We start from the raw sequence: 144,179 nt of genomic DNA on the forward strand, positions 1-144,179 counted from the left end.
AGAAACAGCCATCTGAAAAGACCTATGCACACTGATGTTCATAGCAGCACAGTTTGTAATAGCCCAAACTTGGAAGCAACCCGATGCACAATGACAGATGAATGTCTAAGCAAGTTGTGGTACATATACACAAAGAACTAACATGCAGCTGTCAAAAATGATGAAGTTATCTCCTTTGCAATATTGTGGTCAGAATTTAAAGGTATCTTGTTGAGTGAGACAAAAGGAGAAAAACCAATACTGAATGAACTCACTTATGGTGGAGCTTAAGAATGAATAATAAGGGGAGTCGGGCGGTGGCGCAGTGGGTTAAGCGCACATGGCGCAAAGCGCAGGGACCAGTGTAAGGATCCCGGTTCAAGCCCCCGGCTCCCCACCTGCAGGGGAGTCGCTTCACGGGAGGTGAAGCAGGTCTGCAGGTGTCTATCTTGCTCTCCCCTCTCTCTCTGTCTTCCCCACCTCTCTCCATTTCTCTCTGTCCTATCCAACAACAAAGCAACGTCAACAATGGCAATAATAATCGCAACGAGGTTGCAACAACTAGGGCAACAAAAAGGGGAGAAAATGGCCTCCAGGAGCGGTGGATTCATGCCCCAGCAATAACCTTGGAGGGAAAAAAAAAAGAATGAATAATAAGGGAAACATAAGGTGAAACTTGGACTGGGTGTGGTGTATTGCATCAAAGCAAAGGAATCTGGGGAAGGAAGGGAAGGGACAAAGGAAGGGTCCTGTTGTGTTTCCTAGACACCAATCAAGGGGTGGGGGGTGAGAGCTTGTGCCTGTGTGTTAAAGACTACATGTAAACCATTAATTCAATAAAATTAGCAAAAAATATAGATGTGAAATTTATGTTTCAGCATGATTCTAGGGAATTTATTCATATGCTTTCTCATTTATATATGAGAACATACATGTGGTGATTGTTTCTAAGTGACACTCACCTGCATTTAAGGATGATGGCTTTTGAACAGTCTTGTGGGGTAACTTTATCTAGCACCAATTTTATACAATGAAGATATATACCTGGGGGTCGGGCAGTAGTGGAGCAGGTTAAACACATGTGGTGCAGAAGAGCAAGGACCAGCGTAAGGATCGGTTCCAGCCCGACTCCCCACCTGCAGGGGAGTTGCCTCACAGGCAGTGAAGCAGGTCTGCAGATGTCTATCTTTCTTTCCCCTTCTTTATCTTCCCCTCCTCTCTCTATTTCTCTCTGTCCTATCCAACAACAATGACATCAATAACAACAATGATAAAAAAGTTTAAACAAGATATATACCTTTATATAACTTTCTTATTTTAAACTGTATTGCATCAGTATATTATTTTTATATCCTTCTTGAATCACAGTCCTAAAATGGACACAAAAGAAAAGTAGTAATCCTGTACTGGAAGTACTGTATCTTTTTCAGAGCCAACATCAACTATGCTCCTTTTACTAGACTGACAGTCAAAGTATGGCTTAAATTGTTTTATTTGTAAGGTCATTGAAAGACAATGCCCTTTTAGTTTGTATTAAGGCCTAGTTAAAAATATGGCATGGATGGTATAGGCATTTGTTTTAAAGTAGCTTGAGTAACAGCTTAATTGTATACTAACCTTATAGGCAAAGAACTCAAAGTATAAGGTCTCATATAATTTGATACTGATCTATAAAATTCTTAATGTCCTAATCTTACACATTTATAGAGTGATATCTGGAGATTTATTATAAGTGAACTCAGGCCACATTGTTTCTGTAGAAAACCATATTTAATTTTTGATATAAATAAGAAATTTTGAAATTGAAGGTTACACATTTCTAGAAATTTTTTAGATTTTTTTTTGGATAGAGACAGAGAAAGCAAGAGAGGAGAGAAAGATAAAACAGAGAAGAGAAAGAGAAACAACTGAAGCACTGTTTCACTGTTTGTGAAACTTCCCCCCTTAAGGTGATGAGAAGGGGCTTGAACCCTAGGTCCTTGCACACAGTAATGGTCGCACTCAACTGGGTGGGCCGCCACCTGACCTCTTTTAAAAATTTCACATTTTCAGTAGTTATGAATGAAAACATTTGTAAAATTTCCTGTTATACCCTCTGTATCATCATTTACAAAATAGGAATGAACACTTTGATCTCAAATAAATAGGTTTATTTTGTTTCTGTACTTTATTTTCTTTTCAAATCTTTTCATTGTTGAGATCCTCTGCTTAACACAATGTGATGTGATAGTTCCCATGATTTGAGGAAGAAACCCTGGTTCCATTATTTGCAGAGAATGTGATTACCTCCCTGCTAGTGTGAGCAAATTTGGGACTAAGTTCAGCTCTTGGAGAGGGAGAGGGAGAGAAGAAAATCAAATAGGAAAAGAATTGGAATGATACCCCCCGCCACCCCACCATGCCGGGAAGCCCTATGGCCACCCTCCTCTTCACCACAGTGTTTTTACATTGATGCCCTGCTCTCGATTTAATTAGATCCTGCTTTTTAAATTTTATGATATACTAAATATAATTATGTAGTAGCTATAGCATAATTATATGATGCATAACACTGTATAGTAGTTGCATTGTTTTTAGGTTATATTTAACTATGTATTTTCCTCCATTGAGTGGGACAATGAAGACAGTGATACTTTCTGAACACCTAAGCTTGGGTCTATATGTGTGTAATTATCCAATCTCACTAATAACAATGAGTTTTTATTGGCATTGTCATAATATTCACCAACGACATTATGTATATTGGAAATGAGGACCCACAGAAACTATTACCTGCCAAGATCATATATTAAATCAATGGTTAACCCTCCATCAGACTCTAGATTTTTTAAACTGATCTTTGTTATAACTTGTGTTGGAATAATATTTACTTCTAATATCTAGAAAATTCAAGGCTCAGATTCATTTTCATTTGGTTTTCCAAGTGTTATTCCTGGTTTACACAGCTCCAGGTAGATTCTCCTTAATATAGGAAAATAGTGGCCTGAGTAATGGATGAACAACTGGAATGACAAAGCCTTGAGTGGTAGTGTTCTCAAAGTTAATGCTTGAGACCTTGGTGCTTGGAGTTATTCTCTTCCTTGATCCAGCTTTCTAGGCCCTTTTCCCAGCCATGACATCATCTCTTGAGACAACAACCTGGGTCCACCTGCATATCAGATGTCAGGATCAGGAAAAAACTAGTATAGTCATGGGCCCTTTAGAATATAACTAAAATAGGCCTATTAGCTATCTTCAAAATGGAAACCCGAACTCTTCATCTGAACTATTCCAGCTTTTAGTTTCATAATTAGTTAACAATTTGTTTAGCTTTTTATGTCAACTCTTTTTTTCAACCACCAGGTTCCAGATGCTACCATGATGCAACTGGACCTCCCTGGGCAGATGACCCCACCGTTGTGTCCTGGAGCTCAGCTTCCCCAGAGCTCTGCCCCAGTAGGGAAAGAGAGAGATAGGCTGGGAGTATGAATAGACCTGCCAATGCCCATGTTCAATGGGAAAGCAATTACAGAAGCTAGACCTTCCACCTTCTGCACCCATAATGACCCTGGGTCCATATTCCCAGAGGGTTAAAGAATAGGAAAGCTATCAGGAAAGGAGATGGGATATGAAGTTTTGGTGATGGGAATTGTATGGAGTTGTACCCTTCTTATCTTATGTTTTTGCCAGTGTTTCCTTTTTATAAATTAAAAAAAAATTACATGCAATGCCCAGAAGACCCTTTAAGAAAGATGGCTAAAATATGTTTCACTTTAGTAAAACAGTCAAATCTGCAGAAAATAGGCCAGTTTCTGAAAATGAAAACATTTCATGATTGGCTAGGAACAGCACCCCTGTCCCAAAGCTTGGGATGTTAAAATACCATTTAGACCCTTGAAGTAAGCTGATATTTTCACCTCATAAAAATACTCCTGCATGTTCATCTGAGGAAAAAAAAATGTGACCTTTTCTGATGACTGTCATGAAGAATTCTGGTGCTATTTTTCAAAAGGTAGGACTAGAGAAGTCTTCATTTTCAGATGCTTGACAATAGGAGGGATAGAAGCAATTAGTACCCTCAAGTCTCATATCAGGGTGTTGTTTTCATAAAATTGTAAAATATTATGTGTGTACATATGTATATGTCAACATTCTTTAGTAAGAACTGGTCTTTTTGTCTCCCCCTTTGATTCCCATTCCGATGTAGTTTATCTGAATGCAACATTTCAGTGGCAAATAGATTTTTTTTATATCTGTTAAGTAACTATTATTCATGCATGCCAGAGCTCTGATTTTAAATCCAACAAAAGGTGTCAGCTTTTCAGAGTGTGTCTGGGACATCCCTGTATTGTCACTTGCTGGAGTTGCCGAAGACTTACCTTCTAATTTGCTACTCTTTCTCCTTGATGGAAATTAATATTAGAAACTTAAAAGCCCAACATTAGCACTGAATATTTTAAACATTTTATAGCCCTTCAGCTGTTCTGTAGTGCCAGTTTGCCTTCTATTCCCCTTGACATCTCACAATGCTAAGTGCCCAGTGACAGCCTGTAGAGGTTTCACCATAATCCACCTTTATCCATTAACAGACACTCAATCACTAAAGTGCTTACTAGACTAAACATATTTATCCAACCAAATCACACTTTACAATGCAAATCTGCCAATCAGACCTCAGCTATTAACAAGAAACTGCTTTAAAGGGATTTTGGTGTTTGTGCTGTGAAGAGCCTGCTTACCTCCAACAAACCACTAAACCAAATTAACATAGCTGTATCCTCATAAAAGAAACCAGATATCCTGTTGTGAAAATAGAGACCTTGGTGGGACTGGCTTCCTTTGATGGCTAACAGTGTGGCAGACAGGACTTCAGACTTCCAATCTGGCTACCACAAAGTCATTATGAACCTCCAGCATCAGGCTTTTTGATAACTTTAAAAGCAAAATAAAAATGTAGTGTTGGGGTAACTTGGTAAGTTGTCAACTTACTCAGTTACTATTATAATTGCAATAAGTGCTGTAATTGTTGGATAAGGCTCCTTAATTCTAATTGCTTTTTCAACCAAGATCATGTTGTAAAAGTGCTTGCATTAGCCAAAAATAAAATCCAAGAGACACAAATGTGGTAGTAATAATAATTCTTTTTATTGGCCTGGCAGGAAGAGAACAAAGCTTTAAAAACTTCAAAGTTCTGGACAAAAAAAAAATTCAGAATTGTAGAAACTCATATGCTCTTTGTGCCTTTATTAGACCAAGGCTTGCTAAGTTCCAACACTATAAGTTAAGAATTTGACAAAGCATTTTTTCCCCCTAATCTGTGGGAAAGTTACACCATCCATGTTGCCACACTAATTTAAGATTTCTGTCACAAACTACATAACACAGTCCTGTATACCCTCACTCAGAACTCTTAATCAGCTCAGACTTATTGGTATTATACCTCCTTTAAATACCAATATTTTAAGGTAACATTGACACTTGGTAAAACTTGAGGTAATTTTTTTTTCTCCTATTTAGTTAGCAAGAGAATAAAGGTAGAATTTATTCAGAGTTAAGCTACAGACACAAAGTAAACAGAAATTCATAAAATAATAGGCCATTATAGTGCACAGAAAAAGAACACTACTGTATATCAACTCCACACTTCTGATACTAAAATGAAATATGAATTTCCAGTTGTTACTGTTTATCAAAAATAATGAGCACTTTCTTATTTTAGTAGACTTTATAGGCACTTCTGGGGGGAAATATTACATGCAGCTAAAACAAGCTTCATTTTGGAGGCCACTCTTCACTCTGAAATGATTTCCAAGGAGAATAAACTACAGTGTTTTTTTTTCCAAGATTAGCCTAGTGAAAACTTCAAGTCAAAAGACAGATTAAATTTTCACATAGCAAAATGTCAGTTGTTTGCTGGAAATATTTTTAGAAACATGAGTATATTTCTGAAATGGGAATAAATACAAATTCTAGCTTATCTATTCTTTGTATACTACTCTCATCTCTCATGTATACAAATGAGATAAAAAAGACTACATGAATCAATTCAATTTTGGAAGCTAGTTTATTTTCTGTAAAATGTGTGTAAAAATTATCTCAGTGGCCAGTTAGGTAGAAAAAAAGCCACATGAAATAAGAATAGACACCAACACTTTGTACATATGTTTAGAGATGCAAATATTTTGACACTTTAAGTAGTAATATTAATATCCCATAGCTATATAAGTATCCATTTTATGTTAATGTACATTAGCAGATATTATTAAGAAGTTTCTCCATCAGGCTGGGAATATAGACTGACCTGCCAATACCCATGTCCAGTGGAGAAGCAATTATAGAAGCCAGACCTTCTGCTTCCTGCACCCTATATGATCCTGGGTTCATACTCCCAGAGGGATAAAAAATAGGAAAGCTTCCAGTGGAGGGGATGGGATTGTGGAAATTGTGTGGAATTGTACTCATCTTATCCTCTATCTTTTTTTATCATTATTAAATCAATTTAAAAAAAACAGAAAAAAGGTTTATCCATGCTTATGAAAATAACCTGTGATTTAAATCTTAGTGTGATAAATAGTATGTTTCATGAATAGCACAGAATACTGAAAGTGCTCAGTAAAATAAAAGTATCATAATGTTTAGATTTTTGCCTTGATTTTTCTTGCATGATGATTTTTTTCTTTATTTTTTTCAATAGCAGTATTAACCATTTACTATTTCATGTTGGATTTCCAAATTGTCTTTTTTCTAGCAACAATATGTACCTATCACTTATTCAAAGTATAGATAGTACAGCTAATATTATTTATTGATATGGTCACTATAGTGGGTATAGAGGAAGTAGGAATCTACCCTGTTTTAGAAGTGAATACTTTTATAGTATATTTATAAGAAGCATACAACACCGTGTCTGTAGGTAAAAGAAGAAGATTCCCAGCACTGGGTGGTAAATTCTTCATAAGAGTAACTGTCTTCTTCATCTATTAATATCATTATGCTTACCATTGTATAAATAGAATATATATATATACATATATGTATATATATATATATATATATATATATCGTCTAAATAGATGAAATAATTGAAGTTGACAATAGGCTTGGAAAGGAGACTCAGGGAACAGGAAGGTAAATAACCCTTTGTTAATAAAATGCAAGTTTTGTTTTTATTGTAATCACTGACCAAGAAGACAATAAAGTAACAGTTTACTGCAACATGAAAAAACAATCAGCATATATGTTGATTGGTCTTAAAATAGATTAAGCAAGTAGTAATAAGGCATTGTAAACTAGTTTGGGGAACTCAAGTTTAATTAGATACCTCCCCAAACTCCTATTAGTCTACTGAGAAACAAAGACTGCAGGCATTTCTGAGTTGATAAGGGTACCTTTCAGTAATATGGGTCCCTCCTTCCCAGATTTATTTATTTATTTATTTATTTATTTATTTATTTGTTTATTTATATTTTACCTTTTGTTGCCCTTGTTTTCTTATTGTTTTTGCAGTTATTATTATTGTTGTTGTGATTGATGTCATCATTGTTGGATAGGCCAGAGAGAAATGGAGAGAGGAGGGGAAGACAGAGAGGGGGGCAGAAAGATAGACACCTGCAGACCTGCTTCACTGCTTGTGAAACGACTCCTCTGCAGGTGGGAAGCTGGGGGCTCGAATTGGGATCCTTACGCTGGTCCTTGTGCTTCTTTCCACGCGCACTTAATCCGCTTTCCCTCTTCTTTTTCCCTCTGGGGGTATGGACCAATATTCTTTATGGTGTACAGGAGGTGGAAGGTCTGACTTCTATAAATGCTTTTCCGATGGACATGGATGTTGGCAGGTCGATCCATAACCCCATTCTATTTCTATTTTTACCTAATGGGGTAGAGATCTGGACAAGTGAGATTTTGGTACACATGTGCACTCTATAAGGTATGCTACATTGTAGCCTCTGGGCATGCATACATATATATTACTTCAGCTTACAAAAAGTGAAATTACAACAAACAGAGGGAATATATGAGGTAAATTTAAATTTTTAAAGGCAAAAATTTTGCTTCTAACCCTGGAAACATTTCTCTGTACTGTAGAATATGAGGAGAAAAGGAATGGTAGTAATGGAGAAGAGACCTTAGTGGTGATTGGGACAAGGGAATCTGTGCCCCAATGTAGTTAGACTGGATATAAAACTCTACATGGCTTTGTGGACTGAGAGCAGTCAGAACTCAGAAAAGTCATGAGGTGAAAGATAATAGAGGAGCCATATAAAGACAAAGGACTCAGAGTTTCTCAAGGGAACTAGGAATACCAAAGGAGATCATCTGGGACCACAACAAGGCAGGACTAGAACGATACCCTGTTCCCATATTTGGGAGCTACCCTCTTCTCTGATCCAGCTTTCTAGTCCTTTTTCCAACCATGACATCATCTCCCCAGACAATAACTTGGATCCACATGCATATCAGATTTCAGGCTCAGGGGAAAAAAGAAAAAGAAGAAGAAGAAGAAGAAGAAGAAGAAGAAGAAGAAGAAGAAGAAGAAGAAGAAGAAGAAAGGAAAAACAAACAAACTGGTATAGCCACAGACCCTTTGGAATATAACTAAAATATGCCTACTAGCTATCTACAAAATGGAGGACCCCCCCCCCCCCCAACTATTCATCTGCACTATTCCAGCTTTTAGGTCCATGATTGTACAACAATTTGTTTGGCTTTGTATGTTAACTCTCTTGTCAGCCACCAGGTTCCAGATGCTACCATGATGCTGACAAGATTTACCTGGACAGACAACCCCACCAATGTGTCCTGGAGCTCTGCTTCCCCAGAGCCCTTCCCCACTAGGAATAGAAAGAGACAGGCTGCTTGTATGGATAGACTTGTTAATGCCCATGTTCAGTGGGGAAGCAATTACAGAGGCCATACCTTCCACCTTCTGTATCCCACAATGACCTTGGGTCCATACTCCCAGGGGGTTAAAGTATAAGAAAGCTATCAGGGAAGGGGATGGGATACAGAGCTCTGGTGGTGGAAATTATGTGGAATTGTACCACTCTTATCCTATGGTTTAGTCAATGTTTCCTTTTTATAAATAATTTTTTTTAAAAGACCAACTTCAGGAACACACCAAATCACCAGTGAGTACAAATACGTGTGGCTTGTGGACAGAGAAGAGCCTAGAGAGAAATTAAGTGGCTGGTAACAGTCCGGCAGTTTACCAGTTGAGGCACCACCTCCAGTCTGTTTTACCAACAAAAAGACAGCTGAAGGGAGGAGAGGACTCCCCTAAGACTCAACAAATGTAACTGTGAATCTCCACTACTACTACCTTCAGAGGCTGGAGCTGCAGTGGGGAGGCCCTGTGCTGACATCAGAGGGCAGAGAACTGACCAGGAAACTCAGGAGAAGATCTACACCTTGGTGGCCTAGCTGTGGGGCTGTTTGATGGAAGACTTTTCATGTTGTTCTCCTGATGAGAACATAGTTAATAATTGCCTCAGAACCTAAATACTATAAATGGGACATGTTTAGAAACACAGGGCCCAGCAGTACTGCCTGGCTTGGCAGAGAAGCTGAATTGAGCCCTGAGCTTTGGATCCTTTGGGTGTGAGAGTCTCTTTGCATAATCACTGTATTATCTCTCCCCCATCCTGCTTTATCTCTTGGTCTGGAGTGAGGGATTAAGCTAAGAAGCCTACTTATAGTTTAAAAATTCTCAGGCTTCCATAGCCTTCAGGGAAGAAAAAGAAGAAAAGAGGCTTTAATAGCCACTGTACTCCAACTCAGAGATTAAAAAAATATTGAAACAACTGCCAATTTCCACAACTGTCAACCCTTAAGTACCTTACTCAGACACAAGTCAATCCAGGCAAGAGTGATAATCAGTGACTTTTTTCATATGTCTGTTCATTCTTTGGATTTAATCTTAGGTGAATATTCTATCCACATTTGGATTGGGTTGCTTAGTGTTTATTTACTTATATTCTTTTGCTGAGTTTGGTGAGCTCTTTGTATATTTTGCTAATTAATCTCTTGTCTAATGTATGGAATAGAAAGATCTGCTCCTATTCTGCAAGGAGTCTTGCTATTTGGGTTGGTGTTCCTTTTGTTGTGAAAAAGCTTTTCTTTTTTTAAAAAATTTTTTATTTAAGAAAGGATTAATGAACAAAAACATAAGGTAGGAGGGGTACAACTCCACACAATTCCCACCACCCAATCCCCATAACCCACCCCCTCCCATGATAGCTTTCCCATTCTCTAGCCCTCTGGGAGCATGGACCCAGGGTAATTGAGGGTTGCAGAAGGTAGAAGGTCTGACTTCTGTAATTGCTTCCCCGCTGAACATGGGCGTTGACTGGTCGGTCCATACTCCCAGTCTGCCTCTCTCTTTCCCTAGTAAGGTGTGTCTCTGGGGAAGCTGAGCTCCAGGACACATTGGTGGGGCCTTCAATCCAGGGAAGCCTAGCCAGCATCCTGGTGGCATCTGGTACCTGGTGATTGAAAAGAGAGTTAACATATGAAGCCAAACAATTTGTTGAGCAATCATGGATCTCAAGCTTGGAATAGTGGAGAGGAAGTGTTAGGGAGGTACTCACTGCAAACTCTAGTGTACTTCTGCTTTCAGGTATATATTTTGCAGTAGTTTATTGATACGTGTGCACATAAGCTCTCTCTCACAGAAACTGGTGTATATCTAGGTTATGGGACTTTGTTAGAAAGTGAACCACCTGAGATGAAATTAGAGTGTACTATAAAAGGAAAGGTCTCACCCGAGTAATGAAGCTGAAGGGTTGTCATTCCACACGTGAAGTCTCTGGATACAGTCTGAGGTGAAGCATGTTGAGGTGGCAATCGCTGCTTTGGTTAGGTTGTGATCGGCGGATGCAATATTATTTGGTTTGGATTGGGAGATGCATACGGGAAAGTGGGCCCTATCCAAGGGTTCCAGGACTGGGGAAGTAGGGGCTCTATAGTGAAGATGTGAGGTTCCTGCTGTCTTAGGGTTCAAAAAGACAATGGATAGTTAATATTATCATCACATTATTTGTTAATTGGGTTAACTTTGAAAAGTCCCTTTGTTATGGTTTGCTGTACAGTGTCCAGTATCTTGTATATAGCTGTGCTATTGGATGATTCTAATCTACTTGGTCTAGGCTTTTGAAAGAGTCTGCATATCAAATACATAGCCTATATATTAAAAAGATTCAGTTTGTCTTTTGAGAAACTTTGAGACATACAATTGATTTCCCCCTCTCATATTAATTAACTACTGATTTATATGTCTACATTTTGCTAGGAGTGTATATAAACACCATTCCCACCACCAAAGGACTGTGACCCATCCCTCCCGCCCACTCCCACCCCCCACTGGCCCAGGAAGCTGCATGTCTACCCCTCACCACTGGGTTTTTACTTTGGTGCCGTACTTACAATTTTCAATTGGATGTGGTCCCAATGGTTCACTTTGTTTTCTTTGCAAAACAGATTTGAGTCATTGAAGAAATCCTTAAAACTTAAATCAAAAAGAGTTCTTCCAGTGCTTTCTGGAAGGTAACAGCAACAAATGCTGGAGAGGTTGTGGGGTCAAAGAAACCTTCCTGCACTGCTGGTGGGAATGTAAATTGGTCCAACTTCTTTGGAGAACAGTCTTGAGAGCTCTCAAAAGGCTAGAAATGGACCTACCCTATGATCCTGTAATTCTTCTCCTGGGGATATATCCTATGGAACCCAACACACTCATCCAAAAAGATCTGTGCACACATATGTTCTTAGCAGCACAATTTGTAATAGCCAAAACCTGGAAGCAACCCAGGTGTCCAACAACAGATGAGTGGCTGAGCAAGTTGTGGTATATATACGCAATAGAATACTACTCAGCTATTAAAAATGGTGACTTCTTGGATGGAGCTTGAAAAAATCATGTTAAGTGAAAAAGTCAGAAACAGAAGGATGAATATGGGATGATCTCAATCTCAGGCAGAAGTTGAAAAACAAGATCAGAAGAGAAAACACAAGTAGAACCTGAACTGGAGTTGGAGTATTGCACCAAAATAAAAGATTCTGGGGTGGGGTGGGTGGGTGGGTGGGGGGAGAATACAGGTCCAAAAAGGATGACAGAGGACCTAGTGGGGTTTGTATTGTTAGATGGAAAACTGAGAAATGTTATGCATGCACAGACTATTCTAGTTACTGTTGAATGTAAAACATTAATTCCCCAATAAAAAAAATTAAAAAAAAGAAGTTGAAAAACAAGATAGGAAGAGAAAACACAAGTAGAACCTGAACTGAAATTGGCATATTGCACCAAAGTAAAAGACTCTGGGCTGGAGGGGGAAAATATAGGTCCAAAAAGGATGACAGAGGACCTAGTGGGGGTTGTATTGTTACATGGAAAACTGGGAAATGTCATGAATGTACAAAATATTGTATTTTCTGTCAAATATAAAACATTAATACCACAATAAAGAAATTATTTTTTTAAAAAAGAGTTTCTCAAGGGACAAGCTGACCATCTTGGCAGCACTAAGAACACCAGGCATGAAGAGACCACATGTTGAATAAAGACACCATCAGATAATGAAGACTGGTGAATAAATCCCAGCAACATGGATCTGTATTTGAGCTTAAAGAGAAAATGACCCCTCTTACCAGGTGTGTACACTGTGTATTCTCCAAGGATTTAATCCTGGAACATGAAGTGCGGTAACACTAATTTTTGGTTTTTTGCTACTAAAATAGAATAAGGAGTCAAATGGAAATTGCACTGAATTCCATCATGGAATGGAAAATAATTAGAGATTTATAAGGCCTGTCAACTGTGAAAGTGTAAGCTGAACTGGACTTAAGAATATGTTTATTAGTATTTCTAAACTATGTAACTGGTATGTGTTTTCGTAAAACAAGGGGAAAAGGCATTGTGCTTGACATAAAAAATTCTAAACATATCTAAAATTGCAAAAGTTTATGAAATATGGGATTATATACATTAAGGGTTATGCAAATTGACTCTCATGCCTGAGGTTCCAAAGCCCCATGTTCAATCCTCTGCACCACCATAAGTCAGAGATGTGCAGTGCTCTGGTTAAAAAAAAAAAGTTTATGAAACATAAATGAATGTTATGTTTTCTCTTCATCCATCAACTCATACATGAATATTAGTTCTGTGCCACATAGATAAAAACTATTTTATTTTTTAATATTTATTTATTTATTTATTAATTCCCTTTTGTTGCCCTTGTTGTTTTATTGTTATAGTTATTACTGTCGTTGGTCATTGTTGTTGGATAGGGCAGAGAGAAATGGAGAGAGGAGGGGAAGACAGAGAGGGGGAGAAAAAGATAGACACCTGCAGACCTGCTTCACTGATTGTGAAGCGACTCCCCTTCAGGTGGGGAGCCAGGGACTTGAACCGGTATCCTTCTGCCGGTCCACCTGCGCTTAACCTGCTGCGCTACAGCCCAACTTCCTAGATAAAAACTATTGAAGAGCATTATTTACCCCTTTTAGAGACTGCTAGACATTCATTTTCAGTAAAGAGACAAGAGTAAAGAAAATTCTTCCATTAATAAAGTTATACTTTTTTATTTATTTAAAAAAGGAGATATTGGGGGGGGGGTTCCCGGAAGATGGCAGACTGAGAAGCTGCTAGTGGCTTGAGCTCTGACCACATCTTCCGGAAACAGTAGGATTTTCTGCCTTTAGTAGGCCAGTCAATAAGGGGTCCTAATGGCGACACCAAGGAGGTGACTATAACTTAATTTGGGTTAAGAAATAGAGTAGAAAAAAAAGGGAAAATTTTTTTCCTTTTAATTATTAAGCACACCTCCCCCCCCCCCCCATAACCAGTCCCTAGAGACCAGCTCCTAGCAGGCTCCCCTGCGGAGCTTCTGTCTTTACCAAATTCCTATCCCACCAGGGAGTATCATTCACTCTAAGTCTATACCCTTCTGAAACCTCTGGCCTTTTTTCTTTCTAAGTAGCCAACCCCCCCACCTCACCCTGCATAGCTAATTAAATAATTAAAAATAAATAAATAAAAAAAACTCTTTCCTCTCACCGCTCTTTTATGACTGTTCTTTTTATTATCTTTTTCATTTTTCTCTCTCTTTCTTTTTTTTTTCTTTTTCTCATTCTTGTCATCCTTTCTTCCTTAATCCTACAGCTTCCAAAGCCACAGGAACCAGCCACCACACCACCAAACAATGTGCTTTTCTGAATTCACTGATACACATTTGGGAATTATTTTGGGGAAGAATTCTGACTCAGTGTGGACTCTCACTGCGAGTGTCTCTGCTCAACTTCCCTTACTCCTTTAGCCACCCCTAGAATATACAGTGGATAGTAGATTTGCATAACTATCTATTTCAGCTATCGTTTTCTAGTCCTGAGGTCTTTTTTTTTCATTCTTAACAATCAGCTGCCTCGGATCACGAGGTTTGAGGTAATCTGGGACAGGGTTTTTTTTTTTTACCCTGCTCTATTTTATTATTAATATTATATAAAAACATATATCTTCCCCCCCCCCTTTTATGTTGACCAGAATTAACTCTTAGGGTATCTTTCATTGCTAGGGCAGTGGGCATCTTATCTATTGTGGGAGGAACTTGTCTCCTTACTCCTACCTCCTCTACAGACTCTCCCCTCCCTATTCCTCCTAGCTAATTAAAAAAATTAAATTAAATTAAATTAAATTAAAAATAAAGTAATAAAAAAACGTTTCCTTTCACTGCTCTTTAATTACAGCTCTTTTTCTTATCTTTTCCCTTTTCTCTCACTTGTCTCTTCTTTTTTTTTTTTATCTTGTCATACATTTCTTCCTTCTTCTTTGCCTTTCTGAATTTGTGAATTATTTTGGGGAAGAAATCTGATTCAGAATGGACTCTCTATGTGTGTATCTCTGCTCTAGTTCCCTTTCCCCTCTTGTTACCCCTAGAATATACAATGGATAGTAGGTTTGCATAACTGTCTATTCTTGCTATCCCTTCTTTCTTTTCTCTTTCTTCTTCAATGGGATTTGGTTACTATTTTTTCACGGACTGGAGGCATTGTTTGGCTAACTTGTAGTGATTAAACTGCTTCAATACTTGCTTAAGTTGCTACTGTAATTCCTGAGATTGGTGAGTGCAATTGTCATAAAGGTATTTAGTACAGTGTTGCTTGTACTCAAGACACAACAGCTGAGGAACAACAGAGCATAAAACAAGAAACACATAAATAAAAAAAATGGGTAGATCAAAATCAAATAAAACTGCTACTCCCATGAACGAAGACAAGAGCCCAGAAGAAACTACAAATCAGCCAGAAGTAACCATAGATAAGAAAAGTATGCAAGCAATAATAAACTTTTTAATCACAGAAATGAAAACAAGATTGGAGGAAAGGAATGGCAGTATTAGGGAAACAACAGTTGAGACCCCCAAGGAAAATACTGATTATCTTGAGACAATTAGAGAACTGAAAGCTGAAATAGCTGTAATGAAGAAAGAAGCTGAGGCAAGGGAAAGCAGACGAACAGAAGCAGAAAACAGAATTAGTCAGACAGAGGATGAGTTAGAGAAAACAAAGAAAGAGGTGAAAGAGCTTAAAAAGAGATTGAGAGACACTGAAAACAACAACAGAGACATATGGGATGATCTCAAAAGAAGTAACATTCGTATAATTGGCCTGCCAGAGGAAGAAAGAGAGGAAGGGGAAGCAAATATTCTAGAGGAAATAATAGAAGAAAACTTCCCAGACCTGAATAACAGAAAGGACATCAAGATTCAAGAGGCCCAGAGAGTACCAAACAGAATCAACCCAGACCTGAAGACACCAAGACACATCATAGTCACAATGAGAAGAAGTAAGGATAAAGAAAGGATCCTAAAGGCTGCAAGAGAGAAACAAAAAGTCACATACAAGGGAAAACCCATAAGATTATCTGCAGACTTCTCCACTCAAACTCTAAAAGCCAGAAGGGAGCGGCAAGATATCTATCGAGCCCTGAATGAAAAAGGGTCTCAACCAAGGATAATATATCCTGCTAGACTTTCATTCAAACTAGATGGAGGGATCAAAACCTTCTTAGATAAACAACAGTTAAAGGAGGCAACCATTACCAAACCGGCCCTGAAAGAGGTTCTAAAAAACCTCTTATAAACAAGAACATCACTATAATACTGGCAATATATCAGAGCAAACAAAAAAAATTTTTTTTTGAACAATGGCACTACAATACATTAAATCCATAATATCAATAAATGTCAATGGCTTAAACTCACCCATCAAAAGGCACATAGTGGGGGGATGGATCAGAAAACATAACCCAACCATATGCTGCTTGCTAGAATCCCATCTGTCACAACAAGATAAACACAGACTTAAAGTGAAAGGATGGAAAACTATCATACAGGCTAACGGACCACAAAAAAGGTCAGGAACAGCAATTCTCATCTCAGACACAATAGATTTTAAATTAAATGAAGTAATAAAAGATAGGCAAGAAAATTACATAATGATTAGAGGATCATTCAGCCAAGAAGACTTAACAATCATTAACATCTATGCACCTAATGAGGGACCATCTAAATACGTCAAGCACTTACTGAAAGAATTTCAAAAATACATCAATAGTAATACAATAATAGTGGGAGACTTCAATAACCAACTCTCACACTTAGACAGATCAACAAAGCAGAGAACCAACAAAGATACAAGAGAATTGAATGAAGAGATTGACAGACTAGACCTCTTGGATATTTTCAGAGTCCTTCACCCCAAAAGCTGGAATAAAACTCTTTAAAAATCCACATAACACATACTCAAGGATAGACCACATGTTAAGCCACAAAGACAGCATCAATAAATTCAAGAACATCGAAATCATCCCAAGTATCTTCTCAGACCACAGTGGAGTAAAACTAACATTTAACAACAAACAGATAATTATTAAAAGTCACAGAATTTGGAAACTAAACAACATACTCCTTAAGAACCACTGGGTCAGAGACTCACTCAAGCAGGAAATTCAAATGTTCCTGGAAACAAATGAAAATGAAGACAAAACCTATCAAAATATTTGGGACACAGCTAAAGCAGTACTGAGAGGGAAACTTATAGCCATACAATCACATATTAAACACCAAGAAGAAGCTCAAATGAACGAATTTACTGCACACCTCAAGGACTTAGAGGAAGAGGAACAAAAGAACCCTAAAGCAACCAGAAGGACAGAAATCACTAAAGTTAGAGCAGAAATAAACAACATTGAAAATAAAAGAACCATACAAAAATCAATGAAGCCAAATATTGGTTCTTTGAAAGATTAAAGAAAATTTACAAACCCCTAGCCAGACTCACCAAACAAAAAAGAGAGAAGACTCAAAATAATAGAATTGTAAACGATGGAGGAAATATCATAATTGACACCACAGAAATCGAGAGAATCCTCTGAAACTTCTATAAAGAACTATCCGCCACCAAGCTAGAGAATCTGGAGGAAATGGAACAATTCCTAGAAGCACATGCCCTTCCAAAACTGAACCAAGAAGAACTACAAAATCTAAATGCACCAATCACAGACAAAGAAATTGAAACCGTTATTAAGAATCTCCCCAACAACAAAAGTCCTGGACCAGATGGCTTCACAAATGAATTCTACAAAACTTTCAGGAAACAGTTAGTACCCATACTAATTAAGCTATTCCATGAGATTGAAGAAACAGGAATACTCCCTTCCACCTTCTATGAAGGCAACATCACCCTGATACCAAAAGCTGATAGGGACAGAACAAAAAAGGAAAACTACAGACCAATATCTCTGATGAACATAGATGCCAAAATATTAAACTAGATCTTGGCCAACTGGATACAGCAACATATCAAAAAGATTGTTCATCATGACCAAGTGGGATTCATCCCAGGAATGCAAGGCTGGTTCAACATCCGTAAGTCCATCAATGTAATTCACCACATCAATAAAAGCAAAGCCAAAAACCACATGATTATCTCAATAGATGCAGAGAAAGCCTCTGACAAAATCCAACAGCCACTCATTCTCAAAACTCAACAAAAACTGGGAATAGATGGGGAATTCCTCAAGATAGTGGAGTCTATATATAGCAAACCTACAGTCAACATTATACTCAGTGGACAGAAGCTGAAAGCATTCCCCCTCAGATCGAGGACTAGACAGGGCTGTCCACTGTCACCGTTACTCTTCAACATAGTATTGGAAGTTCTTGCCATAGCAATCAGGTAAGAGAAAGGAATCAAAGGAATACAGATTGGAAGGGAAGAAGTCAAGCTCTCACTATTTGCAGATGATATGATATTATGCATAGAAAAACCTAAAGAATCCAGTAGAAAACTACTGGAAGTTATTAGGCAATATAGCAAGGTATCAGCCTACAAAATCAATGTAAAAAAACCAGTGGCATTTCTGTATGCAAACACTAAATCTGAAGAAGACATCCAGAAATCACTCCCATTTACTGTTTGAGAAAAATCAATCAAATACCTAGGAATAAAATTGACCAAAGAAGTTAAAGACTTGTATACTGAAAACTATGAGTTGCTACTCAAGGAAATAGAAACTGATACCAAGAAATGGAAAGACATCCCATGCTCATGGATTGGAAGAATAAATATCATCAAAATGAATATTCTCCCCAGAGCCATATACAAATTTAATGCAATACCCATCAAAGTTCCACCAAGCTTCTTTAAGAGAATAGAACAAACACTAAAATCATTTATCTGGAATCTGAAAACACCTAGAATTGCCAAAACCATCTTAAGGAAAAGAAACAGAAATGGAGGTATCACCCTCCCAGACCTTAATCTATATTATAAAGCCATCATCATCAAAACAGCATGGTACTGGAATAAAAATGGCACACAGACCAGTGGAACAGAATTGAAAGCCCAGAAGTAAATCCCAACACCTATGGGCATCTAATCTTTGATAAGGGGGCCCAAAGGATTAAGTGGAAGAAGGAGGCTCTCTTCAATAAATGGTGCTGGTAAAACTGGGTTGTAACATGCAGAAGAATGAAATTGAACCACTTTATCTCACCAGAAACAAAAATAAACTCCAAATGGATCAAAGACCTGGATGTCAGACCAGAAACAATCAAATACTTAGAGGAAAACATTGGTAAAACACTTTCCCACATACACCTCAAGGATGTCTTTGATGGATCAAACCCAATTGCAAGGAAGACTAAAGCAGAAACAAACCAATGGGACTACATCAAATTGAGAAGCTTCTGCACAGCCAAAAAAACTATTAAACAAACAGAGAGACCCCTCACAGAATGGGAGAAGATCTTCACATGCCATACATCAGACAAGAGACCAATCACCAAAATATATAAAGAGCTCAGCAAACTTAGCACCAAAAAAGCAAATGACCCCATCCAAAAATGGGCAGAGGATATGAACAAAACATTCACTACTGAGGAGATCCAAAAGGCTAACAAACATATGAAAAACTGCTCTAGGTCATAGATTGTCAGAGAAATGCAAATTAAGACAACACTAAGATACCACCTCACTCCTTTAAGAATGGCATACATCAAAAAGGACAGCAGCAACAAATGCTGGAGAGGTTGTGGGGGCAGAGGAACCCTTTTACATTGCTGGTGTGAATGTAAATTGGTACAGCCTCTCTGGAGAGCAGTCTGGAAAACTCTCAGAAGTCTAGACATGGACCTTCCATATGATCCAGTAATTCCTCTCCTGGGGTTATACCCCAAGGACTCCATAACGCCCAACCAAAAAGAGGTGTGTACTCCTATGTTCATAGCAGCACAATTCATTTTAGCTAAAACCTGGAAGCAACCCAGGTGCCCAACACCAGATGAGTGGCTGAGAAAGCTGTGGTATATATACACAATGGAATACTATGCAGCTATCAAGAACAATGCACCCACCTTCTCTGACCCATCTTGGACAGAGCTAGAAGGAATTTTGTTAAGTGAACTAAGTCAGAAAGATAAAGATGAGATGGGATGATCCCAGTCATGAACAGAAGTTGAATAAGAAGATCTGAAAGGGAAACTAAAAGCAGGACCTGACCAAATTGTAAGTAGGGCATCAAAGTAAAAACCCTGTGGTGAGGGGTAGACATGCAGCTTCCTGGGCCAGTGGGGGGTGGGAGTGGGTGGAAGGAATGGGTCAGTCTTTTGGTGGTGGGAATGGTGTTTATGTACACTCCTAGTAAAATGTAGTCATATAAATCACTAGTTAATTAATTTGAGAGGGGTAAAATTAATTGTATGTCTCCAAGTTTTTCAAAATCCAAACTGAATCTTTTTAATATATAGGCTGTGTAATTGACATGTAGACTCTCTCAGAAGTCTAGACCAAGTAGATCAGAAGCAACCAATAGCACAGCTATATACAAGATACTGGGTACTGTACAGCAAACCATAACAAAAGGACTTTTCAAAGTTAACCCAATTACCAAATAATGTGATGATAACATTAACTATCGATTGTCTTTTTGAACCCTAAGATAGCAGGAACTTCACATCTCCACTAGAGAGCCTCTACTACCACCAGTCCTGGAACCCTTGGATAGGGCCCACTTTCCCATATGCCTCTCCCAATCCATATCAAATAATATTGCATCTGCCGATCACAACCTAACCAACACAATGATTGCCACCTCAACATGCTTCACTTCAGACTGTGTCCAGAGACTTCACGTGTGGAATGACAACCCTTCAGCTTCATTACTCGGGTGAGACCTTTCGTTTCATAGTATACTCTAATTCCATCTCAGGTGGTTCACTTTCTAACATATTCCCAAAACACCAGTCTGTGAGAGAGTGCATATGTTCACACGTATCCGTAAACTACTGCAAAATATATACCTGAAAGCAGAAGTACACTAGAGTTTGCAGTGAGTCCCCACCTAACACTTCCTCTCCACTATTCCAAGCTTTGGGTCCATGATTGCTCAACAATTTGTTTGGCTTCGTATGTTAACTCTCTTTTCAGTCACCAGGTTCCAGATGTCATCAGGATGCCGCCCATGCTTCCCTAGACTTAAGACCCCACCTATGTGTTCTGGAGCTCCGCTTCCCCAGAGACCCACCCTACTAGGGAAAGAGAGAGGCAGACTGGGAGTATGGACTGACCAGTCAACGCCTATGTTCTGCAGGGAAGCAATTACAGAAGCCAGACCTTCTACCTTCTGCAACCCACAATGATCTGGGTCCATGCTCCCAGAGGGATAGAGAATGGGAAAGCTATCAGGGGAGGGGGTGGTATATGGAGATTGGGTGGTGGGAATTGTGTGGAATTGTACCCCTCCTACTCTATGGTTTTTTTAATTAATCCTTTCTTAAATTAAAAAATAAAAAAAATATATAAAAAGGAGATATTAACAAAACCATAGGACAAGAGTGGTACTGTACTACTCCACACAATTCCCACCACCAGATCTCTATGTGCCATCCCCTCCCCTGATAACTTTCCTACTCTTCCTCCCTCTGGGAGTATGGACCCAAGGTCATTGTGGGATGCAGAAGGTTGAAGGTCTGGCTTCTGTGATTGCTTCCCTGCTGAACTTGGGTGTTGACTGGTCAATCCATACTCCCAGCCTGTCTCTCTCTTAGCCTATTAGGGTGGGTCTCTGGGGTAGTGGAGCTCCAAGATACATTGTTGTGGTTGTCTGTCCAGGGAAGTCCTGTTGGCATCATGCTGGCATCTGGAACCTGGTACTGAAAAGAGAGTTAACATACAAAGCAAAATGAACTGTTGAACCTAAGGGCTGGAATAGTGCAGATGAAGTGTTGGGGAGTACTCACTCCGACTATTGTGTACTTTTGCTTTCAGATATATATTTTGCCCCAGTTTATGGATATGTGTGAACATAGGCTGTGTCTCACGGGACCGGTTTATATCTAGGTTTTGGGACTTTATTAGGAAGTGAACCGCCTGGAATGGAATTAGAAAATACTAAGAAAGGAAAGATCTCTCCTGAGGAGCTAGAAGGAGCAGTATCAAGTGAGCCAAGTCAGAAAGATAAAGATGAGTATGGGATGATCCCACTCATCAACAGAAGCTGAGAAAGAAGAACAGAAAGGGAAACTAAAAGCAGGATTTACTAAATCTGGAGTAGTGCCCCAAAGTAAAAACCCTGGGGTGAGGGTGAGAGTGAGGGTGGATATTTGGCTTCCGGGGGTGGCGGGGGTGGGGAGGTGGGGAGAGATGGGCGTTGGGAAGGTGGGATGGGACATACTTTTTTGGTGGTGGTGTTTATGTACACTCCTATTAATTTGTAGTCATGTAAATCTCTATTTAATTAATATGATTGGAAAATTGATTGTATGCCTCAAACTTTGTAAAGCACAGACTGAGAGTCTTTTTAATACATAGGCTGAGTCATTGATACCTTGACTCCCTCAAAAGCCTAGACCAGGGAGAACAGAAGCAACCGGTGACACAGCTATATACAAATAGTGTCAAAAGACATAAATTATGGTGATGCTGTGTATGATACAGCAAATTATAACAAAGGGATTTTTCAGAGTTTACCCAATTATCAAACAATGTGATTATAACAATATCTATTGTCTTCTTGAACCCTAAGATAGCAGGAACCTCACATCTCCACTATAGAGCCTTTATTCCCCCCAGTCCTGGAACCTCTAGGGTGGGGTGCACTTTCCTGCATACTTCTCTTAATTCATACCAAATAATATTGCATCCTCCAATCCCAACCTAATCAATGCAACAAGTACCACCTCAGCATGCTGCACTTCAGACTGTGCCCAGAGACTTCAGGTGTGGAATGACAACCCTTCAGCTCCATTATTTTATTAAAAAAAATTTTTTTTTATAGAGACAGAGTAAAAAGCAGCCTCACACTGAAGCTTCCTTCAATACAGTGGGGCAGTGGGGGGCCTGTCTTGAACCTCAGTGGTGCACATAGCAAAGCAACACGCTATCCAAGTGAGTTATTTCACTGATTCTACCAGGCTAATCTTAATTTAGATTTCATTCTGAATATAAGCATGCCATTAAAACTAGAAAATTCTTTCATTATGACCTGTATCATAGAACTCTGACCAGGAAACATGTATATTTTGCTTTGACATCATTTAAGTAGCTCCAATGACGCATGATGCTGCAGAATTCTTAGGGGAAGGAGAAATCCCTACTAATGTACAAGCTGTGGTCATTCAACAAGGGATCGCTTAATGCTGTTTAATGACTGAGAAATTATGTTAAGGTCAGACCTAGAACTCTATTTCAAAGGACAGCTGAAAGCAAATTAAATTCACAGCAAGTACGATAGTTCTTCTTCGCTGCCTAGATTTTATCTTTATCTTTTCTTGGAAGAATTTACTATATGATCTTTGAATTGTGGTGGAGACTGGAACTGAGGAAAAGATAACATGAGATAATATATCAATTTGTTTGTAGTTAACACATATTAAAGATTTTTGAAAAAAATGCTTGTAGTTTTATCAGCATATTCATCTATTTTTAAGAAGCTCTGCAAATTATGGCAGGCAAATTACTTGTAATATATCTTACAACTATTACTAATAATGACACTTATATTTCATGCAAAAAGAACTACTGAAAATAGTTGGATCATTGAAATGGAAACCTTCTTGCTTTCCTTTTTTTTTTTTTTTTGCCTCCAGTGTTATCACTGGGTCTCAGTGCCTGCACTATGAATCCACTGCTCCTGATGGCCATTTTTTATTTTTTTGTTTTTTTCCTGCCAGCCATTTTTTTTCCTTTTTCTTGGATAGAACAGAGAGAAACTGAGAGATGAGGTGAAAAATAGAGAGGAGGAGAGAAGGATAGACATTTGCAGACCTGCTTCACCGCTTGTGAAGTGACTTCCCTATAGGTAGGGACCCAGGGGCTTGAACCTGGATCCTTGCAAGGATCACTGAGTGGCTCCTTAACACTTTGTACTACATGTGCTTAACCCAGCGCACCACTGCCTGTCCCTCACCTTCCTGCTTTACTTATGATTTTATCTTTTATTAAAACACAAATCATTAAAATTAATAAAGCAAACAGAAAAATCACTACTTTGGTTGCACTATATTTCAAGTGCTCTGTAGCCATGTGTTGCTAGTGATTATTTGGAAAATGCTGACAAAGAACATTTTCATCATTGCAGAAATTTCTATTAGATGAGCTATATCAGAAAGGGATAATCTGTAATATTACTGCCAGAGTCATTCTTTTACTTAGTGTGAATAAAAACTTTTGTGTTCAAAGCATGCTTATAGTGAAACTATAGCTAAAGTTCTACTCATTTGCATTCCTCACTACCTAACTGACTGACCAACAGACCCCCCCCCTTTGTTTTAATACAATAGGAAAGAAACAAGGGAAAATAGTGGTTATACCAAGATGAGGTTAATGAGTGGTCTTTACATGAAAATTAAAACACTAACTGTGGTTATTCTTATTACTCAGTCTTAGCCGGTACATTCAAATATACATCTACCAAAGAACATGCAATTATTTCTGCACCAAAATAAGTGTCTAACTTTTAGATCTTAATTTATTTTGTGCTTAAAAATGATTTGTGTAGCCACCACCACACATGTATATTCAATGTGTTTAAAGTATCTGATACATTTTATAATAAACTCATCCTCAATGTCATAAGGAACATAAGGAACTCTGATGTCAAACTTACTTGGAGTTTTCACATTGAGTCAGGAGAAGGAATTACTTTAATTTAAAGACTAATATTAATATCCATGATATCTAGTTCTTCTTGTGCTTATTTCTGAAATTCAATTTTACTGAAATCTGTGGAGTACTAACTACATGAAGAAAGTGAGTCAGTGCCTGGACGATAAGCAAGGATTAAATTCTGAGTACAGGAAGAAATATTCAGTAGAGTTTTAAGTTGAAGAACTATGCGGTAAGGCTGAGAAACCAAGTTTAGAAAATATTTATGGGTTTGGAATCCAAATATACTTTTAAAAGTAAAAGTGACTCCTTAAAGATGGGTTGAAAATATTATTGTACTTTTTTCAATGACATAGAAATCCTTATATAAGATGACACACATGTGCGTGCATGCATGCACATACATATGTATATATATATATACATATATGTTTGTAAGTTGAATTGTTATTAGATATAAATAATTATTATCAAATTTAGGGTCTATTTCTAAATCAGATAATTTGTTTAGCTAGAGACAGGGAAGACAAAGGCAGGAGAGAGTGAAAGAGACCAGGACATTGAAACCTCTTCATTGTGGTGGGGGCTGGGTTCACATATAGGTGGCATATATGGCAAAACAGAATACTGTCCAAATGAACTATATCACTGATTCCTAAGTCAGACATTCTAAAAAGGAACTACTTCATTGTTTTGGAGTGAGTAGTGAATGGAATGTTCTTATTACTTTATTCATTTATTTACTGGGTAGAGACAGATAAAAAATCAAGAGGGGAGGGGCAATAGAGATGGAGAAACCATGGAAACTTCTTGATATCCAGATAATGGTTACACAACAGAATACTACTCAGAAATAAGAAATGATGATATATCCCCTTTTTCTATATCTTGGGTGGAACTTAAAAGAATCAGGTTAAGTGGGATGAGCCAGAAGTAGAAAGATGAATACAAAATGGTCTCACTGATAGGTGGCATTTAAGAAGCAAGGAAAAACATAATGTGGTGCTTGAACTGGGTGAGGTGTAATGAAGCAAAATATAGAATTCTGGACTATGGCAAGTTGGGGTAGGTATTGCATTATTCAGTGCATGATGGTGAAGAGGGACTTGGATTGGTGGTAGAGTGTTATGTAGATACTTAACCATGGGACAGTAAGAGACTGTACCTATGTGTCAACAGTTGTCCTATAAATCAGTATTTCCTAATTAAAAAGAAGGAGAAAAAGGAGGAGAGGGAGGAAAAGAGGAAGAGGAAGAAGAAGGAGGAGGAGGAAGTGGAGGAGGAGGGGGAAGGGGGAGGGGGAGAGGAAGAGAAAAAAGGAGGAGGAGGAGAGCCAAAGGTACATTTTTTAATAGGGCAGTCATGTAGGATAATTTCTCATCAATGAAGAAGTGAGTAATCAACACTTCACCACTTCAAGGTGATTGGATTTCCTTTATTAATTCACAGTCCATGTTTAAATAAACCATCCTGAAATTTTTAGAAAAATTCTAAAGGCTTGGAAACCTAGGGTAGTCCCAAATTCCTCTGACTTTTCCTTATTCTTATTTTGTATAAATATTGATTCACCCTTAAAATGAGTTATGGATAGGAGACATCTTTTTTTTTTCATAGTATAGAACACAGCATTCCATAAAAACCTCATTTCCGTTGATGAATGACTATTGGCATACAGAAATCTGGCATGTGGTTGAAGAGAAGGGATACAGCTGACATGAGAAAAGTTTGAGAAGGAAACCATAATCCTCCTTCAAATTCAGTGCTTATTAGAGGAGCTAAAATGATTAAGCAGCTGGAGGTTTTGATGTATGAGGAAAGATTAAAGGAATTACATGTGTGGAGGTTAGCTGGATTGCTAAGGAGTGTGTGTGTGTGTGTGTGTGTGTGGGGGGGGGTCTGATAGTCATTTGCAGATAATTGAAAGTATAAGCCCCCAAGAAGGAGAGGGATTGTAGAGATGGCCTTTGGGGGATTATCTAAGGGTAATGAATGAGCTGAAGAAAAGACAAAATAATGGTTTCATCAGGAAGACTTTCATAATGGGTGAGACTTAAGAGGCCATAAAAGACTATCCCATGAGAGGTGGTGAAATTCCCATCCCTTGAGTCACTTGGAGGAGGTCTAGAAGTTTTGGAAGTGCATAAGGATACCTTGTGGGAGAACAAATTTGGCCCGCAAGACCATCCTTTGTCCTGATTTTTCCCACAGATGCTTTAAAGCATAATTTCCAAGATGAATCAAATGGTAAACAGTACATTTAGAAGCTCATCAGTAATTCAATCTGTCTCCTCTCAATGATAATTTCTTTCATCCAGTAATGACATGTTCCACATCTCTTTCTCTTCTATTACCACTCATTGTCCTTAACATTATACCTTACGGTAAAGGAACATATATATCTGATGCTATAGGGGTCACAATATTGAAAGGATAAACAACAACAACAACATAATAATAATTCAGCAAATAATAATATTCATCTTCCCTCCACCCCCACTATCAGGTTTTCAAAACCTGTCTGTTCTATTAGGAAAACTTTCTACTGTGTTCCTTAGGGTCCTTCTGTGTCAATTAGCATTTAGCCCATTTTATTTTTGGACATAAATGTGACCAAGGCTAGTCTTTTTACAGTGTTATGCATGGCAAGGCATAAATTCTTTTTAAAAACTTTTTTATTACCTTTATTCTGTTTGATAGGAACAACCAGAAATCAAGAGGGAAGGGAGTGATTGAGAGGGAGAGAGGCAGAAAGACACCTGCAACACTACTTCACTTGCAAAGCTTTACCCCCACAGGTAGGGACCAGGGACTTGAACCTGGGTCCTTGTGCACTGAATGCATATGCTCAACTGGGTGCATACCACCTGGCCCAGCAAGGAATAAATCCCTTCAGGTGATGACTTTTGATAAAAAGAACAGTATGCCCCTTTCTCCCTTTATCTCTTCCTTCCATCCATCCTTCTTTCTCGATTCCTTCCTTCCTTCCTTCCTTCCTTCCTTCCTTCCTTCTTTCCTTCCTTCCTTCCTTCCTTTCTCCCTTCCTTCCTCCCTTCCTTCTCATCTTTTCTTTCTTTCTTTGTTTTGTGTTCTATTGGGGTTATTGCTAGAGGCTTTATAGCTGTATTGTTTTTTATTTTTTCTTTCTTTCATATAGATAGATGATAGGTAGGTAGATAGATAGATAGATAGATAGATAGATAGATAGATAGATAGATAGGGCTGATTCACTACTCTTGAAACTTGTTCTACACAGGTGTGCTTCCAAGTGGTGGTCAGGGGCTTGAACCAAGACTCATGCACTGTGGAGTGTGTGCTTTACTGGGGAAGTCATCTTCTAGCCCCAGTATGTTTTATTTTTATAATTTGCATGAATGAAAAGAGGTAGAATATTAGAACACTTCATTTTAGTGTAAATAGAATAAAAATAAATCACAACTTTGTAACTATTATATATATATATATATATATATATATATATATATATATATATATATATTGATTTCATAGTTTCCATCTTGCTTGGGTTTTTCCTTTGTGGGAGGGATAATAAATAAGATTTATGTACTAGTTTTTCTTCATAGTGTTATTTCTATAATTGATAACTACTAATAATTTTAATGTGAACAGTAGTAAAAATGTCTTCATAATAGATTATCATGGTAATAAAACTCAATGTTTTGAAGAATGGTGATGTGAGAAAATACATATAATAATATTGGAACAAACAAGCAGGGAATACAAATATGGTAGCTTTCCACATATGGTAGAAAGGAAGACAAATGGATAAATGGGTAGACATTATATTAGCCTGCTATCTCTGAGAGATGGAATGAATAACTTCATTTTCATCAGCTGACTCTTTCATATGTCCTGTAATTATAATATTTATCACACTATGATTTAGAAATTTTTTGGCTCTTTAAGCATATTAATTTTTATTGGGTCATTAATGGTTTACAGTAAATATAGCTTTTGATACATTTGTGAAATTCCTTAAACTTTTGCAAACACTTTTATTTTATTTTTTTTCAGCTATGAAATATGAACACTTACACTAGAACTCTCTTCCATATCACTATTGCCTGAATACAGATGAGTCACTGGATATATTTCTTTGGGTTCACAAATCTAGAATAAAGGTGTAGGGATTCAAAAGGTGTTATTTACATATTGTAGAGTCGTACCTCAAGTAAGCTTAAATAGAGAAGAAGTAAAACATGGGTGTATTTTATTACAGCCTTTAATTTAATTTCTCTAATATCAGTTACTTTGAAAACCTTCTTATATGTCCGTTGACTCTCTGTATCTCTTCCTTGGTTAAGTTTCTGTCCATGTTCATATCCCATGTACTAATAGGGTTGTTTGTTTGTTTATTTATTTACTTATTTAATTTTCTGTTTTCTTTTTTATTAGTGATTTAATAATGATTAATAAGTTGGGAGGCTAAGAGGGGTACACTTCCATGTAATTCTCACCACCAAAATTCTGTATCCCATCCTCTCCATTGGAACTTCCCTATTCTTTATCCCTCTAGGAGTATGGATCAAAGATATTTATGAGGTACAAAAGGTGGGAGGTTTGGCTTCTGTAATTGCTTCTCCACTGGGCATGGATATTTGACAGGTTTATCCATACCTCCAACTTGTTTCTATTTTTTCCTAGTGTGGTAGGGCTCTGGGGAGGTGGAGTTTCAGTACACTTGATGAGGTCGTCTGCCCAGGGAAGTCAGGATGGAATCATGGAAGCATCTGTAAATTGGTGGCTAAAAAGGATTAAGATATAAAGATGAATATGGGATGATCCCACTCATCAACAGAAGTTGACTAAGAAGACCTGAAAGGGAAACTAAAAGCAGGACCTGACCAAATAGTAAGTAGGGCACCAAAGTAAAAGCCCTGTGGTGAGGGGTAGACATGCAGCTTCTTGGGCCAGTGGGGGGTGAGAGTGGGTGGGAGGGATGGGTCACAGTCCTTTGGTGGTGGGAATGGTGTTTATGTATAATCCTAGCAAAATGTAGACATATAAATCACTAGTTAATTAATATGAGAGGGGTAAAATTAATTGTATGTCTCAAAGTTTTTCAAAACACAAACTGAATCTTTTTAAAATATAAGCTGTGTATGTGATATGCAGACTCTCTCAAAAGCCTAGACCAAGTAGATCAGAAGCATCCAATAGCACAGCTATATATAAGATACTGGGTACTGTACAGCAAACCATAACAAAAGGACTTTTCAAAGTTAACCCAACTACCAAATAATGTGATTATAACATTAACTATCGATTGTCTTTTTGAACCCTAAGACAGCAGGAACCTCACATCTCCACTATAGAGCCCCTACTTCCCCCAGTCCTGGAACCCTTGGATAGGGCCCACTTTCCCATATGTGTCTCCCAATCCATATCAAATAATATTGCATCTGCTGATCACAACCTAACCAACGCAGTGATTGCCACCTCAACATGCTTCACTCCAGACTGTGTCCAGAGACTTCAGGTGTGGAATGACAACCCTTCAGCTTCATTACTCGGGTGAGACCTTTCCTTTCATAGTATACTCTAATTCCATCTCAGGTGGTTCACTTTCTAACAAAGTCCCAAAACCTATATATACACCAGTTTCTGTGAGAGAGAGCATATGTTCACATGTATCCATAAACTACTGCAAGATGTATACCTGAAAGCAGAAGTACACAAGAGTTTGCAGTGTGTACCCCCCCAACACTTCCTTTCCACTATTCCAAGCTTTGGGTCCATGATTGCTCAACAATTTGTTTGGACTCGTATGTTAACTCTCTTTTCAGTCACCAGGTTCCAGATGCTATCAGGATGCTGGCCAGGCTTCCCTGGATTGAAGACCCCACCAATGTGTCCTGGAGCTCAGCTTCCCCAGAGACACACCCTACTAGGGAAAGGGAGAGGCAGACTGGGAGTATGGACCGACCAGTCAATGCCCATGTTCAGCAGGGAAGCAATTACAGAAGCCATACCTTCTACCTTCTGCAACCCACAATGACCCTGGGTCCATGCTCCCAGAGGGCTAGAGAATGGGAAAGCTATCAGGGGAGGGGGTGGTATATGGAGATTGGGTGGTGGGAATTATGTGGAGTTGTACCCCTCCTACCCTATGGTTTTGTTAATTAATCCTTTCTTAAATAAAAAAAGAGATATAAAGCAGAACAAATTGTTTAATAATCATAAACCTAAAGGTAAGAATAGAGCAGATGAGAATTGGGCTTTTCATGTCGGAAAAACCTAGTGAGTCTATTGTAGGTATATTCCAAGGGGCCCATGACTTTAGTAATTTTTGCCTGATCCTGACAGTTAATATGCAAGTTGGCTAAAAAGTATTGCCTAGGAAGTTGGTGTCAGAGTTGAAAATAGGACAAGAAAGCTGAAACAGGGAAGAGAGTAGCTCTCAAATAAAAGTATATAAATGTATAAAAGTATATAAATAAAGTATATAAATGCCATTAGCTATAAACCTCATTGATCTGACCTAGGGCCCATGTCTATTCATAATTAGCACAGGAGCCTGTGTAACCTCTACATCCCTGTCAGTCTGAGCTTGCATTCCATGGTAACAGCTAGGAACATTCTAGGCTGTACTCACTTTAAGACCAGTCTTCCTTGAGTGGCAGAGTGTGGTGACACAGCCTCCCTTCAGAGAGTGGGGCATTTGCTTGCTTGTTTACTAAGAGTATTGAGGTAAAGAACAAACACCTCATCACAGACCCCTGCAAGCGTCAACCGGGCTTTGACCTAGCACGTTATGATTAGGCCCTCCTCAATCGCTATCGAACAGGCCATGGCCGGTGCGCCGCTATGTTCCATCGCTGGGGAGCCAGAGACGACCCGAACTGCCCCTGCAGCTACAGACAGACTATGACCCACATAGTCAACGACTGCCACCTCTCCAGATTCAAAGGAGGTCTCGAAACTTTACATCAGGCTCAACCTGAAGCTGTTGACTGGCTACAGAAGAAGGGCAAACGCTAGAAGAAGAGGAATTGAGTTCTTTACACAAGCACATATTTTGGTTATTAGTCCTTTATCTGAAGTGTATCCTATAAAGATTTGTCATTCTGTAAAGTTGAAACACCTTTTTTTATAGTCTCTAAATCCAATTTATTTTTATCTAATAATGTGTTTGCTCTTGATTAAAAAAATTCTATCGGGAGTCGGGCTGTAGCGCAGCGGGTTAAGTGCAGGTGGCGCAAAGCACAAGGACCGGCATAAGGATCCCGGTTCGAACCCCGGCTCCCCACCTGCAGGGGAGTCGCTTCACAAGCGGTGAAGCAGGTCTGCAGGTGTCTATCTTTCTCTCCTCCTCTCTGTCTTCCCCTCCTCTCTCCATTTCTCTCTGTCCTATCCAACAACGACAACAACAATAATAACTACAACAATAAAATAACAAGGGCAACAAAAAGGGAATAAATAAATAAAATAAATATTAAAAAAAAATTCTATCAATTTTAATGCCATATTCAGTGGCATATAAAATAGTATGCCATTTTAATTTTCATATGAATGAAAGGAACACATTAACTTCACAAGTTGATAAGATATTTAATAAACTGGGGAGTCAAAATTGAGATCAAGCAGTCCAATTTCCAAGTACTATCCTGTTTGTATCAATTGTAGTTGACTGGATTTTGCATACTTTCTGACTTAAGAACACATGTTGGTAGATTTTTCTGAAGACTTAATGGCCTTGGGGGTAGTGAGACCCGAAAACAGCACAATCACAGTTGAATTAAACATAATCTACTTTGTTATATTTATTTATTTATTTATTTATTTATTTGCCTCCAGGGTTATTGCTGGGGCTTGGTGCCTGCACTACAAATTCATTGCTCCTGGAGGCCATTTTCTCCATTTTGTTGTTCTGATTGTTTTTGTTATTTGTCATTGTTGGCTAGAAGAGAGATAAATTGAGAGAGGAGAGGAAGATAGAGAGGGGGAGAGAAGGATAGGTACCTGCAGACCTGATTCACCGCCCATGAAGCGACAACCCTGCAGGTGGGGAGCTGGGGGCTCGAACAGGGATCCTTACTCCTATCCTTGCGCTTTGTGCCATGTGCACTTAACCTGCTGTGCTACTGCCCGGCCCCTCATCTTTATTTTTTTTATTGGGAGGTTAATGGTTTACAGTACGGTTGTTGGCACATGGGTACAATTTCTCATCTCTCGAAGATAGATATCTGCAGAACACTCTCATATCCCCAAGTTAAGTGCATCATGCTATACCAGGACCTGAAAGTCCCCTTCAACCCTCAACTCTCCATCCTCCTTCCCTAGAGTCCTCTGCTTTGCTGCAATATATCAAACCAATTCAAGTTCTACTTTATGTTGAACCTTTCTGCTCTTGTTTCTTATGTTCTGCCCATGAGTGAGATTATTTCATAGTCATCCTTCTCTTTCTCGTTTATCTCACTTATCATGATTTCTTTAAGCTTTATCAAATATCAGGTGAAGAAGCTGAATTCACCATTCTTAATAGCTGAATGGTAGTCCACTGTGTATGTATACCGCAGCTTTCTTAGTCATTCATCTGTTGCTGGACATCTTGATTGCTTCCAAGTTTGGACTATTACAAACTGGGTTAATTGTGCTGCTGTGAACATAGGTATGCACAGATCTCTTTGGATGGGTATACTGGTTTCCTTAAAAGATATCCTTAGGAGAGGAATTGCTAGGTCTTGATGTAGGTCTAGTTCTAGCCTTCTGACAGTTACCCAGACTGCTCTCTACACGGCTTGGACCAATTTGCATTCCCATATGCAAATATCCCAATATGAAGAGTGTTTGTTCTTTTACCCCACAACCTCTCCAACATTTGTTGTTACTGTACTTTTTGATGTATGACATTATAACAAAAGTGAAGTGGTATCTCACTGTCTTTATTTGCCTTACTTTGATAATCAGTGACTTTTTTCATAAGTCTGTTAGTTCTTTGGATTTTATCTTAGGTGAATATTCTGTCCATAGTTTCTCCCCACATTTGGATGGTGTTGCTTAGTGTTTATTTATTTATATTCTTTTTGCTGAGTTTGGTGATATCTTTGTATATTTTGCTAATTAACCTCTTGTCTAATGTCTTGTATAATGGCATAGAAATATTTGCTCCTATTCTGCAAGGAATCTTGCTATTTGGGTTGGTGTTTCTTTTGTTGTGCAGAAGCTTTTCAATTTGATGTGGTCCCAATGGTTCATTTTTCTTTTCTTTGCAAAATAGATTTGAGTCATTGAAGAAATTCTTAAAACTTAAATAAAAAGGAGTCTTCCAGTGCTTTTCTCTAAGTAATTGATGATTTCTGGTTTAACCTCTAACTCTTTGAGCCATTTGGAGTTAACGTTTATGCTTGATGAGATGAAGTGGTTCAGTTTCATTCTAATTGCTTCCCCACTGAACATGGGCATTGAAGGTCGATCCATATTCTCAACCTCTCTTTCTCTTTCCCTAGTGGGCAGACCTCTGGAGAGGTGGGGTTCCAGGACACATTGGTGAGGTCATTTGCCCAGGGAAGTCAGGTTGGCATCATGGTAGCACCTGAAAATTGGTGGCTGAAAAAGCATTAAGATATAAAGCAGAACCAATTATTTAATAATCAGGAACCTAAAGGTAATAATATAGCAGATGAGATTTGGGTGTCTATTTTGGAAAAAGGTAGTAGGTCTATTTTAGGTATATTCCAAGGTGGCCACCTTTACTAATGACTTTACTAATTTTTGCCTGATCCTGACAGCTAACATGCAGCTGGTTTAAAGTTATTGTCTGGGGAGATGGTGTCAGAGTTGGAAATAGGACTAGAAAGCTGAATCAGGGAAGAGAGTAGCTCCCAAATATGGGAAACGTATATAAATACCACTAACTGTAAGCTCCATTGATCTGGTCTGAAGCACATATTCAGCACAGGAGCATCTGCAACCTCTATCTCCCTGTAGGTCTGAGCTTGCATTCCTTAGTCTTAGCTAGGAATAGTCTAGGCTGCATTCATTGTAGGACCTGTCTTCCTGGAGTGGCAGAGTATGGTGGCCCAACTTCCCTTTGGAAGTTCCCTTCCTACCAATACTGACCCACATAGAGGGCAAGGTCCTATAGAGGCCCCCAAGAGGGTCCAGTATATTGTGATGGAGATAACCAGTGCCAGTGGAGAAAGGAATCTATTAGAGGTCTAGGCCCACCATGTCTATGTGGGAATCCTAGGATTCCCTGAATAGGGCCCAAGACCTGCTCTTAACAAATTTCATGCATATAACACACAATTAGAAAATTGCCATCATGCTGTAATAAGCTGAATGAACTTGTAAATGAAATATTTTACTCTTTATAATCACTGTCCACTTTCCCACTGGCAGCCACTTATTTACTCTGTTTCTTCTAATTTTATTCCCATACCATCCATATAAGTGATATCATGCAATATTTGTGCTTCTCTGGCTTATTTCATTTAGCATAAATTCTCCAGTTTCCCCCATATTGTGAGAGGATTTCCTTTTTTATGTAAGGATGAGTAATAATCTATATAGTAGGTATTCATGCCTTCATTTATGTATATATGCCACATTTTTGTTCCTTCATACTTGGATAGAGTTTTAACTCATATCCATCTTAGCTACATTAATAAGCTTACAATAAAAGATAACCTTATCAAAGCAAGGACTGCAAAAGCTGAATAAGGGCAAGAGACTGACATACTTTAATGATCACTCTTTAGTCACCATCAGGCCAACCCATCAGCTGGGGCCCTAGTCAGGGAGTCCTGAGATTCCCAAACAGACATAATGGGCCCAGACCTCAAATAAATCCCTCTCTCCATTGTTACTGGTCATCTCTATCAGGAACAACAAAATAGACCCCTTTGTGGGCCCCCATAAGACCTTCCCCTCAACTTGGATCAATAATGGTAGAGAATGTTGTCCATCCTCTGAAGTGAGGATGGACAACATTCTCTTTGCTATACTTGAGGAAGATGGGTTGATACTGAGGCAGCTTGGAATGTTCCTACTGATGACCACAGAAGGTGAGCTCAGATCTATATGGATGCAGAGGTCACATAGGCTCCTAAGCTGAATATGGGCCCCAGACCACATCAGATTGATGGGGTTTATGGTCAATAGTATTTATACAACTTTCCCATATTTGGGAGCTACTCTTTCCCCTGATCCAGATTTCTGGTCCTTTTTCCAGCCATGACATCATCTCCCCAGACAATAACTGTCTACAAAACGAAAGCCCACCCCTCCAATTCTTCATCTGCACTATTCCATCCTTTAGGTTCATGATTAGTCAACAATTTGTTTGGTTTTGTATGTTAACTTTCTTTTCAGCCACCAGGTTCCAGATGCTAGCAGGATACCAACTGGACTTCCCTGGATAGACAACCCCACCAATGTGTCCTGGAGCTTTGCTTCCACAGAGCCCCTCCCCACTAGGGAGAGAGAGAGAGAGAGAGAGAGAGAGAGAGAGAGAGAGAGAGAGAGGCTGGGAGTATGAATTGACCTGTCAACGCCCATGTTCAGCAGGGAAGCAATTACAGAAGCCAGACCTTCCACCTTCTTCATCCCACAATGACCTTGGGTCCATACTCCCAGAGCTTTAAAAAATAGGAAAGCTATCAGGGGAGGGGATAGGATATGGAGTTCTGGTGGTGGGAATTGTGTGAAGTTGTACCCCTCTTATTCTATGGTTTTGTCAATGTTTCCATTTTGTAAATAAAAAAAAATAATAAAACAGGGCAGTGCCAATATTGCTTGGAGATATTAATTCCATTTCCTTTAACTAGATACCTAAAAGTGGGACTGCTGAACTGCATATAGCTCAGCTTTCAATATTATGAGAACAAAAATAAAATTCTGGTTTTGAGATCTTGAAGATCATTACAGATTACACCACACAATTTTTTTCTCTTTTCATTTTCTGTTTACTCTCATTAACTGAAACTGTCTATATGTAACACTTTGATATTTTGATCATCTTATATTTTTAATGCATTTTGAATTTTTAAAAACATGTTTTATTGAAGACATAATTATTTACAAGACAGATCTTGTCACATGGGTACATTTTTTTCCTAAATAATTTTATTGGGAAATAATGGTTTACAGGATAGTTGCTGACACATGGGTACAATTTCTTGTCATTTTGTGATATATGTCTGCACACCACTTCTACCACCAACTTAAGTCCGCCCCCCTCATCATGCACTGAGTCTGCAATTCCACTCAAACCCCTGATTTCACCCCACCCCAGGCCATAGCATTCTTTTTAAAATGTTTTTTTATTTAAGAAAGGATTAATTAATAAAACCATAGGGTAGGAGGGGTACAACTCCACACAATTCCCACCACCTAATCTCCATATCCCATCCCCTCCCCTGATAGCTTTCCCATTCTCTAGCCCTCTGGGAGCATGGACCCAGGGTCATTGTGGTTTGCAGAAGGTAGAAGGTCTGGCTTCTGTAATTGCTTCCCCGCTGAACATGGGTGTTGACTGGTCAGTCCATACTCCCAGTCTGCCTCTCTCTTTCCCTAGTAGGGTGTGTCTCTGGGGAAGCTGAGCTCCAGGAAGCATTCTTATAACAGACCATACCTAATCGAGTTTCACCCTGTGCTTGTCTTTCATATTTCTTAAATTCCATAAGTTAGTGAGATCATCTGTTATTCATCCTTCTCCCTTCTGGATTATTTCACTTGACTTGATTGTTTCAAGTTCGGTTGAAAAGGAGGTAGAGGAGAGGAATTGGCCATTTCTGACAGCTGAGTAATATTCCATTGTGTATATTTACCATAATTTTGTTAACCAATCATCTATTGTTGAACATCTGAATTGTTTTCAGGCTTGGGCTATTACAAACTGTACTTATATGAACATAAGTGTATATAGATCTCTTTGAATGGGTATTTTTTCTTTCTTTAGACAAATCTGTAGAGGAGGAATTACTAGGCAGTAGGGTAGGTCCATTTTCTAATATTCTGCAGAATCTCCAGACTGTTTTCCACAGGGCTTGAACGAGTTTCCAGTTTGACTTTAAAATATTACATTTAAGACTTCTTCTTCTAGCGTTTGCCCTTCTTCTGTAGCCAGTCAACAGCTTCAGGTTGAGCCTGATGTAAAGTTTCGAGACCTCCTTTGAATCTGGAGAGGTGGCAGTCGTTGACTATGTGGGTCATAGTCTGTCTGTAGCCGCAGGGGCAGTTCGGGTCGTCTCTGGCTCCCCAGCGATGGAACATAGCGGCGCACCTGCCATGGCTTGTTCGATAGCGATTGAGGAGGGCCCAATCATAACGTGCTAGGTCAAAGCCCGGTTGACGCTTGCAGGGGTCTGTGATGAGGTGTTTGTTCTTTACCTCAGCTGACTGCCAACTCTGTTTACAAGAGTCTGGAAAGACTAAGGAGATATCACAGAAGTTATGCAACATAGTTTAACTATCTAAGGCTCAGAGGTCCCAGGTTCAGTATTCAAGAACACTATAAGCTACAGTTGAGCAATACTCTAGTTAAAAATGGCATGTAAATGATTTTTGAAATATTTATGTATTGCTTATAGACAAAGAGAAATTGAGAGGGAAGGGTGAGATAGAATTAGAGAGATAGATAGATAGATAGAGAGAGAGAGAGATGTGTGCAGTACTGCTTCACTGTTTCTGAAGCTTTCCTCCCTGCTGGTGTGGATCCAGGGGTTAAGCCTGGGTCCCTGCACAATGTAACAAATGCACTTTACTGGATATGCCTATTAGACCTTATAACTGCTTTCAGAGTACAATTATTTTCTCTTTTGCTATCCTCTTGAATTTTGCAAACTGGGCAAATGACTCACTTGCCTACTTCTAGTTTTAGCTCTGCCCATTTATCAGAACCAGTGATTGGGCAATCTCAAAAGAAGGCCAAATAACAGATCAGAGTTTAATAAGCTCTTTCTAATAGATATTTATCTTTTCATTATCACTGCATGGAACTAGAATAGTTTGCCAGGTTTTTTTTATTATTTTCAAATAATTTTATATGACAATTGGAATGCAGTCTACTTTGTGATTTATTTGCCCATTTTCAGTTAAACAAGCAACACTTGTTGACCAAAATGTCTTCATCTGTTGCAGTATACTTGAGAAAGTTTCTGGAGTTTGGGAAAATGACACTGTTTTTAAAAATTAGCACAAAATAATTTTTTAAGTTTTTAAATAACAAAATTTAGATATCTTTAGATTTCCAAAAATTGCCCTCTCCAGAAGAAAAAACTTTTTTTATATAAACAATAAAATAGTAACTTAAGAGATAGTTACAGAATCATTTTGGATGTCTATGGATATTGAGTTATTTGTTGTATGGAAGGTGGATGAACACTTATGAATGGTTTGGAGGGGCTAGCTCATTGGGTCTGTTATTTGAAAATTGTATTTACACATATTATTCAAGATTTAAAGCAAAGACTATGATAAAAATATTGTGGTTAAGTTCTAGGATACAGTGGGGCAACATATCTAAGAGAAAGGCAGAATAGGAAGAATGGGGACCGAGCTAAAGGCCTGTTTGAGGTGTAAAAGTAGGGTGTGTGGACTCCCTGTCTTCTATATTTGACTCATATATTTTGAAGGAAGAAGAGATTTTTAGTACAAACAGGTCAAGAGAAAATATTTTTGTTGACTCTTGCAATAATTGCTGCACATGAGAGAACTAATATGGAAGGCAGCCCAGTTTCACTGAAGCAGTGCTTGGTTCACCTCCATGTGACCACTGGTGAACAGGGTCTCTTCACTGTGTTATTAATTAACCCTGGCAGACCTTCAACATTTTCATTACCTTGGCAGAAAGTGAACTTTTCCATCAGTGAGCTGTGCTAACCTCTGAGATTGCCCTTATCTCCATGCCAACACTCACTGAAGTCATGCAACCCATCACAGTTAACCCTGCCCTTAAAGACTGCTGGTGTCGAAACAGCTTTGGAAACACTGAGATCTCATCCAGGTGTCATTTGTTTTCTTTAAAAAATAGTACTGAAAGTTCTAATTCTCACTTTCTGTTCAGAAGCAATTAACAAAGTTCTTTGCTCCTGTTGATCAAATTTTTTTAGAGACAGAAAAATCAGGGACTAATGTAGCACGCTATCACTTGAAAAAATTAGATTTGTGGCCTACAATTTACACTGGATAAAAAAGTGATACTCATAGCATGCTGGAACGTCATGTTTCAGCAACCATACAGAAGCACACTTTTTTTTTACCTCATCCCCAGATAACTTGTCATTCAAACTATTTGAATTATTATTATTTTTTTCTCTATTATGTCTTATTTTTATTTATTTTTATTTTTTTAAATTTTTTATTTAAGAAAGGATTAATGAACAAAAACATAAGGTAGGAGGGGTACAACTCCACACAATTCCCACCACCCAATCTCCATAACCCAACCCCTCCCATGATAGCTTTCCCATTCTCTAGCCCTCTGGGAGCATGGACCCAGGGTCATTGTGGGTTGCAGAAGGTAGAAGGTCTGGCTTCTGTAATTGCTTCCCTGCTGAACATGGGCGTTGACTGGTCGGCCCATACTCCCAGTCTGCCTCTCTTTCCCTAGTAGGGTGTGTCTCTGGGGAAGCTGAGCTCCAGGACACATTGGTGGGGTCTTCAATCCAGGGAAGCCTGACCAGCATCCTGGTGGCATCTGGAACCTGGTGATTGAAAGGAGAGTTAACATATGAAGCCAAACAATTTGTTGAACAATCATGGACCCAAAGCTTGGAATAGTGGAGAGGAAGTGCTAGGGAGGTACTCACTGCAAACTCTAGTGTACTACTGCTTTCAGGTATATATTTTACAGTAGTTTATGGATACGTGAGCACATAAGCTCTCTCTCACAGAAACTGGTGTATATATAGGTTATGGGACTTTGTTAGAAAGTGAACCACCTGAGATGAAATTAGAGTGTACTATAAAAGGAAAGGTCTCACCCGAGTAATGAAGCTGAAGGGTTGTCGTTCCACACGTGAAGTCTCTGGACAGTCTGAGGTGAAGGAAGCATGTTGAGGTGGCAATCGTTGCGTTGGTTAGGTTGTGATCGGCGGATGCAATATTATTTGGTTTGGATGGGGAGATGCATATGGGAAAGTGGGCCCTATCCAAGGGTTCCAGGACTGGGGGAAGTAGGGGCTCTATAGTGGAGATGTGAGATTCCTGCTGTCTTAGGGTTCAAAAAGACAATCGATAGTTAATGTTATCATCACATTATTTGGTAATTGGGTTAACTTTGAAAAGTCCTTTTGTTATGGTTTGCTGTACAGTATCCAGTATCTTGTATATAGCTGTGCTATTGGATGCTTCTAATCTACTTGGTCTAGGCTTTTGAGAGAGTCCGCATATCAAATACACAGCCTATATATTAAAAAGATTCAGTTTGTGTTTTGAGAAACTTTGAGACATACAATTGATTTTCCCCCTTTCATATTAATTAACTACTGATTTATATGTCTACATTTTGCTAGGAGTGTACATAAACACCATTCCCACCACCAAAGGACTGTGACCCATCCCTCCCGCCCACTCCCACACCCCACTGGCCCAGGAAGCTACATGTCTACCCCTCACCACTGGGTTTTTACTTTGGTGCCGTACTTACAATTTAATCAGGTCCTGCTTTTAGTTTCCGTTTCAGATCTTCTTCCTCAACTTCTGTTGATGAGTGGGATCATCCCATACTCATCTTTATCTTTCTGACTTAGTTCACTTAACATAATTCCTTCTAGCTCTGTCCAAGATGGGTCAGAGAAGGTGGGTTCATTGTTCTTGATAGCTGCATAGTATTCCATTGTGTATATACACCACAGCTTTCTCAGCCACTCATCTGTTGTTGGGCACCTGGGTTGCTTCCAGGTTTTAGCTATTATGAATAGTGCTGCTATGAACATAGGAGTACACACCTCTTTTTGGTTGGGTGTTATGGAGTCCTTGGGGTATAACCCCAGGAGAGGAATTACTGGATCATATGGAAGGTCCATGTCTAGACTTCTGAGAGTTTTCCAGACTGCTCTCCAGAGAGGCTGTACCAATTTACATTCCCACCAGCAGTGTAGAAGGGTTCCTCTGTCCCCACATCCTCTCCAGCATTTGTTGCTGCTGTCCTTTTTGATGTATGCCATTCTTACAGGAGTGAGGTGGTATCTTAGTGTTGTCTTAATTTGCATTTCTCTGACAATCAGTGACCTAGAGCAGTTTTTCATATGTTTGTTAGCCTTTTGGATCTCCTCTGTAGTGAATGTTTTGTTCATATCCTCTTCCCATTTTTGGATGGGGTCATTTGCTTTTTTGGTGCTAAGTTTGCTGAGCTCTTTATATATTTTGGTGATTGGTCTCTTGTCTGATGTATGGCATGTGAAGATCTTCTCCCATTCTGTGAGGGGTCTCTCTGTTTGTTTAATAGTTTCTTTGGATGTGCAGAAGCTTTTCAATTTGATGTAGTCCCATTGGTTTGTTTCTGCTTTAGTCTTCCTTGCAATTGGGTTTGATTCATCAAAGACGTCCTTGAGGTGTATGTGGGAAAGTGTTTTACCAATGTTTTCCTCTAAGTATTTGATTGTTTCTGGTCTGACATCTAGGTCTTTGATCCGTTTGGAGTTTATTTTTGTTTCTGGTGAGATAAAGTGGTTCAATTTCATTCTTCTGCATGTTTCAACCCAGCACCATTTATTGAAGAGAGCCTCCTTTTTCCATTTAATCCTTTGGGCCCCCTTATCAAAGATTAGATGCCCATAGGTGTTGGGATTTACTTATGAGCTTTCAATTCTGTTCCACTGGTCTGTGTGCCTATTTTTGTTCCAGTACCATGCTGTTTTGATGATGATGGCTTTATAATATAGTTTAAGGTCTGGGAGTGTGATGCCTCCATTTCTGTTTCTTTTCCTTAAGATGGTTTTGGCAATTCTAGGTGTTTTCAGGTTCCAGATAAATGATTGTAGTGTTTGTTCTATTCTCTTAAAGAAGCTTGGTGGAACTTTGATGGGTATTGCATTAAATTTGTATATGGCTCTGGGGAGAATATTCATTTTGATGATATTTATTCTTCCAATCCATGAGCATGGGATATCTTTCCATTTCTTGGTATCAGTTTCTATTTCCTTGAGTAGCAACTCATAGTTTTCAGCATACAAGTCTTTCACTTCTTTGGTCAACTTTATTCCTAGGTATTTGATTGATTTTTCTGAAACAGTAAATGGGAGTGATTTCTGGATGTCTTCTTCTTCAGATTTAATGTTTGCATAAATAAATGCCACTGATTTTTGTACACTGATTTTGTAGGCTGATACCTTGCTATATTGCCTTATAACTTCCAGTAATTTTCTACTGGATTCTTAGGTCTTTCTATGTATACTATCATATCATCTGCAAATAGTGAGAGCTTGACTTCTTCCCTTCCAATCTGTATTCCTTTGATTTCTTTCTCTTGCCTGATTGCTATGGCAAGAACTTCCAATACTATGTTGAAGAGTAACGGTGACAGTGGACATCCCTTTCTAGTCCCCGATCTGAGGGGGAATGCTTTCAGCTTCTTTTCATTGAGTATGATGTTGGCTGTAGGTTTGCTTTATATAGACTCCACTATCTTGAGGAATTTCCCATCTATTCCCGTTTTTGTAGAGTTTTGAGCATGAATGGGTGTTGGATTTTGTCAAAGGCTTTCTCTGCATCTATTGAGATAATCATATGGTTTTTGGCTTTGCTTTTATTGATGTGGTGAATGACATAGATTGACTTATGGATGTTGAACCAGCCTTGCATTCCTGGGATGAATCCCACTTGGTCATGATGAACAATCTTTTTGATATGTTGCTGTATCCAGTTGGCCAAGATCTTGCCACTCCCTTCTGGCTTTTAGAGTTTGAGTGGAGAAGTCTGCAGATAATCTTATGGGTATTCCCTTGTATGTGACTTTTTGTTTCTCTCTTGCAGCCTTTAGGATCCTTTCTTTATCCTTACTTCTTCTCATTGTGACTATGATGTGTCTTGGTGTCTTCAGGTCTGGGAAGTTTTCTTCTATTATTTCCTCTAGAATGTTTGCTTCCCCTTCCTCTCTTTCTTCCTCTGGCAGGCCAATTATACGAATGTTACTTCTTTTGAGATCATCCCATATGTCTCTGTTGTTGTTTTCAGTGTCTCTCAATCTCTTTTTAAGCTCTTTCACCTCTTTCTTTGTTTTCTCTAACTCATCCTCTGTCTGACTAATTCTGTTTTCTGCTTCTGTTCGTCTGCTTTCCCTTGCCTCAGCTTCTTTCTTCATTACAGCTATTTCAGCTTTCAGTTCTCTAATTGCCTCAAGATAATCAGTATTTTCCTTGGGGGTCTCAACTGTTGTTTCCCTAATGCTGCCATTCCTTTCCTCCAATGTTGTTTTCATTTCTGTGATTAATAAGTTTATTATTGCTTGCATACTTTTCTTATCTATGGTTACTTCTGGCTGATTTGTAGTTTCTTCTGGGCTCTTGTCTTCATTCATTGGAGTAGCAGTTTTATTTGTTTTTGATCTCCCCATTTTTTTATTTATGTGTTTCTTTTTTTTATACTCTGTTGTTCCTCAGTTGTTGTGTCTTGAGTACAAGTAACACTGTACTAAATACCTTTATGACAATTGCACTCACCAACCTCCGGAATTACAGTAGCAACTGAAGTAAGTATTGAAGTAGTTAATCGTTACCAGTTAGCCAAACAATTTCTCCAATCCGTGAAAAAATAGTAACCAAATCCCAGTGAAGAAAGAGAAAAGAAAGAGAGGATAGCAAGAATAGACAGTTATGCAAATCTACTATCCACTGTATATTCTAGGGGTAATAAGAGGGGAAATGGAAGTAGAGCAGAGATACACACATAGAGAGTCCACTCTGAGTCAGATTTCTTCCCCAAAGTAATTCACAAATTCAGAAAGGCAAAGAAGAAGGAAGAAGTGTATGACAAGATTAAAAAAAGAGAGAGAGAGAGACAAGAGAGAGAAAAGGGAGAAGATAAGAAAAAGAGTTGTAATTAAAGAGCAGTGCAAGGAACTTCCCAAATGTGTATCAGTGAATTCAAAAAAAGCACCCTGTTTGGTGGTGTGGGGTATCCTGCTAGGAGCTGGTCCCCAGGGACTGCTTATGGGGGGGGGGGAGGAGGTATGCTTGAAAATTAAAAGGAAGAAAAAAGAATTTTTTTCCCTATTCTAATTCTTAGCCCAAATTAAGTTATAGTCACCCTTTTCTGTCACTGCTATGGCCCCTTATTGGCTGGCCTGCTAATGGCAGAAAATCCTACTGTTTCCAAGAGATGTGTTCGAAGCTCAGCGGCTAGCAGCTTCTCAGTCCGCCATCTTCTGGGAAACCCCCCCCTTCCAGACTTTTTAAAAAGATTTCTCGAAAATGAAGACTAGCTCCAAGTCCTTTGATCCAATGAGAGCTATACTTAAGAAGTCTTTGGATCTGCCCTCAGGGTTGCGGTGGTCCCTGGAGACTCCCAAGAGAAAGCCTCCGAGCTATAGTGCTCCCTCCAGGTCCTCTGCCGGCCACCCAGCAGCGCTCTGCAACCGGCGGAGGAGCCGCCTTCCCGGGCGGAGGACAATGCCTGGCGCACCCGCCTTGCCCGCCGCCGCCTGGGAAGTCTGGAGCAGCCTACCCGCTAGTCCGTGCCACCTTTACTCTAATTCTTAACCCAAATTAAATTATAGTGACCTCTTTGGTGTCACCACTAGGACCCCTTATTGACTGGCCTGCTAAAGGCAGAAAATCCTACTGTTTCCAGAAGATGTGATCAGAGCACACGCTGTTAGAAGCTTCTCAGTCCGCCATCTTCCTGGAACCCCACCATGTCTTTCACTTCTTTGGTCAGCTTTATTCCTAGGTATTTTATTGATTTTACTGCAACAGTGAATGGGAGTGATTTCTGGATGTCTTCTTCAGATTTGGTGTTTGTATAAAGAAATTACATTGATTTTCTTACATTTATTTTTTTGCCTGACACCTTGCTATATTGTCTAATAACTTCTAGTAGTTTTCTTCTGGATTCTTTAGGTTTTCTATGTATACTATCGTATTATCTACAAATAGTGAAAACTTGACTTCTTCCCTTCCAATATGTATTCCTTTGATTTCTTTCTCTTGCCTGATTGCTACAGGAGTAACTTGTAACCCAAGAGTGGTCTCACCCTTAGGACCCCTTATTCACCCTACTGCTGATGGCCAAGTATCCTACCCTATCTGGATAATCCCCTGTCACAAGCTTCTGCTTGTTGGAGCTCACGCCAGCTGCTGCTTGCAAGTTGTCATCTTGGCTCCCCTCTATTGTAGGTCTTTCTACTTGCTTGCTGCACTTATTCTGTCACTGCAAACTATTGTGCTTTTTTATCTTAAGGTATATATTTTCCCCTAACTTATGAGTACATGTACACTTGTGCTCTATTTCATGGGCTCTGGTCTATATCTAGGTGTTGGGTCTTTGTTAGGAAGTGAACCACCTGAAATGGAATTAAGGGGTCATATTAACTAGGAATGGTTTCACCAGAGTAATGGAGGTGAAGGGTTGACATCCCCCATCTGGGTCCATAGACACAATCAGAAGTGAAACATGTTGAGGTGGGGTACTGTTTGCATTAATTTGGTTGAGATCAGCAGGTGCAATATCAAATGGTATGGATCTAGAGAAGCATGAAGAAAATGAACCACACCTTCAGAAGTTCCCAGACTGGGAGAAATAATGGGTTTTATAGAGAAAGGGAAGAACGTTCCTGCCATCTTAAAGTTTAAGAAGGCAATAGATAGTTATTGTTATAGTCAAGTTATTTGAAAGTTTGGCTTACTTTGAAAATCCCACTGTTAGGACCTGCTGTATCATTCAAGACCTCACCATAATTTATGTCTTTCAATGCTATTTACAAATAGCTATATCTTTTTTTTAACATTTATTTATTTATTCCCTTTTATTGTCCTTGTTGTTTTATTGTTGTAGTTATTATTGTTGCTATTGATATTATTGTTATTATTATTGATATTATTATTGTTATTATTATTGTTAATTGATATTATTGTTAATTGATATTATTAATTGATATTATTATTGATATTGTTATTGATATATTATTATTGTTATTATTGATGTTGATATTATTATTAATATTATTATTGATGTTATTATTGTTGCTATTGATATTATTGTTGCTATTGTAGTTATTATTGTTGCTATTGTTGTTGGATAAGACAGAGAGAAATGGAGACAGGAGAGGAAGATAGATGGGGGAGAAAGAAAGACACCTGCAGACCTGCTTAACTGTTTGAGAAGTGACTCCCCTGCAGGTGGGGATCTGGGGGCTGGAACCAGGATCTTTACGCAGGTCCTTGCACTTTGCACCACCTGCGCTTAACCTGCTGTGCTACTGCCCGACTTCCAGCTGTATCTTATACACTGACAAGACCAGTTGCTTCTGGTCTCTCTGGCCTAAGATTATAGGTGATTCAACATTTCAAAGAAAAAGTCATTATTAGAAATGCATTAACAATTTAAGCCCACTGTTAAAATTCAATCGGGTTACCAATTTGAAGCCTTAAGTTTCAAATTAACGATTGATTATTAAAGGTTAAAAATAATTAATTGTTAATGATTAAAGTTTAAAGGAATATATATATTCAGAACTGGGGTCTATGCATCAAAACATTTAAAACACTCAATTTATTTGTCCCTCTCATATTGACTAGTGATTTATAAGACTATATGTTAATATGAGTGTATATATTTTTTTCTTTTTTATTTAAGAAAGGATTAACAAAACGATAGGGTAGGAGGGGTACAACTCCACACAATTCCCACCACCCACTCTCCATAACCCACCCCCTCCCATGATAGCTTTCCCATTCTCTAGCCCTCTGGGAGCATGGACCCAGGGTCATTGTGGGTTGCAGAAGGTAGAAGGTCTGGCTTCTGTAATTGCTTCCCCGCTGAACATGGGCGTTGACTGGTCGGTCCATACTCCCAGTCTGCCTCTCTCTTTCCCTAGTAGCGTGGGTCTCTGGGGAAGCTGAGCTCCAGGACACATTGGTGGGGTCTTCAGTCCAGGGAAGCCTGGCCGGCATCCTGATGACATCTGGAACCTGGTGACTGAAAAGAGAGTTAACATACAAAGCCAAACAAATTGTTGAGCAATCATGGACCCAAAGCTTGGAATAGTGGAGAGGAAGTGTTAGGGAGGGTACTCACTGCAAACTCTAGTGTACTTCTGCTTTCAGGTATATATTTTGCAGTAGTTTACGGATACGTGTGAACATATTCTCTCTCTCACAGAAACTGGTGTATATCTTGGTTTTGGGACTTTGTTAGAAAGTGAACCACCTGAGATGGAATTAGAGTATACTATGAAAGGAAAGGTCTCACCCGAGTAATGAAGCTGAAGGGTTGTCATTCCACACGTGAAGTCTCTGGACACAGTCTGAAGTGAAGCATGTTGAGGTGGCAATCGTTGTGTTGGTTAGGTTGTGATCGGCAGATGAATATTATTTGATATGGATTGGGAGAAGCATACGGGAATTATGAGTGTATATTAACACCATTCCCTTAACCAAAGATCTATATCCCTACCCCATCCCTGTAGTGAAGCTGAAAATCTCCGCCCCCCCCCCGAGTAGTTTTCTTCCCCCCTTTGGTGCAATATTCCAACCTCAATCAGATTCTGATTTTTATTTCCTTTTCTGCTCTTCTTTCTCAATTTATGCTTATGAGTGGGATTATTCCATACTCATCTTTCTCTTTCTGACTTGTCTCACTTAACATAATTCCTTCTAGCTCTATCCAAGATAGGTTGGAGAAGATGAGTTCATTTCTCTTAATATCTGGGTAGTATTCCATTGTGTATGTATACCACGACTTTCTCAGCCGTTCATCTGTTATTGGGCACCTGCGTTGTTTCCAGGTTTTGTCTATTAATAAATTGTGCTGCTATGAACATAGATATACATGTTACCTTTTTGGAAGGCTGTGCTTGACTCCTCAGGATATATCCCTAGGAGAGGAATTTTTGGGTTAGAAGGGAAGTTTATTTCTAACCTTTTGAGGGTTCTTTAGACTAATCTCCATAGGGATTGGACCAGTTTACATTCTCACCAGCAGTGCAGGAGTGTCCTTTTGTCCCCTCAACTTCTCTAGCATTTGTTGTTGCTGTCATTTCTGATGTATGACATTCTCACAGGGTTGAAGTGGTATCTCATTGTCTTTATTTGCATTTCTCTGACAATCAGTCAGTGATTTGGAGCAATTTTTTTATATGTCTTTTGACTTTTTGTATCTCTTCTGAAGCGAATGTTCTGTTCATATCCTTTCCCCACTTCTGAATTGGGTTATTTTTGTTGTTGTTTTTTCTAAATTTGATGAGCTCTTTACATATTTTGGTTGCTAGACTCTTGCCTGGTGTATGACATATAAAGATCTCCCATTCTGTTAGGAGTCTATTTTTGTGATGGTTTCTTTTGCTGTGCAGAAGCTTTTCAATTTGTTGTGGTCCCATTGATTTGTTTATGTTTTAGTCTTCCTTGAAATTGGGTTTGTATCATCAAAGATGCCCTTTAGATTTAGGTGGAAAAGTTCCCCACCAATATTTTCCTCTATTTGATAGTTTCTTGTCTAACATCCAGGTCCTTGATCCATTTGGAGTTTACTTTTGTGTTTGGTGAAATATATTGGTTCAGTTTCATTCTTCTGCACCAGTTTCAACCCAGTTCTCCCAACACCATTTATTGAATAGACCATCCTTCCTCTCTTTAATAGTTTGAGCCCCTTGTCAAAATTAGATGTCCATACATGTGTCGTGGGATATTTCTGGACTTTCAATTCTGTTCCACTAGTCTGTGTATCTATTTTTGTTCCAGTACCAGGATGTTTTGATTATGGTGGCTTATAATAATTTGAAATCTGGGAGTGTGATGCCTCTATTTCTGTTTCTTTATCTCAAGAGTGTTTTGGTGATTCTAGGTGTTCCAGTTTAATTTTTCTTCCCAGAAGTAAAGATGGAGGTGTAAAAACAGGACAAAAAAGATGACTGCAGGATGGAGAGAACTGAACTTTCAGTGGTAAATTCAGTGCAATGCACACACATATTGATTTTTCCTTGATACAGTCTGAAGCATATCAGAACGCAATGTTATATTAATAAAAAAGAATCAGTTCATCACATGCTTAAACTTATTGATGCACTTTAGGTATTTCATAATATCAGTTTTTCTTTCCAATATTCTTGAAAACTTTCCCATCATCTATGCAGAATATATTTCTCTAAAATCTCTTCTTATGGATTCTATTTCTGTGCTTTGAGATGCTGTACTACTTTATGTCCACTAAATTGCAACTCAGCACAACATTTGGGTTTTTTTACAGCTGGGAAAAAAACAGCACAGATTTAACTTTGTATTTTAGTGAGTGCTGAGGCACAAAATGTGCTAGAGGAAATCATGCTCTAGTGTACACACACACACACACACACACACACACACACACACACACACACACACCTGATTTGGACATGAAATGCATAACTGGACTTTTTTTATATGCCTGTTTTCCTTGGTTTGTAAAGAGAAATAGGAATTTTGATAGTAAAATGCTGATGCCTAATATTTTGGGAAAGGAAAATTTGTAATCTATGGTTAAAGTTTTGTTCAGTGCATACACTATTAAACATTTTGTCATTCACAAATTTGAATAAATCTACTGCAATGTGATTTTCATTATTTTCCTATTTTCTCTCTCTCTCTCTCTATATATATATATATTTACTTTTGTTAGAGACAGAAAGAAAACAGAAAGAAATTGAGAAGGGAGGATGATATGGAGGGAGAGACACCTTAATACGGCTTCATTTCTCCTGAAACTTCCTCCCTGTGGTCTGTGGGCTTGAACCTGGGTCTTTGTGTATTGTAACATGTTCACTCTACTAGGGTCACCATCTCCTGTCCCCCCTTTATAAATGTAAGATTCTGGGGAGTCTGGTGGTAACGCAGTGGGTTAAGCACACATGGTGCAAAGCGCAAGGACTGTTGTAAGGATCCCAGTTCAATCCTCCAGCTCTCTACCTGCAGGGGAGTCACTTCACAGGCTGTGTAGCAGGTCTGCAGGTGTCTATCTTTCTCTCCCCCTCTCTGCCTTCCCCTCCTCTCTCTATTTCTGTCTGTCCTATCTAACAATGATATCATCAATAACAACAATAAAAACCAACAAGGGCAACAAAAGAGAAAATAAATTAAAAAATAAATGTAAGATTCTTTTTTAAAACATTATTTATTTACATATTATAGAGACAGAAACTGTGAAGGGAGAGATAGAAATGGAGAGAGAGAGAGAGAGAGAGAGAGAGACATCTGCAACATTACTTCACCACTTGTCATACTTCCCTCCTGCATGTGGGGAGCGGGGGCTTGAGCATGGGCCACTGCACATGGTAACATGTGCTCAACCAGGTGCATTACCACCTGGATCCTGCTCCCTATTTCTTTCGATACCAGTATTTTTCAGGGAGTGAGAGGACATGCATAGTGACATGCCCAGGTATCACATTTAAGCTAAAGATGAGAACTTTCAATTTTTTAAAAATGTATTAATGATTTAATATTGATTTACAAAATTATAAGATAACAAGGGTAAAATTCCACATTGTCCACATGAACAGAGTTATGTATCCCCATTCTCTCCATTGGCAACTGCAAGACTTCTCCCAAGGTCACAGATATGGGTTATTATTTCTATACCTTTCTATATTTATATACATTTGCCAACTTTTTCTATGGTCCTACCTTCTCTTCCTTTCTAAGTCACACCCACACCCATTATTACTTCCTTATGTCCTTCTTTTTCCCCCCTTCCCTCTCTGGGTTCTGATACAATTGGAGTTCAGAGTCCTCTCTATTTATATACTTCCAGTTTGAGAGCTAATCTCTGCCATATTCCAGCTTTCTAGCCCTTTCCTCAACTTTGACACATTCTTTATAAAATGAAAATACTGACAAGACCATAGGATAAGAGGGGTATAATTCCACACAATTCCCACCACCAGAAATTCATATCTAACCCCCTTCCTTGATAGCTTTCCTATTCTGTATCCCTTTGAGAGTATGGGCCCAGGATCATTATGGGGCCCTGACTATATATATATATAATTCTATTTATAAAAAGGATACACTGACAAAACCATAGAATAAGAGGGGTACAACTCTACACAATTCCTACCACCAGAACTGCATGTCCCATCCCCTCCCTTGGTAGGTTTCCTATTCTTTAACCCTCTGGGAACTTGAACCCAAGGTTATTATGGGATATACATGTTAGATTTCAAGCTCAGGCAAAAATAACTGAAGTCATGGGCACCTAGAAACACACGTAAAATATAATTCCTAGTTTCTTTCCACCCTAAAATCCCTAATATCATTTGCTCTATTCTTACTTTTTGGTTCCTGTTTAATAAGGGTTTTGTCCTGCTTTATATTTTACTGCTTTTCAGCCATCAAGTTGCAGATGCTACCATGATTCCATCCTGAATTCCTTGGGCAGATGGTCTCCCCAATATTTCCTGGAACCTCACTTCCCCAGAGGCCTATTCCACTAGGGAAACATAGAAATAGGCTGGGGATATAGATCGCTGAGAAGCAATTACAGAAGTCAGAGTTCCACATTTTGCAGCCCATAAAGAATTTTGGTCTCTACTCAAGAGGGGGAGAAAGAATGGAAAATTTTTTTTATGTGGTGTTGGGGAATGAACCCAGAACCTAGAGCATGCTCTTTGCCCTTGAACAATCTCCTGATCCATTTTTTAAAAATTATATAATATTGAACTCTTAAGCATGAGATCCCAAGTTCAATCCTTTGCAATGCATTTACTTGAGTCATTTCTTGTTCTTTTATTTTCTCTTATCTCTCCTGTAAGTAAATACATGAAATATTTAAAAATGAAAAAAAAATACAAGAAATGAAATTGAGGAAAAATTTCCCTTACAACAGAATAAAAAATATAATAATTAAAATTATTTTATTAGGGAAATAATGACTTTCGAGGCAGTTGTCACATGGGTACAATTTCCCATCTTTTGGTAATAGAGGTCTGTACGCCATTCCTACCACTCATCAATGTCCTTCTCCAGTATAGTGCACTAAGTTGCCAGAGCCCATTCTGCCCCTTTCTCACACCAAACTCACACCCACCCAGCCATTGCCTTGCTGCAACAGACCACAGTTTGTCTAAGTTTTACCCTGTGTTTTGTCTTTCTTTCCATTAAGTTCCACCTATAAAGATGACATAAACAAGACAAATTAGAGACTTCTGCACTAACCTTAATTTACTGACATGAATTAAAGAAGTTCTAAATAACTAGAAAAACTGGAAAGCGTCCATATTCATTGACTGAAGGCCATCTTATGCTAAACTGAAGGTAAATATATGCTAAATTGACCTACATATTCATACAAAATTTATCTAATTTATAATTGTCTTTAATTTTTTCCCTCAGAATTGACATATTGATTTCATATTGAAATGTTCAGTATCCCAAATTTGAAAAAAAATCTTGAAAAGAAAAAAAATGAAGGATATAAATATCCTAATTTCGAAATTAACTACAAAGCTATAGCAATGAAAAGGATTTAAACTATTTTATTTTAATGAGAGACAGAGATAGAGGGAAAGACAGGTGCTAGAAGATAGAAATATGGATAGATTGATTGATAGATAGATGATAGATAGGGCTGGGTGGTGGTGCACCTCATTGAATGCACATATTACAGGTGCAAGGGCCAGGGTTCGAGTCCCTGGTCCCCACCTGCAGGGGGAAAGCTTTTCTAGTGGTAAAACAGTGTTGTAAGTGCTTTTCTGTCTCTCTCCCACTCTTTCTTCCTCATTACTCTCAATTTCTGGCTGTTTCTATCCAGTAAATAAATTTAATAAGGGTTAAAAAAAAGTTTTAAAAAAAGATAGATAGATAGATCGACTGATCTGCCAACCAGAGTGCTGTTCAGCTCTAGATCATGATGGTGCTGAGAAATGAATCAAAATGTTTTTTGATTGACATAGACATGTAGATGAATGAAAAAAATGGCAGTTCAGATATTTACTTATATGTTAATGGTTGACTGACTTCCAACAAGAGGATATAAGACAAATAAAGGGGTGATGAAGTAATAGTTTTTGTTTTGTTTATTTTAATTTTTTATGATTTTTATTTATAAAATGGAAACTCCAAAAAGACCATAGGATAAGAGAGGCACAATTCCACACAATTCCCACTACGGGAACTCCATATCCCATCACCTCCCTTGATAGCTTTCCTATTCTTTACCCCTTTGGGAGTATGGACCCAGGATCATTATGGATTGCAAAAGGTGGAAGGTCTGGCTTCTGTAATTGCTTCTCCACTGGACATGGGTGTTGACAGGTTGATCCATACTCCCAGCCTGTCTCTCTCTTTCCCTGTGGGGCAGAGCTTTGGGGAAGCAGGGCTCCAGGAGACATTGGTGGGGTCATCTGCCCAGGAAAGTCTGGTTGGCATCATGGCAGCATCTGGAACCTGGTGGTCAAGTAATGAGCCCGAAGGGTTGACATTCCACACCTGACTTCTCTGAACAGAGTCCTAAGTGAAGCATGCAGAGGTGGTACTGGTTGCATTGATTGGGTTGGGATCAGCAGATGTAGTATTAGTTGATATGAATTGAGAAAAGCATGCAGGAAAGTGAGCCCCACTCTAGAGATTTCAGGACTGGGAGAAACGAGCTTTGTAAGAGAAGTGGAAGGTTCCTGCTGTCTTAGGGTTTAAGAAGGCAATAGATAGTTATTGCTATAACCAAATTATCTGGCAACAGGGTTAACTTTGAAAATCCCATTGCTAGGATTTGCTGTATCATACATTACCTCACCATAATTTATGCCTTTTGACACTATTTATATATAGCTGTAAAAAATAAAAAAACACCACCTGCTGTTTATACTTTTATACTATAAAGTAACACCACCTGTTGGATGAAGCAATATTTTCAACTAATGACTTCTGGGACAACTTTATCTATATATATCTCCATCTCTATCTCTCTATCTCTATCTCTATCTCTATCTATATCATCTATATCTATATCTATATCATATCTCTCTCTCTCTCTCTCTCTATATATATATATATATATATATATACAAAAGAATGATGTTAGATCCCCTAATTCATGTGACGTACAAAAACTAACGTAATAAACCAGAACAAAACCTACAAGATTCCTAGATTAAAACATGAGACTGTTTCCTCACAGCCTTTGACTAGGCAAATAAAAACAAGAATTTGTGTACAACTAGCTCCAAAGATGTACACATGCTTAATAAGTTCACAAAAGCAGTTCAACATCAATAATAATAATAATAATAATAATAAATAATAATAATACACTTTCAGATACTTTTCCATTTTATATTTTATTTATTTATTTTTGTTTGATAGAGACAGTCAGAAATTGAGAGGAAGGGGGAGATAGAGAGGATTATAGACAGAGACACCTGTAGCACTGCTTCACCATTGTGAAACTTTTCCCCTGTAGGTAGGGACTGGAAGCTTAAACCCAGGTCCTTGCATGTTGTAAGCATATGCACTCATCCAGGTGTGCTACCACCTGTTCCCTAAAAAGGCCTTTTTCTTCTTTTTTCCTCTCTCTCTCTTTCTTTCTTTCTTTCTTTCTTTCTTTCTTTCTTTCTTTCTTTCTTTCTTTCTTCCTTTCTGAGCACTGCTCAGCTCTGGTTTACAGAGCGATTGAACCTTTGACTTTGAAGCCTTAGACATGAGCTTCTCTTTGCATAACCATTATGCTACTTACCCTGGCCTGGTACTATTTTACACTCACTACTTCTCCATAATAATAATAATAATAAGACAATAAAAAATATTGGGGAAGATGATGAGAAACTGAAATCTTCAATTCAATTTCATTTATCTCTCCCATTCTTCATCCTTCTCTCTCATTCTTTTTAACTTTTTTTTTTTTGCCTTTCTTTACTCTTTTTTTCCCAGTCTGCCACATATCCCTTTCACTCACCACTGAGTTTTGTAATTGTTGGTATAGTTGGGATTATACAAAATTTAATTATAAATTTAGATTATCATAAATAATATTTTAATTATCTTTAATTAATCCTATTATATAAATGGAAAGTTATTTTTCACATATATATAATAAGAGCCAAATCTAAAAATAATCAAAAGATTATTACATTTTAGGATAATTGAAATAATTTTAGGTTAAGAAAATCTATGAAGCTTTTTTTTTTATATAAATTAAGGCCACTGGAAATAAGAAAACCTTATAGATGTTATTAAGTTGTTGTAATGATTTATTTCTGTGGCTTCCAATTTGAAATGCTATATGATCTACAAAAAGGTAGCATGGACTTTCTTAAGTTTTTTACTTATGAAGTATGATGCCCTAGTTACAACCCACTCACTTCAAAGAAATATTTTGAGTATCAATAATAAAACTGGTGTAGTTAATTTTTTTTAATTTTGAGATTAAATTTGAAAAAGAAAAGCTATAATTAACATAATTTTTCTCTTTCATGAAACAAGGCATTTATCCTGATGCCTTTTCCCTTTATTTCTGCAATTTCAAGGAAGTGACAGTTGGAATTTCAGAAGTTTGAGGATATATTTTGATATTGTAATAGGTCTTTTGCCAGGAATGATTAGACACTCAATAAATAATTAAATTGAATTGTTTGAGTATTTTCATTGGGGAAAACACAATATTTATTTCTCTTTGTTTTTACTTTAGAAAATTCCTGGAAAGTCTTTAATAAGCAGAAAACAAAACATACCATAAGATCCGAAGGAATAAATAACAAAATAGACTTTGGGGCTATGGAGTTTGACTTAGTAGCTTGTAGTCTATCCTTTATAGCAAAACCTCACCGCTAATGTGAAGCAGCTGTGGCAATTTTACAAAATGGCCTAAACTGTTGAAAATCCATTAAGAGTCTGATGTATGTAGAATAAAAAGGTTCATTCAGCTTTTAAAAGGTTTCCCAATATGGAGTGTTATTTTATTTTATAACCACGTCTTAGTCATATTAAGTTTAAATGCCACAGAAAATTTTAATGACCATGTGGCTGGCTTTTTTTTTTTTTTTTTTTTGTGAAATAGCAGGAATTCTTCAACATGCTTAAAATTCTTTTTAGGAGAAAACTGGTACAAATCTATTAGGGACACTGTGCATGTAACAGTAAAGGCAGAGTTAGAAAAATGAACAACATGTATAAGATAATTTTCTATTTATGTCAGTAGATGTACCTAATTAATTAGAATCATTTTCTTTAATTCTTGGGCACATAGTGGCTTCTGGAAACAATGAAAGCTAGCTGCTTTCCCAACACTCTCAGAGGTAAGTCTCTAGTATTAACTGTACATATTACAATGGATTTTTATAGATTGTATTTTTTTCAAACAAGTCTTGAATATTTTCACAAGAATATATGAAAGATTATACCTATGTTTCTTTTTTAACTGTCACTCTAAAGGTGATAGTTATCTGATGTTTCCCATACATGCAACTGTTTAAATAGCTTTTTAGAAGGTATATTTTGGAGCAAGGGAGGGACTCTTAAAGACTGTAGAAGCTGAACTCAACATAAGAGGGTGCCATCTTGCCATTCCAATCATCCATTTCTCTGTTCAATTTGAACTCAAGAGATTATACAGAAGGCAGCTATCTCAATATTAGAATAATAGTTCCACCCATTCCTAAAACACACCAAAGGTCAAGACAACTGGCTTCAGGGATCCAGGAACCAACTGACCAGAAACAACCTCATACCATATATAAACAGAAATAATTAGGGAATTTGTGTAAATTTCATAATGCACTAAATATAAGGTTAAACAGAGAAGAAACATTGGATAAATGAACAAGACAAAGCTCAGAAAGAAATTCTCCCAAAGATAGAAGCACATAAAAATGAGAACAACAACCAAATACCAATCAATGCATAATTACAGGAGTGAAGAAGGCTTCTGAAGGTAATATCATCAGAAACAGGAAAACAACAAATAAGACTCTGAAATAAAACACTAATTATCTCAAGATAATTAGAGAGCTGAAAGCTGAAATATCTGAGCTAAGAGCACAACTAACTGAACAAGCTAATACAATATCAGACCAGGGTAACAAAATAGCTGATCCACAGAAAACAGCAGAGGAGGACAAGAACAGAATAACTGAGGCAGAAAACAGAATTAGCAAGATCAAGGATAAATTAGAGAAAAATAAGAAAGAAGAGAACTAGAAAAGAGATTAGGAGATTCTGGAAACAATAACAGAGACATATGGGATGACTTCAAAAGAAATAATATGTGCATTATTGACTTGCCAGAGGAAGAAAGAGAGGGAGGGGAAGAAAGCATTCTATAGGGCATAATAGATAAGAACTTCCCTACTCCAGAAAATATAAAAGATATAAAAGTTCAAGAACATATAGAGTCCCAAACATAATTAACCCAGACCTAAAGACTCCAAGACACATCACATTTAGAATGAAAAGGTATATGGATAAAGAAAGGATCCTGAAGGCTGCAAGAGAAAAACAGAGTCACTAGTAGAGGAAAACCCATAAAATTATCAGTGGATTTCTCCACACAAACTCCAAAGGCAAGATATATATTGAGTGATCAATAAGTAAGGCTTTCAGACAAGACTATTATATCCTGCTAGACTGTCATTCAGACTAGATGGAGGCATAAAAACCTTTTCAGATGAGCAACATTTGAAGGAATCAACTGTTACCAAGCTTTCCCTGCAAGAAGTTCTAAAAGGTCTCCTATAAACTACCACAGCACCACCATAAACATGCTATATCAGAACACTTTAAAAGTTTAGGATAACGCCATTAAAAAATCTTACATCTATAATATCAATAAATTTCAATGGCCTGAATTCACCTCTTAAAAGACATAGAATAGGAAGATGGATCAGAAAACACAACCTAACCATATGTTGTCTGCAGGAATCTCACCTAACTCAACATGACAAACAGACTCAAAGTGAAAGGATGGAAAACTGTCATACAAGCTAACATACCACAAAAAAGGGTAGAAATAGCTATTCTCACATCTGACACAATAGACCTTAAGTAAATAGAATAATAAAAGATAGGGATGGACATTCTTTAATGCTCAAGAGGACTTAACAATTATTAGCATCTCTGCATCCAATGAGAGACCATCTAAATACATCAAACATCTATCAAAAGAGTTGCAGCAATATATTAACAGCAACACAGTAATAGTAGGGGACTTCAACACCCTACTCTCTCAAATTGACAGATCATCTAGGCAGAGAATTAAAAAAGAAACAAAGAAATTAAATGAAGAGACAGATTAACTAGAGCTACTGGACATTTTCAAAGTCATCCACACAAAGAAACTGGAATACACATTTTATTTAAGTCCACATGGGTCATTCTCAAGGACAGACACAAAGATAATGTGAACAAATTCAAGAGCATTGAAAAAATCCCAAACATGTTCTCAGACCACAGTCAAATTAACATGCAACAACAAACAAAAATTAGTAAAAGTCCCAAAATATGGAAACTCAACAGTGTAATATTTAGCAACTACTGGTTCAAAGAGGAAATTAAGGAAGAAATCAACATGTTCAAGAATTCAATAAAAATGAATGTATGAGCTATCAAAATATTTGGGACACAGCTAAGGCAGTACTTAGAAGGAAACTCATAGCCTTACTGGCATAAAGTAAAAAACAAGAAAAAACTTAAGTAAGCAACATGACTGCATACCTTAAAGATTTAGAAGATAAGAAACAAAGGAACCCTAAGGCAGCCAGAAGGACCAAAAGAACTAAAATTGGGGTGGTGGGGTGGTGGTGGTGTCTCACCTGGTTGAGCACACATGGTACAAGGAGCACGGACCTGAGTTCTAGTCCCTGGTCCCCACCTGTAGGGTGAAAGCTTCATGAGTGGTGAAGCAGTACTGCAGGTGTCTCCCTGTTTCTATCCCTGTCTTTCTCTCACTTCCCTCTAGATTTCACCAAATCACTAGTGAGTGCAAATATACATGGCTTGTGTACAGAGAGGAGCCTAGGGAGAGATTAAGTGGCTGGTAACAGTTCAGCAGATTACCAGTTAAGGCACTAATTTCAGTCTGTTTTACCAAGAAAAAGATGGCTGAAGGGAGTAGAGGACTCCCCTAAGACTCACCAAATACAACTATGAGTCTCAATTGCTACTGCCCTCAAAGGCTGGAATAGCATGGGGGAGGCTGTTTGCTGACACCAGGGGACAGAGAATTAATGAGGAAATTCAGGAGAAGAGCAACACCTTGGTGGTCTAGCTGTGGGACTGTGTAGCAGGAGCCTTTCCATGTTGTTCTCCTGATGAGAACATAGTGAATAGTTGCCTCAGAACCTACAGAATATAAACAGGATTTGTTTAGAAACTCATAGGGTCCAGCAGTACTGCCTGGCTTGGCAGAGAAGCTGAATTGAGCCTGGAGCTTTGGATCCTTGGGGTGTGAGAGTCTTTTCGCATAACTACTGGTTATCTCTTGGTCAGGAGTGAGTGATTAAGCTAAGAAGCCTACTTATAGTTTAAAAAGCCCTCAGGCTCCCATAGCCTACAGGGAAGAAAAAGAACAAAAGAGGCTTTAGAAGCCACAGTGCTCCAACTCAGGGATTAAAATAATATTGAAACAACTGTCAATTTCCACAACTGTGAACCCTTTAAGTACCTTATTTAGACACAAGTTAATGCAGGCAAAAGTGATCAGTAATTTGAAAAGTACCGAGAGAGGAACCTCATAACATACTATATAAGATGGTTAAACCAACAAGAAGAAATATTGGAGAAGTGAACCAGGACAAGAGTCCAGCTAAAGGCCCCCAAAAGGGTGAAGCACAAAATAATGAGGTCAACATCCAAAAACTAGTTAAGGAAATAATCACAGGACTGAGTAAAGAGTTTGAAAGGATTGTCATCAGAAATGCAGAAACAACAAATAAGACTCTGGAAGAAAACACTAGTTATTTCAAGGTTATTAGAGAGCTGAAAGCTGAAATACCTGTGCTAAGAACAAAACCAGCTGAACAAACTAAAACAATATCACAAGAGGGTAACAAAATAGATGAACTCCAGAAAACAGTAGAGGGGAGAGAGAACAGAATGAATAAGGCTAAAGACATAATTAGCAAAATTGAGGACAAATTAGAGTCAACTAAAAAAGAAGTAAGAGATCTCAAAAAGAGATTAAGAGATACTGAAAACAAAAACAGAGACATATGGGATGACCTCAACAAAAATAATATATGCATTATTGGCTTACCAGAGGAAGAAAGAGAGACAGGAGAAGAAAGCATTCTTCAGGACATAATAGCTGAAAACTTCTCTAGTCTAAACAACATCAAAGACATAAAGGTTCAAGAAGCCCAGAGGGTCCCAAATAGAATTAACCCAGACTTAAAGACACCAGAACATACCATATTTAGAATGGAAAGGAATAAGGATTAAAGAAATAATCCTGAAGGCTGCAAGAGAAAAATAAAGAGTCACCTACAGAAGAAAACCCATAAGATTAGGAGCAGATTTCTCTACACAAACACTACAGGCCAGAAGAGTGCTCAATAATAATATTAATAGTAATTATCATACTATTATCTATCAAGTGCTTAATGAGAAAGGCTTTCAACGATGACTACTGTATCCTGCTAGACTGTCATTCAGACTAGATGGAGGCATAAAAAACTTTTCAGACAAGCAATTATCACCAAGCCTGCCCTGAAAGAAGTTCTGAAAGTTCTCCTATAAACAGTCAGACCACCATAAATAGGTCATATATCAGAACACTCTAAAAATCTACAAGAATGGCGTAAAAATATCTTCAATCTTTGATATCATTAAATGTCAATGGCCTGAATTATCCTATTAAAAGGCACAGAGTAGGAAGATGTATCAGAAAACACAATCCAATAATATGCTATGTACAGGAAGCCCACCTAACTCAACAAGATAAACACAGACTCAAAGTGAACCGATGGAAAATGATCATACAGGCCAATGGCCCACCAAAAGGGACAGGAACAGCTATTCTCATATCTGACAGGATAGACTTTAAAATAAATAACATTAAAAAAGATAGGAATGCATATTACTTAATGCTCAGAGGATCAGTCAATCAAGAGGACTTAACAATTAGTAACTTCTATGCACCCAATGAAATCTATGCACTCAGTGAAATACATCAAACATCTACTGAAAGAACTACAACAATATATTAACAGCAACACAGTCATAATAGGGGACTTCAACACCCCACTCTCTCAACTTGACAGAGCATCCTGGCAGAAAATCAATAAAGATATGAGGAAGCTAAAGGATGAAATAGATAAACTAGAACTATTGGACATTTTCAGTCATTCATCCCAAGAAACTGAAACACACATTTTACTCAAGTCCTATGTTAGGCCACAAAAACAGCATCAGCAAATTCAAGAGCATTCAAATCATCCCAAGCATCTTTTCAGACCACAGTGGAATTAAACTAATGTTTACCAATCAACAAAATACTAGGAATAGTCCCAAAATGTGGAAACTGAACAGTACACTACTTAACAACTACTGGGTCAAAAAGGAAATAAAGAAATCAAAATGTTTCAAGAGTTCAATGAAAATGAAGACACAAGCTATCAAAATATTGGGGACACAGCTAAGACAGTACTGAGAAGGAAGTTCATAGCCATACAAGCACACATTAGGAAACAAGAAAAAGCACAAGTAAACAACATGATTGCACATCCTAAAGACCTAGAAGAAGAAGAATCCAAAAAAAAAAAAGAATCCAAACGCAACCAGAAGAACAGAAATAACTGAATAACTGAAGTTAGGGCAGAAATCAATGACACTGAAAATAAGAAAGCCATACCAAAGATCAATGAAAGTAAATGTTGGTTCTTCAAAAGAATGAACAAAATTGGCAAACCTCTAGCCAGACTCACAAAACAAAAAAGGGATAAGACCCAAATAAATCAGATTGTAAATGAAACAAGAGATATCACAACAGACACTGCAGAAATTCAACATATCATGAGAGGCTTCTATGAACAACTCTATGCCACCAAGCTAGAGAACTTGGAAGAAATGGACTATTTTCTGGGTACCTATGAACTTCCAAAATTAAGTAAAGAGGAACTAGATAATATGAACAGGCCCATCACAGCCAATGAAATTGAAACTGTCACAAAACCTTCCCAAGAATAAAAATCCTGGACCAGATGGTTTTACAAATGAATTCTACAAAACTCAAAGAAGAATACCTCTCGTCCAGAAGATTTAAGTCGTCCAGAAGATTTAAGACACTGGAATATTCCCTTACAGCTTCTATGAAGCCAACATCACTCTGACACCAAAAGCAGACAGTGACACAATTAAAAAAGGAAACTACAGACCAATATCTCTGATGAACATAGATGCTAAAATATTGAACAAAATTCTACCCAACTGGATATAATAGTATATTAAAAAGATTGTTCATCATGAATAAGTGGGGTCTATCCCAGGAATGCAAGGTTGGTTTAATATAAGAAATCAATCAATGTGATCCACAATATCAATAAAAGCAAGACCAAAAATCACATGATCATATCAATAGATGTACAGAAAGCCTTTCACAAAATATAACATCCCTTTATGATCAAAACACTACAAAAAATGGGAATAGGTGGAAAACTCCTCAAGATAGTGGAGCCCATATATAGCAAATCCACAGCCAACCTCATACTCAATGGTGAAAAATTGGTAGCATTTCTCCTCAGATCAGGGCTGCCCACTATTACTGTTACTATTCAACATAATGTTGAAAGTTCTTGCCATAGCAATCAGGCAGGAGCAAGGAATTAAAGGGATACAGATTGGAAGAGAATAAGTCAAAGTCTCACTATTTTCAGATGACATGATAGTATACATAGAAAAACCTAAGGCATCCAGCAAGAAGTTTTTGGAAATCCTCAGGCCATATAGTAAGGTGTCAGGCTACAAAATTAACATTCAAAAGTCAGTGGCATTCCTCTATGCAAACAGTAAGTTAAAAGAAGATGAAATCTAAAAATCAATTCCTTTTACTATAGCAACAAAACAATAAAATATCTAGGAATGATCTTAACCAAAAAAGTGAAAGACTCATATACTGAAAATTATGAGTAACTACTTAAGGAAACTGAAAAAGACACAAAGAAGTAGAAAGATATTCCATGTTCATGGGTTGGAAGAATTAACTCATCAAAATGAATATACTACCGGAGCCATATGAGAATTTAATGCTATCCCCATCAAGATATCAACCACATATTTCGGAGAATAGAGCAAATGCTACAAATGTTTATCTGGAACGATAAAGGCCTAGAATTGCCAAAACAATCTTAAGAAGAAAGAACAGAACTGCAGGCATCACATTCCCAGATCTCAAATTGTGTTATAGGGCCATTGTCATCAAAACTGCTTGGTACTGGAACATGAGTAGACACACTGACCAGAGGAATAGAATTGAGAGCCTGGAACTGAGAACCTAACTGAGAGCCTATACTATTAAATGGGGAAAGCAGAGTCTCTTCAACAAATGGTGTTGGAAAAAATGGGTTGAAACATGCAGAAGAATGAAAATGAACCACTATATTTCACCAAATACAAAAGTAAATTCCAAAGTGGATCAAGGACTTGAATGTTAGACCAGAAACTATCAGATACTTAGAAGAAAATATTGGCAGAACTCTTTCCTGCATAAATTTTAAATACATCTTCAATGAAATGAATCCAATTACAAAGAAGACTATTGCAAGTATAAACCTGTGGGACTACATCAAATTAAAAAGCTTCTGCATAGCAAAAGAAACCACTACCCAAACCAAGGGACCCCTCACAGAATAGGAGATCTTTACATGCCATACACCAGACAAGAGGCTATTAACCAAAATATATAAAGAGCTTGCCAAAGTTAACCACAAGAAAACAAATGATCCCATCCAAAAATGGGAGAGATAATGGACAGAATATTTACCATAGAAGAGATCCAAAAGGCTGAGAAACACATGAAAAAATGCTCCAAGTCTCTGATTGTCAGAGAAACGCAAATAAAGACAACAATGCAATGCCACTTCACTCCTGTGAGAATGTCATACATCAGAAAAGGTAACAGCAGCAAATGCTGGTGAGGTTTTGGGGTCAAAGAAACTATCCTGCACTGGTGGTGGGAATGTAAATTGGTCCAACTTCTGTGGAGAACAGTCTAGAGAACTCTCGGAAGGCTAGAAATGGACCTACCCTATGATTCTGCAATTCCTCTCCTGGGGATATATAATGTTGTCATCTCCCTCACAACATTGAGCAAAATGCACTGTCCAGAGTAACTGCTAACTGAGTCTCCACAATATCAAAGTCCTTGGATATTCTAGCCAGCTGACAAATCCTGCACTCCCAATTACTTAGGGTTTGCTTAATATCATGGAAGATTCCTATAAATCCAAGTTTGCATTATGATAGGTCTGTAGGTGAACATAGCAGAATGGCATCATTCAGCAGATTAGAATTATCCTGCCTCTAATATGTGAACCATAACTCCCACATGAATTTTCTGGATCTGATCCCTACAGTCAAGTTTAGTGCCTACCTCTCTTAGAAATAATTTACAGGACACAAAATATATTCTTTTTTTCTTTATTGGGGGGGAATTAATGGGTTATAGTCAACAGTAAAATTACTGTTAGTTTGTACATGTTTTCCACATAATAATTCACCTCCCCCTAGGTCCTCCTCTGCCATAATATTCCAGGACCAGAACCCTATCCCCCACCCCCAGAGTATTTTACTTTGGTGAAATACACCAATTCCAGTTCAAGTTCTGCTGAGTGTTTTCTTATTTTTCAACTTTTTTTAAAAATTATTTTTTAGTGATTTAATAATGATTAACCAGATGTGGGATAAAAGGGGTACAATTCATACATTTCCCACCACCAGAGTGCCATATCCTATCTCCTCCATTGGCAGCTTCCCTATTCTTTATCCCTCTGTGAGTATGGACCAAAGATCACAATGGGGTGCAGAAGATGGAAGATCTGGCTTCTTTAATTACTTCTGTGCTGGACATGGGCATTGACAGGTTGATCCATAACCTCAGTCAGTCTCTACCTTCCTTTAATGGGACAAGGCTCTGGAGAGGAAGGGTTCCAGGACACATTGGTAAAATCATGTGCCCAAGCAAGTCAGATTGGCATCATTTTCCACCTGTCTGTAAGTGTCCTTTTCTTTCTGACTTATCTCACTTAACAGAATTCATTCAAGTTCCATCCAAAATAAGGTGAAGAAAGTGAAATCACCATTTTTTAATAGTTGAGTAGTATTCCATTGTATATATATATATATATATATCACAATTTTCTCAGCCACTCATCTGCTATGGGACTACTGGGTTTAATCCAGGTTTTGGCTATTATAAATTGTGCTGCTATGAACATAGGCATATGCAAATATTTTTGCATGGGTGTGTTTTGTTCCTTAGGATATATCCCTAGGAGAGGAATTGCATGATTATAAGGAAGGTCAACTTCTAGCCTTCCATGAGTTCTCTAGACTGCTCTCCACAGGGATTGGACCAATTGACATTCCCAACAGAAGTGCAGGTGGTAGGTGGGGGTCCTTTGTCCCCACAACCTCTCCAGCATTTGTTGCTGCTACTTCTTCTGATGTATGGCATTCTCACAGGAGTAAAGTGGTATCTCATTGTTGTCTTGTATTTCTCTGACAATGACTTGGAGCAATTTTGCATATGTTTGTTGGTCTTTTGGATCTCTTATTTTAGTGAATATTCTGTTCATATCCTCTCCCCATTTCTGAAATGGGTCATTGGTTTTCTTGTTGTTGAGTTTGATAAGATTATTATATTTTGATTTTTAGCCTCTTGTCTGACGTATGGCATGTAAAGATCTTCTCCTATTCTGTGAGGAGTCTCTTTGTTTGGGTAGTGGTTTCTTTTGCTGTGCAGAAACTTTTTAATTTGATGTAGTCTCACTGGTTTTTTTTTTTTTTTTTTAGTCTTCTTTGTAATTAGGTTTGTATCACTGAAGATGCCTTTAAAATTTATATGGAAAAGAGTTCTGCCAATATTTTCCTCTAATTATCTGATAGTTTCTGATTTAATATCCAAGTCCTTAATCCACATAGACACACTGACAAGTGGAATAGAATTGAAAGCCCAGAAGTAAGCCCTCACACCTATGGATATCTAATCTTTGACAAAGGTGTCCAGACTAATAAATGGGAAAAGGAGAGTCTCTTCAACAAATAGTGTTGGAAAAATTGGGTTGAAACATGCAGAAGAATGTTTCTGAAACTGAACCACTACATTTTACCAAACACAAAAGTAAATTCCAAGTGGATTAAGGACTGTTCTTTCTTCTCAAGATTGTTTTGGCAATTCTAGATCATTTCTAGTTCCAGATAAATAGCTGTAGCTTTTGCTATATTCTTCTAAAAAATGTGGTTGCGATCTTGATGGAGATAGTATTAAATTTACATATAGCTCTGGGTAGTATATTCATTTGGTTATGTTTATTCTTATAGCCCATTAACATAGAGCATCTTTCCACTTCTTTGTGTCTTTTTCTATTTCCTTGAATAGTAACTCATAATTTTCAGTATACAGGTATTGCACTTCTTTTGTTAGGTTTATTTCTAGATATCGTATTGGTTTTGTTGCTATAGTGAAAGGAATTGATTTCTGGATTTCTTCTTCTAACTTAGTGTTTGCATAGAGGAATACCACTGGCTTTTGTATGTTAATTTTGTAGCCTGACACCTTAGTATATTGCCTGATAATTTCCAAGAGCTTTCTCCTGTTTTTTTTTTTTTTTAGGTTTTTCTATATGTACTATCATGTCATCTGCAAATAGGGAGAGTTTGACTTCTTTTCTTCCTATCTGTATACTTTTAATTCCTTGCTCCTGCCTTATTGCTATGTCAAGAACTTTCAACACTATGTTGAATAGTAATGGTGATAGTGGGTAGACCTGTCTAGTACCTGATCTAAGGGGGAATACTTCCAGTTTTTCACCACTGAGTATGGTGTTGACTGTAGGTTTGCTATATATGGAATCCACTATCTTGAAAACTTTTCCATCTATTACCATTTTTATAGTATTTTGATCATAAAGGGATATTGAATTTTGTCAAAGGCTTCCTATGAATCTATTGAGATAATCATATGGTTTTTGATCTTGCTTTTATTGATGTAGTGGATCACATTGATTGATTTATATATATGAAAACAAACTTGCATCCCTAGGATAAACCCCACTTGGCCATGATAAACAATCTTTTTAATATACTGTAGTATCCAGTTGGCTAGAATTTTGTTACATATTTTATCATCTATGTTCATCAGAGAAATTGGTTGGTAGGTAGTTTTCTTTTTCTGTTGTATCCCTGTCTGATTTTGGTATCAGCATTATGGAATCTGGGAGTATTACTGTGTCTTCAATCTTTTGGAAGAGTTTTAAAAGTAGAGGATTTAATTCTTCCTTGAAGGTATTGTAGATTTCATTTGTAAAAAGATCTTTGTAAAGCCTTTCCTTTCAAGTGGGGACACGGGTCTTGAATTTGAGTACTAGTACATTGTAACATGTGCACTCAATTGAGTGTGACAGAATCTGGCTTCCTTTCTTCTTTCTTTCCTTCCTTCCTCCCTCCCTTCCTTCCTTCCTCCCTTCCTTCCTTCCTTCCTTCCTTCCTTCCTTCCTTCCTTCCTTTCTTCCTTCCTTCCTCCTTCCTTCTTTCTCTCCTTCCTTCTTTCCTTCCTTCCTTCCTTCCTTCCTTCCTTCCTTTCCTTCTGTCTTTTCTTCTTTCTTCCTTCAAAGTTTATTATTAATTAATGAGAGAGAAAGAGAGAGGATACCAGACCATCACTTTGGCATGTGATATGCCAGGGGTAGTTGGGAAGTCATGTTTGAGAGTTCAGTGCTTTATCCACTGTGCCACCTTCAGGGCAACATATTTTAATATCTTTCATTCTCTTTCCTGCCCCGTTCCTACACAGTCCCCTATAAACTCTTAAATTAGAGTTAGTGTTTATTTTGAGCTTATTCATTTTCAGGTGGTAAATTGGGTCTTGTGTTTCTAAGCATCTAAGGATAGCTTTAATTGATTTAACTACTTAACTATGAGCCACAATTCAATTTTCAGATTTGATGACACCTTTTATAAAAGGAGAAAATATGAGATCTATAAATCAAATGGATGATAGAGTAAGTACTCCTCTCTGACATCTTGAGTAATATGAATCAAGGCCAGCCTAGTCTGCTAGTTCATAGGTTCATGTCAGCAGTGATAACACTAGTCATTAGTGATGACACTGAAAATGTTGAGCTTTGACTACAGTTTTCTTTGAAGTTCAAAGGAGTCTGCTATAAAGGTTCATCTCCAAAATAGGATGAAAACCAGAAAATTTATGGAGTGATAAATTCTTATAACTTACTTCTCCCTTATGTTTTCTAAAGATCTCAGGTCACCTAATAGGTGAATACATTATGCAAGCCAGAAATTTTATGAGGAGAAAACATTGTACATTTTGAGAAGATAAGAAGATAATTCAGTTTTCCTGGAACAGAGTATACATTTTTTTTTATTGCCACCTGGGTTATTGCTAGGGCTAGGTGCCAACACTATGAATCCATGGCTCCTGATGGCCATTTTTCTTTTCTTCCTTTCTTTTTTTTAATTTTTAGATAGGACAGAGAGAAATTGAGAGTAGAAGGGGAGATAGAGAGGGAATGAGAAGGATAGAAACCGGTAGACCTGCTTCACCACTCATGAAGCAAATCCCCAGCAAGTGGGGAGCAGGGGCTCAAACCCAGATCCTTGCTCTTGGTAACATGTGTGCTTGACCTGGTGTGCCACTGCCAGGTCCCCCCAGAGCATAAAAAAAATCCATGTGGTTATTTTATCCAGTTTTCCAATGACTATGGAAGAACCACATAGAAGCACTATAGAACCTAATCATTAGACTCTATTGTATCCAAGTCATAGCTCTTTTTTAGGTCATCTGTATCAGGATCACCTGAGAAAATTAATAATAATAATAATAAATAATTATTGTCTTGGTAGTGCAAGGGGTTGAATCTGGGACCTTGGAGCCTCAGGCATAAGAGTCTGCTTGTGTAACCATTAGGCAGTCTCATCTACCCTGGGAAAATTATTAATACTGACATTTTTGAGCTACCCCTCATGTCTGAAAATGGACTGAAAATATTTTGATATGAGGACTGGAGTTCTGTATTTAACACTAGCTCCTAAGATAGTTGTTATACACACTAAAACCTAAGGTTCAGAACCTTTCAGGTATGGAGGTTTTTTGGCTTTCTGTAATATATATATGATAGTTGCATGCCATGAATTATGACAAGCTCAAGATTCAGCCATAGACTATATTTAATATCCCACTGCTGTCTATTACAGCTGATATGAATTGATAACTGCTGGTTTAGAATGGAACTATACATGTCCCTTCAAATTAATTTTTCAGTGACCTTAAGAGTGGTATAGCAGATCATAAGATAATTCCATTTTAGTTGTTTAAGAACACTCCAGACAGTCTTCCAAAGGAGGTGTACCAGTGTGTGTTCCCATCATCCTTGTAGCAGAGCTTATAGATCTGTATCAATTCTGTATAGATTATGAGATCAGTAGCTTATCAAATGCATAATGTGCAAGTATCTTTTCCCATTTACTAGGTTGTCTTGTTATCCTTATGTAGTTTGATTTTATGTGTAGAAGCTCTTTATTTCATGTAATCCCATTTATTTACTCTTGTTTTCATTCCCCATGACCATAGGGTTGAGTCTCAAAATGAATCTTTGATGTGAAGATCCTGCAAAGTTTCACCAACATTTCTCTTATAAATTTTAGTTTCTGCAAGATAGGTCTTGAAATTAGTGCATCCTGGAATGTTCCTTGCTATGACCACAGAATGAGAACTTGGATCTACAGGGATGCAGAGGTTACATAGGCCACTTTGCTGAATATGGGCCCTGCATTAAATCGATGCAGTTTACAGTTAAAAATATGTATATACATTCCCATATTTGGGATCTACTCTCTTCCCTGATACAGCTTTCTAGTCCTTTTTCCAACTCTGATGGCATCTCCCCAGAAAATACCTTGGGCCAACCTGTATATTAGCTATTAGAGTCAGCCAAAAACTAGTGAAGTCATGGGACCCTTGGAATATATCTAAAATAGACCTACTAGCTTTTTCCAAAATAGAGACCCCAAATCCTCATCTGCAATATTCTTGCCTTTAGATTCATGATTAGTCAACATTTTGTTCTACTTTATATATCAGCTTTTTTTTAGTCACCAGGTTCCATATCCTACCATGATGCCAACATGACTTCCCGGGCAGCTGATTCCACCAATGTGTTCTGGAGCCCCACCTCCCAAGAGAGAGAGAGAGACAGGCTGGGAGTATAGATCTATCTGCCAATGCCCATGTTCAGTGGGGAAGCAATTCTAGAAGCCAGACCTTACACCGTCCGCATCCCACTGGGTCCATATTCCCAGAGGGATAAGGAATAAGAAAGCTTTCAAGGGGGTGGGGGATGAGGGGGTGGAGGGGTGGGGTGGGATAGGGAGTTCTGGTGGTGGGAATTGTGTGGAATTGTACCTGTCTTATCCTATGGTCTTGTCAATATTTCCATTTTATAAACACAAATTTTAAAAATTAGTTTCTGGTTTAATATTCAAATCTTTGATCCGTTTTGATCTAAATCTGGTGTGTATCATTAGGTGGTGGTCTAGTTTCAGTTTTATACTTGTGACTGTCCAATTTTCCTGAATGATTTTAGTCCCTTTGTTATATATCAGGTGGTTTTATATGTGGGGCCTCATTTCTGGGCTTTTGATACTGCTCCATCTATCAAAGTGTCCATTTTTATTCCAGCACCATGTTGTTTAGATTACTATAAATTTGTTGTATAAACTGAAATGGGGGAGCATAATTCCATATTTTACATTTTCCCTTAGAAATTATTTGGTATTTCTTCATATATCTTGGTATTTTTTAAACCAATAAAATTTTTAAAAGCTAGCAATTAATTTCATTGTCCTGACATTCAAAAGACTTGTCTTTATATATTTTGTAGGTCTACTAGCACAGTATTTCTTGCTTATTACTGTCTGCACTGCAATACTCCTTTATCATCCTCCCCGTACTACACATAGAAACTATATTTTCATGGGGAAAATTACTGTGGTGCTCATTTTCTATATGTTATCTTCATATATTCAGACTGGCTTAATAGTGTTTTTAGTCTCTCCTAATAAATCAAATGGGAAAAACAAACTTTTTTGAAAACTCATTCTCTTTTTTAAAAATATTCTCTTCTAAAGACACAGGTACAATGTTCCTCAAATGTGACTATGAGCTATAAGCTCAGGCCAATAGGGACTTAGAGGTTACACAGGCTCTGGCACTAAATGTTAATATGCGTTTACATATGTGCCTTGGAGCAGGTGGATGGAGGTAAATAGTTCATTTTAGCCACAGATTTTTTTAAATATAAGAATGGGAGCTACTCCCTTCCCTAATCCAAATTTTTAGCCCTTTTCTCCACTCTGACACCATTCTCTCAGACAACATTCTCATCCAACCTCATGCTAGCTACCAAACTCAGGCAAAACTACTATAGTTGTATGCTCCCAGGAACATGCCTAAAATGGTTCTCCTACCCTAAAATCCCTAAGCTCATCTGCTCTGATCTTATGTTCTGCTTCCTGTTCATTAACCTTCTTGTCTCAACTTAGGTCATGCCACCTTTCAGACACCAGGCTGAAGACGCTACCATGACTCCACCCTGACTTTTCTGGGCAGATGACCTCAGCAATGTGTCTTGGACCCTCGAATCTCTTGAGCTCTGGTCAACTAGGGAAAGATAGAAACTGGCTGGGAGGTATGGATCGACCTGTCAATGCCCATGCTCAGTGAAGAAACAGCTACAGAAGCCAGAACTCCTACCTTCTGCTCCCATAAATAACCTTGATCCTTACTCCCAATGGGGGAGAAGTGATAGGATGAAGCTAAGAGGACTCTGCACGCCAGCTCCATCAGCACCCAGAGAGAGAGAAGGAAAAGGAGAGGGATATTTGAAGGTAGTTATGATGTTATGAGTGGCTTAAAGGGAAAGACAGGAGTGAATCAGAAAAAGAAGGGGCAACTATGTATAAATATGGACAGATAGTTACAGAGAAGATGGTTGGCCCATGTCTAAAACTTTAGGGGAACTGTGGTGGATTGCAGTGGGGAGAGTGAAGATTCAGGACTCTGGTGGCAGAAATGGTGTGGATTCAAACCCCTGTTGACATGTAATATAAAATATTAAAAATAAATAATAAAAATAAATAAAGGCACAAGTAAATTTTTCAATGTTGGAGTAATATTATAGGTGGTAGAGCACAAGAGTTGTATGCCTCTCTCTCAGGCCTCTCTTTCTCAGGTCTCTCTCTCTCTTTCTCACACACACACACACATACACACACACACACACACTATATATATATATATATATATGTATATGTATATATATAAATTAAATCTTGTGTGGGGGTAGATAGCATAATGGTTATGTAAAGAGACTCTCCTGCCTGAGACTCCAAAGTCCCAGGTTCAATCCCCCGCACCACCATAAGCCAGAACTGAGCAGTGTTCCAGTAAAAAAAAAATTAATTAAATCTCAAAAAGAACTATCACCAACATAATATTTCTCATTGAGTTTGCATCAGATTATTCCCTAAAACCTTTTCAGATCTGGCACCCTACCACCTTTAATAAGAGTCATGTGTACCAATGAGATCTCACTGAGTTTTATTCTAGAACACTTAGTCTTTTTAATTAAGAGTGATTTGTTTTTATTTTGGACAGGGTAGAATTTGAAGTCAGAAGCTGACTGTGATCTTATGAATGTGGACCTGCTTTAGGGTTAATCTGTCTGATACCATCTTCCCTAGTAGGGAAGATGTAGAAAGGAAAGCTAGATAATGAAAGATTCTGTAAGCTGTGAATGGGCATATTGCACTAATGGTGTAGAGTAGAGCCCAGGGCTTTCAGATAGTTAGTTTGGATATTTGGGGAAGGTGTTATATTCCATGATTTGGAGGAGAGACAGGGCCTTTGCTTCAAAGCCATATTTCAGAGGTTTGTAATATTGTAGGGAAATTATGAGGATGTGGTAGAGCCTGGCAGAGTTTGACCTGAGAGGTGCATCTATCCTGTCAGTCTCTCTCTCTACAGAGAGGTTGAGCGAGGAGGGACAGGAAAACTCCCAAGGTTTGCCTCATCTTATCAGACTCTGCCTTCCAGTGCACCCTGCATTTTCCTGCTTCCAGGAGCCAGGCATTCCTTAAAACATTAATCCAGCTCCCCCTGCTCCACCCTGCATTCCTTGATACTATGGCCTGCCCTTATATTATGTACATATCAATCTTTTGCTTTGTCTTACAAATGACTAAAGCTCTCCTTCCTAATTCTCCACAGGGTATTATTAATCCTACCAGTTAAACCCATAGCAACAGTTGCTAAGGAAGTCCCTACCTTTCTCTGCCCCTTTCCTAACCATGTCAAGCCACTTTCATTTCTGACTTCCCTCTTGGGTGGTCTGGCCTGGGGAAGCACTTGCACAGACCAGGAGGCTGACCCTTGCTGACATTGCGGTTTGCATCATGTGGCTTAACCAGGTGTGCTACCGCGTGACTCTGGGGCACTCGGATGAATAAGATTTGAATTGCCTTGCCACCACAAGCTTGATTCCTGGGTCATCTCTCTCTTTCACGTCACTATCCTGACATAATATTAATCAATTTATATATCCTTTCTATATTCTTATTTCCAAGTCTTAAAAACATAGTTGCTTTTACGATTAAGTAAGATACTGTTGTACAGTGTTTTTGGTAGTAACAGTATATTTATTTAGTTCACAAAGTTGGATCTATGCTCTCTCTTTGTGGACTAACATAGTTCAGTTTTAGCAAGAATCTTTCTACAAATGTTGGTGGAGGAGGACCTAGGATGTGGAGTGAGGGTGTTTTGCAGAAAAGTGAGAAATTTTACACATATACACAATAGTACTTACTGTAAGCCATAGAAACACATGTACCAACAACTGTAATCACTCTAAGCCATTAATCTCTATAATATAATAAAAATAAATAAAATAACTATATAAAAAAGAATCTTGTTACATAATCTTGCAGAGAGTTCTCCAGTCTAATACCTGTCATTCTGGATAGGTAAATAATTTCTCATAGCTTTCTACCCTCCAGAAATATCTGATTATCACTAACCATGTGATTCAGGAATTATACTCCTATGTATCTACCCCAAAAATACACAGCCACCAGTTCTAAAGAAAATGTGTACACCTGTGTTCATTGTGACACTGTGAGTACTGAATCCAGTTCCAGATTGAGTTTTTTTTTTCTCTTCTTCCCATTTATTGCTACAGTTACTGAACAAGGTATATTTTGATTCCTTTAACTACTTTCTGGCCCTGACTTTAACTGTTAGTGTACTTGCTGAGGAATCTTAGTACCTCATGCCAATTCTATGTAATGGAGTCTATATCATTAAGAAAAAGCTCACAAGATTGTTTGTTGACATAGGTCCTTGTAAGACATATTTTAACTACTAGATAGGGCTACAGTTTTCAGAAGGAACATTACAAGAACTATTATTCCTTGTAATACTTCCTTCAAAGATCTTCTCTAATTGGCAATTGCTATAAGGGTCTAGTTGGGTAAACATTGTGCTAAAATAATTCTTTAGGTATTGTTATTATCATTATATCTGTTCTGGGATGGGCCAGTCACTTGCCATAGAGAGTTATAATGTGAGCCAGAATTTATATATTTAATTAGTTCAGATGTACTAGTTGAGTGCAATATTGTGGGGACACAGTGTTTAGTTTCAAGTACATAATTTCATTACATTTTTTTTATTTTGGCTTTTAATCCAAATACAGCCTTACACAGTAACAAACTGGTTCTGAGCACACTGAGCTTGTTTTCCTTAAATTTGTTTCCTTAATCATATTTTCTTTTTATGATAATTCAGAATATGTAATATGAATATGGTTTTTCAAATTCCTAGTCAAAATGAGAAAATGAATTTTTGTGTTTTAATTTTTAAGGAGAATTATGTATGATTTTAGTTAAATCATATTAATAACAAGTGCTTACATCTGGAAAAAAGAAACACCGAGCGTAATTTAGGTGATTAATTTAAGGTACTAACAGAAGTCAACTTTACATTTTTGCAGTGCTATTATGCTCTGTTTCAGAGAGAGGAAAAACTAATTCTCTAGAAAAATGACCGTTTAATTTAATTAATTAATTTATTTTTCTTTTATTGGGGGATTGTTCTATAGTAAATACAGTATTTTGTACATACATAACATTTCTCAGTTTTCCATGTAACAATACAACCCCCACTAGGTCTTCTGTAGGATGACCATTTTAGTATTAACAATTCGAATTAGTATATTTTGTTTAGGGTGAAAATAACTATTGATAACAGTGATAGATTTTTTTGTAACTCATTTAAGAAAGCTTACAATATTTTTATTAATGGCTTTTATTCTTAAAAGCAGTGTCCTGAATAATGATAAAATGATTCTTTTCATTAAGAGATTTTTTTTTTTAAGGGGACTTTTGTAGGGAGAAATCACACACTTCCTTGTATTACAGAACTAGCATCCTGTGTGTTATTTAGAGATCCTTTATCATGGAGGGTGGTCCAGTGGTAATTTGCCAGAGGAAAAAAGAAGTGTACAAAAATTTAATTATTATTTGACCTCAAATAATTATATGCCACTAAACTAATTAAAGAGCAAATTAACAATGTACCACTAATGGGCTGCCTGCTCCTTGCATGACTCACTCATCTTTCACAAAGAATAAGTGGTTTGTATTAGAAAAAGAGTTGTTAAGGATGTTTTTTTGGGGGGATAACTATGGCTGTCACTGCTATGGTAAATCACAGGCCCAACCTCTGGATGAAAAGAGACAGGCTTATCTGAGCCAGGAAAACAGCAGCCCTAGCCTGATAGCTCTGACTCAAAGCCTTGTTTCAAAACTATGACTCAGTGCGGGGCCAACAGGCAGCCCAGTTTCTCTTGGTTCCTTCCAAACCAGCCATTCAATCTCTTAATGTCCAGGTTGCGTGCCTCATGTCGATTATGTCTGGGAAGACCTCAGACTCTGTTTTATTTGTTTGCACGCATTCATCTTCATTTCCAAGGACATGGAGGAGGGTTTCATAGGGAGTATAGTCCACAGAGGAGAACTTATAGTTCAATCAAAACAGAAAAGTAAAACTTAAACTGGATGTGGTTTATTTCATCAAAGCAAAGGACTCTGGGGAAGGGAAAAGGTTGGGGAGGCTTTGGGATTCTGGTGCATCATAGAAAAGGACCCAAGTTGGGGGTGAGTGTTTTGCAGATACCTATCACAGGGAATGAGAAATTTTAGCCATGTGTTACTAACTAGAGTATAACCCACTAACCCTCTAATAAAGGAAGAAAAAATAGTTGCAGAAGCTGTATAATTGTATTTGAAAATAGGTTTGAAAATCAATTAAGGTTGGGGGCCAGGCAGTAGCCCAGCAGGTTAAGCGCACATGACGCGAACGCAAGGATCCTCAAGAATCCCTGTTCAAGCCCCCTGATACCCACCTGCAGGGGGGTAACTTTCTCTCTCCCTTTCTGTCTTCCCTTCCTCTTTCGATTTCTCTCTGTCCTATCCAACAGCAATAACAACAACAATTATAAACAACAAGGGCAACAAAAGGAAAAAAAATAGCCTCCAGGAGCAGTAGATTCACAAGCACCGAGTCCTAGTGATAATGCCGAAGGCAAAAAAAATTAACTAAGGTTAAATGAAGTCATACGGGGAATGAGATAATCCAGTGGCATAGATATTCCTAGAACCCTAGAATGGGAATATCCTGCCCTAGGGTTATATACAGTACATGAAATAAATTGATCTGGCTCTGCCAAGGCAACTGTAGAAAGAACTTGAAAACCAGTAACTCTAGGGGTTTTTGTTTCATAGCAACAATAAGTACTAACTTTGAAGTTGATAATTTTGTATGGACCATGAATGATGTTATAAATATCCAAATGGTCTTTGGCAAAAAGTAAGTTTCCCATCCCTGCCCTGGAAGTATTGGGAGAGGGAAAAGGAGGAGGAGGAGGGGGAGGGGGAGGGGGAGGGGGAGGGGGAGGAGGAGGAGGAGGAAGGGGAGGGGGAGGAGGAGGAGGAAGGGGAGGGGGAGGAGGAAGGGGAGGGGGAGGGGGAGGAGGAGGAGGTATTCATGGCATCCTGCCTGCATCGGGCAAAGACCAAGTGAGAACACCACATGCAAGTATCTGTAAGCCAAGGAGAGAGACTTCAGAAGAAATCAACCTCAGAGTTGTCATGATCTTGGGCTTCCAGGCATTAAAGTTTGAGAAAAAAATTCCTGTTGTTTAAGTTAGTACAAACAACTACCACAGCCTCCCCTACTAAAATAGTCACTCAATGATTGCTTCATGTTTTCTACAATTTCAAGACATGCCAATTATTTAATGTGTTAAGCCCAAACTACTGGGAGAAATTCAACATTTGGATGTCTGATCTCATGCACATGTGATGAGGATATAATCATATTTGATAAATGAATGCTGATAAATACTTTGATATTTGGAGATGTCTGTGAAATTAAAATATTTGTTTTTCTGTTTAGATGACACACTGATTTGTTGGAGACATAAATGTTGAAATTTTTGCAAAAATATCATCAGGAAATTGGAGTGCTGGGGAGTACTTTCAGCAGAAGAGCACAGAATTTGCAAGTCTGAGTTGCCACCTAGGTTTGATCCCTGGTGCTGTAATATACCAGAGCTGAGCAGTGCTCTGTGACCCTCTCATTAAAATAATATGCAGATGAACACATCTTGAAAAGATAAAGAGAATTACTCTTTTTTTTTTTGCTTAAAGATAGCATTTTGTTGATATACCCACCATTTTTGTAAAAATTTAAAATATGAGAAGAGGGTGGGGGAGATAGCACAGCCGTAGCACACAAGACTAGCATGCCTGAGGTTCCAGTGGGTTCAGATTCTATTTCCTGTACCACCAGATGCTAGAGCTAAATAGTGTGCTCTGGTCTTTTTCTCTATTTTCATGAAAATTAATAAATTCTTAAAATCCTAAGAAAACAAGAGGAAAAGTTTTCTTGTAGATTTAGTACTATACTTAATTTTATGCAAAGTTTAGACCTTTTTTATTTCTATATACATTATTTTATGACAAATCATTTGGAATGTTAAGTAGTTATCATGCTTCAACATGTGAGACACAGAAATACTATATATACATGTGTACAAGTATACCAAGTATACACACACACACACACACACACACACACACACACACACACACGGTTAGTCAAGAAAAAGTTATATTAATTTAACTTTCAAATTGTTACATTTTATTGATATAAATTCCAAATTTTTCAGATTGGAGAGACTGAGTAACACAGATGGAAATTTATCCTATTTGATTTTTTTTTTTTTTGCCTCCAGGGTTATTGCTGGGGCTCGGTGCCTGCACTAGGAATCTACTGCTTCTGGAGGCCAATTTTCCCATTTTGTTGCCCTTGTTGATGCCCTTGTTGTTGTTATTGTTGCCATTGCTGTTGATATTGGATAGGACAGAGAGAATTTGAGAGAAGAGGGGAAGACAGAGAGGGGGAGAGAAAGATACCTGCAGACCTGCTTCACCACTAGTGAAGTGACCACCCTGCAGGTGGGGAGTCAGGAGCTCAAACTGGGATCTTCTCGCAGGTCCCGGTCCCTGCCTTTCACGTCATGTGTGCTTACCCATTGCACTACCTCCCTCTCCCCTGAATTTTTTTTAAATTAGTTTACTACTCTGGCATATATAAAGCCAGTCAAGAAAGGGACCCTATGCATATAAGTTCTGCTTTTGACCATTGAACCAACTTCCTTACCATTGGGAGAAAAAAATGACAAGCTAGGCTGGGGAAGTGATTGCATTTCAATCTAACATGAGGGGGAAATGAGAGTAAAAGCATTTAAAATGTGTGTGTTTTAGTAAATAGGGCTTTTTTTTTTTTTAGCAGAAATGAACTATTTTCAAATATAAAGGTGACCATTCATTTGGAAGAGTAAACTTTGTGTGCATGGCCTTAAAATTAAAATTCTTATGAAATTAAATTTAATAACCCAGAATGGACAGTCATTCCCATGGTTCTCAAATATGAAAGCCACTTATTATTTGCATATAAATGACATAAAGAAACTGGAAAGGTGGTGGAGGAAGAAAGTGCCTTTATTTATCACAGATGTTTAAAACATACAATGGCGTCTATTCACTATGGACATGCACAATTAATCCTTGAGAGACTGCAGCTCACATCATGCTTTCTTTACCTGTTCAGTGGTTTACACCTGCATATTAGGGGCACAGCTGGTTAAAATGTGAGTGATTCCTAAAGTGAGCTTGTTAAATGTCTTCCTATAAATTTCTCTCTTTAAAATGTAGCAAAAAATAAATCCAGAAACAAAGAAATGCACCTATATAAACAAGGAGATCTCTGAAAGTCACAAGAAGTCACCGGACTCTACCAGAAGTACAGGTGGAAGGAGAGTTTAAAGGACCTTAGAGCACTGTGAATGCTTTTCTCAGTGTCACAATTACAGAAACACCTGGTTTTGCAACCTGGATGCTCCACTGGGAAATCTTTCCACAGTGTTCAATGGGTCTCAGAGTAACTTTAGTATATAGAACAGGTACATAGGAGATTATGTGGACTTCATGTATGAGTTAAAAATAGCTTGTATCCCAAGCCAAAGGTCTTATTAACTCATTCTTCTTAGCAAATAAGTCTTTACTATGCATTTTTATGGCACCAATTAGTACCAAATTTTAGAGCATTATGAAACTTCAGTGATTTAGAGAGTAGAGTGATCAATTCTTTTTTTTTTTTTTTTTTTTTTTTTTTTGCCTCCAGTGTTATCACTGGGGCTCAGTGCTGGCACTATGAATCCACTGCTTCTGGCAGCCATTATTTTTTTTTCATTTTTTTATTTGATAAGACAGATAGAAACATAGAGAGGAGAGAGAGAGAGAGAGAAAGAGAGACACCTACAGATCTACTTTGCCACTTGTGAAGTGCCCCACCAGCAAGTGGCAAGTGGGGGCTCGAACCCAGATTCTTGCATGGGTCCTTGGGTGTAGTATTATGTGCACTTAACGGGGTGCATCAGTGTCTAGTATATATTTAAATCAACTGATTTTAACATAATATGAGGGCCTAAAATGTCATTAGACAGAATAGTTAAGTCAGAGTAGACAGGACAGGGAGATGTAATTTCTCTCTCCCTCTCTCCATTTCCTTATGCTACCAACCTCAGAGTAAAGACTTTGTGATAAAAGCAAAGTAGTAGAAATTATTTAATTGTTTTGGATAAAAATTCAGGATAACATAATATCTACTGTGATTATCTACTGTATACTCATTAAAGACTTTCTATTGATAGATTATTTTTGTTGCTATCTTAGAAGTCTAGCGTATAGCCAACTTCTTATTTCTTCATGGGAGATGTCTGCACACCACTCACATTACCTATTAAATTTTTTTCTTTATTATCATGCTATTGGTTTCTTCCTCCTTTCCTCAGTGTTCTTTACTGCAATACATCATACCCATTCCATGGTTTACTTTGTGTTTTCTTTTCCCTTATTTTCCACCAGTGAATGAGATCAGCAAATATTCACCCTCTCTTTTCTGACTTCTCTAACTTAACATGATTCCTTCATGTTCCATACAGGATAAGACAAAGGAGATTTAACTGTTTCACTGTTTCTTACAATTATACATACATATATATATACTTTCTTAGCCATCTTTTCTGTCATTCTTAGCCATCTTTTCTGTCATTGGACATTTGACTTCTTTCCAAGTTTCTTCACTAAAGGAGATACCCGTATTACCAGCAGATACATGAGAAAAATGTTCAATCTCACCAGTTATCAGAGAATTGCAAACTAAGACAATAATTCAATACTACTTCATACTTGTGAAAATGTTGTATGACATTTAATAGGAGTGTACATAAACACCATTCCCACCACCAAAAGACTGTGTCCCATCCCATCCCCCCTGCCCCCCCCCCCCCCACAGCCAGTGAAACCTAACATCCACCCTTACCTTCAACCCAGAGATTTTTACTTTGGTGCACTGCCCCAAACTCAGTCCGATTCTGCTTTGAGTTTCCCTTTTTGTTATTCTTTCTCAAGTTCTGTTTATGAGTGGGATCATCCCATACTCTTTGTCTTTCTGACTTAGCTCACTTAACATAATTCCTTCTAGCTCCATCCAAAATGGGCCAGAGAAGGTGGGCTCATTGTTCTTAATAACTGAGTAGTATTCCATTGTATATATATACCACAGCTTTCTCAGCCATGCATATGTTGTTGGGCACCTGGGTTGCTTTTAGGTTTTAGCTATTACGAATTGTGCTGCTATGAACATAGGAGTACACACATCTTTTTGGCTGGATGTTATGGAGTCCTTGGGGAATATCCCTAAGAAAGGAATTAACTGGGTCATATGGAAGGTCCTTGTCTAGCTATGTGAGAGTTCTCCAGACTGCTCTCCACAGAGGTTGGACCAATTTACATTTCCACCAACAATGCAGATGGGGTCCCAGATCAGATCAAATCGGTGGGGTTTACAGTCACCAGTATACACCTTTCCCATATTTGGGAGCTACTTTCTTCCCTGATCCAGCTTTCTGGTCCTTTCTCCAGTCATGACATCATCTCCCTAGACAATAACTTGGTCCACCTGCATATCAGATGTCAGGCACAGGGGGAAAAACAAACAGACAAAACCCCCAAAACCAAAAACTAGTATAGTCATGGGCTCTTTGGGATATAAATAAAATAGGACTACCTTCTACAAAACGGAGACCCCTTCCAACTCTTTATCTGAACAATTCCAGCCGTTAGGTTCATGATTAGTCAATAATTTGTTTGGCTCTATATGTTAACTCTTTTTTCAGCCATCAAGTTCCAGTGCTAACATGATGCCAGCCTGACTTCCCTGGGCTGATAAGCTCATCATTGTGTCCGGGAGTCCCACTTCCCTGGAGCCCCTCCCCACTAGAGAAAGAGAGACAGGCTGGCAGTATAGATCAACCTGCCAATACCCATGTTCAGCGGGGAAGCAATTACAGAAACCAGACCTTCCACCTTCTGCATCCCATAATGACCCTGGGTCCATACTCCCAGAGGGATAGAGAATAGGAAAGCTATCAGGGATGGGATACAAAGTTCTGGTGGTGGGAATTGTGTGGAATTGTACCACTCTTAACCTATGGTTTTTGTCAGTGTTTCCTTTTTATAAATAAAAATAATAAAAAAAAAGAAAATGCAGTGTGTTGTTAGGAAATACAGAAACAACATGTTGGTGATAATGTGTGTGTGTGGGGAATCAACCCTTGCATACTGTTGGTGGGAATATAAATTAGTTCAGCCTCTTTGGAAGACAGTCTGGAGATTCCTCAGAACATTGTAAATGGTCCTTCTTCACTAAGTTTGAGTTTTCCTCCAGGGAGAGTTTGTAAAAAACAAGCCAATTTGTATTTGGTAGAAAATGTATTTAATTGTCCTTTACTCTTCAGTAATATTTTTAGTGCATAGTTTACAGTAATTTTGGAACTCCTGTAATATCAACTATCTTATCAGAATTTTGAAGATTACTTAATTATGAGTTTATTGTTGCTGTTAGAAGTTTGTTATTACAGGTAATTTATGTTTTATTTTTGATTAATGCACTTAACAATTTTTCATTTTCCAAGGCATTCTATAGTCTTTTCTCTAAGATATAATTAAAAAATACTTCTGCTTAGGATTGTTGTTCTTTCTAAATTCTTGACTTGGCATATTATGGACTGTTATACCTCAAATAGTATACTTCCATATTTCTTCTATGTTCTTTTTTGTCCTTTTTGCCCATCAACTAACAATTTGCTGGACTAACCTAGTCTGTACAACATATTTTGTTATTTGTAAGGTTTATACTTCTGCCTCCATTCTTTATAGTTTCCATAGGATACTTCTTTCTTTTTAGAAAATATCCAAATATTTTCTGATTAAAGTATCATTTCATTATATTATTACATAGGTTTAAGGTGTGCATCACTGAAAAAAAAAACTTGTGTATCCTCTTTTTCCTGATTTTTACCTCATTCCCAGTTCCTTGACCTCTCTTCTTTTGTTCATATGTTTACTATTATATAGCAGTAAAATCATGCAGTGCTTTTTTTTTTTATTAACACATTACCCTCTCAGTCCATCCGTGCTGTTGTAAATGGAAGTATCTTTCTTTATAGCTGAATAGTATTCCATTGTTTCTTTATCCATATAATTGATAGACAGATTCCATTTTTCGGTGATTCTAGAAAATATTGTAATATACAGATGAATGAAAAAATCTACAATATTTACAAAGCTACATTTTAAAAAGAAAATACTCAGAGGATAACTAAACTATAGTTTTCTTTCCTCCCTCCATTCTCCAATCTGTCTCTCTCTATTTCTTTCTTCCTGTCTTTCCTTCATTCTCTCATTTCTTATTTCTTTTTATCTCTTTCTTCTTGATAGAAATAGAGAGACACACCTAGAGAAAGAGAGGTAGAGAGAGAGAGAGAGAGAGAGAGAGAGAGAGAGGGAGAACAACACTGGAGCTTCCTTCAATGTGGTGGAGGCTGAACTCACACCTGGGATGCCCACATGGCAAAGCTACAGACTATCTAAATGAGCTACTTTGTTGACTTATATTGAGTTTTCACTTTTAATTTTTTGAGAAATATTCACAATTGATGTTGGATGTGCTAATTTGTACATTGCCTCTAATTCACCAAATAATCCATTATGCTTTTATATGCATTAACCATGTTTTTTTTTTTCATTTTTGGAAGTAAAGGATTCCATTTAAATGTTGGTTTGACTTTGTTTTCTATTTTATTTCATATTTTCATTTAATTTTGCTGCATATAATAGACTTCTCTGTTATTTGAGGCTTTTGTAAAATTAATATGCCTATTCAGCTTCTTACTGACTCTCATTCATGGTAAGTGAATTAAACCTAAGTGCCAGTGCATGACGGTCGAAAAGGCCTAAACCGGGGGTGAGAATGTCCCACACATCTATGATGGGGAGATGAGAAATTGTACTCAGGTTTCAACAACTGCACTATAATTCACTGATACCTAATAAAGTAAAATGAATGCATCTTATGTGCTTTAAATTTTGTTTGTGAACTTCTGTTAAAAAGTATTCATGTGTAAGTATTCTATATTGAAAGATATAGCTACTTGATACATTTCTACTGAATTTCATGTTTGTATCACTGGCCCAGGAGTATTATCTATTGATACATTAATTTATCATATGAAATGTTCTAGAATTGTGTTGAAAGTAAACTAATGCAGTTAAGAAAAGGAATACCTACAAAGAAAAACTTGAAAAATGCTATTATTGGATAGCATTTTTATTTATTGGACAGAGACAACCAGAAATAGAGAGGGAAGGTGGAGATAGGAGAGAAAAAGAGAGACACCTGCATCCACTTCACCATTTACAACGCTTTCCCCTTGTAGGTGGGGACTGGGGTTCAAACCTGGGTCCTTGAACATTGTAACATTTTCCCAAACAGGTGCACCAACACTATCTCCCAGCATTTGAATTCTGATATGCACAATGCTTCTGAGATTTGATGAAAATTCACATATTATGAAACATAAGAAAAAAAAAACTATGGTGTAAAGCCAATTAAATCAATTATAAGTAAAAAATACTTTAGTTTCTTTATAGATTATCCTTTCCACTAGCATCATATTTAATAGAGAAAACTGAGTAAATTAAACATCTTCAGTGGCTATGACATCCTAAGTCTGGTGAAAAACACTTCATCCAGCTTATCTTAGATGTATTCTTTACTATTGTTACAGAACAGAACTTTCCTTTTAGGGGCAGAATTTTACAAGAAATTCAAAGTGGTATTACTTATAATAAATGTGTGAATGATGTTTAGTATCTGTCAAACTCTGCTGAGAATTTTTTAATGTAAATTTCCCAGAAGGCCAAAAAGAAATGCTTATGTAAAAATGTAGGTTAAAATTTCAGTCCATAATATCACTTCACTTCAAATATTTCTTTCAACTGGAGGCAGTATGCAGAGGTAAATGACTATTAAAATGAAACTCTTATCAGCGCACTTTCAGGGTTTTTCTTTCTCTCGTTTTCCTGTTATTTGCTATTTTGATAAATTTTAATTTTTCTGACTTTAGATTTCCTGGTTACAACTTTTGGCAACTCTTAAATGAAATCTCAGCATCTCCCCTAGATCTTGTATTGCTGGTCTCCACTGCTTATGGGTACTTGTGTCTCTTAGATACTGGGGGGATGCCAAGTTTCCATTGACTGGGTCTAGTTCTTCCAAGAATGAAAATGAACAGAAAGTGGAAATTAAACAGAAATAAATCACTCCAATAGAGAAATGCTGCTATAAACGTCAAAAACAGATAATTTCTCAACAGGAAGAACAACTCTTTCAGGCATTCTTCTAGGACAGATGAAATCTCTTTTCTGAAAATCTCTGATGACTTCCACCATGAGATGTAAGTCAAGTGAAATGTCATCTTTGCCAAGGTTTGCTCTGAATTTCAGTATTTTTAGGAACTATATCAATTTTCTTCTGTTTCCGATTAATTTACCAATTTTTTAAAATTTTATTTATTTTTTCCCTTTTGTTGCCCTTGTTGTTTTATTGTTGTAGTTATTATTGTTGTTGTTGTTGGATAGGACAGAGAGAAATGGAGAGAGAGAGGGGAAGACAGAGAGGAGGAGAGAAAGATAGACACCTGTAGACCTGCTTCACCACCTGTGAAGCGACTCCCCTGCAGGTGGGGAGCCGGGGTTCGAACCGGGATCCTTATGCCGGTCTTTGTGCTTTGCGCCACCTGCGCTTAGCTCGGTGCACTACAGCCCGACTCCCCACCAATTTTTTTTTTTTTAATAATTGCATCCCTTTTGGCTTGAAGCTCAGAAAGTTAGGCTAAGTCAAATTATGCTTTCACAAAAGTCTTCATTTACTGTGAAAAGATGGGTATTCCTTACTGTTTTTAGTATTATTCCAGAGGAAATCCAGAGGCCAGACAGATATTTATTATTAGTATCATTACTTTTTGCTGAAGAAATGTTTTTTGAACACCTACTATTGACTAGGTAATAAAGGAAGTTTGCAACACATGAATAAATACACATGAGAATTGATAGGTGCTATACGGAAAAGCAGAACAGGACAAGGTGATAGGATGTGAGATAATAGGAGATTGCATCTATTTAATCCACATTTTATTTATTTATTTATTTTTTAATATTTTATTTATTTATTCCCTTTTGTTGCCCTTGTTGTTTTATTGTTATAGTTATTATTGTTGCTGTCATTGTTGGATAGGACAGAGAGAAATGGAGAGAGGGAGAGGAAGACAGAGAAGAGGAGAGAAAGATAGACACCTGCAGACCTGCTTCACCGCCTGTGAAGCGACTCCCCTGCAGGTGGGGAGCAGGGGTTCGAACCGGGATCCTTATGCCGGTCCTTGTGCTTTGTGCCACCTGCGCTTAGCCCGCTGCACTACAGCCCGACTCCCCACATTTTATTTATTTTATCTGATCTTGTATCAGATAAAATAAATATCACCTTTGAGAAGAGAACTGAAGGATGTCTGAAAGTAAGTCATGTCAGAAAAACACTTAAAACATAGAGAACAGTAAGTGCAAAGGCTCTGGGACGGGACACTTGACATATTTGAGGAGCAACAGTGGTTCCAGGGGAATGAATTGAAGGACAAGTGGTAGGAAATGATGTCAGAGAGCAGAAGTGAACCATAATAAGGACTTTGATACTTATTTATTTATTTATTTATTTTTAATTATCTTTATTGGATATAGATAACCAGAAATTGAGAGGGAAGGAGGAGACAGAGATGGAGAGAGACAGTGAAATGCAGTTCTGCTTCACCACTAGCAAAGCTTTCCCCCGGCAGATGGGGACTGGGGACTCAAACTTGGGTCCTTACACATTGTAACATGTGCATTCAACTAGGTGTACCACCAGTCGGTCTTTGACTTTTGTCCTTCAAATGATAGAGGGATAACATGACTTGATCAAAAGGAGAATGGAAAGAAAAGGGATAGAAGAAGGACTATCAGGTCAGAAGCTACAGAAAATAATCCTAGTGGGAGACAGAGGTAGCTTAGGCCACAGTGGAAGCAGCAAGAGTTGTTAGGAAGTAGTGAGACACTGAAGATAAAGCCAACAGGCTTGACTGATATTGGTGAGGGGAGTCAAAAATGATTACTCAGTCTTGGACCTGAGTAATTGTAAGAAGAGAGTTCTGTTGACTAAGTGGCTATTGTATAAGGAGGAGGTTTCATGGTTAAATAGGGTATCTACAACATAAAAAATGCATTTGTCATTTAAAATTTTAAACAAATCTAGCTGGCTTTAATTTTGGCATGAAAGTCTTACACTAATCTGCTGAGAATTTCTTTTGGAAGGGAAATCTTCTCCTTAAGGCAATGAGTAAGATTTGATTTGTCACAACTTGAAGGGACAATAAACTGAAGTTGTTCATGATAAAATATTAAATGTTAACAGTCAGTCTGTATATACAGTGTGTCATGTATTTTACCTCCTTGAATATCAAGGGTGAGACTCTGGGGTATGTGGAGTGAGAGAACATTTGGCTAATGTAAATAGAGAGCAAGCTATCTGGGGTTTTAGAAGTCTGGGTTTAGATTAAATTAATGGGAACTGTTTACTGAAAACCCACGAGCACTAAGTTGTAGGTAAGTTAGACCAAGAACTGAAGAGTATCCTAGACGTCCATTGAGAAAAATAGGTCTTGGGTGCTGTGAAGAACTTATATATTTATATATAGCATCAAATAACTGCTTAGCTTTGGTTTATGATTATGCCAGGAATTGAACCTTGGACCTCAGAGAGAGACCAGAGTAGCAATTGATCTCTCACATTGCTGGGGATTGAACTTGCATCCATAGCTTGCAAAACACATACTCTAGTCACTAAGCCACCTTCCCTGTTGACCTCTCCTGGTGCCCGAAATATTTATTGAATGCAATGGCCACCATTTAGCCTCTTCACATGTGTAACTAAAATTTTTTGAGCTTGTATTTAGTCATCACATATTATTTGAAAATTCTACTTTCTTTAGCAGTGAAACTGTCCTTATTTAATCAAAACCATCATAAACTTGAATCTGTCTTAATGTTTTACTCAGACTCATAGTTCAGAAACCCTCACAAACACATTTTTCTCTCAGAAGCAGTCCCCCTGGCCTCCTCAGACATGCTGGCCAAGGGTCCCTGCCTTTTCAACATGTGCTGAACAAATGCCCTCTTTATCTACCCAACATTACAAAGGCCTAAATTAGGAATAGGGTCCTAGGAATAACAGACTTCTCTCAAGAGGTGAGACTCTCTGACCAGCAGCTTCAACAAAGCAATCTTGTTTCTAAACATAGAAGCAATTTTCAGGCCTCTTTTAGGACAGGGAGACAATTACTGCCAAAACAAATAAGGCAGTGTCTCTCTACCTCAGGCACTGAGGGATTGTGTCTGGGCCTGGTCCACAGCCGGGACAGCAACTTGTCCGTTTGGCTGGACCTTGTTAAACCAAGGGCCTCTCTTGATTGTCTTCAAGCAGTTTAAGTGTGTCCCCTTAATTGATGGATTAGCTAACTAAAACAGAATGTGAGGCCCAAAAGAACTGCCACGTGCTTTGCCTCGCCTCACAACAAAATGCACTGTACTCTCCAGAGCTGGAGTACTCATTGAAGAATGTTAATAACATTTGTGACATCAGCGTTTTATTCTCATGTTGTCTCAAGATTCTGACTATGCCCTGAAACTACCCCTTTGGATTTATCTGTGTGTCAGTACAGGAATGTGATGAATGAATGTTCTCCTCTCTAATTAACTTAGAAGTCTGAACTGAATGTATGTGGGCATCCACAAATAGCTTCCTTGAACTTCCAGAGGGCTACTCATTAATGACTCTTGGGTGTTCTTTTTGCACTCAATGTTATCTACCTGCCTCAGTAAATTTCGTTAGGATTCCACCCCCACCACATGATTTCACTCCATGATCCTTGATCTTTATACCTTTCACAGCAACTTCCACTTAGGAAATTTAAGGTAATAGAAGGCAGAATGAGGAGAGAACCTGCAAAGCATACACATTACTGCATGGGATGTCCTGGATTTGAGCCCAGGTAACACAGAGGAGCACTATGTCTGGTCCTGAGGGAGCTCCATAGATGACCATGGAGTAGTGCTGTGGTATCTCTTCTAAGTTAAAAAAAAAGGGTTGAACTCATGACCTGGGAGGCTGTTCGATAGTATCATATATCTGTGAGGCTCTGAGTTCATTTCCTGGTACTGTATTTAAAGAGAGAGAGAGAGAGAGACAGAAAGAGAGAGAGAGAGAGAGAGAGAAGAAAGTGGCCGTGCTCTCAGCATTCTTTTATCTTCCTGATTCTTACCCTCTTCCTGTTTTCATCTTTCTGCCCCTCTGCTCTGCAAAGTTTCAGCTTTAATCTCCTCTGCTTCTGTTTCCAGGTCCCAAAGAAAATCACAATGAATATTGTGTACATGCACCCTCAAAGTCTTAACTTCCTTTCCTCTTTTACACTTAACCACTGATTTCACTTTCCTCATTGATGAAAATAACATCATTTCCTGTCATTTTTTTTCACTTTGTTCCTCCAAAATCCAAAATCACCCTGGATTTATTTATTTACTTACTTATTTGCTTATTATTGTTCAATCTCTATTTAGTAATACCTGCAACACTGTAGGAATTTAATAAGTAATTGTTGAATGAAGAAGGGATCACTTCTTTCTTTCTTTTTTTTTTTTTTTTTAAGGGATCACTTCTTGGCCACCATTCACAGACTTTGTGGATGGGAGCATACAGCTTCCTCTCTGGTGGAGGCTATAATCCACACTCCACAGATCATGTTGTGGGCCAGGGTAGAGATTGTCAAGCGGGCTGCTGGAAAGTCTTATTCTTCCGTCTACCCTCTATGACTTTCTTTCTTCTCTTTTTATTTTCTTTTTTGCCTCCAGGGTTATTGATGGGACTTGGTGCCACAAATCCACTGCTCCTGGAGGCTTTTTCCCCCCTCCTTTTGTTGCCCTTGTTGTTTCACCCTTGTTGCGGTTATTATTATTATTATTATTATTATAGTTGTTATTGATGTCATTGCTGGATAGGACAGAGAGAAATGGAGAGAGGAGGGGAAGACAGAGAGGGGGAGAGAAAGACAGACACCTGCAGACCTGCTTCACCACCTGTGAAGTGACCCCCCCTGCAGGTGGGGAGCCTGGGGTTAGAAACAGTCCTTAATGCCAGTCCTTGTGCTTGCTTAACCCACTGCGCTACTGCCTGACTTCCCCCTCACCCCCCAGGAAATTCTTTTTTTTTATTTAAGAAAGGATAAATTAACAAAACCGTAGGGTAGGAGGGGTACAACTCCACACAATTCCCACTACCCAATCTCCATATCCCACCCCCTCCCCTGATAGCTTTCCCATTCTCTATCCCTCTGGGAGCATGGACCCATTCTCTATGCCTCTGGGGTCATTGTGGGTTGCAGAAGGTGGAAGGTCTGGCTTCTGTAATTGCTTCCCCGCTGGAAATTCTTTTGAGACTTTCTTCCTAACTGCAGACCAGACAATGATGGAGCAGAAGTAATCCTTTTTTTATTTTATTATTATTATTATTTTTAATCAACTTCTGTTCTTTCCAAACTGTTCTGTTTTCTTCCACCAGTTCCATGATTCTATACTGTCAACTTTTTCTGGATAGGGGGTAAATCAGTTCACTATAGTGGCATTTCCTCCACCAAGGTTTTGGGTCAGTAAAAAAATCTCACCTGGGAAAAGTGCCTGCTATGTCCTGAATGTAACCCAGGTTCAAATCTGATTCCCACATCACTGGGGAAAGTTCTGGTGCTGCAGTGTATTTCTCTCTCCCTCTCTCTCTCTCTTAAAAATGTATTAGTTATTTAATATTGGTTTATAGGGTTAAAAAATTACAGGGAGATTGTTCCACATCATACCCACTACCAAAATTCTCAGTCCACGTCCTATTCTTTCTCCCTCTCCAACCACCATATCTCTCACAAGTTCTGAGTTTGTCTCTCTTTTTCAGCCTAAAAAAGTCAGCTTGTAGCAGTGAAGTCTTGGCAATGACAGAGAGAGGGAGAGAGAGTGACAGAGAGGGAGAGAGAGAGAGAGAGAGCAAGAAGAGAGAGAGAGAAAGAGGGAGTTTTCACCATCTATTTAGCTTATCCCTTAATATATTTAGTACAATCACTTGCTATTCAATAATGTTCAGTTAACTGTGGTCTTGGTAAATTATACTATAAAGCATAGATATGTAGTAGGTTATGTCATTTAGGTGTGCATGATTCTACTCTGGCATCCACACAATGAGATCCCCATCCACAAATTTCTCAAAATGTGCCCCAAAGTTGTTAAACTACACATGACTATTATCTGTAAATTTATGGTGTCTCTGATGTATGTGGGAATGGTCTGAAAAACTAAGGTGAGATGTTGTTAAAATTCAGAGGCTCTAGCTGGCCGGGCTAGCTTCATGGGCGGGTAACAGAGACGACCAGAGACATACGGCTGGGCAGGGAAGCTATATTTCTTTATTCAGGAACAACAATTTATAAACTAAGACAAACTAATCACCAAGCAGAACTCTGCTGCCTCTTTTCCCCACGACGGTGCCAAGCACTCTCGAACTCTGCAACTCTGGAACCCTCTTGGGGTTCCTTGAGGTGGGGCCAAGCGGGCCCTTGAAACTAGCAGGACTGATCCAATTTTCTTGGTGGGGGAGAGCTAGAACAACCCAATGTAAAGCATACAACAATTCCCCCTTTTCTTTTTAACTAAATGACTACAGTATCAAGGGTGTGGGATGAACAGAAACCTATATCGTACAGGCATTTTTTAAAAAAAGAAACTGGCATAAACATGGAGAAACATGTAAGCAAGTAACAAGAACCAGTGTGCTGCCAAGGGAAGGCCTGAGGGGGCCATGTTTTGCCTCTGTGGGCAAAACTTTATCAGCTTAAAAAAAACATTTCTTGCCTCTGGGGGGCATACTTGCCTCAACAGGCATTTGCATGGGGGTGGGGAACGGCCTAGAGTCCCAAAGGCAGCTGGCTGCAATTTACTTACTATGAAACAAAACTTATTAGCATAACCATAGCGCAATCTAACGTTTCTAATAGAGAAGGAATTTGAGACTTTTACATATCAACAGCGTCTTTTTAACTTTTGTTACACCCATTTAAGATGGAGATGTAACCTAGGTGTGTGCAGGAAAGGAAACCTCAGGCATGAGAATAATTAGCATAGCCATTGTGCGATCTACCATTTCTAATAGAGAAGGTAATCGAGAGTTTTACATATCAACAAGTCTATTTAACCTTTTGTTATACCCATTCAAGATGGAGGCACACCCTAGGTGTGCGCAGGTCTTTAGACCAACTTAGTTAAAATATATTGATTGTTAACTATTTTTTACCTCAGACTTTAAATGTAAGTTAATTTTAACTTTATGAGAATTACATTGAAAACCTTTTTCATTTAACTTTGACTAGTAAGAATTTAGCCTTAAAGTTACTGTTTACCAAACTTTAAACATACACATAAACATGGTCATTAATACACAAGGAGAGAAACCTTTGTTACGAAGACATGTCATTTTAAACACGAATTTAAATCTGTACTGTCTTAGTTGTTGGGGGGGGGGTCACCATCTGGAGATGGCTTCCTGCGCAGCTCCACTTCAAGGAATTGCAGGTTGTGATCTCTGTACAAATCTCCGCGTACTCCAACTTATCTGCCTTCAGACCCGACCAGCAGCTGGAGATCTTGTGTGCCCAGTTTCGGCAGGGAGCCCAGGGGTCCGGGAGGTCCAGGATCATTCCAGAATACATAGCATGAGGGCGGGCAGGCCAGCCTTGTAGAAGGCGTGGGCCAAGGTGCCCAGGGGTGGCGGCCATGATAGGCCACCGCGGCCCTGCCCCATGGCCCTGCCATGTCTGCTGCCCTGTTCGCAGTGGCCGAGCAGCGTGGAGGGATCACGCGTCCAGTGCCCTGCGCCACGCGGTGGAGAGCCGGCTCCTGTGGGCTGGCCTGCGTGCTGGCATTGGGCTCCTGTGTGTTGGCATTGGGCTCCAGCGTGTTGGCATCGGGCTCCTGCGTGTTGGCATCGGGCTCCTGTGTGGTGGCATCGGGCTCCTGTGTGGTGGCATCGGCCTCCTGCGGGCTGCGGGGCTGCGGGGCTGCAGGGCTGCAGGCGCGGTGCGCGGGGTTGTCTGGGCGCAGCCGGCTGGCTGGCTGTTTAACCAGGTGGAAACAGCAGCTCCGCGCCTCGCCTCCCGCCCGCTGGCTATTCCCGCTGGCTGTTCTGAGTTCGCCCGAGCGAGTGGAAACCACAGAGTGGTCCAGAGATAAATGTTCCAGAAACAGCAAAACAGTCTTGTGAAGAAAGAGCAGAGGCCTTTGGAGATCTCTTCACAAGCAGAAGAGAAGGCCATAGTACATAGGTAGCCAAATTGTCTTTATTTATCTGAGAGATGTGCAGGTCAGGTCCACGTGGGTGCCATTTGTTGTTAAAATTCGGAGGCTCTAGCTGGCCGGGCTAGCTTCACGGGCGGGTAACAGAGACGACCAGAGACATACAGCTGGGCAGGGAAGCTGTATTTCTTTATTCAGGAACAATGATTTATAAACTAAGACAAACTAATCACCAAGCAGAACTCTGCTGCCTCTTTCCCCCGCGACGGCGCCAAGCACTCTCGAACTCTGCAACTCTGGAACCCTCTCGTGGTTCCTTGGGGTGGGCCCAAGCGTGCCCTTGAAACTAGCAGGACTGATCCAATTTTCTTGGCGGGGGAGAGCTAGAACAACCCAATGTAAAGCATACAACAGTGAGAGTTAGAATTAGGTTGGAAGCACTGAGGCAAGAGAGGCAGAACATCTGTCCCATCACTGTCATAAGTAAGCATTTCACATCTCAGCATTGTGGGATATGAAGAAATGGACTCAGGGTAGAAATTTGGAACTATAAGATTGGACATGTTGCATGGGTTCAGATAGGGGTTTGCTTTGGAAATCTGTCAGAGGAGCAAAAAAGATACATTGTTTCATCTTTGCTTATAGTGTAAGTTCTACTCTTTTATTGTTTCCAGTCTTTTAAAATCTCTGATGATGTAGGGCTGTAACTACAAAGCATTTTAGGAAAGATATGTGTGAAGAAGCAATTTCTCAAAGTTAAGAGGATTAGAATACCTAAAAATGGAGACATACAATGTCAAGAGTTGATAGTCTCTTTAATCTTTTTTTATTTCTTTTTTTGTATAAAAAGGAAACACTGACAAAAACATGGGATAAGAGGGGTACAACTCCATACAATTCACACCACCAGAACTCTGTATCCCATCCCCTCCCCTGATAGCTTTCCTATTCTTTAACCCTCTGGTCGTATGGACCCAGGGTCATTGTGGGATGCAGAAGGTGGAAGGTCTGGCTTCTGTAATTGCTTCCCCGCTGAACATGGGCATTAGCAGGTTGATCATACTGCCAGCCTCTCTCTCTCTTTTCCTAGTGGGGCAGGGCTCTGGGGAATTAGGGCTCCAGGACACATTGGTGGAGTTGTCTGCCTAGGGAATTTTGGTTGGCATCATGTTAGCATCTGGAGCCTGGAGGCTGAAAAGAGTTAACATATAAAGCCAAACAAATTATTGACTAACCATGAACCTAAGGCTGATGAAGAGTTGGGGTGGGAAGGTGTCTCTGTTTTGTAGATAGTTAGTAGGACTATTAATTAGCCTTTTATCCTTTCAAAAAATATTTTTTTCCTGAGGAGCAAAAGAGAACTTTGGGGTCAGGATGCATAATGAAAGTGTGCCCATGTTTTCATAGCTGCACTGTAAATCATTAATACCTCTAGTTAAAATGAAAAACCACTTTATTTTCTAACTTAATCTTCTTTTGCATTTTCCCCTTGCTTATTTATTATGGACTTTGCTGAGTAGTGACATTGACAAACAAAACTCCAATTTCTTACAGACCTAAAAATGTATGTTGAGGGGTGGAGGGCAAATCAAAATGGATATGCAAAGAGACCCTCAGGCCTCAAGCTCTGAAGTCCCAGGTTCAATCCCCTGCACCACCATAAGTCAGAGTCGAACAGTCCTATGGTAAAAAATAAAAAATTAAAAACAATACATGTTGAGTTTGATATTGACAAGTTAGTTGGACACAGTAACTAATGTGACTTCATTTTAACTTCTACAAGAACAAGATTTTATTTAAAGGAGGATGAAATAAATTCTAAAGATGATAAAAATTCTCTGGCTATGGAACCATGATTTGGAGAGTTTGCTGATCACTTGGACACAGTAAAAGGCTCAGAAGGGGCCCTCAAAGAATGATAACTTATTTATTAACTACAGAGTAAGAATATTGAAAGACTATCCACTTTGGATTCTGAATTATAATGCATTTATTTTTTTTCTGTAGCAGGCTTTTGCCAAATCTTCAATATGTAAATACATTTAAAGATTTATTGGAGCTAGCAAAAAAATTCTCTGATTAACCTACTAATATCAACAGTGACTTGCTTTGACTTCAAGAAAAGAACAGTTGTTTCTCTTTTAACATGGGATAAAATGTTTATAACATTTAGAAACTTGATGCCAACTGCATAAACCTAGCTTGACTAAGATGTCACATGGACAACATCAGGGTGTCTCCTATGGTGATTTCAGAAATATAAAATTTTAATTAAGTAAAACAAAGAATTCCAGGCTTCTAGATTTCAGTTTAGGGCTTGGGTGTCACTGAAACTTTGCACTGATAAATTCCTGTGGTTAATGCTATTTGTAGTGATCTAGGAGACTACTGAATATAAGGTACAAAATACATATAACTGATAGCTATGTATTGTATATAGCTTAATGTCTAAAAAACCCTAAGGAAGAAAAAAATGATGAGTGAAACAGGTTTGGAGAGATAGTTGTATAGGCAGAGTTTGAAAATATTAAACACTTTTTACCTATAGAAAGGTAAAAATTAAAAAATAAAAAAGAAGGTAAAAATTAATAGGAAATGCGATTATAATATATAAGCTATATAACAGAGCTGGGGAGACAACATAATGGTCATGGAAAAAAACTTTCATACCTGAGACTACTAGTTCCCAAGTTCAATCTCCAGGCAAGCAGTGCTCTGATCTTTCTTTCTGTACATATCTTTTCCTCTTTATATGTCTCTCATTAAAAAGTAAAACAAATAAAATATTTAATTTTTTAAAGTTATAAAAAAACAGCCCCCATTCATTAAACTTTTACTACATGCTAGTTGCTATATCATATGCAGTGTCAGTGAGTTCTATTTAATCGCCACAAAGAACCCAAACCAGAAACACCTTACAGGCTAACCATTATCATACATTTTTAGGAAGATGGAAAAAAATATGGAAAGTTGAAGGTAGATTTGCATGGTGGATGAAGTGTAAGTAGGTGATATATATGACTACTGTAACAAGTTGTATTCAATGCTAGATCAAAGGAAGGACCACATCAATGGTATTTAGAAATTTACTCTTCCAGAGTTGGTACTGGAAGTATGCAAGTGAATTTAAATGAGTTTGGAACATATGCACCTTTATGTACAATAGCTGTATTATTCACAATAGCCATAGAGTGGAAGCAGCCTAAATATCCAACAACAGAAGTTATAGGATATATATTCCATGTAACATTACTCTGAAATCAAAAAGATGATACTGTGTCCGTTGGGACAAAATAAATGGAACTGGAGGTTATTATGCTTAGTGAAACAAGTGAAGAGATAAAAGACACTTTAAAGTGTTATTTCAGACCACAAACTCACATATACGAAAAATTAACTATTTTTATGACATAACTTCATATTCACCTACTTAACTTCATGGTAGAAACAATCAACTCAAAATGAATCTAGTGAATTTTCCTAAGTTTGGCTCAGAGCTTTGAATTCATGTTCTGCCACTCTTCAAGGTTCCATCTATTTGCAGGTTGTAGTAGGTTTTCTTATCCTAAGCAGATTCTGTCAACATTTCAACATTTTAATGCACTTCTTTTACCCTACCACATAAACATGGGTTTGGTAGTCTTTCCCCCTCTTCTAGCTTCTAAAAGGTTAAGCACAGGTTTCTTTTACTTTGCATATTTCAGAGGGACTTATTTACCAAAATTACATTGTGTACACACACACATGCACACACACACACCCACACACACACACACGCACCCCCCACACACACACCACATACACACATTGTGCTGGGGTTTTGTGTGTATGTAATTCTTTGGCTCCAAGCAAATGTTTGTTCATTTTCAAATACAAATAGAAACACACACAAACACAGGAAGAAAGAGAGAGAGAGAGAGAGAGAGAGAGAGAGAGTCTACAGTAATGTTCCACTCAAGTGAAGCTTTCCATTGTGTCAAATGTTCCCACATGATGCTGGAAACTTAACCTGATCCTTGTACGTAGTGAAGTATGTGCTATACCTAGTAAGCTACATCCTGGCCCTGTTTTATATTTTGAAATAGTGCAAATTTTTTTTGAAAGAATATTTTTTTCACTTTTTTTTAAATTGGGGAATTAATGTTTTACATTCAACAGTAAGTACAATAGTTTGTACATGCATAACATTCCCCAGTTTTCCATATAACAATACAACCCCCACTAGGTCCTCTGAATCCTTCTTGGACCTGTATTCTCCCCACCCACTCACCCCAGAGTCTTTTACTTGACCTGTATTCTCCCCACCCACTCACCCCAGAGTCTTTTACTTTGGTGCGGTATGCCAATTCCGTTTTAGGTTCTACTTGTGTTTTCTTTTCTGATCTTTTTTTTCAACTTTGGCTTGAGAATGAGATCATCCCATATTCATCTTTCTGTTTCTGACTTATTTCACTCAACATGATTTTTTCAAGGTCCATCCAAGATCAGCTGAAAACGGTGAAGTCACCATTTTTAATAGCTGAGTAGTATTCCACTGTGTATATATACCACAACTTGCTCAGCCACTCATCTGTTGTTGGACACCTGGGTTGCTTCCAGGTTTTGGCTATTACAAATTGTGCTGCCAAGAACATATGTGTACACAGATCTTTTTGGATGGATATGTTGGGTTCCTTAGGATATATCCCCAGGAGAGGAATTGCAGGATCATAGGGTAGGTCCATTTCTAGCCTTCTGAGAGTTCTCCAGACTGTTCTCCACAGAGGTTGGACCAATTTACATTCCCACCAGCAGTGTAGGAGGGTTCCTTTGACCCCATACCCTCTCCAGCATTTGCTGCTGTTACCTTTTCTGATGTATGACATTCTCACAGGAGTGAGGTGGTATCTCATTGTTGTCTTTATTTGCATTTCTCTGACAATCAGAGACTTGGAGCATTTTTTCATGTGTTTCTTGGCTTTTTGGATCTCTTCTGTGGTTAATATTCTGTCCATGCACCCCACCCCATTTTTGGATGGGGTTATTTGTTTTCTTGTTATTGAGTTTGGCAAGCTCTTTATATATGTTGGTTATTAAACTCTTGTCTTATGTATGGCATGTAAAGATCTTCTTCCATTCTGTGAGGGGTCTCTTGGTTTGGGTAGTGGTTTCTTTAGCTGTGCAGAAGCTTTTTAATTTGATATAGTCCCGTAGGTTTATACTTGCCTTAGTCTTCTTTGTAATTTGATTCGTTTCGTTGAAGATGTCTTTAAAATGTATGCAGAAAAGAGTTCTGTCAATATTTTCTTCTAAGTATCTGATAGTTTGTGGTCTAACATCCAAGTCCTTGATCCACTTGGAATTTACTTTTGTATTTGGTGAAATACAGTGATTCAGTTTCATTCTTCTGCATGTTTCAACCCATTGTTTCCAACACCATTTGTTGAAGAGACTCTGCTTTCCCCATTTAATAGTCTGAGTCCCTTTGTCAAAGATTAGATGTCCATAGGTGTGGGGTCATCATGATCAAGTGGGGTTTATCCCAGGCATGCAAGGTTGGTTTAATATATGTAAATCAATCAATGTGATCCACCACATCAACAAAAGCAAGGCCAAAAACCACATGGTCATATCAATAGATGCAGAGAAAGCCTTTGACAAAATACAACATCCCTTTATGATCAAAACACTACAAAAAATGGGAATAGATGGAAAATTCCTGAAGATAGTGGAATCTATATATAGCAAACCTACAGCCAATATCATACTCAATGGTGAAAAACTGGAAGCATTTCCCCTCAGATCAGGTACTAGACAGGGATGCCCACAATCACCATTACTATTCAACATAGTGTTGGAAGTTCTTGCCATAGCAATGAGGCAGGACCAAGGAATTAAAGGGGTACAGATTGGAAGAGAAGAAGTCAAACTCTCCCTATTTGCAGATGACATGGTAGTATACACAGAAAAACCTAAGGAATCCAGCAAGAAGCTTTTGGAAATCATCAGGAAATACAGTAAGGTGTCAGGCTACAAAATTAACATTCAAAAGTCAGTGGCATTCCTCTATGCAAACACTAAGCTAGAAGAAATTGAAATCCAGAAATCAATTCCTTTTACTATAGCAACAGAACAATAAAATATCTAGGAGTAAACCTAACCAAAGAAGTGAAAGACTTGTATACTGAGAATTATGAGTCACTACTCAAGGAAATTGAAAAAGACACAAAGAAGTGGAAAGATGTTCCATGTTCATGGATTGGTAGAATTAGCATCACCAAAATGAATATACTACCCAGAGCCATCTACAAATTTAATGCTATCCCCATCAAGATCCCAAGCACATTTTTTAGGAGAATAGAACAAATGCTACAAATGTTTCCATGTCGCCATCTTGGCTCTGCCTCCCAAATTACCTCATTTAAAAAAACTTGAATTTGCCTCCTGGGAGGTGCACAGTGGCTAGTTCATTGAATTTGAAAGCACGAGGTCCCAAGTTCAATCTCCTATATCATATATGCCAGAGTAATGCAATCTCATCTCTTGTGTTTCAATAAATAAATATAATCTTGAAAAGACAAAAAAAGAATCATTGTTGACTTCTTGTAAGTTTGGAAATGAGCTTATTTTTTAAAAAATTAAAACATAATCCAGACACATAATAAATTTTTAAAACTACAATTTATTTCTCATTCTAAATAAAATTTAGTACTGCTGTGTACAGATGAAGAAAATAGGGAATTTATAAAAATTATTTGTCTGATTTCTTCCTTTTTCACTATTGTTTGAATTTTATAAGTTTACCAAAATATAAGTGGGATACTATATTTAGAATTACTATGCTTTGTCTTATTTATCCTTACAGTCTTGCATTATTCCTCTGCCTGAAAACTACTTTTTGTATAAGTCTAAGTTTCATTTTGACTGGATTACAACAAGTGGAACTGACTTTTATAATTACCTACTCAATTGACCTGGTACAAAGAAGGTTAAAGTTCCCACCTAATATATGATCATTAAAGCTTTTCATGTAGCTTTTCAGACAAGGCAGTCTGGGAAAACCCTCAGACAACATCATTTTTGGTGCCAGACTAATAAAGCATTTAGCATTTGTCAGTTACAGGAGAAAGAGATGTTGATGTATTAATTAGATAGAATACCTCTCCTCTGACCAAAAGGAAAAAAAAAATCCTTTGTCTTTCAAACTCACCAGAAAATAACAGATAAGTAGAGGGCAGCTCAGATAATGCTAGGACTCCCTTAAGTCATACTAAAACTATGAAATTCACCCACCATTTGATACACTTGGGAAATAAACAATGAAGTATATTTGTCATCACAGTGTTGCTAATTTCATGGTTGATAATCTCACTGAGTAGGATTTCCAATTTCTGATATCAGCTAAGTTAAATTAATAAATTTCTTTCATATAAGAAAAAAATATACCACTTCTAACATCAACGTCCTCGTTGCCACACACCTCTTTGACTTTATATAAATATATTTGCCAATTTCCAAAATGTCACAAAAACAGTGAGTAAGTCCAATAATTGTCTGCCAAGATTTTAGTCTTGGCTGAAATCAATCATGCAGACCATTTATCTCCTCTTTTTCCTTCCCTCCCCCACAATCAGACTGGTGTGGGTTGGCTACTTGAGTGGTGTTCATCCACATGTGTTTCAGTTTGGGGATCCTTAACCATAATTGATGAAGGATTTTCTTTTTTAAAATTTTTTCTTTTCTTTTCTTTCCTTTTTCTTCTTCTTCTTCTTCTTCTTTTTTTTTTTTTATTAAGAAGAGCTATACAGCATACTTTCAGAATTGGGAGGCACAGAAATCTATGTGAAAATAACTCCCAAATTACTTCTTTTAAATGTTTTACAAATCTTTAGAACATAGTTTATCAGTATTCAGAGAAAAAAAAACAGCTTTGCATGTTTCATTTAAGCATTTTACTACAATATTCTAGTGCACCAATTCATTTCTATCTGATTCAGTGAACTAGTTACTTATTGTAAAAATAGTGTATATATCATATATTATATTGTTATGTTATATTATCATGTTGTATAGACTAAAATCCTTGAGGGGGTTTATACTCTTATTAACTTTCTCTTTGGTGTAAAACCAAATGTATTTGGTTTCTTAGTTTTTCCTTTTATAGAAATAAAAAAGAAATTTGGTTTTGAATGTCTAGTTTACAATATCTAGCTACAGAGTATCTGATTTCTGTATACATTGCTGATGGAAATTTAGGCTTAATTCTAACAATGCAAAGTGACCTTGGAGAAGAAACTGTCCTTTTCAAAGAAAGGCATTTAAGAAAGCAGGAATTTAAAAAGGAAATTAGAAAAATTTAGAAATGGCAGAAAAAAAAATTTCTATCAGTGAAAAGTTATTTGTTTCAGTAATATTGTAAGTAGGATTTATGAAGAAAATGTATATCATGATATTTTCTTTGCATTTTATTAGATACTTAATACTGGTTTGCAAGATTATATGATTATAAGGGTATTGTTCCACACCTCACTCACAAACATAGTTTTGTACCCTCTTCCTACCTTCAACTGTCCCTTCTTCCTCCCATGGGTAAGTGTCACAGTTTTTCACAAAGTCTTAGCAATGGTTTGACTTTATTTATTCACTGGGAGGATTAATGGCTTACAGTAAATAAAGTTGTTGATACATGTATAAAATTTTTCATTTTTATGAAAAACTCTTACCCCCATCCTAGATCCTCCTCCACCATCATGCACTAAGACCTGAAAGTGCCCCCTCACCACCCTTGAGCCTCTGCTTTGGTGCACTAAACCAAACCTAACCCAAGTACTTTGTGTTTTCCCTTTCTGTTATTATTCCTCAACTTGTGTTCATGATTCCTCATTATTATCCTTCTCTTTCTGGCTTTTCTCACTTAACATGATTCCTTCTATCCAAGCTGAAGTAAAAAAGGTAAATTCATCATTCTTAATACCTGAATAGTATCACATTCTTAGCTAATCATCTATTGTAGGACATCTAAGTTGCTTCCAGGTTTTGGCTATGACAATTTGTACTGCTATGAAGACAGGTATACACACATCTTTTTGGATGGACATGTTTGACTCCTTAGGATGCATCTCCAGAAAAGGAATTCCTGTGTTATAGGTTAGGTTTATTTCTTGCCTTCTGAGAGTGCTCTCCATAGGGTTTGGACTAATTTACATTCCCACCAGCAGTGCAGGGAAGTTCCTTTGCCCCCACAACCTCTCTAGCATTTTATTTATTTATTTATTCCCTTTTGTTGCCTTGTTGTTTTATTGTTGTAGTTATTGTTGTTGTCATCATTGTTGTATAGGACAGAGAGAAATGGAGAGAGGAGGGGAAGACAGAGAGGATGAGAGAAAGATAGACACCTGAAGACCTGCTTCATCGCCTGTGACGACCCCCCTGCAGGTGGGGAGCTAGGGGCTTGAACCTGGATCTCTATGCCAGACCTTGCGCTTTGCTCCATGTGGCTTAACCTACTGCACTACCACCCAACACCCCCTCTCTAGCATTTGCTATTATTATCCTTTCTGATGTATAAAATTCTCACAGGAGTGAAGTGGTATCTCATTGTTGTCTTTATTTATATTTCTCTGACAATCAATAACTTGGAGTGTTTTTTATATGTCTGTTGGCCTTTCACATATCTTCTTTGGTAACTATTCTGTTCATATCTTTTCTCCACTTTTGAATATGCTCATTTTTTCTGTTATTGACATTCTTTTTTTAAATGGATTCATGTGTTTCAATTCTTATAATGAGGGAAACCATAATATAATTGTTGTATTTCAGAGATATGCAGGTCATTTGGTAACAGATATAAAGTATAGCAACAGGAGTATTTGAACACAAACACCAAATTATAGATCCTCAAGATATTATATGAAATATGAGAAAAAGAAAAAAGTTTGAAGATTAAATAATGCTAGAGAGAAAAATGACATGATTTAATAAAACAGTATAAATGTGTTACACATAAAATGTATATAAATGTGCTATATAGAAAAGTATTATACATAAGATTTATGTAAACATATTACATATAAAGACATCTAAGAGACTCTTTCTTAAACTGTTGTCTCACCATTCCTTACTTGAACATTCCTTACATCCATTTCTTCCTCCACTTTCATACTTTAAAGTTGTCTCATATTTTATTGCTGGTGTTTCTGGATCTGTTTTACTGTTTATCACCTTGATAAGAGAGAAATATTCTTGTTTCTTTCTCTGTGGCTCTAATTTCAGTAATTATTGCAAGGAAAGTCTGGTAATGACAAGCTCCTTTAGTTTTTGTGTGCCCGGTATTGTTTTGCTTTCTCCCTCATATTTGATTGCAAAGTGATGTATGCATGGCTGGTGGTCATTAATTTAAAACCTTGAATACACCCTTCTACTCTCTCCTGATTTCCATGACTCCTAAATAGAAAATATGATGGAATACTGACTATATCACCTCTATGCGTCACTTTCTTCTTTTCCCTGGTATCTTGTACAATTTTTTCTTTGCCCCTGACATTTGATAATTTCACAATGATATGTTTTGGCTTACGTATAGCTGGATTTAGAAATTTACAAGTTCTCTCTGCTTCCTGAGCATCTATATCCTTACCACATCCCAGATTAGGAATTTTTTCAATTATTTCTTTGAATACAGTTTCTGTTCCCTTCTTTTTATCCTTTATTTCTGAGACCCATATAATTCTGATATTTGCTTTTTTCTGATGGAATTTTCAATCTCTTGAAGAGTAGTTTCACTTTTCTTAAGTCTTTTCTTTTCTCCTTCTAACTTTAAGTCATAGACTGTGATCTATTTCTCATGTTTTCTGTCCTACATGGGTAAGTCTGCTTCCCTGACTTACTATTTAAGACTGGAGTGCATGCAAAGTGTCCTTCATAACCTGCAACTGTGTTTCTAAGTGTTCCGTTTTCCTATCAAGTGGCTCTTTGAAGTCATGAGCTTCTTTTTTAAAATCCATTTTCCATATTAAATTGAGAGATTTGTATTTCTTCCAATTTCCTTACAATATATTCCTTAAACTCTTTCTCTGATAGCTCACCTGAATTTACATCAAATCTCTGTAATTCCTCTTGTTTTGCAGAACCGCTGTTTTTTCTAGTTTCACCCACTTGTTTTGATTTCTGTCATTGCCAAAAGCAGTACTGGGCTCTGCTTTGTATGTGAGTTGTGGAAGGAGGGAAGGAGCTTTGGGGAGATAAAGTATTATGGTGCCTGATGTCCTGTAGGCAGAAACCTAGTCTGGGGATGTGGGGAAATACCCTTCACCTTTTCTTCTCAGAGTGATTCCTGAAAGTAGGAACTCTTCTGTGAAATCAAAATCATTTTTCTTGCCTGCAAGGCAGTCTGACCTCAAACATCAGGGTCTTTACGGCAAAGGTGACACTTTTCCAGTAGGAGTCCCTGATGTTGCATGGGTACCATGTTCTGTTTCCTGGTTCTTCTGAACGATTGCCTGGAGTTTTTTTTTGGAGCCTGTGGCTTCTATAGCTCTAGAAAGCAGTTCGGAGTTCCTTTTATGCTATAGGGACCCTTTAAATTTTCCACATGGATTAAAAGGAATTGTAAATATGGCTCCTACTGGCACTTTGTTACTGTTTGAGTCCTTTTCTCCTTCTCCTCCTGCTCCTGCTGTCCAAACACAATCACCAACCTTTAGATAGTGATGTTCCTTTCTTTATCAGAATTTGTTGAGTTATTTTGTTGCAATGTTTCTTTACTGGGGGAGAGACAACTTTCCATGACTAGGTCACCGTAACTCCACTTTGGAAGTCTCTTTGTGTTTTATTTTTATTTATTTATTTTTGTCTCCAGTTGCTGGGTCTCAGTACAAATCCACTACTCCTGGTGCCCCCCCCCCCTTTTTCTCCTGGATAGGACAGAGAGAAATTGAGAGAGGATGGGGAGACAGAATGGGAGAGAGAAAGACAGACACCTGCAGACCTGCTTCCCCACTTGTGAAACTTCCCCCTGCAGGTGGGGATCTGGGGAGCTTGAACCTGAATACTTGTGTGGGTCCTTGTGCTCAGTACTATGTGTGCTTAGCCAGGTGCACCACCACCCGGCCCCCCTTCCTTTGTGTTTTAAAGATTTCATTTAAAACATTTCATTTTTAGTGCCTTGACAATTACAGATAGATGTAAGCATAGTATTTCATCAAATCACCGACTTTATCATTATCCTCTAGTTTCAAAGGGAAAGCTTTCTTTTTCAAATCTTAGAAATAGGTATTTGAATTCAGAGGCAAAAGGCTTTGGGTTATTGTCTTTAACTTTCTTCAACTTTTGCAAAGCTCAGGGCATTGCATGTCATGCTGCTTTGAAATATTTGTCCCATAATATGCACTCATGAATATCAGCTTTGTATTGGACTATTAGCATTGCTATAGAGTGCAAATACTTAAGAGGAATTATTCATGTCCAAAACTAGCTATGAGTCAGGAATCTGCTAACTCTTAATCTCACTTGAATGTCTTATCCCAAGCCAGTGGAAGCAGATTGTGAGGCCTCTCCCACCTACATTCAGATACACAGGGTCAGCTTGTGACTACACTGTTCTTTCTGGAAGAAAAGCAGCTTGACTCATTACACCCAGCATACTTCTAGTGATTCAAGCCTGGGATATCAACTAGTCTTTGTGAGTGCACCTTAGATTTGAACAAGACTCCTAGTCATGTTACTTTCTTAGTTTTATAAGGATATATTTGGAGTTTTGATGCTTAATGGTGTATATAAAGATGCTGGCTTATAATGATACAAACCTGAAATGTACATAATGTTATATTGCTATGTTATAGTAATGTTTTCTAAAAAGATTAAGTTGTGTGACTCTTACATACAAAGTAGAAAACACAACAGTGCTAACTAAAATCACTTCTTAAATGAGTAAAAAAGATAAGGAGACTTTAATTCCAACATGTTAATCTCAAAACTTGAAAGAAATTTTGAGACTACTCCAGGGCTTGTAAAATCACATTTTTAATTATTTCAGTTTTAGGAACCTTTAGGCAATCTCAAATTTGAATATTATAATTTGGATATTATCACTCCCAAATGTTTAATTATTAGCTCTTAGTTATGGTGGAATAGGCTTCTAGCTTTACTACATATGCTTATAACTTCAACTTTAGCTTTTCCCAGTTGAAGGAGACAACAGCTTAGTATAGAATCAGGCATGGGTTTTACAGGATGTCAGACAAAATGATTTTTTATTGAGGAAGGGTCAAACAAGTTGTGTTTTCTGTTGTGTCACACTATTCAATATGAGGGCCCTGTTATAAAATCTCAGAGCTCCCACAAGAAGGCAAAGGCTAAGAATGGTGATTTAAGACTACATTATCCTGTTTCTAATTCCTTCTCTTTCTTCCTGCGGAAATGTAATTGCAGAGGCTGGGAGAAGGGATTGAATATGGGCTTCTATATCTGCCTTGAGGAGAGTCATAAAGTCTTTTATGAGTCTTTCTCTAGCTTTGACTCTACTCCTCCAAATTAAAGGAGACAATATGACAATCTCACCAAGCTCTGATCTTACATCTTAATTTGCAAACTCAGCAGCAATATCCCTATCTGGTTTAAGTGGTTCAGAAAAAAAAAAACGTGTTTAAATTAATGGCTTGACTATAGAAATTCAGTAAACTGTCTATATATTGAGCTGAAATCACATTTTAAAAAGTTTTAATAACAAAAACTATAGTATTGTAAATTGTTGTGCTCTGAGTCAGCTTCTTAATTTTAACAGAGGGATTATGTAATGTAATATGGCAACTATGGAAATCCCTGGGTGAGAGGATGTCTAATATCTTTACAATTTTTTTTGTAAATCTAAAATAATTTTTTTTTTTGCCGAACCATCATGCTGTCTCCCCAGCCCTTAAAATATTTTTTAAATAAACAGACATACTAAACAAGTCATTATACTTGTCCTAATACAGTTGTGATGAGATGGCCTAAAAGACTAGGAAACAAAATTGAAGAGCAGTATTTTTGCTTCAGACTTAATCAAAATTTTCTGTAGTCTCAACAACTAAAGACATTTTGTTTTTTAGCATATGCCACGTAATAAGGACAATGTGAACTTTTCTGTAGCCTTCTCACCAACTGTTTGTTTATATTAAGGCCTTCCAGACCTTTTGAATATTACATGAAGTCCTTTCACCTGCACAGGATTTCTCAGAAACCTGAAACTAAACCTTGACTGTGTTCCTTGATTATGGCTTCAAAGGACCACCCACTTCTGGGGGGGTAAGAGGCTAATTCTGACTCCCCATCAGACCCATTTTAGATCTTAGGAAAATAAGCATTTCATTTAAGCCTTCCCAAAGAGGACAGGAATTGTCAGGTACCTAACGTAGTACAAACATGATTAAAACTTCACACATTTGCAACAAAAAGATTTGAATTTGCAGGGTATCACACCACTAAAACCTTTAGTGAAAATAAATCATACAGTGATTTTATGTGTAATGAGATGCCACTGATCATCTGGAGAGAAAAGCAGTGTCTTTTGACATATAAATCTGTGTGCAGTGTTTCTGGAGTCCAGTTACCCTCCTCCTCCTCCTCCTCTTCCTCCTCCTCCTCCTCCTCCTCCTCCTCCTCCTCCTCCTCCTCCTCCTCCTCCTCTTCTTCTTCTTCTTCTTCTTCTTCTTCTTCTTCTTCTTCTTCTTCTTCTTCTTCTTCTTCTTCTTCTTTTTCTTCTTCTTCTTTTGCTGTGAAGCATTGCTAATGAAAACAAAGAAAGTGTAAGAGACTGAAAAGACAAATTTATTGACATGACTTTTCAAATCAGTTTGCTAACTGAGTCACAAAGTAAGTTTCAAACAAAGGAAATAATGTGGTAATTGGGACCTTGTCCTATATAACATACTTGCTGGCATACATTATGGGTTTGCTATCTTCTAAGAGTATTAAATCATTGTACAAGAACATTGCCAAAAAAATCTTCATTTCCTTTTAGTGACTTCTTACTGCCCTCAGTGGAAGTTTAATAGAAAAGGAAGGACATGATGTAGTTTTAATGACAGGAAACCCAAGACCTTCCAAATGAATAAATTCCATCAATGGCTGCCACAAAGTGTGCTAATTATTTCCTTTGATAAATTAAAAGTTGTAAAATCCAAAAGTATATAAACATATGGTTTACAGTTACAATGAAATGGTCTACATTATTAAAAGTTTGTATTATTCTTATTGTTTAGTAAGCATTGATTTTCCCCACAAAACTGTATCAAGAACACGTGTTAAACTTTTACTTTACACTGATTTGACAGATAATTAAATTAATTGATTAGCTTTATGCTTTTGTCCTATAATATATTGAACACTACTGATCTGCTCCACTTATACCAAATCCTAAGGATGAAGATAGTTTGTGTTTATGAAAAAATGACAGCTCAGGTAGGAATCACTCATGTTCAAATATTATATTTTATATTATGATTTTATTTTGTATCTCAGCTAGTTCAGTTGGATATGAAATAGAGCAACTTCTCCATTTTAACAAAACTTATTTTCATTTTTATGGGGCACTGGGGATTTCATGCAGTAGGGATGTCTATGTAATTCTACTATTTATAGTGACTCTGCAGTTTTTTCCAGCCAATCTAAAATAGAGGGGAAAGATAGATGGGGGAGAGAGAGAGACAGAGACAGAGAGAGAGAAAAGGATATATATATATATATATATATATATATATATATATATATGTATATATATATCACAATACCTGCTGTGCAAGGCACTCCCATGTGGTAATAGGGATTCAAATTCAGGTCTTGGTTCATGGTACAATATAGGCTCTACCAGGTGAACTATCTACCAGCAACCCGCGGCCCCCCCCCCCGCCCAAGAAAATTTTAATGTGTCAGTGTGTCACTGTATACTCTATACAGGTGAATTTAATTTAGCACATGCTTATTTAACACATAGCATGTGTTCTGGGATACACTGGCAGCCAATATAAATTCCCATTCTTGTCTGTTTGAGCTTAGTCTATAAAGAGACTATATCGTGGTTATAATATAGTGGTTATAAATTGTAAACCTGGAAATGTGCAAAAATTACTATGCACTGGGACCCAGGTTCAAATCGCTGATCTCTACCTTCAGGGTAGAAGCTCCAAGAATAGTTAAAGCAGTGCTTTAGGTGGCTCTTTTTTGTCCTTCTCACTTTCCCTGCCCTCTTAATTTCACTCTGTCCTATCAAATAAATAAAAGAACAAAAAATAAAAAGTGGAAAAAATGGCTTTCGAGTGCAGTGGATTCATCACTCAGGTACTGAGTCCAAATGATAATCCTGATAGCAAAAACAAATTGAACATGGAAATACAAAAAGGAGGTTTGTAATTTTACAATAGTCTACTAACTGTGGAAGAACTCTCCACATGATAGAGGCTAGATTTCCTTGTTGACAGGGGGATTCTAGTTGAAATATGATCAAAGAGTTGGAGAGGAAAGAAAACTGCAAGGATAGATAAGATCCATACAAAGCTGTTATGATTAGATGAAAAAAAAAAGGTGTTTGTGGCATCAGGAAGGAAGTAAGGCAAGTCAGAATTCAGCATCTTTGCTGGACTTTGCTGTCTACCTAGAACCTTTGTACATTCTTTCCTCCAGGTGGGTAGAGACTGTACCAGGTCCTGTGAATTGTGGACTTGCATCTTAGTTTCATCATCACCTTGTTGATTACTCAAATGACCTGAATAATACTTTTAGAAGATACCAGGAAGTGGAAAGAGACAGTGGAATGGTGGAGTGGTGGACAGAGTTCAAAGATACATGGTGCTACAGGCTGGCTGTTGTCTCCCCTCAAGTTTATATGGTGAAACCTAATCCTTATTTGATGACATTTGTAAGTGAGATCTTGGAGAAGAAATTAAGTCATGAAGGTGGAAACTCAAGCACAGGATGAGTATCCTCATAAAAGAGATGCCAGAAAATTCTCTTGACTTCCACGGAATGAGGGCACAGTAAGAAGCTATGATGGGGCACATATGAACTAAGAAGTTGGTACTCACTAGACATTAAAACTTCAGTTACTTTAATCTAAAGATTTCCAGCCTTTAGAACTATGAGAAGTACAGTTAACTTTATTTAAAATCATCCAGTCTATTAAAATTATTAAAATCATCCAGTCTAAATCATCCAGTTCTCTTAAGATTATAGATGTGGTTTAACTATTATTTCTAAAACTATCTGCCTATATATGAATATATTTTCCTTTTTTTCTATGGTCTCATCTTTTCTTTCTTTCCAAGACACACATACACCTGTTACTACATCCAAATGTCCCTCCCCTCTCCCTATCTCTCTCCAGGCCCTGATGGAGTTGGAGTTCACAGCCTTATGATCCTCTTCCCCCTATCATTTCTCCACCACTGGAAGTATGGATACAAATATTTTTTTAGGGTGCAGAAGGTGGGAGTTCTGGCTTCTGTAGTTGCTTCTCTGCTGCTGGACATGGGCATTGGCAAGTTGATCCATACCCTGAGCCTCTTTCTATTTTCCCTAATGGGGTAGAGCTCTGGAGAGATGAGGTTCCAGGACACCCTTGTAAATTTGTCTGCCCAGGAAACTCAAGATGGAATCATTATAGTATCTGCACTTCACGTCTGAAAGGTGGCAGGATATAAAGTGGGACAAAATGGTTAAAGAACAGGAACCAAAAAGTAGGAACAGAGTAGATGAGAATAAGGGTCTTAGGGTGGAAAGAACCTAGGAAGTTCATTTTAGGTATGCTCCTAAGGGCCCATGATTATCAGAGTTTGACTGAGTTTGATAGCTAATATGGAGTTGGATAAAAGTATTGTATGAGAAGATGGTGTCACACAACCATTATTTTATATAATTACCAACAGTTCTCAGGCTGTAACTTGAAGTGACTTTTTGAGCAAGGTGAACAAAGCATCTTGCTGTACTTACCTGTATTTTTCTTTGCCTTTGCATTCAAAAATGCTGTTATTGATCATTCATTCTAATCATATCTAGATTGACTTAAATGAAAATATATAGTTTAAAATATCAACAGAAGACATATGTGTTCTTATATCATAGAGTTTATAATGCTGTAATAATTATGCCATGACAGAATTTGCAAAGCACTGTGAAAGAAAAAGTTGAGTTTTTCATTCATTTTTTTAAAATTCATTCAGGCTTTGAAGTCCTGGTGCATGCTGGTGAAAAAAGATGTAAATTCGGGGTGAGAAGGTTTTTACAGACACCCACGATGAGGAGATGAAAAATTATACCTATATGGAAACAACTGTACTCTAAAAACCCATTAGATCCTCTCAGTAAGGTTTAAAAAAATGCTCTCTTGTTGTAGAGGAAGAGAAGTAAAAAAAGTAAGGAATTTGATGCTTAAATGAACTCTTAGAGTAAGGTGGGAGAGAGAAATCAAGGGTGACATTTAGGCTTGCAGGTGAATAGCAGAGTAAAGTGTGGAAAAATCAGAGAAGACAAAGATCACAAGAAGAAAACTGTTAATTGAATTGGGAAAAATTAGGGTGCAATAGGGAATTGCAATAAATTCAGTGTGTCTTGTAGCCCTGCTTCCCCAAAGCCCCACCCCACCAGGGAAAGAGAGATAGGCTGGGAGTAAGTAGATCAGCCTGTCAATGTCCGTGTTCAGAGGGGAAGCAATTCCAGAAGCCAGACCTTACACCTTCTGCATCCCTATAATGACCCTGGGTCCATACTCCCAGAGGGATGAAGAATAGGAAAGCTATCAGGGGAGGGGATGGGATATGGAGTTCTGTTGGTGTGGAATTGTATTCTTCTTATCCTATGATTTTTGTCAGTGTTTCATTTTTATAAATAAAAATTTTTAAAAAATTTAAAAAGATCACAAAAAAGCAAAGTATTTGTTAATTAAATTGGGGAAAATTAGGGTGCATTAAGGGATTTAAATAAATACATCTTTCATTACCATTCTGTGGAGTCATATTCAAGACAAAATACTCCTTTTTGTTTACTTATTTATTTATTCTTTATTGCTACCAGGGCTATCACTGGAGTTTGATGCTGAATTTATGAATCAACCACTCCTGGTGGCTATTTTTCACTTCCTATTTTAGGAAAGAGAGAAATCCAAAGGGATAGAACAATGGACACCCACTGTACTCCTTCACTGCTTGTGAAGCTTCCCTTCTGCAGGTAGGGAGCTGGGCTTCAAACCTGTGTCCTTGTACATGGTAACCTGTGTGCTCAACTAGGTGTGTTACCATCTAGTCCTCAATACCATTAACAAGGAGTTTTTCTTTGGCAAGAGGGTTCTACTTTAACAATGTTTAGGCAGGCGACTTCTGGTGTTTTCCAAGGCAAATCCTTTCTGTGGCAGACACAGAACATTTTCTCTTACTCTATCTATGCATTCTTTCTTGTCATCCCAGATACTTATTAATTGCACCCAACATCCACATCACTGTTTTTCCTCCTTAATTCTAAATAAACCTAATCTTTTTAACTCCTACTCAAAAGCTTTATTTTATAAACTATGAATCATTTACTGCTTCTCTTGGGATCTCATCCAGGGAGTCCATACCTCATTTTTAAAGCCTCAAATCAGACACATTCCTTTTTTCTACATTTCTAGGCCTTGTATTCAGTAGGTGTTTGTTAAATCTTTCTCAAAATGATAAATTCTTGAGGGTGGTGGGAAGACTGTCTAGCTACTCCCACGAACTCAATTCCTATGTATTCCAATTTATTATCAACATATTTTTAAACATTAGCATGGCATTAATGACTCATACATGATTCTGCATAATCCTAGGCTTTGTGTATGCTGTATTGGCCTGTAACTAGGTGTTTATCATCATTTCTGTACAACAATTTTCTTTCTTTCTTTTTTTTACTTACCCTGAATCTCTTCTGATTCTAATTGTTTCTGTTTATTTTCCAATGCCCTTTACAATCTAATTATCTTCTCCAAGTTGCTCAACCTGGTGTCACTAGTAACATCTTTTTTATGCCTCCAGGTGATCTTTTTTCCAATGTTGTTGTTGCTGCTTTTATTATTTTGTTGTTGTTGGATAAGACTAAACTTTCAGGGATCCTTCCTTCCTTTCTTTCTTTCTTTCTTTCTTTCTTTCTTTCTTTCTTTCTTTCTTTCTTTCTTTCTCTCTTTCTTTCTTTTATACAAAGGAAACACTGACAAAACCATAAGGTGGAAGGTCTGGCTTCTGTAATTGCTTCCCCACTGAACATAGGTGTCGGCAGGTAGAGCCATACTCCCAGTCTGTCTCTCTCTTTCCCTAGTGGGGTGGAGTTCTGGAGAATCAGAGCTCCAGGACACATTGGTGGGGTTGTCTGTCCAGGGAAGTCTGGTTGGCATCATGCTAGCATCTGGAATCTGGTGCCTGAAAAGAGAGTTAACATATAAAACCAAATAAGTTGTTGACTAATCATGAACCTAAAGGCTGGAGTAGCGCAAATGAAGAGTGTGTGTGGGGGGTATCCACTCTGTAGATAGCTAGTAGGCATATTTTAGTTATATTCCAAAGGGCCTGTGGCTATACTAGTTTTCTTTTTCTTCAGGGATCATTTCTTTAATTTGTCACTAGTAACTTCATGAGCTCCTCCCAAATTCATCTGTGCCATTACACTTATTATAGTCCTGGTCTGTGATGATTCTTCTGAAAAATCACTCATGTCCTCCAAACTAATATATTTTTTTTATAAAAAGGAAATACCAACAAACACCAGAGGGGTGTGTTTGTTAATAACTGACTCTTCTTAAATATTAAATAAAACTTTTTCTTAAAATTTGTGCTTTAGTCTAGGAGAGAAATAACTAAAATGATATATATTAAAATAAATGTCTGTATAGAATCATGCCTTGTAGAATTCTCTCTCCTAAATTATTTAATTTGATAACTCTGTACAATGGGAAGGAAAGCGTTATTTCTATATCTTTTACAAAGACCTGGAGGGTGTAATTCATGCTAAGCAATTGAATAAGTCCACTCAGTAAGTACTTAGTAGAACCAGCTCTTAAATGCATATTTTCCTACTTCAAAATTAGTGCTCTTCTTTCGCCATCAGGCTGAACCACTCCATCTATTCACATGTGACATTATGCTAAACGAAGAAGTCTATTTTAAAATCCTGGCATCTCTAGCCCAGTGTTGATCTTCTTATTGTTTTAGTTCCTAAGACATAATTGGACTGTGCAACACAATTCAATTCAACATATACTGAACATTTTCTAAATGTATAAAGCACATTTCTAAATACTGAAGGGGAAATAATATTGTTCAGTGGGAGTTAGGCTTGAACCTGGGCCTTGCACATGGCACAATGAAATATTTGTAGTGGAGTGAGAAAATAGCTCTACTTACCCAATGAACACTAACATTTGATTCTGGTTTTTGTTTGTTTTCCAGAGCACTGCCTATATTTGGCTTATGGTGGTGTAGAGAATTGAACCTGGGACATTGGAGGCTTTACAACATTTTAATTTTAAAATATTCTCATTAAAATCACATTATTTTCCAAAAATGTTTAATATTATTGTCCTTGTCTATGAAATAATAGATGGAAGCCCCTTCTTCACAGAATTATGCTAAAACCTGAATAAGAAGTTGACATCTTTGACTGGTTCCTGACACATGGTTTGGGAGGACAATTAAGATGATAATGGTGGCCTACAATCACTAATGACCTGACTGCTTTCTCTGGGCATAACAAATTAAGTATATTTCTTAAACATCTCTTGGCTAAGAATATTCTCACCATTCCTTTTATGAAAATTAGGGCTTTTCCCCCTCATTCTAAAACCCTCTTAATATATATATATATATATATATATATATATATATATATATATATATAATTTATTTATTGGGTAGAGAAAAGGGAAGAAAAGGTGACAGAGAAAAGGTGTCTTATCTCTGTCTCCTTTTAAAAAATGTATTTATTTATGAAATGGAAACACTGACAAGACCATAGACTAGTATGGGTATAATTCCCACCACCAGAGCTCTGTATCCCATCCCCTCCACTGATAACTTTCTTATTCTCTAACCCCATAAAAATATGGACCCAGGGTCATTATGGGACATCAGTCCAGGGAAGTCTGGTTGGCATCATGGTAGCATCTGGAACCTGTGGCCCAGGCAAGACTGAGGCCCTCTCTATCTGTATAAGAAAAGTGGCCTGGAGCTGTGAAGCTACATATGTATGAAACTCTGATTATACACACACAGACACAAGCACTGGAGTTGTCCTACAAATACAATTTAGAGTTCTGAAGATTTTGTTGTTGTTGGACAATGATTTTCTTTTTATAATTTTTATCACTTAAAGTTACACACATTAATAATTTTGATTGGGGAGTTGGGTGGTAGTGCAGTGGGTAAAGTGCTGGTGTCGCAAAGCTCAATGACTGGTGTAAGGATCCAGATTTAAGCCCCCGGCTCCCCACCTGCAGGGGAGTCATCTCACAAGCGGTGAAGCAGGTCTGCAGGTGTCTATCTTTCTCTCCCCCTTTCTATCTCCCCTCCTTTCTCCATTTCTCTCTGTCCTATCCAACAATGACAACATAAATAATAACTACAACAATAAAAAACAACAAGGGCAACAAAAGGGAATACATAAATATTTAAAATAATAATAGTAATAATTATTATTTTTTTGATTTAGGCACACCATAAAATACTTCATTAGTTATAAAATTATATATTCTCTGCCCTTCTCATCCTCATTCCTTCTTTCTTCTTCTAAAGGGGGATTCAAAGGATACCACATAAAACAAATGAATATTTATTTCATGAATTAGTTTTTTAAAATATTTTTTATTATCTTTATTTATTTATTGGATAGAGACAGCCAGAAACTGAGAGGGAAGGGTGTGATAGGGAGAGAGACAGAGAGACACCTGCAGCCCTTCTTCAACACACGCAGGTGGGGACTAGTGGCTTGAACCTGGGTCCTTGTGCATTGTAACATGTGCACTCAACCAGGTGTGCCACCACCTGGGCCCTGTTTTTTTATTTACCACTATGGTGTTAGGAGCTATACTTAACTTTTCTATAAGTTAAAGCAGTTTATTGTACTTACTAACTGATATTTCAAATTTGATTTTGATGTGAAGAGTCTGAGTTAAAGCTCTTAGTCAGGACACTTACACAGAGAAAACAACTGTACATTTTAATATCACAATTTTAGACCCTAAATACAAGTCAGTTTATACTTTTATAAGGCTTAAAATAATATTTCTATAATTACTTATCTGCAGATGTAAACTTTAAAGGAAAGAATTAAATATCAAGAACACATACCCTACTTCCATCTTTATATGAGTACCTGAAACTGACTGAGTTTATTCTATAATGTATGATGCTTCTAATTTCTGCCTATACTATCTAGTGTTTAAGTGAAGGTGGGTTTTACGGATCTGTTTTATGTCTATGTGACATGTATCCTCCTTCTTTTTTGGTTTGATCTCCTTTTTGGGTCTTGACTTATATCACTATTTTAGAAAGTAAGGAAGTCAGCCAGAATAAAATGAAGTGTAACAGATCTTTTATAGCATTTATATAGAACAGTAATTCCAGTAGCAACAAGTCACTATTAGCAAGGATATATTGACTATTTTTTTTTTTAATTTTTTATTTAAGAAAGGATTAGTGAACAAAAGCATAAGGTAGGAGGGGTACAACTCCACACAATTCCCAACACCCAATCCCTATAACCCACCCCCTCCCCTGATAGCTTTCCCATTCTCTATCCCTCTGGGAGCATGGACCCAGGGTCGTTGAGGGATGCAGAAGGTAGAAGGTCTGGCTTCTGTAATTGCTTCCCCGCTGAACATGGACGTTGACTGGTCGGTCCATACCCCCAGTCTGCCTCTCTCTTTCCCTAGTAGGGTGTGACTCTGGGGAAGCTGAGCTCCAGGACACATTGGTGGAGTCTTCAATCCAGGGAAGCCTAGCCAGCATCCTGGTGGCATCTGGAACCTGGTGATTGAAAACAGAGTTAACATATGAAGCCAAACAATTTGTTGAGCAATCATGGATCCCAAGCTTGGAATAGTGGAGAGGAAGTGTTAGGGAGGTACTCACTGCAAATTCTAGTGTAGTCCTGCTTTCAGGTATATATTTTGCAGTAGTTTATGGATACGTGTGCACATAAGCTCTCTCTCACAGAAACTGGTGTATATCTAGGTTATGGGACTTTGTTGGAAAGTGAACTACCTGAGATGAAATTAGAGTGTACTATTAAAGGAAAGGTCTCACCCGAGTAATGAAGCTGAAGGGTTGTCATTCCACACGTGAAGTCTCTGGATACATTCTGAGGTGAAGCATGTTGAGGTAGCAATCGTTGCCTTGGTTAGGTTGTGATCGGCAGATGCAATGTTATTTGGTTTGGATTGGGAGATGCATACGGGAAAGTGGGCCCTATCCAAGGGTTCCAGGACTGGGGGAAGTAGGGGCTCTATAGTGAAGATGTGAGGTTCCTGCTGTCTTAGGGTTCAAAAAGACACTCAATAGTTAATATTATCATCACATTATTTGTTAATTGGGTTAACTTTGAAAAGTCCCTTTGTTATGGTTTGCTGGACAGTACCCAGTATCTTGTATATAGCTGTGCTATTGGAAGCTTCTAATCTACTTGGTCTAGGCTTTTGAGAGAGTCCACATATCAAATACATAGCCTATATATTAAAAAGATTCAGTTTGTCTTTTGAGAAACTTTGAGACATACAATTGATTTCCCCCTCTCATATTAATTAGCTACTGATTTATATGTCTACATTTTGCTAGGAGTGTACATAAACACCATTCCCACCACCAAAGGACTGTGACCCATCCCTCCCGCCCACTCCCACCCCCCACTGGCCCAGGAAGCTACATGCCTACCCCTCACCACTGGGTTTTTTTCTTTGGTGCCCTACTTACAATTTGATCAGGTCCTGCTTTTAGTTTCCCTTTCAGATCTTCTTAGTCAGCTTCTGTTGATGAGTGGGATCATCCCATACTCATCTTTATCTTTCTGACTTAGTTCACTTAACATAATTCCTTCTAGCTCTGTCCAAGATGGGTCAGAGAAGGTGGGTTCATTGTTCTTGATAGCTGCATAGTATTCCATTGTGTATATATACCACAGCTTTCTCAGCCACTCATCTGTTGTTGGGCACCTGGGTTGCTTCCAGGTTTTAGCTATTATGAATTGTGCTGCTATGAACATAGGAGTACACACCTCTTTTTGGTTGGGTGTTATGGAGTCCTTGGGGTATAACCCCAGGAGAGGAATTATTGGGTCATATGGAAGGTCCATGTCTAGCCTTCTGAGAGTTTTCCAGACTGCTCTCCACAGAGGCTGTACCAATTTACATTCCCACCAGCAATGTAAAAGGGTTCCTCTGTCCCCACATCCTCTCCAGCATTTGTTGCTGCTGTCCTTTTTGATGTATGCCATTCTTACAGGAGTGAGGTGGTATCTTAGTGTTGTCTTGATTTGCATTTCTCTGATAATCAGTGACCTAGAGCAGTTTTTCATATGTTTGTTAGCCTTTTGGATCTCCTCTGTGGTGAATGTTTTGTTCATTTCCTCTGCCCATTTTTGGATGGGGTCATTTGCTTTTTTGGTGCTAAGTTTGCTGAGCTCTTTATATATTTTGGTGATTAGTTTCTTGTCTGATGTCTGGCATGTGAAGATCTTCTCCCATTCTGTGAGGGGTCTCTCTGTTTGTTTAATAGTTTCTTTGGATGTGCAGAAGCTTTTCAATTTGATGTAGTCCCATTGGTTTGTTTCTGCTTTGGTCTTCCTTGCAATTGGGTTTGATTCATCAAAGATGTCCTTGAGGTGTATGTGGGAAAGTGTTTTACCAATGTTTTCCTCTAAGTATTTGATTGTTTCTGGTCTGACATCTAGGTCTTTGATCCATTTGGAGTTGATTTTTGTTTCTGGTGAGATAAAGTGGTTCAATTTCATTCTTCTGCATGTTTCAACCCAGTTTTTCCAGCACCATTTATTGAAGAGAGCCTCCTTTTTCCATTTAATCCTTTGGGCCCCCTTATCAAAGATTAGATACCCATAGGTGTTGGGATTTACTTCTGGGCTTTCAATTCTGTTCCACTGGTCTGTATGCCTATTTTTGTTCCAGTACCATGCTTTTTTGATGATGATGGCTTTATAATATAGTTTAAGGTCTGGGAGTGTCATGCCTCCATTTCTGTTTCTTTTCCTTAAGATGGTTTTGGCAATTCTAGGTGTTTTCAGGTTCCAGATAAATGATTGTAGCGTTTGTTCTATTCTCTTAAAGAAGCCTGGTGGAACTTTGATGGGTATTGCATTAAATTTGTATATGGCTCTGGGGAGAATATTCATTTTGATGATATTTATTCTTCCAATCCATGAGCATGGGATATCTTTCCATTTCTTGGTATCAGTTTCTATCTCCTTGAGTAGCGACTCATAGTTTTCAGTATACAAGTCTTTCACTTCTTTGGTCAACTTTATTCCTAGGTATTTGATTGATTTTGCTGAAACAGTAAATGGGAGTGATTTCTGGATGTCTTCTTCTTCAGATTTAGTGTTTGCATAAAGAAATGCCACTGATTTTTGTACATTGATTTTGTAGCCTGATACCTTGCTATATTGCCTAACAACTTCCAGTAATTTTCTACTGGATTCTTTAGGTCTTTCTATGTATACTATCATATCATCTTTAAATAGTGAGAGCTTGACTTCTTCCCTTCCAATCTGTATTCCTTTGATTTCTTTCTCTTGCCTGATTGCTATGGCAAGAACTTCCAATACTATGTTGAAGAGTAACGGTGACAGTGGACAGCCCTGTCTAGTCCCCGATCTGAGGGGGAATGCTTTCAGCTTCTGTCCATTGAGTATGATGTTGGCTGTAGGTTTGCTATATATAGACTCCACTATCTTGAGGAATTTCCCATCTATTCCCATTTTCTGTAGAGTTTTGAGCATGAATGGGTGTTGGATTTTGTCAAAGGCTTTCTCTGCATCTATTGAGATAATCATGTGGTTTTTGGCTTTGCTTTTATTGATGTGATGAATGACATTGATTGATTTACGGATGTTGAACCAGCCTTGCATTCCTGGGATGAATCCCACTTGGTCATGCTGAACAATCTTTTTGATGTGTTGCTGTATCCGGTTGGCCAAGATCTTGTTTAATATTTTGGCATCTATGTTCATCAGAGATATTGGTCTGTAGTTTTCCTTTTTTGTTCTGTCCCTATCAGCTTTTGGTATCAGGGTGATGTTGGCTTCATAAAAGGTGGAAGGGAGTATTCCTGTTTCTTCAATCTTATGGAATAGCTTAAGAAGTATGGGTATTAACTGTTTCCTGAAAGTTTTGTAGAATTCATTTGTGAAGCCATCTGGTCCAGGACTTTTGTTGATGGGGAGATTCTTAATAACGGTTTCAATTTCTTTGTCTGTGATTGGTGCATTTAGATTTTGTAGTTCTTCTTGGTTCAGTTTTGGAAGTGCATAGGTTTCTAGGAATTGTTCCATTTCTTCCAGATTCTCTAGCTTGGTGGCATATAGTTCTTTATAGAAGTTTCGCAGAATTCTCTGGATTTCTGTGGTGTCAGTTGTGATATCTCCTGCATCGTTTACAATTCTATTAATTTGAGTCTTCTCTCTTTTTTGTTTGGTGAGTCTGGCTAGGGGTTTGTCAATTTTGTTTAATCTTTCAAAGAACCAACATTTGGCTTCATTGATCTTTTGTATGGTTCTTTTATTTTCGATGTTGTTTATTTCTGCTCTAACTTTAGTGATTTCTGTCCTTCTGGTTGCTTTAGGGTTCCTTTGTTCCTCTTCCTCTAAGTCCTTGAGGTGTCTAGTAAGGTCGTTCATTTGGGCTTCTTCTTGGTGTTTAATATGTGATTGTATGGCTATAAGTTTCCCTCTCAGTACTGCTTTCGCTGTGTCCCAAATATTTTGATAGGTTGTGTCTTCATTTTCATTAGTTTCCAGGAACATTTGAATTTCCTGTTTGAGTGAGTGTCTGACCCAGTGGTTCTTAAGGAGCATGTTGTTTAGTTTCCAAATTCTATGTCTTTTAATAATTTTCCGTTTGTTGTTAAAAGTTAGTTTTACTCCACTGTGGTCTGTGAAGATACTTGGGATGATTTCAATGCTCTTGAATTTATTGATGCTGTCTTTGTGGCCTAACATGTGGTCTATCCTTGAGTATGTGTTATGTGGATTTGAAAAGAAGGTGTATTCCAGTTTTTTGGGGTGGAGGAGTCTGAAAATGTCCAAGAGGTCTAGTCTGTCGATCTCTTCATTCAATTCTCTTGTATCTTTATTGGTTCTCTGCTTTGTTGATCTGTCTAAGTGTGAGAGTGGGGTATTGAAGTCTCCCACTATTATTGTATTACTATTGATGTATTTTTGAAATTCTTTCAGTAGGTGTTTAATGTATTTAGATGGTCCCTCGTTGGGTGCATAGATGTTAATAATTGTTAAGTCTTCTTGGCTGATTGATCCTCTAATCATTATGTAATGTCGTTGCCTATCTTTTATTACTTTATTTAATTTAAAATCTATCGTGTCTGAGATGAGAATGGCTGTTCCTGCCCTTTTTTTGTGGACCGTTAGCCTGTATGATAGTTTTCCATCCTTTCACTTTAAGTCTGTGTTTATCTTGTTGTGACAGATGGGATTCTTGCAAGCAGCATATGGTTGGGTTATGTTTTCTGATCCATCCCCCCACCCTGTGCCTTTTGATGGGTGAGTTTAAGCCATTGACATTTATTGATATTATGGATTTAATGTATTGTAGTGCCATTGTTCTAAAAAACAATTTGTTTACTCTGATATATTACAAGTATTATAGTGATATTCTTGTTTATAAGAGGTCTTTTAGTACCTCTTTCAGGGCCGGCTTGGTGATAGTTGCCTCCTTTAACTGTTGTTTGTCTAAGAAGGTTTTGATCCCTCCATCTAGCTTGAATGAAAGTCTAGCAGGATATATTATCCTTGGTTGAAACCCTTTTTCATTCAGGGCTCTATAGATATCTTGCCACTCCCTTCTGGCTTTTAGAGTTTGAGTGGAAAAATCTGCAGAAAGTCTTATGGGTTTTCCCCTGTATGTGACTTTTTGTTTCTCTCTTGCAGCCTTTAGGATCCTTTCTTTATCCTTACTTCTTCTCATTGTGACTATGATGTGTCTTGGTGTTTTCAGGTCTGGGTTGATTCTGTTTGGTACTCTCTGGGCCTCTTGCACCTTGATATCCTTTCTGTTATTCAGGTCTGGGAAATTTTCTTGTATTATTTCCTCTAGAATGTTTGCTTCCCCTTCCTCTCTTTCTTCCTCTGGCAGGCCAATTATACGAATGTTACTTCTTTTGAGATCATCCCATATGTCTCTGTTGTTGTTTTCAGTGTCTCTCAATCTCTTTTTAAGCTCTTTCACCTCTTTCTTAGTTTTCTCTAACTCATCCTCTGTCTGACTAATTCTGTTTTCTGCTTCTGTTAGTCTGCTTTCCCTTGCCTCAGCTTCTTTCTTCATTACAGCTATTTCAGCTTTCAGTTCTCTAATTGTCTCAAGATAATCAGTATTTTCCTTGGGGGTCTCAACTGTTGTTTCCCTAATACTGCCATTCCTTTCCTCCAATGTTGTTTTCATTTCTGTGATTAATAAGTTTATTATTGCTTGCATACTTTTCTTATCTATGGTTACTTCTGGCTGATTTGTAGTTTCTTCTGGGCTCTTGTCTTCATTCATTGGGGTAGCAGTTTTATTTGTTTTTAATCTACCCATATTTTTTTTATTTATGTGTTTCTCTCTCTCTTTTTTTTAATGCTCTGTTGTTCCTCAGTTGTTGTGTTGTGAGCACAAGTAGCACTGTACTAAATACCTTTATGACAATTGCACTCACCAGCCTCCGGAATTACAGTAGCAACTGAAGTAAGTATTGAAGGAGTTTAATCATTACCAGTTAGCCAAAAAATTTCTCCAGTCCGTGAAAAAATAGTAACCAAATCCCAGTGAAGAAAGAGAAAAGAAAGAGAGGATAGCAAGAATAGACAGTTATGCAAATCTACTATCCAGTGTATATTCTAGGGGTAACAAGAGTGTAAAGGGAACTAGAGCAGAGATACACACATAGAAAGTCCACTCTGGGTCAGATTTCTTCCCCAAAGTAATTCACAAATTCAGAAAGGCAAGGAAGAAAGAAGTGTATGACAGGATAAAAAAAAAATAGTAATAATAAAAAATAAAAAAAGAGATAGAGAGAGATAAGAGAGAGAAAAGGGAGAATATAAGAAGAAGGGTTGTAATTAAAGAGCAGTGCGAGGAACTTCCCAAATGTGTATCAGTGAGTTTAAAAAAAAAAAAGAAAAAGAAAAAAAAAAAAAAAAAACCCTGTTTGGTGGTATGGGGTATCCTGCTAGTAGCTGGTCCCAGGCACTGTTTATGGTGGGGCGGGGGGAGCGGCGGGAAGGATGTATGCTTGAAAATTAAAAGGAAGAAAAAAGAATTTTTTTTTTTCCCCTACTCTAATTCTTAACCCAAATTAATTAGACACATCCTTGGTATGACCGCTGTGGCCCCTTATTGGCTGGCCTGCTAAAGGCAGAAAATCCTATTGTTTACACGAGATGTGTCCGGAGCTCAAAGGCTAGCCGCTTCTCCGTAGTCCGCCATCTTCCGGGAAACCCCCCCCCTCCAGACTTTTTTAAAGGATTTCTCAAAAATGAAAACTAGCTCCAAATCCTTTGATCCAATGAGAGCTATACTCAAGAAGTCTTTGGATCTGCTCTCAGGGTCGCGGTGGACCCTGGATTCTCCCAAGAGGAAGCCCCCGAGCTAAAGTGCTCTCTCCGGGTCTCTGCCGCCGCGCTCTGCAACCGGCAGAGGAGCCGCCTTCCTGGGCGGGCGGAGGACAATGCCCGGCGCACTCTCCTTGCCCGGCGCCCTGGGAATTCTGGAGCCCCGCTAGTCCGTGTCACCTTTACTCTAATTCTTAACCCGAATTAAACTGTACCCACTCTTTGGTGTCGCCCCTTATTAACTGGCCTGCTAAAGGCAGAAAATCCTACCGTTGCCGACGATGCCGTCAGAGCGCTCGCTGTCAGCAACTTCTCAGGCCGCCATCTTCCTCTCCCTCCCCATATTGACTATTTTTATTGCATATGTCTGAATTCTTTGTCTGCCATGTCACACATAATCCCCGAAGAAAAGAATTAGCAAATTTATAGTCTGCACTATCTCTGAGATTTTATTCTAAATACCTGATTCATAATTCTCTTGAGGGAAGTTATCACCCTATAGGAGGAAGGGAGCTCAATAAGAGAGAATGACTTGGGAAAGAGAGTAGAGCTTCTGCTTATTACAAATATTGGTCTATTTATCTGATTAAAGCTGGAGTTTACGGCCTCAAAAAAAAAACAGTAAAAAAAAAAAAAAAAAAACCTGTCTTCCCATTTGGGCCCACTTCTAATAGGAAACCCAGGGAATAATTTCAAGAAATTAGAATTAGAACCCAAGATATTGAAGAAACACTTCTGAAAATGTCATGGTATGGGTTTGGATTGCCTGTTCTAAAGCCATGCTGATGATATCTACAAGGTTGAAATATGAATATAGCATCTAAAACTTTGGGTAAGAGCTACTCATCTTAAAAGGCATCTGGATTTTATGGCAACAGCTCTGTCTAACCTTCAGGGACAATAACTGATGTGTGTCATAATGACTTGTATAACTTGTATATTCACACATTTAGTTTATATTGTTCCCTTTGCAATGAACATATGCTGTACCAAGAACTCATATGTTATGGGAAAGTGAAAGAGATAAGGAAGACTGCTAAGAAAAGAGAGGTTACACAGGCTCCTGTGCTGAATATGGGCCCCAGATCAGATCAGTGGGGTTTACAGTTAACGATATGTATGTAATTTTCCCATATTTGGGAGCTTGTCTCTGCCATGATCCAGATTTCTTGTCCTATTCTCTACTCTGACACCACATTCCCAGACAGTATCTTTATTCCACCTGCATATTAGCTGTTAGGCTCAGGCAAAAATTAGTAAAGTCATGGGTCATTTGGAATATACTAAAATAGACTTCCTAGTTTTTTCCATGATGGAGACCCCAAATATCATCTGTGCTATTCTTATCTTTAGGTTTCTGATTATTAAATAATTTTTTCTGCTTTATATCTTAATTCTTTTTAGCTGCCAAGTTGCTGATGCTACCATAATGCCAACCTAACCTCCCTAGGCAGATGACCTCACCAGTGTGTCCTGGAAACCCACCTCTCCAGAGCCCTGCCCAACAAGGCAACACAGAAACAGGTTGGGAGTATAGATTGACCTGCCACTGCCCATGTCCAGTGGAGAAGCAATTGCAGAAGCCAGACTCCTCACCTTCTGCACCCCATAATGATCCTAGGTCCATACTTCCAGAGGGATAAAGAATGAAGGGGATGAGATACAGAACTTTGGTGGTGGGAATTGTGTGAAATTGTACCACTCTTACCCTACGGTCTTGTCAATTCTTACTAAATTAATAAAAAATAAAAGTGTTCAAGTTGTAAAAACAAAAAAAAGGAAAATAGTAAGAGAAATTTGGCCTTCTAATATTGCCTGTTGGATTCCTAATTTGTGTCCTCAAGATCTGGTGGAATAGATGCAACTGGAGCTAGCTTAAGGGGTGAAAATTCATGTTCTAGTCATGTTATTTATCATCACTGAAACTTGATTTATGTATCTATGAAACAGATGCTAACCATTGCCCTGCTTATTCCACAAGAGATTTTAAAACTATTTGAGAAATATCACATCAAAACATTATATACAAATTTCAAAGTATTCTTTTACTCATAATCAAGTGGATAACACCACAAAGAAATTAAGAAGGCTAATAAACATATGAAAAATTTCTCCAGGTCACTGATTGTCAGAGAAGTGCAAATAAAGCCAACATTGAAAAACCATCTCACTCCTCTGAGAATGTCATACATCAAAAGTGACAGCAGCAACAAATGCTGGAGAGACTATGGGGACAGAGGAACGCTTCTGCACTGCTGGTGGGAATGTAAATTGGCCCAACCTCTGTGGCGAGCAGTCTGGAGAACTCTCACAAGGCTAGAAATAGACATCCCATATGACCCAGTAATTTCTCTCCTAAGAATATATCCTAAGGACTCCATAACACCCAACCAAAAATATATGTGTATATCAATGTTTATAACAGCACAATTTGTAATAGCTCTAAAACCTGGAAGCAAGCGAGGTGCCAACAACAGATGAATGGCTAAGAAAGCTGTAGCATATTTACATAATGTTTCTATGCAGCTATTAAGAATAATGAACCCAATTTCTCTGTCCCATCTTGCATGGAGCTAGAAGTAATTATGTTACGTGAGCTATGTAAGAAAGACAAAGACAAGTGTGGGATGATCCCATTCATAAACAGAAGTTGAGAAAGAAGAACATAAAGGGAAACTCAAAGTAGAATTTGGATTTGGGCACAAAAGTAAAAATCTTTGGTTGGAGGGTGAGGGTAGATGTTCCCCTTGACTGGGGTGGGGGAAGGGGAGAACACAGACCTTTGGTGGTGTGAATGAAGTTAATATACACTCCCATTAAATTATAGTTTCATAAATCATCATTTAATTAATATGAGAGGAGAAAAATAGATTGAATGTCTCAAACTTTTTGATGCATAGAACATAGTCGGGCGACCCAGATGTGGCTGACCATCTCATTGCCTCCCTGGATGCAGCACGTCAAGCCCGCTGGCAACAACTCACGGAAAGTCTGAACTTCACCCACTCAAGTAGGAAGGCCTGGAAGCTTCTTCACAGTCTGGGTGCCGGTAGCCAACCCTTTCCCATCTCCCATCCTCCTGTATCTCCAAACTCAGTGACCAGTCACCTAACTCAAGTTGGACGTGCTAAGATCGACCCAGTCTGGAAAAGAGAAATTTCCCATGAGTGGTCATCCCACTTCCGGTTATCTTGTCCATCTCCAAAACTCTCTCCCTTTACACTGTCTGAATTGGAAGACGCTTTGAAGAGGGTTAAACCGGGAACAGCTGCTGGCTATGATAACATCACCCCAGAACTCATTCTTAACCTGGGCCCTGTGGCAAAGAAGTGGCTCACTACATTCCTGTCCCACATCTTGGAATCTGAGTCTATGCCCAAAGTTTGGCGTCGGCCGAAGATTATAGCGGTTTTGAAGCCAAAGAAAGACCCAACACTGGCCGTCAGCTATAGACCAATTTCTCTCCTCTCTGTGTGTTACAAACTCCTTGAGAGGCTTCTTCTGCCACGTATTTCTCCTCTTACAGAGAAATTCCCATCACCCGCCCAAGCTGGTTTCCGCCCAGGAAGATCTACCTGCGAACAAGCCCTGGCCCTCTCAACTTACATTCTTCTTCTAGCGTTTGCCCTTCTTCCGTAGCCAGTCAACAGCGTCAGGTTGAGCCTGATGTAAAGTTTCGAGACCTCCTTTGAATCTGGAGAGGTGGCAGTAGTTGACTATGTGGGTCATAGTCTGTCTGTAGCTGCAGGGGCAATTCGGGTAGTCTCTGGCTCCCCAGCGATGGAACATAGCGGCGCACCGGCCATGGCCTGTTCGATAGCGATTGAGGAGGGCCCAATCATAACGTGCTAGGTCAAAGCCGGGTTGATGCTTGCAGGGGTCTGTGATGAGGTGTGCTGTCTTTGTTGATCTCACAGCAGCCTATGACACGGTCTGGCACCGTGGTCTCCTAGTCAGGATCTCAAGATGCCTGCCTTCATGGGTGGCCAACACTATATCGTTTCTTCTCCAAAACAGAAGATTCCGGGTGCATCTGGGTGACAAGTCTAGCAGATGGAGATTTGTCTCATGTGGCCTCCCCCAGGGCTCTGTTCTGGCTCCTACGCTATTGAATATTTACATCAATGACCTCCCAGAAACTTCTTCAAGGAAGTTCATCTACGCCGATGACATCTGCTGTGCAACTCAGGCATCCAAGTTTGACATCCTCGAGGAAACACTCACGAAAGACATGTCTCTGATATCTGATTACTGTAAAAAATGGCGACTAATCCCTAGCACTGCAAAAATGGTATCATCTGTTTTCCATCTATACCATGCCTTGGCCTCGCGTGAGCTTAATGTGCAGCTTGGCGATATGAGAATCCGGCATGAAGCCCAGCCAGTCTGTCTTGGCGTTACTCTCGATCGCACTCTGTCATTTCACGAACATCTCATAAAAACTGCAGCAAAGGTCGGCGTGAGGAATAACATCATTGCAAGACTGGCCAGCTCCTCATGGGGCGCAAGCGCTTCCACACTACGATCATCATCTCTGGCATTATGCTATTCCACTGCAGAATACTGTGCCCCAGTATGGTTCCGTAGCCCCCATGCCCACTTGGTCGATTCCAAATTATATTCCTCCATGAGGATCATTTCTGGAACCATCCGTTCCACCCCGGTTCCATGGCTGTCAGTTCTTAGCAACATCGCCCAGCCAGATATTCATCGGGATGCGGCATCATCTAAGTTCATTTCCCACGTCTACACTCGACCGGACCTGCCAATATACATGGATATCTTCGCCCACCCTGTCCAATGCTTAACGTCTCGTCACCCAATCTGGTCCCCTACGCCTACACTGAACTTCTCTGTTCCAGACTCTTGGAAACAGAGTTGGCAGTCAGCTGAGGTAAAGAACGAACACCTCATCACAGACCCCTGCAAGCGTCAACCCGGCTTTGACCTAGCACGTTATGATTGGGCCCTCCTCAATCGCTATCGAACAGGCCATGGCCGGTGCGCTGCTATGTTCCATCGCTGGGGAGCCAGATACTACCTGAACTGCCCCTGCAGCTACAGACAGACTATGACCCACATAGTCAACTACTGCCACCTCTCCAGATTCAAAGGAGGTCTCGAAACTTTACATCAGGCTCAACCTGATGCTGTTGACTGGCTACGGAAGAAGGGCAAACACTAGAAGAAGAAGCTCTGAGTTCATTCAACTTAAGCACTTAAAACTTCAAATTGATAATATATCCTGCTAGACTTTCATTTAAACTAGATGGAGGGATCAAAACCTTCTCAGACAGGCAACAATTAAAGGAGGCAACCATCACCAAGCCTGCCCTGAAAGAGGTTCTAAAAGACCTCTTATAAATAAGAACATCATCATGCTACTTGCCATATATCAGAGAAAATAAAAATATTGAAAAATGGCATGACAATACATTAAATCCATAATATCAATAAATGTCAATGGCTTAAATTCACCCATTAAAAGGCACAGAGTTGTAGGCTGGATCAGAAGACACAACACAACCATATATTGCTTGCAAGAATCCCACCTGACCCAACAAGACAAACACAGACTTAAAGTGAAAGGATAGAAAACTATCATACAGGCTAATGGACCACAAAAAATGCAGGAAAAGCCATTCTCATCTCTTACACAATAGACTTTAAATTAAATAAAGTAATAAAAGACAAGCAAGGCCATTACATAATGATTAAAGGATCAATCAACCAGAAGATTTAACAATTATCAATATTTATAAACCCAATGAGGGACCATCTAAATACATCAAAACCTACTGAAAGAACTACAAAAATACATCATTAGTAATACCGTAATAGTGGGAGACATCAGCACCCCACTCTCAGATAGATCAATGAAGCAGAGAATCAGCAAAGAACAAGATAATTAAATGAAGAGATAGACCTCCTAGATATTTTCAGAGTCTTTGCCCTAAAAACTGGAATACACATTCTTTTCAAATCCAAACAGCACATCCTCAAGGATAGACCACATGTTAGGCCACAAAGACAGTATCAACAAATTCAAGAGCATTGAAATCATCCCAAGTATGTTCTCAGACCACAGTGGATTAAAGCTAATATTCAACAAAGGCAGAAAATTACTAAAAGTCACATAATTTGGAAAGTCAACAACATACTGATTAAGAACCGTTGGGTCAGAGAGACACACAAGCAAGAAATTCAAATGTTCCTGGAAACAAATGAAAATAAAGATACAAGTTATCAAAATATTTGGGACACAGCTAAAGCAGTACTGAGAGGGAAAATCATAGCCATACAAGCACACATTAGACAACAAGAAAAAGCTCAGATAAACGACCTTAATGCGCACCTTAAGGACTTAGAGGAAGAAGAACAAAGGAACCTTAAAGCAAGCAGAAGGACTGAAGTCTCTAAAAATTAGAGTGGAAATAAACAACATCGAAAATAAGAGAACCATACAAAACATCAGTGAAATCAAATGCTGGTTCTTTGAAAAATTAAACAATATTGACAAACTTACTCAAAAAAAGAGGGGGGAGAAGACTCAAATAAATAGAATTGTAAACGATAGAGGTGATATCAGAGCTGACACCACAGAAATCCAGAAATTCATGTGAAACTTCTACAAAGAACTATTTGCCACCAAGCTAGAGAATCTGGAAGAAATGGAAGAATTCCTAGAAACATATGCCCTTCCAAAACTGAACCAAGAAGAATTACAAAACCTAAATGCACCGATCATGGACAAAGAAATCAAAACAGTTATTAAGACTCTTCCCAACGGGCAGGGGTAGATAGCATTGTAGTTATGCAAAGAGACTGTCATGCCTGAGGATCCAAAGTCGCAGGTTCAATCCTCAGCACCACCATAAGCCAGAGCTGAGCAGTGATTTGGTGTTTCTATGTGTCTTTCTCTCTCTGCATATTTCTCAAAAATAAATAAAATATTTTTTAAAAAAATCTTCCCAACAACAACAGTCCTGGACCAGATGACTTCACAACAAATTCTATAAAGCCTTTAGGAAAAAGTTAATACATATACTTCTAATGTTCTTCCACAAGATCAAAGAAACAGGAACACTCCTTTCACCTTCTACGAAGCCAGCATCACCCTGATACCAAAAGCACATAAGGACACCACAAAAAAGGAAAACTACAGACCAATATCTCTGATGAACATAGATACTAAAATATTAAAGATCCTGGCAAAGCAAGATACAGTAGTATATCAAAAAGATTGTTCATCACCACCAAGTGGGATTTATCTCAGGAATGCAAGTCTGGTTCAACATACGTAAGTCAATCAATGATATTTACCACATCAATAAAAGCAAAACCAAAAACTAAATGATTATCCCAAAAGATGCAGAGAAAGCCTTTGACACAATCCAATACCCATTCATGCTCAAAACTCTACAAAAACGGGAATAGACAGGAAATTACTCAAGATAGTGGAGTCTATATATAGCAAACCTATAGCCAACATCATACTCAATGGACAGAAGCTGAAAGGATTCCCCCTCAGATCAGGGACTAGACAGGGCTGTCCACTGTCACCGTTACTCTTAAACATAGTATTGGAAGTTCTTGCCATAGCAATCAGGCAAGAGAAAGAAATCAAAAGAATACAGATTGGAAGGGAAGAAGTCAAGCTCTCACTATTTGCAGATGATATGATAGTATACATAGAAAAACCTAAAGAATCCAGCAGAAAACTACTGGGAGTTATTAGGCAATATAGCAAGGTATCAGGCTACAAAATCAATGTACAAAAATCAGTGGCATTTCTTTATTCAAACACTAAATATGAAGAAGAAGACATCCAGAAATCACTCCCATTTACTGTTTCAGCAAAATCAATCAAATACCTAGGGATAAAGTTGACCAAAGAAGTGAAAGACTTGTATACTGAAAACTATGAGTCGCTACTCAAGGAAATAGAAAATGATACCAAGAAATGGAAAGACATCCCATGCTCATGGACTGGAAGAATTAATATCATCAAAATGAATACTCTCCAGAGCCACATACAAATTTAATGTGATACCCATCAAAGTTCCACCAAGATTTTTTAAGAGAACAGAACAAAAACTACAATCATTTATCTGGAACCAGAAAACACCTAAAATCAACAAAACAACTTGACAAAAAGATACAGAAATGGAAGCATCACACTCCCAGATCTTTAACTATATTATAAGGCCATCATCATCAAAACATCCTGGTACTGGAACAAAAATAGGCACACAGACCAGTGGAATAGAATTGAAAGCCCAGAACTAAACCTCCACACCTATGGATATATAATATTTGATAAAGGGGCCCAAAATATTAAATGGAAGAAGAAGGGTCTCTTCAATAAATGGTGCTGGGAAAACTGGGTTGAAACATACAGAAGAATTAAACTGAACCACTTAATCTCACCAGAAACAAAATTCTTGTCAATATTTACATTTTATAAATAAAAGGTGCCCAACAACAGATAAGTGGCTGAGAAAGCTGTGGTATATATACACAATGGAATACTAAACAACTATCAAGAACAATGAACCCACCTTCTCTGACCCATCTTGGACAGAGCTAGAAGGAATTACGTTAAGTGAGCTAAGTCAGAAAGAAAAAGATGAGTATGGAATGATCCCACTCATCAACAGAAGTTGAGGAAGAAGATCTGAAAGGAAAACTAAAAGCAGGATCTGACTAAATTGAAAGTAGGGCACCAAAGTAAACACCCTGTGGTGAGGGGTAGACATGCAACTTCCTGGGCCGGTGGGGTGTGGGGGTGGGTGGGTGGGATGGGACACAGTCTTTTGGTGGTGGGAATGGTGTTTATGTATATTCCTAGTAAAGTGTAGTCATATAAATCATTAGTTAATTAATATGAGAGGGGAAAAATTAATTGTATGTCTCGAAGTTTTTAAAACACAGATTGAGTCTTCTTAATATATAGGCTGTGTATTTGATATGTGGACTCTCTCAAAAGCCTAGACCACGTAGATCAGAGGCATCCAGTGGCCCAGCTATTTACAAGATACTGGGTACTATACAGCAAACCCTAACAAAAGGACTTTTCAAAGTTAACCCAATTACCAAATAATGTGATGATAACATTAACTATCAATTGTCTTTTTGAACCCTAAGATAACAGGAACCTCACATCTCCACTATAGACCCTATATTTCTCCCAGTCCTGGAACCTTAGGACAGGGCCCACTTTCCCACATGCATCTCCCAATCCATATCAAATAATATTACATCTGCTGATCGCAACCTAATCAACGCAATGATTGTCACCTCAACATACTTCACCTCAGACTGTGTCCAGAGATTTCACGTGTGGAATAACAACCCTTCAGCTTCATTACTCGGGTGAGACCTTTCCTTTCATAGCATTCTCTAATTCCATCCCAAGTGGATCACTTTCTAACAAAGTCCCAAAACCTAGATATACACCAGGTTCTATGAGAGAGAACATATGTTTACATGTATCCATAAACAAGTGCAAAATATATACCTGAAAGCAGAAGTACACTAGAGTTTGCAGTGAGTACCCCCCCCAACACTTCCTCTCCACTATTCCAACCTTTGTGTCCATGATTGCTCAACAATTTGTTTGGCTTTGTATGTTAACTCTCTTTTCAGCCCCCAGGTTCCAGATGCCATCAGTATGCTGGCCAGGCTTCCCTGCACTGAAGACCCCACCAATGTGTCCTGCAGCTCTGCTTCCCCAGAGACCCACCCTACTAGGGAAAGAGAGAGGCAGACTGGGAGTATGGACTGATCAGTCAATGTCCATGTTCAGCAGGGTAGCAATTACAGAAGCCAGACCTTCCACCTTCTTCAACCCACAACCCTGGGTCCACGCTCCCAGAGGGATACAGAATGGGAAAGCTATCAGAGGAGGGGATGGGATATGGAGATTTGGTGGTGGGAATTGTGTGGAGTTGTACCCCTCCTACCCTATGGTTTTGTTAATTTATCCTTTCTTAAATAAAAAATAAAATAAAAAAAGAAAAGTAAAATACTTTTTTGAAACTACAAAAAAGAAGAAAATAATGCCGAAGGAGGAAGAAGAAGAAGAAGAAGGAGAAGGAGAAGGAGAAGGAGAAGGAGAAGGAGAAGGAGAAGGAGAAGGAGAAGGAGAAAGGGAGGAGAAGCAGAAGGAGAAGGAGAAGGAGAAGAAGGAGAAGGAGAAGGAGAAGGAGAAGGAGAAGGAGAAGGAGAAGGAGAAGGAGAAGGAGAAGAAGAAGTTCAAATAGGATCCCTAGTGGCCTTAGGCTTTGGTGCTTTCTAATAGGAACTGGTCATTGGGTAGAATGCATTAATATATATGTATATTCTTGTTTAGAGGCCAAGTTCTGGCACACGTGATTGAGTGCACATGCCACTCTTGTTTTAATCCCCATCCCAGACATGGAAGCACTTGTGAAAGGGAAGTTTCACTGGTGATAAAGTAATGCTGTGGTGTCTTTTCTCTTTCCCTCTATCTCTCTTCCTGTTTCCCATCTTCCTTTTTAAAAAAGCTATCGAGGAGGGGGTGGGATATGGAGATTGGGTGGTGGGAATTGTGTGGAATTGTACCCCTCCTACCCTATGGTTTTGTTAATTAATCCTTTCTTAAATAAAAAAAAGGAAAAAAAAACTTCAAACATAACTTAATTCAGTACAGACACATATTGATTTATAGTGACATATACCTGGAGCTTGTAGAATGTTATAACCCAATGTTGCTTCAAATAAATTAATAAATAAGTTAAATATAAGCATGAGTAGCAGTAGGGATGTAGTAAAAATTGTAGTAGTGGAAGTCGTGACAGCTAATGTCTTGGGATGGATATCTAATATTGTCTGGGAGGCGTTCCAAATAATGCAGTTTGATATTCACAAGTACATCACAAAGTAGATTTATTTTAAGAAAATCTGAATAATTAAACAAATGTACAATTTGTTCATAGTAAATAAAAGGTAAATATAGAACAGTGTTAATCTTCAGTAGACAAGCATCACAGGGATTTGAGCAGACCAATCAATAAAGGTTGTACCTATTTCCAATTCTTTGTTTTTCTTCCTGGACAAATACTACATTATTTATTTTATATTTCTATCTTTTGCATTTTATCCAAGAAAACCAAGATTTTCAGGGTCCTTAATTATCTTCTTCTTTTTTATTTTCTTTTCTGAAAACCTTGTGATAGGAAGAGACTCAGAAGTTACATGGAAGAATCTGGTTAGTTAACACACTGTGCCCCTTGGTTTGTCTATCGTTTTCCAAAGTGACCTGATAAGAGATTTTGAAGATGCCTATTCCTAATTAAGTGTATTAGTGAGGTGATGTCAGAGCAAAACAAGGAGTTCACTTCATAAAAATATGTTACAAACAAGAAAATTTCAGTGAAATTGTAAGATCTTAACTTCCAAATGCACTTGACTGAAATAATTTCTTTTCTTTTCTTTTTTTTTTTTTTTTTTTTTTGCATTCAGGGTTATCGCTGGGGCTTGGTGCCTGCACTTATTTTTGCCATTGATGTTGTTGTTGGATAGGACAGAGAGAAATAGAGAGAGGAGGAGAAGACAGAGAGGGGGAGAGAAAGACAGGCACCTGCAGACCTGCTTCACTGCCTATGAAGTGAACCCCCCCTAAAGTTGGGGGGCCTGGGGCTAGAACCCAGGCGGTCCTTGCACTTCATGCCACGTGAGCTTTTAAGCCTCTGCATGGCTGCCTGACTCCCGAAATAATTTCTAAAATGACTAATCTTTGGAAATATCAAACTGGGTAGCTATTACAAGTAAAAAAAAGGATCACTAGTAAGAAACTTAGAAAATAAATTCTGAAAGTCATTAAACATATGGAAAAAAGCCCTTAGGGACTGTTATTAAAGCATTCAAATTAAAAGGAGATAAAATATTTCACATATCAAAAGACCAAAGACAGAAAATTTAGACTTGTAGAGATTTATTATGACTGGCAGTTTGAATGAATGTCAGCAGAAGAGAAGGTGGTATAATTTTTATGGTTTTAAATATATTATCAAATAACTTAGAAATTTTGCTATTTGATCCAGTAATTATATTCCTAAAAATATACCCAGAGATGAGACATTGAGTATAATGTATGGTAATTTGTTTTTCATATTCATACTTAAGAAAAACACTATATTAGTTAACAGAATTTTTCATAGAGAATGCTTCAAATGGCAGCATATTAAACAGCTATCAAAAAAGAATATATTTTAGAATATCATGTAACCTAGTGACTTACAATTAAGAAAACAAATTTTAAATGCACTACCCTGTACATAAAATATAGGAGAGGAAGATATTAGAAGAACATACACTAGATTTGAACAAAGTCATATAATTTAGCCTTCATTTGCAAGTACTAGCATTTCTAAGTTTTATTTAGTAAGCCTATATAACTTAAAAAAATACTTCCAATTAAAATTACCCATTAAGTATCTTATGCAAAGCTTAGATAAAAGGATGGGCAACAAAACCATTTTGACTGTTAATGAATGCAATAAGTATTTTGATTAGGTCACTAATTCATTTATAAGGAAGAAGTATTCATAATTTCCCCAATGAGTTTTGCATAAAATTTCATTTGACTTTTGGAAGACTTTAAGATTGTCAGACACTAAAACTTTCCATTGTTTAAAATGAATGCAGTGCTACAAAGGCTTTCTTTTCCTGGAAGTGGAATTCATATCTACTGTTATATTTTCCCATATCTATTGTTATATTTTCTTAGTTTCCCAAATGATCAGTTCTCAGACTGATAATAATGTGGCAACCATGTTGGTTGTTTCTCTCTTTATAGTTATTTTAAAAGTTAATCCCTCAGGAGGACATTTCTTTAACCTACTTTTTCATTATTTCCAGAGGCAAAAACTGACAGGGCAATTTATAATTCAATTTTTGCTAAATCCATGACACCCAATATATATGTCAGGCATTTCAGCGGCAGGGTATTTTGGGGATAGGTGATAAATTGTGTTGATTATAAGTGCAAGCTGTTCTTCTAAAGCATCATATCAAAAAGAAGGTAGGACTTATTAGGAAAATGTAATGTATCTTTAGAGTGTCCAGAAACATCAGAGGTAATCGCTTCCTGTGAATATATTCTCCTTAGTGCTATACAGCAAAATATTATGGTTCTTACTAAGTTTTTGATAGCATTCATCTGGAGAAGAGGGAAATAAAGACTCAATCAGTTCACAAACCTATCAGGGGCTGGTAGTCTTTCAGCAACCACATACCTCTTAGTGCAGCAATAACTCAGAACTGCCAGAATGACTCATTCTGAAACTCAAAACATGGCTCTAATCATTTTAGGATTGTGTTGGTATATATGAGTAATATAAATATTACTTTATATTATAATCTCATCTGATCTTTTAAAACACACTTTCAGTATTCCAGATATTACCCCGTGTGATACATATAGATTAAGTAAAGCCATGAAATCCTCAAGGTTATCTCTAAAAAAACACGAAGAGAAAGGGAGACTGAAACATAAAAATCTCTTTTGGTAATGTGTGTGTGTGTGTGTGTGTGTGTGTGTGTGTGTGTGTGTGCGCGCGCGTGCATACACACACCACTACCCTTAACTTTGGCATTCCGTTAAAGTATAAAGTAATTAAGTAAAGCAAAGTGGTGGGTTACGTTGAGTTTAAGAACAGGGAATAAAGTAAGGAGCTTTTCACCTCTGGGTCAATGGTTTCTCTTTAATTGAACTGTTAATGACTAAAACTCATTGTTTCCATCTGAGAGCTGTTTGGACTCAATGTGAAATAGGTTGGTGGTCTGCTATCAGGATTTCATGAGCAAATTCCTATATTAGGTAATCTATTGATGCTTTTAGCTACTCTGTTGGACAACTCAGAAACAAAGGAACAAGCAGACAAAATAACAAGATGTCTAAAAGAAATGACAAAATAACTCTTTCTAAGACAGAGTGCTACAAAGAGTAAGGTAGTCCTAAATAGAAAACTTTGTGTTGAAACAGTTGACATGAAGTCAGTGTTCATCAATTCACTCTTTTCTTTTTTTTTTAATTGGGAGGTTTGTTGGTCTGCTTCTAAGACCCCTTCTGTTGCATTGCTTAACTCTGTGGTCTATTTACATAATCATTGTTTTGAGAACCACACTGGTTTAATCCCCTCTGGTTCCAGTGCTTTTTCCTTCTCCCCACCACCTATCCTAAGTATATCCTCTATGACCTGACACTTCCGCATCAGGATATATATATATGACAGAACTGTGATTAGAGCTAGATCACACTGCATTCCCACTCAATAAAGATTGAACTGCGTCCTACTCAGCCATGAGTCCATGGTTGTCTCTCTCATGCCTGCGAAGCTAGCCTGGCAGAGGTTAATGCCAACTGTTGGCACATGAGTACAGTTTCTCATCCCATCATAATAACTATCTGCAAATCATTTTACCCCCCCAATTTGATCCACCATTATAAAGGAGGACCTAAAAGATACCCCCCCACACACACACCCCAGACCCACCTGTCTCCCTGTCTTCCTTCTTAAGAGTCCTTTGCTTTGGTGAAACAGACCAAACTAGTTCAAGTTTTACTTTATGTTTCCTATTTATGTTCTTGTTTCTTAAATTCTGCTCAGGAGAGAAATCCCTTTATACTTATCCTTCACTTTCTGGCATATCTCATTTAACATAATTCCTTCAAGTTCTATCCAAGATAATGTGAACAAAGTCTTTTTGGATGGGTTTGTTTGAATATATCCCCAGAAAGGATTTGCTAGGTCATAAGGTATGGCCATTTCTAGCCTTGTGAGAGTGCCCCAGACAGCTCACCACAGGGCTTGAGCCAATTTTATATTCCCACTAGCAGTGTGAATGTGTCCTTTTACCTCTTCAAAATTTGCTAACTGTCCTTTATGATGCATGACATTCTCACAAGAGTGAAGTAGCACATCGTTGCTGTCTTTATTTATATTTCTCTGATAATCAGTGACAGAATTTTTTTCATATGTCATTTGGCCAAATAATCTGTCCATATCTTCTCCCTATTTTTGGATGTAGTCATTTGATTTTTTGTTGCTGAGTTTGGTCAGCTCTTTGTATATTATAGTTATTAACCTGTTGTTTGGTGTATGGCATAAAAAAGATTTCCCATTCCATAAGGACTCTTTCTATTTAAGCAGTAACTTACTTTGCTGTGTAGAGTTTTTCAAATTGATGTAGTCCAGGGCTACACCTGGTTAAGAGCACACATTACAGTGCACAAGGACCTGGGTTCAAGCCCCTGGCCCTCACCTGCAGGGGTCAGCTTCATGAGTGGTGAAGTAGGGCTACAGATGTCTCTCTGTCTCTTTCGTTCTTTTTTCCCCCTTCCCTCTCAATTTCTCTCTGACGCTATCCAATAAGAAATAAATTTAAATGTTTTAAAAATTAAAAACACACACACACTGATTTAGTCCCATTGGTTTGTGTTTCATTTTGTTTTCCTTGTGAATGGATTTGAGTCATTGAAGACACCCTTAAAACTGATTGAAAAGCATTCTGCCACCGTTTTCCTATAAATATGTTATAGCTTCTGGTTTAACATCCAAATCCTTAATCTATTTGGAGTTTACTTTTGTGTGAGATAAAATACTTTTGTGTGAGATAAAATACTTTTTAGATGATTGTTGACTCATGTCTACAACATTTCAACTCAATTTTCCCAACATCATTTATTGAAGAGACAATTTAATATTTAAGTTCCTCATGTCAAAAATTAGATGGGCATAGGTGTGGGGTTTATTTTTGGGATCTTAATTCTATTCCAGTTTTATTGTATCTATTTTTATTTCTAGTGTTTTTGATTACAAAATCCTTGTAATATAGTTTGATATCTGGGAGCATGATGCTCCCAGACTTGTCCTTTTTTTCTTAAAATTGCTTTGGTGACTCTAGTTATTTTCTGTTTCCAGATAAACTTTGTAGCTTTTCTTCTACTTACATCCACATCAGATGGCACATCATTTAACTAAGTAACACATACCAGATCAGACTAAGGTTTAGGGTACTGGATACAGGTGTACATATATCCATAAGCAAAGAGCAATTATATAACTCAAAGTCAAAGTGCTCCATAGTGGTTGAAGTGCCTAAAGAAGCTATCATAAACTCTATAGTTGTTTGGACTTAGAACAAATTAGCTGGGAAGCTTAGCAGAAAGGCCCAAAGAAGACAGATCCCAAAAATCTAACTATGGCTGGTCTCAACAAATGATACTCAATGCCTAAACAACTGAGAGAAAAATCTAAGATCATAGATAAAGAGAGAACTACAAAAGTTGGATAAGGGCAAGAGACTTCCCCACTCAATAATGGCCTTTTTGGTCAATATCACACCACCTCATCATCTGGAGTCCTAATTAGGGAATCCTTGGATTCCCATACACATATTATGAGCCTACACTTTTAAAGGGTCCCACCCTCCATCACCACTGGTCACTTCCATAAGGAACGACATCTTATGTACCCTCCCAGGACCTTGTCCTCACTATAAAACATTGATGGTAGGGATAGCCCCATTCTCTGAAAGGAGGCTGGGGTTATCTTGCTCTGCCACTCAAAAAAGACTGACCCTGAAATAAATGTTTGCAAATTTCTGAGTTGTGATCACGATCTATAAGTTTAGACCAATAGGGAATTAGAGGTTACATAGGCTCTGGTGCTAAATTATATCTGTCTATATCTATATCTATATCTATATCTATATCTATATCTATATCTATATCTATATCTATATCTATATCTATATCTATATCTATATCTATATCTATATCTATATCTATATCTATATCTATATCTATATCTATATCTATATCTTCTATCTCTGTCCTTATCTCTATCTCTGTCTCTATCTCTATCTCTATCTCTATGTATGGGCCTTGGAGCAGGTAGATAGAGGTAAATAGTTAACTTTAGCCACAAATTTTTTTTTTCAAGAACAGGAGCTACTCTCTGCCCTAATCCAACTTTCTAGCTCTTTTTCTCTACTCTGACACCATTCTCTCAGACAATATTCTTACCCAACTTCAGGCTAGCTACGAAACTCAAGCAAAACAACCATAGTTGTGTGCCCCCAGGAACACACCTAAAATGGATTTCCAAACTTTCTTCTACCCTAAAATCCCTAATCTCATCTGCTCTGATTCTACTTTTTGGTTCCTGTTTATTAACCATTTTGTCTCAACTTAGGTCATGCCACCTTCCAGACACCAAGTTATAGATGCTACCATGACTCCATCATGACTTTTCTGGGCAAACAACCTCACCAATGTGTCCTGGATCCTCGAATCTCCTGAGCTCTGGTCCACTAGGAAAATATATAAACAGGCTGAGGGGTATGGATTGACCTGTCAAAACCCATGCTCAGTGGAGAAGCAATTACAGAAGCCAGAACTCCTACCTTTTACTCCCCCAAAACAACCTTAATCCATACTCCCAGCAGGGGAGAAGTGATAGGATGAAGACAAGAGGACTCTTAACTCCAGCTCCATCAGCACCCAGAGAGAGAGAGAGAGAGAGAGAGAGAGGGAAAAGGAGAGGAACATATGGAGGTAGTTATGTTGTCATGAGTGGTTTGGAGGGGAAGAGAAGATTGAATCAGATAAAAAAGGGAGGTAACTATGTACAAATGTGGAAAGATAGTTGTAGAGATGATGGTTGGCTCATGTCTACAATCTTAGGGGAAAAGTGGTGGATTGTAGTGATGAGAGTAAAGATTCAGAACTTTGGTGGTGGGAATGGTGTGGATTCAAACCCTTGTTGACATGTAATTCTGTAATAAAAGTAAATAAATAAATAAATAAAGCAAATGATACTTCATGCAATAACACAAAAGTACATGATATTTCAACATGAGGAAAGTTTTAAACATAAAAATCAACCCAATATGTCTATAGTGGCACATGTTAATTCATTTAACACATTCACAGAATGCATTAAGTCAAATTTTAACACCCACACACAACTACATTAATGAACACCTGTATGCTAACAAAGTGAGTCTGTGAAAAATAATGAATTGTTTGCAGTGTTCTTTCAACAGGAAAAGTAGCATTAATAGTCTATTAAGAGCAAAAGACATAACTATCAAGGGAAAAAACAGATGTGAAACTATTGCTGGAAATAGACAAGAAGTATACAGTCCTTTGTAAGATATGAGCAGTGACTGAGACATAAAAACTAGTCTGATTCTAATAGTAAGATAAGGACTCATTTTAATTAAGGAAAAAAAAAGACTTCTGATCATCCCTTAGATAACAGAGTTTATTGTGGGGCTTTTCAGTCAAGAAAATTCCCAGTCTATAGAGTTCTGCTACATTTAGAGTAAATACAACCAACTTTCTCAGCTGGGATATACACTCTTCTACATTCAAGACTTAAAAGACATTGGGGGATAATTTACTACTACTACTACTGCTACTACTACTGCTACTACTACTACTGCTGCTGCTGCTACTGCTACTGCTACTGTTACTGCTACTGCTACTACTGCTGCTACTACTACTACTGCTACTATGACTACTGCTGCTACTACTGCTACTACTACTGCTGCTACTACTACTGCTACTATTACTGCTACTACTGCTGCTACTACTACTACTGCTTCTACTACTGCTACTACTGCTACTACTACTGCTGCCACTACTACTGCTACTACTACTGCTGCCACTACTACTACTACTGCTACTACTGCTACTACTACTGCTGCTACTACTGCTACTACTACTGCTACTACTGCTGCTACTACTACTACTGCTACTACTACTACTGCTACTGATACTACTACTACTGCTACTAGTGCTACTACTACTACTACTGCTACTGCTACTACTACTGCTACTACTGCTGCTACTACTGCTGCTACTACTGCTGCTGCTACTACTACTACTACTACTACTACTACTACTACTACTACTACTACTACTACGGGAAACTCAAGAACAAGGTTAGAGAT

The sequence above is a fragment of the Erinaceus europaeus genome, chromosome 2 (assembly GCF_950295315.1).
Source record: "Erinaceus europaeus chromosome 2, mEriEur2.1, whole genome shotgun sequence".
Lineage (NCBI taxonomy): Eukaryota > Metazoa > Chordata > Mammalia > Eulipotyphla > Erinaceidae > Erinaceus > Erinaceus europaeus.